At 37.2% G+C, this 142303-nt stretch overlaps 6 protein-coding genes, 2 long non-coding RNA genes and 1 pseudogene across 13 annotated transcripts, besides 5 other annotated features; 3 read left to right on the top strand and 6 right to left on the bottom strand.

Annotated features, from left to right (window-relative positions):
- Positions 1 to 14630: 14630 nt before the first annotated feature.
- Positions 14631 to 38865, bottom strand: YBX3 (Y-box binding protein 3). 6 transcript variants are annotated; one of them, XM_017020122.3, is made up of 10 exons: positions 38392 to 38865; positions 34622 to 34685; positions 33630 to 33663; positions 31236 to 31325; positions 28753 to 28875; positions 25450 to 25656; positions 19602 to 19690; positions 17502 to 17676; positions 16796 to 16895; positions 14631 to 15196 (listed from the first exon to the last, which is right to left on the bottom strand). In XM_017020122.3, exons 1-9 carry the CDS (start codon positions 38651 to 38653, stop codon positions 16830 to 16832), a joined length of 1110 nt encoding a protein of 369 aa, XP_016875611.1. In that variant the 5' UTR covers positions 38654 to 38865; the 3' UTR covers positions 14631 to 15196; positions 16796 to 16829. The 6 variants fall into 6 exon arrangements, with proteins under 6 accessions (XP_016875611.1, NP_003642.3, XP_016875612.1 ...); NM_003651.5 differs by having other exon boundaries at positions 19593 to 19690; XM_017020123.3 differs by lacking the exon at positions 25450 to 25656.
- Positions 38111 to 38510: a silencer, noted in NCBI's record as "silent region_4238". NCBI's record gives its function as "represses an Ori minimal core promoter by ATAC-STARR-seq in GM12878 lymphoblastoid cells {active_cell/tissue: GM12878}" and the evidence as "EXISTENCE:reporter gene assay evidence [ECO:0000049][PMID:35858748]".
- On the top strand, positions 38594 to 40860 carry LOC124902876 (uncharacterized). Its single transcript, XM_047429946.1, has 2 exons — positions 38594 to 39202; positions 40579 to 40860. The coding sequence occupies exons 1-2, from the start codon at positions 38652 to 38654 to the stop codon at positions 40646 to 40648; spliced, it is 621 nt and encodes a 206-aa protein (XP_047285902.1). The 5' UTR covers positions 38594 to 38651; the 3' UTR covers positions 40649 to 40860.
- Positions 38641 to 38740: a silencer, noted in NCBI's record as "silent region_4239". NCBI's record gives its function as "represses an Ori minimal core promoter by ATAC-STARR-seq in GM12878 lymphoblastoid cells {active_cell/tissue: GM12878}" and the evidence as "EXISTENCE:reporter gene assay evidence [ECO:0000049][PMID:35858748]".
- Positions 38761 to 38980: a silencer, noted in NCBI's record as "silent region_4240". NCBI's record gives its function as "represses an Ori minimal core promoter by ATAC-STARR-seq in GM12878 lymphoblastoid cells {active_cell/tissue: GM12878}" and the evidence as "EXISTENCE:reporter gene assay evidence [ECO:0000049][PMID:35858748]".
- Positions 40861 to 41733: 873 nt separating the features above from the next.
- LOC112268104 (uncharacterized) lies at positions 41734 to 56865 on the bottom strand. Its single transcript, XR_002957443.2, has 4 exons — positions 56763 to 56865; positions 48513 to 48614; positions 46560 to 46714; positions 41734 to 41821 (listed from the first exon to the last, which is right to left on the bottom strand). It is a non-coding gene; the product is annotated as an uncharacterized LOC112268104 (long non-coding RNA).
- Positions 55811 to 55960: an enhancer, noted in NCBI's record as "active region_5963". NCBI's record gives its function as "activates an Ori minimal core promoter by ATAC-STARR-seq in GM12878 lymphoblastoid cells {active_cell/tissue: GM12878}" and the evidence as "EXISTENCE:reporter gene assay evidence [ECO:0000049][PMID:35858748]".
- On the top strand, positions 65776 to 92993 carry LINC02366 (long intergenic non-protein coding RNA 2366). The gene is made up of 7 exons (NR_120463.1): positions 65776 to 65842; positions 84935 to 84988; positions 89494 to 89526; positions 90348 to 90408; positions 91407 to 91526; positions 92054 to 92343; positions 92860 to 92993. It is a non-coding gene; the product is annotated as a long intergenic non-protein coding RNA 2366 (long non-coding RNA).
- Positions 65787 to 65836: a silencer, noted in NCBI's record as "silent region_4241". NCBI's record gives its function as "represses an Ori minimal core promoter by ATAC-STARR-seq in GM12878 lymphoblastoid cells {active_cell/tissue: GM12878}" and the evidence as "EXISTENCE:reporter gene assay evidence [ECO:0000049][PMID:35858748]".
- On the top strand, positions 85797 to 86274 carry HSPE1P12 (heat shock protein family E (Hsp10) member 1 pseudogene 12; annotated as a pseudogene).
- A 24080-nt stretch (positions 92994 to 117073) lies between the features above and the next one.
- Positions 117074 to 118169, bottom strand: TAS2R7 (taste 2 receptor member 7). The gene has a single exon (NM_023919.2). The coding sequence runs from the start codon at positions 118110 to 118112 to the stop codon at positions 117156 to 117158; it is 957 nt and encodes a 318-aa protein (NP_076408.1). The 5' UTR covers positions 118113 to 118169; the 3' UTR covers positions 117074 to 117155.
- A 3423-nt stretch (positions 118170 to 121592) lies between these two features.
- TAS2R8 (taste 2 receptor member 8) lies at positions 121593 to 122828 on the bottom strand. Its single transcript, NM_023918.3, has one exon. The coding sequence runs from the start codon at positions 122520 to 122522 to the stop codon at positions 121593 to 121595; it is 930 nt and encodes a 309-aa protein (NP_076407.1). The 5' UTR covers positions 122523 to 122828.
- Positions 122829 to 124635: 1807 nt separating this feature from the next.
- Positions 124636 to 125710, bottom strand: TAS2R9 (taste 2 receptor member 9). The gene has a single exon (NM_023917.2). It carries the CDS (start codon positions 125615 to 125617, stop codon positions 124679 to 124681), a length of 939 nt encoding a protein of 312 aa, NP_076406.1. The 5' UTR covers positions 125618 to 125710; the 3' UTR covers positions 124636 to 124678.
- A 15050-nt stretch (positions 125711 to 140760) lies between these two features.
- Positions 140761 to 141900, bottom strand: TAS2R10 (taste 2 receptor member 10). The gene has a single exon (NM_023921.2). The coding sequence runs from the start codon at positions 141809 to 141811 to the stop codon at positions 140888 to 140890; it is 924 nt and encodes a 307-aa protein (NP_076410.1). The 5' UTR covers positions 141812 to 141900; the 3' UTR covers positions 140761 to 140887.
- Between the last annotated feature and the right edge of the window lie 403 nt (positions 141901 to 142303).

Here is a 142303-nt window from a genome sequence, read left to right on the forward strand (position 1 = left end):
TATGAGGAATCGGCTCACATGATTATGGAGGCTGGCAAGTCCCACAATCTGTCATCTGTGAGATGGAGACCTGGGAAAGCCAGGGGTATAATTCAGTCCAAGTTTGGAGGTCTGAGACTCAGAGGACCCTATGGTATAAATTCCAGTCCCAGGCCAGAGAAGATGAGATGAGATGCCCCAGTTCAAACAGTGAGGCAGGGAAAATGGGGCAAATTCCTCCTTCCTCTGCCTTTTGCTCTGTTCAGTCCCTCGGTGAATTAGATGATGCCCACACACACTGAGGAGGGCAATCTACCTTACTGAGTTCACACGATCAAATGCTAACCTCTTCCAAAACACTCTCACAAACACATTCAGAAATAATGTTTAATCTGGGCGCCCTGTCGCCAGTCAAGCTGACATATAAAATTAACCATCTCAAGTCTACACCGTGCCAACTTGGCACCCATACACATCTTCTAAACCATACTTTAATCTCCAAATAAAGAAAACAACAATGTCCTAATTCCACCTAACATGATACAATTACCCTGCATAAAACAAAAATTGGCAATTACCCTTTTCCCAAAAAAGGAGGTAAAGTCCTTGAGCAGTGTGTACTCTTCTCCTTGACATCCCTTGACTTAAATATTATGATATAAAATAAATATCAATCCTCTATATATGTGAGTTTCAAATCCACAGATTCAACCAATTGCAGATTGAAAGTATTCATTAAACAATGGATGATTGCATCTTTACTGAACATGTACAGACCTTTTCCCTGTCATTACTCCCTAAACAATAGGGGATACCAATTGTTTATATAGCATTTACATAGTATTAGGTGTTATAAGTAACCTAGAGATGATTTAAAGTATATGGGATGATGTACATAGGTCATATGCAAATACTATACCACTTTATATAAGGGACTTGAGCATCTGTGAATTTTGGTATCAGCAGGAGGTCCTGGAAGCAATCCTCCATGGATACCAAGGAACAACTGTACTTAAACACTATGGCTATACAATGAATATATCTTATGCTACATGATAAGGGAGTAAGAGAGGAAAGAAAACAAAGATGCACACAAACACAAATGTATTCATGGCAAAATAAGGAGGAAGTACTCATGATGATTACAGTCCTTATTTCTGTAAGCGGTCACGTGGTTGTAGCTGGTATTTGTAATACCGTCTTTCACTGCCTATTCCATGTTCCCTTTGCTTTTAGCAACACCTCAGCTGGTCATGATTCTTTATCAGGCGATGTGACCAAAACCTTCATTTCTGAAGGATCTGCTCCCTTAGTCCTCCTCCCTAGGCTGGGTTGTTATAGTTTCATTGACCTTAAACACAGAGCATGTAATCTAAGAGATGCCCTAAAGGATCTCCTGTATTCCAGACATGTTTTCTTCCTTATTTCCATTGCAAAGCAGTTGTCCCATTTTGCCTTAGGAGTCAGGATTTTCCCCTGCTAAGGTCAGTATTCACATGGGACACAGGAGAGGTCTATACATATAGCTCTTCTACAAACATTTTTTGCCACCAATTTTTCAGTCGTGTTCCTGCCAAATCCCTGAGCATCCAGTGAAACCATTGGCCACAGCCCATAAATCAGTATATAACCACATGTTTAGCCATTTTCTGTTACAAGCAAAGTAAACAATCAGGTGCACTTCTCAAAGTTCAGCCCATTGGGGGATTTCCCTTTACCACTGTCCTTCAGGGATGTTCCATAGTGGGGCTTTAGGGCTGCAGCTGTCTAATTTCAGGTAGTGCCTGCATATAGTGCAGAATCATCTGTAAACCAGACCTAAGTCTTCTCTTCCTCTGACCATTGATCACAGGGAGCTCCCAGTGAGGCTGTAAGTGTAGGCTGGGAGAGAGAAGGCAGTATAGCTGGAGTGGGCATTTGGGCCACTTTTCATGTAACCTACCTGTGCCTTTAGGCCTGCTCAGGCCTGATCATGTATATACCACTTCCATTTGATGATGGAGTAGTGCTGGCATACCCAATTTTATGGTTTGGGGAGCCAGATAACACCCAGTTCATGGTGGGTGGCTCAGGTCCAGTTAAATTAGTGACCCGTAATTAAGTAGTCAGTCTCTACTAGGCCCAGTAGCACACCAAGAGTTGTTTATCATAAGAATAGTAGTTATTTGTGGATGATGGGGCAGGGCCTTGCTCCAAAATCCTAAAGACTTGTCCTATGATTCACCTAAGGGAACCTGCCAAAGGCTCCAAACAGCATCCTTATCTGCCACTGATACTTCAAGCTCCATATGGCCCAAGTACCAGAGCAGCTTGCACAGCAGCCTGGACCTGTTGCAGAGCCTTGCCTTGTTCTGGGCCACACTCAAAACCCGCAACTTTTCAGTTCACTTGTAAATGGGCCAGAGTAACACACCCAAATAAGCAATATGTTCCTTCAAAATCCAAAGAGATCTACTAGGCACTGTGCCTCTGTCAGGGGCCAGATGCAACAACATATCCTTCACCTTAGAAGAGATATCTCAACATGACCCAAATCACTGCATCCTAGAAGTTTCACCAAGGGAGAAGATCCCTGAATTTCCATCAGATGTATTTCCCACCCTCTGACATATAAATTTCTTACCAATAAGTCCAGAATAGTTGCCACTTCATGCTCATGAGGTCCAATCAGCATAAGTCATCAATGTAATGAACCACTGTGATATCTTGAAGAAGAGAAAGTCAGTCAAGATCACTGAGAACTAAATTATAACATAGGTCTGGCAAGTTGACCCACTGATATGGTTTGGCTCTGTGTCCCCACCCAAATCTCATCTCAAATCATAATCCCCACAAGTCAAGGGAGGGACCTGATGGGAGGTGATTGGATCATACGGGCAGTTCCCCCCATGCTATTCTCATTATAGTAAGGTAGTTCTCATGAGATCTGATGGTTTAAAAGTGGTGCACTTTTCCCTGCCCCCTACTGCCATTTTAAGATGTGACTTTCTTCCCCTTTGCCTTCCACCATGATTGCAAGTTTCCTGAGGCCTCCCCAACCATGCAGAACTAATAAAATTTGACTGTGTCTCCTCCCAAATCTCAACTTGAATTTTAGTTCCCATAATCCCCACATGTCATGGGAGGGACCCAGTGGGAGGTAATTGAATCATGGGGTTGGTTACCCCCATGTTACTGTTCTTGTGAGTTTTCATGAGATCTGATGGTTTTATAAGGGGCTTTTTCCCCTTTTGGTTGGCACTTCTCTTTCCTGCCACCATGTGAAGAAGGGCATGTTTGCTTCCCCTTCCTCCATGATTGTTAAGTTTCCTGAGGCCTCCTCAGCTATGCTGAACTGTGAGTCGATTAAACCTCTTTCCTTTATAAATTACTCAGTCTCAGGTATGTCTTTATTGGCAGCATGAGAAAAGACTAATACAGGAACTGAGTCAAGTAAACCTCTTTTCTTTGTAAATTACACACTCTCAGTAGTTCTTTATAGCAGTGTGAAAATTGACTACTACAGAAAATTGATACTGGCAATTTGGGGCACTGCTATAAAGATACTTGAAAATGTGGAAGTGACTTCGGAACTCAGTAACAGGCAGAACTTGGAACACTTTGGAGGGCTCAGAAGATAGAAAGACAGGGGAAAGTTTAGAACTTCCTAGTTAACTTGTTGAATGGCTTTGACCAAAATGCAGACCAAAAACTTCTTTCCTTTATAAGTTACCCAGCCTCAGGTAGTTCTTTATAGCAGTTGAAAATGGATTAATACACCTACCTTTTAGTTAGGACAGTGAAAGTGCATTAATGGCATTGCCAGGTGAAAGCAAACTGCTTCTGGTGAATCTTATGAACAGGTATGGAGAAAAAGGGATTTGATAGATCAATAGATGTATACCAAGTACCAGAAGATGAGTTAATTTGCTTAAGCAATGAAACTATATCTGATACTGCAGCTGCAACTTTAAGCATCACCTGGTGAAGCTTGTGATAATCCTCCGTCATTCTCCAAGATCTATCTGTCTTCTGGACAGGCCAAATACAAGAGTTGAATGGGGATGCTGGGGGAATCAGCATCCCTGCATCCTTCAAGTTCTTGATGGTGGCGTGAATCTTGGCAATCCCTCAGGGAATGCAGTATTGTTTTTATTTACTCTTTTCCTAGGTAGAGGCAGTTCTAATGGCTTCAACTTGGCCTTTCGCACCATAGTAACCCTCATTCCACAGGTCAGGGAACCAATGTGGGATTCTTTCAGCTACTAATGGCATATGTCTATTCCAGTTACGCATCTGGAACTGGGAAGCAGACCACCGGATGGATCTGGGGACCCACTGGACCCACTGTGAGATGACCCTGAGCTAAAACTCCATTGATCACCTGGTTTCCATAAGCCCCTACTCAGACTGGTAGGTCAAAGTGATATTTTGGGACTCCCAGAATCAGTGTAACTTCAAAACCAGTGTCCAGTAATTCCCTAAATGCCTGATTATTTTCCCCAGTGATTTTTACCCCAGTAAAAGGCAGTAGGTTTCTTTGTGGAGGGCTTGGAGAAAGATTAACAGTATACATTTTTGATAGGGTACGCGGCTCCTCCCTCAAAAGGACCTGGACTCCCTTTCATTTAAGGGGCTCTGGGTCTGTAAATTGGCTTAAGTCTGGTAATCGATTGAGGAGCCATGACTCTCTGTTTTTATGATTCAGGTTAGACTTTTGTTCACTTGACCTAGAACTTTTCTGCTTAAACAGGTAAAAAATGTAGTAGACTTTCTATTTGTTTCCCTTCTAAGAGCACTATAAACAATTAGCTAATGCCACAGGTCTACACAAATCAGACTATTCTGATTACTGCTTTGACTCTGATGCCCTCTAATGTAACTACGCCCAACTTGCCTTGGCCTCTGCTACCCCAAGATCCAATTACTCCTACTGCATTTAGGTTTCCCAATTCAGTGACTGCAGTTCCCACTACGAGGTCTGGCCTATGGAGAGTAGAGCCATCAGAGAACTCTTCAAAGATGCCAGAACTTACTTCACAGATTTATTTCTTCCAGTATTGCTGAAAGATATGTCTTCTGGGCTTCTCAGTGTGAGAATGTCTTAAATGACTAATTCACTCTAACATTCTAATATCCCTATGCCTTTGGATCTCTTCCTCTACATTAAACCAAGGCATTTTTGGTATTTCCAATTCACTTATGGTGAACCACCTTTTGATTAATGTTTTAGTCAAACAATCAAATTAATTGTTAGAGCTCATTCTAACTCCTTGAGTTGAGCTGCAACATTAAATGCAGAAACTCTGCTTAGTGAGCCCATGTCAATAAATTCAGCTTGATCCAATTTTATGTTCCTTCCATTATCACCCTATACTCTTAGTATCCATTCCCACACATGTCCCCTGGATTTCTGTGTGTATGAATTAGAAAACTCAAGTAGCTCATTTGGAGTGTAGTGCACCTCCTCATGGGTCATACTTTCTACCTCACCCTTAGGGGCCTGCTGGGACTTGAGTCTAGTTGTAGGTCTAGAAGAAAATAAGGGTGTTGAGGGTGGGTCCTGAGAATCAGTATTGTTTCACTGGGCCACTGTCTCAGGGAAGGCAATTACTATTTTCTCAGGCAATTCAGGGTTAATACCACTGGGGGTGAGGATGCCACTGTATTGAGCATGGGGAGGCTGCTGCTTCTGGAGTTGAGGGGACCACTTCTGTGGGGGCTAGGAAGACCTCTTCTACTTGTAAAGAATGCTATAAGAATGAGGGACTCAATGTCCCCAGCTTCATCAGGGTCTTGCCACACAGCCACATCCCAATGTATAGGATCCCATGCTTTTTCATTTAATGCCCTCACTTCAATACAACATACCATGCAAAGCTGGGAATTCAACTTGCAGTGTACTCGGCCAGTCACAGGATGAGGTTCTGCCTTCGATTTTCAGCAATTTCAGCCGTACAGCTACAGGAGGTAAGAGTCTCCTTCAGGTCAAACATAGAAGCTCTTGAGACAGTTATGTAGTGCTTAAGCTGAGATTTCATATCCCTGAGCTCATCCTTTTCTTTCACTACTCTGTCTAGAAACATAGGAACAACCAACTAACATCATTATTTTCCTTAGTTTTCCAAAAATGATTGAAAGTATCATATACATAGTCACTTAGCTCCTTGCTTCCTTGTAAGTGGTGGACTAGGAGTACCCAGTGGAGAAATTTTGCATATCTCCATAAACAGTTCATGTCATACACTATCAATGCTTTATTTACTACTGGAAGTAGTCATTAGCATCTTTAAATCTAATCAGATTAGAGAGTCAATTCTGGGAACTCCAGAAGGAATTCTGAAAACTCATCCTTAAAATTCTATTCCTCTAGAAGCACTCTCACTACCAAAATCTCTATTAGTCGGGGTTCTCCAGAGAATCAGAACCAGTAGCATATATATATATATATATATATATATATATGAGATATATACACACATATATATATCTCACATATATGATATACGATGTATATATGTGTATATATATGATGTGTGTGTATATGATGTATATATATGATGTATGTAAAAGGTTTATTATAAGGAATTGGCTCATTATAGAGGCTGAGAACTGCTTGCTGTCTGTAAGCTGGAGTTCCAGAGATGCCAGTGGTTTAATTCAGTCTGAGTCCAAAGGCCTGAGAGTCAGAGGAGCCAATGGTGTAAATACCAGTCTCAGGCAAGAGAAGATGAGACGACATGTTCCAGTTCAAGTGGTGAGGCAGGGAAAAAGGGGCAAATTCCTCCTTCATCTGCCTTTTGCTCTATTCATGGCTTCAATGGATTAGGTGATGCCCACACACACTGTGAAGGACAATCAATTTACTGAATCTACAGGTTCAAATGCTAATCTCTTCTGGAAACACTCTCACAGGCACACCTCAAAATAGTGTTTAATCTGGGTACCCTGTGGCCAGTCAAGTTGACACACAAAATTAACCATCAAAACCTTCCCAACTACAACGAACTTCATAAAGGAAGGCCTCAATACCTACCAAATGCTGCTTGTTGGGGATGATGGAAATGATTAACAATTGCACATGCCATCAGCAGTCATTTAACCTTAAAATTTAACCTTAAAAAGAAAAAGGAGAAGCACTAAGCAGAAAAAGTAGGAGGAAAGGGTCTGAAAGTTCTGAGTCTGTCAAGAAAATGACTTCAGGAATAAGAATAATAAGGAAAGTCATTATCAGCACACTTTACTTTCACAACATCATCAGGGTTATCTCAAACTGTACTTGTCAAAAACGATCTAATACCACAGTTTAAATACACTTTTCTAAATAGAAACTAAATGACCAGAACGAGCAACGTATTTGATCTTTGTTTAGCTTCTCTCTTACCTATTCTGGTTGGCTATACTTATGATACAATGTCATTGGCACACACTTGGATTACTCTACATGGGCCGAGACCTCCACTATCCTTTGTCCTACAATTATGTAGAGGTATAGATTACATGTCTCAGGCAGTGAAACATAATCCCTAGATGAGACCAGGACAGAGCCATCCACAAAAAGACAATGGCATATTCTACTTGAGGGAGAGCTGGGATAATCTGAAATGTCTTCCCCTTTACCTTTAGTTGAAAACTACATTTTTCCTTTCAAATATGTTGAAACCACGTTCTGGAGTGAGCAGCCTGAGGTTATAGATGATGAGGGCTTTAGACCTGAACCTAGATATTATAACTCCCGAGCTTGTTCTCCATCCAGCCTACTTTCTGTGAATTTCAGTCTTATAATACATTTGTGTAACCAGCATCCACAATATTCACATTTCCTAAATGGCAACAAAAGTGACTAGCAAGGATTGTTGTGGAGGCCTAAAACAATGTTGAGAACATTGGTATTTAATGTGTTGTTCATTTATGCAAGAGACTTTAAAGGTAACTTCATACCATGCTTCTCAACATTTTTCACAAAATTTTTATAATCTTTCACTTTGCCCCACCCAATTTCTCTGACTTCTGGAGTAGTCAAGACAGGTTTTGGTTAGATCTACTTGAGTCCGCAAGGCAAGTTTCAAAATGGGGGAGGTGCTTTAATTGGCTGGTTCAAACCAGTTCTTTTGGCAACCTCAGTCAGCATATGGCCCCAGGTTCCCTTGTCTCTCCCAAAACTCAGCAGTTATCATGTTCACAGAGCAGAAATTACATGATTAGATGGTCTTTCTATTGGTGCAAGGATAAAGAATAATATCACCAAAACCACTAAACAATAGCAGAATTATTTTTTAGAGCCCATGGAACATTCACTAAGACAGACCATATCCTGGACCGTAAACCAAATAAAACTCAACAAATTAAAATAATCAAAATGATACAGTGTGTGTTCCCTGATTATGATGAAATAAAATTAGAAATTAATACCAGAATAACAGAAAAACCAACAAGCATTTGAAATTAAACACCGTACTTCTTAATGGGTCAATGAAGACGTTTCAAGATAAATTTTAAAATACATTAAACTGTATGAAAATATGAATACAACATTTGAAATCTGTGGGCACAATTAATGCCATGCTGAGAAGGAAATTTATAGCATAAGTGTTTATATTAGAATAGGAAAAAAGTCAAAAATAAATAATCTGAGCTCCAATCTTAAGAATCAGAAAAAGGACAAAATAAACCTAAAACAAGCAGGAAAAAAGAAATAATAAAGAGCAGATGTCAATAAAGTGCAAAACAGAAAACCAGAGAAAAATCAATAAAACAAAAAGCTGGTTCTTTGAAAATTTTGATGAAATTGAAAACCTCTTGTGAGACTGACAAAGAAAAAAATGATGCAAATTACAAATATCAGTAGTGAAACAGAGATTTTACTACCATCCCCAAAGACTTAAAAATAAAATCTAAAAAATCATTATAACTCTTCATACACAAATGTGGTAATAATTTAGAGACAATGAATTCCTTAAAAAGCATAAACTACCAAAACTCACCCAATATAAAATAGATAATTTGAATAGACCTATAATTGTTAAATTTGTAGTTTAAAAATTCTCAAAAAAAATACTCTATGCTCAGATGCTACCAAACATTTAAAGAAAATTTAACATCAATTATACATAATCTCTTCCAAAAAACAGAAGAGGAAGGAACACTTTCCATCTCATTTTATAAGGCTAATGCTAACTGTGATACCAAAACCAGACAAAGACAGTACAGAAAAAAGAAAAACTACACACCAATATCCCTCATGCACAGAGGAGTACAAAACTTCAATAAAATATTAGCAAGTTAAATCCAATAATATATTTAACATTATACAACATGACTAAGTGCATTTATTCAGGGAATGCTAGGCTGGTTCAATATTTAAAAATCAATATAACCCACCATATTAACAAGCTAAAGAGGAAAAATCATACGATCATATCAACTGAGGCAGGAAAAGCATTTGCCAAAATCCAATACTCATCCATGATAAAAACTCTCAGCAAACTAGAAAATAGAGAGGATCTTCCTGAACCTGATAAAGAAGATCTACAAAAATACCTACAGCTAACGTGATACTTAATGGTGAAAGGCTGAATGCTTTCTCCCTAATATTGGGAAAAAGGCAAGAATATCCACTCTACTATTCTCAGTTAATATAACACTGAATGTCCTCACCAGTCAGCACAGTAAGAACAGAAAATAGGCCCGGCGCGGTGGCTCACGCCTGTAATCCCAGCACTTTGGAAGGCCGAGGCGGGCGGATCACAAGGTCAGGAGATTGAGACCATCCTGGCTAACACGGTGAAACCCTGTCTCTACTAAAAATACAAAAAAATTAGCTGGGCGTGGTGGCGGGCGCCGGTAGTCCCAGCTATTCGGGAGGCTGAGGCAGGAGAATGGCGTGAATCCGTGAGGCGGTGCTTGCAGTGAGCCGAGATCGCGCCACTGCACCCCAGCCCGGGTGACAGAGCAAGACTCCGTCTCTAAATAAATAAATAAATAAATAATAAAAATAAAGAACAGAAAATAAATGAATAAATGGCATACAGATTAGAATGGAAAAAATAAAACTGTGCCTACTTGCAGATAACATAATCTACCAAAACATTTCCTAAAACTGTAAGTTCAGTGAATTTGTAGCATAAAAGGTCAACATATACAAATCCATTCTATTTCTATACACTAGTTATGAACAGTGAAAGCTTATAGTACCACTTGCAATCACTGAAAATGAAATACTTGGGTATAAGCCTAATTAAATATGTACAGAACTTATATGCTGAAAAGTAAAATGCAGATGAAAGAAATCAAAGATTTGAATAAATAGAGAGATGTACGTGTTCATGGATTGGAAGACTCAACATCAATTCTCTCCAGACTAATCAAGGGCTTAACACATTCTGTATCAAAATCCAAGCAAGGTTTTTTTTTTAGAAACAGATTAGCTTATTCTAGAATGTACACAGGAAGGCAAAAGAACTAGAATAGCTAAAACAATTGTGAAAAAGAATAAAGTGGGAAGAATCACTGTACCTGATACTAAGATTTATGTAATTATGGCAATGTGTTATTGGCAGAGAGATAACAAACAAGACCAGTGGAACAGATTAGAGACCCTAGAAAAAGACCCACACAAGCAGAGCCAAGTGGACTTTGGCAATGGTATAGAAAAGCTATTCAACTAAGACAGTCTTTTCAACAAATGGTGCTGGGACAACTAGACAGACATAGGTGAAAACAACTTAAACTTCCTATCTTAGACACAAAGATGGAGAAAAACATGGAAGAATATCTTTAAGACCAAGGCTAGGTAAAGAGTTCTTAGACATAAATAACACCAAAAGCACAATCAATAAAGGAAAAAACAAAAACAAAAAACAAAAACAATAAACTGGAGTTCACCAAAATTAAAAAGTTTTGTTCTGCACAAGACACTGTTAAAAGGGTAAAGACGGCCAGGCATGGTTCTCACACCTGTAATCCCCAGCACTTTGGGTGGCCAAGGTGGGTGGATCACAAGTTCAAGAGAGAGAGACAATCCGGGCCAATATGGTGAAACCCAGGCTCTACTAAAAATACAAAAATTAGCCAGGTGTGGTGGCATGTGCCTGTAATCCCAGCTATGGGAGGCTGAGGCAGAAGAATCGCTTGAACCTGGGAGGCGGCAGCTGCAGTGAGCCAAGATTGCACCACTGTACTCCAGCCTGGCAACAAAGTGAGACTCTGTCTCAGAAAGAAAGAAAAAAAAAAAAAAAGTCAAGACAAGCTACAAACTGGGAGAAAAATGTTTACAAACCACATCCTTGACAAAGAACTCATATCTAGATTATACAAAGAACTCCCAAAATTCAAACAGTAACAAAAACCAAACAGCCCAATCAGAAAATTGATGAAAGACATGAAAAGACATTTCACCAATGATACAGAGATGGTAAATAAGCACATGAAAATATATAGCTATTAGGGAAATGCAAATTAAAGCCACAATAAATATCACCTCACCTATAAAAGTTAAACAAATAACGGTAATAATACCAAATGCTGATGAAGATGTTAAGAAATCAGGTCTTATACGCTGCTGCCATGAACGTAAAGTGACATAGCCTCTGTAGTAGTTTGCTAGGGCTGCCGTAAGAAAATACCACAGATTAGTGGCTTACACGACAGAAATTCCTTTTCTCAGGTCTGGAGGTTGGAAGTCCAAGATCAAGGTGCTGGCAGGTTTGGTTCACTGAGGCCTCTCCGTGGCTTGCAGATGGCCTTCCTTCCTCTTGCAACTTCTTCAAATGGCCACCCCCCTGTGCACGCATGTCTCTGGTGTTGCTCCTCACAAGAACACCAGTCATATTGGATTAGACCTCACCCTAAAATGGACTTATTTTAAACTCATCTATCACCCCTTAAAACAACTTATCTCCCAATATGGTTACATTCTGAGGTACTGGAGGTTAGGACTTCAACATTTGAGTTTTAGGGGGACACAATTTGGCCCTTAACAGCCATTCTGGAAAACATCTTAGGAACTTTTTAAAATAACAACACACACACACACACACACACACACACACACACACACACTTCTTCCCACAATTTTTATTACTCGGGAAATTCTGTTCTCAACTGATAAGAGGGAGTTTTCACCAGTGGTGCCAAGTCCATGTGACAGGCACAGGCGTTGCCTGGAACCCCTTATGTGCAAGCCTTCATGAATTTGACAATGAGATCAATGCATAAAAGAACAATACTATGGCAATAACAAAGTGGTGATTTCTAGTCTCTTTTATCAGATGCCTCTATTCTATACCCCTTTTACTAGAATACTGTCCAAACTAGAGGCATAGGGAGGGATCTGCAAACTAAGCTCCCCGTGTTATTTGACCAGTGTGGATCATTCATTAGAGCTTACCATCCCCATTCTGAAAGCCTGGGTGATTCTGGAGCTAGCTCATCAGTTAAAATGAAATGCTTTCACAAAGCATTTTGGGAAAATCACAAAGCTGATGAATTCTTATTTCTGCTACTGCACAAGATCACATTTCCAGAGATTTATATCAGCACCTGTATCCTTTCTAGACTTTTTCTTATTAAACAAAATGCTTATGCCATAATATACAAAATCAATCTTGAGATTCTTTTCCATTTTTTAACTGAAACTAGCTTCAATCTAATTTAGCTCTAAATTTTTTCTTTAAAATCTCAAAACATGTCTTTATAAACACATTTATCCACTCCACTAAGAGCAAAAAGCTTTCAAAACTTGCATCTTTGCAATAAACACAAGAGCCCTTATAACAGTTACAGCTGACTTACTTGTGATCTGAAAGCACCCATCACTCTTGACACATAGTAGGAGGCAAATACTGATTTGCATAGTGCTATTTTCTGATAGGTGCAGTGCCATCAAATATGAACAACCACAGAGTTAAGTTGTGATTGCCGTATGACAGATAGCCTTCTAGTTAATTTCTGGCTGTGGTCTCACCCCGGTAGCCTGTATTTCTTGATAAAGCAATCCAAGGTCCCTCACCAGTAAAATAACATACTTTTGGCCCATCCTCACATCACATCCAATTTGTGTTATTTCTGTACCTACAACCAGTGTGTTTTCCCCAACTCTGCATTCATCATTCCATTTTATTTTATTTTTTCCCAGAAATAGAATAGCTACCATCCTGAAACAGATGACAGTATTTAGAAGTAAGGATGTTGGGATTATATCAAGCAAAATGTTTGCAATGGCAATTAAGATACCCTCAATATCCCATGATAGAAGGCTAGTACAATTATGGATAGCTATGTAATGGAATGTTATATAGTCAGTACAAATGATGAGAGGACTCTATAGGAAAAATATTAGGTGAAAAAGAAAATCAGTGCCAAAAAGTATACGTACATTTTAAAAACATTTTAAAAAGTATGTTTGAAATATTCTATACTAGAATAGCTTTAAAGTGAGCAGGAAGAGAGAAGGGGAAGTTAGGAAAAAGAAGACTGGCTAAATAGTATAGTTGAACTATCCATAGAATTTTAAACATGGATATGTCTAATGATTGTTTTTAAGTTGTTAACATAAGCACAATTTAAGCTCATTTCCTCTTCTCAAATTTGCATTAGTCGGCCAATCACACACACACATACACACACACACACACACACACACAGAGACTCACACACATGAAATATGTGAAATGGGTCTATTTTTAAGATATGCTAACTGGTTGCCTGGAGGAAACTGGAACCAAGATGGGAGCCTTTTTTAATAGAATAAAATAGTTGATTTTTTTTTTGCCTTGGCCTATTACCAATTTTTACCAACCCTTTTAACTTGCAAGATAATACAAGGTTCTTGAACAGTTCACATTCACCTGCTTGCCATTTATTAGGCCAAGAATGCTCCCTCCACCTGCAATGCTCTTCCCTGCAGATACTCAAATGTTTAATGCCCCTTCACCTTAGGACTCCATTTAAATAGGAGACCCTCCCCACTATTTAAAATCAACATATCCCCTATGATTATGCCAGTCCCTGTCCTCCTACCATGTTTTATGTTTCTTAACAGCACTTATTGCCATCTAAATTAAATTCCATACTTGTTTATTTTCTGTATGTACCTGGTCATTGAAACAATGGTATTTTGTTGGTTTGTTCCATCCTAGCCACTAGAATAATGTTTAGCACAAACCTACACTGGATATGTACTGCTGCAGCAGTTCTGAAAAGTAACTATACGGCACTGACAGCTGCGATAGTTTTTCTCAACTTAGGGGCACCATGGCTGGGAGGGGGAGAAATGTAGTTGTAAAGAGCTCCCTTGTATACCTACAACACAGCAGTTACTGGTAAAAACCTCAGGCTGGAAGTTGAAGGATGTTAGAACTATTAACTCCTTCGTTAATCTAAAGGTCATCACGTCACCTCACTGAATGAAGATTACTCAAAAAGAGACAGTACCAAATAATTCATGCCTACTACTGAACTCAGACATGAACTTGTCAATTTCCAGCTGTACATTTCAACAGGAATCCAATTTTTTATCATCTCAAGCTTATATGCCTAAATTTGTGAAACAGCATTAACTTAACTTTACATTTGGCTTTGAATTTACTATTAATCAAGTCAAGTAAATCAAGTGGTGGAGAAGACAAACACACGCTAAGGTCGGCAAAAATACACTCCCATTAAACATTCTGTCCTCTGAAGGGTAAAAATTTTATTTTTGAGGAATTTCTTACTGCACATTTTCAAAGAGAGTCACATAAGAAAGCAAAAATGTTATCCTCCCCTCATCCTAGAAATAAATAAGAAGGACATAAATTTTTTTTTTTTTTAAATCATGACACTTGGAGGTTTAGCACCAGCATCCAAAATGAACAAAAACGGAAAAAAAAGCATTTACTATATATTTCAGATTTCTTTGGTTGGGGTTCTCCCCATGTGGTATTAATATTTCTTGTTTCAATATATATATTACCAAAACAGTAAAAACCAGGAAAAAAAATAGAAACCTAGCGGTTGCTGAAACTGGAGAGGCTACTCTCTTGTCTTCCGTGCAGGAATTCCCAGGTTCTCAGCTTGCTGGAAAAATTTGTTGACATTTTCTTTTTGTAGTTGTTTCTTAAAGAATAACAGTAAACATTCCAATGTCCAAATCTTGGTTAGTCTTCCACTTTATTGCTTGGATGTTTCTTTGGTGTTGGTTAAGGTTGTGGCCTGCTTTTTGCTTTATTTCTGAATGGTCATTAATTCTTTAGGTCACCTGGGAAAAATTAAAATCAAACTTATAAAGAGTGACAAAGTAACCATGAGTTAAAGAATAAAAAGGCAGAAATTATATGCTTTTCATATAATTAGAAAAAGAGTACTTCAAATGCTCTAAATACAATCACATCTTGTATAGATCTGTAAGCTATATGTTAATTAAATGGAAACTCTCACTTTTTAATAAAGTATTTTTATAAACCAGAAAAGTCAGTACATAAGAGCAAAAATTTTATAAAATTGTATAAAAGAAAATTACCATTACTAATGAACAATACTCAAAATCATTTTAGTGGCTGCACCCTATCTCCTAATATGAATATATCACAATTAGCTATTTACCAAATGTCAGACAGACTGTAAATTGTAAAAATATTTTTTCCCAATATTTAAAATTATTTCCTTAGAAACAATACCTAGAAATAATGTTACGCCATAAAAGGGTATGGCCATTTTTATATTATTAATATGTTACTCTGAATCAGCTAATTCCAAGTTTGAATAGGGAACTTATTTCTGTGACAAACTGTCCATGCTACCCAAGATAAAACAGAATATTGTCCTCAAAGTGAATGCTTACCTAATTAATGGCTGATTAAAATCCCACATCACTGGATATAAAAGCAGATGGCCTTAAGACACAAGAACTTATAATAATCCCAAAACTTCATTGATGAAATTTTAACAATTTTTGAAAAATAGCATTGACACTGAGTTTACAACCTCTCTCTTAACTAAAAGCTAATGGAAAGGGTGATAACCAAGAAGTATAAGAACTAAAGTCTCAGTTAAAAGGGTTATAGGTTAAAAAAAAACAAACCCAGAATTTATAATTGAGTTGATCTTTCTGGCTATAATTCTATGTAAATAAAATGTCCAAGACCTTTAAAAGACAGAAAAAAGTAGAAAATGACAAGAAAATAACAAGCTATCCTTTTACGAGAGGTTATTCTTTACCATACCCTATTGTAAACACTCCCTGTTATTTCACTTAATAATCCTTGCAACGACCCTAGTAAATATAATTAGTATCCTAATTTTTACCAGTAGCAGATAGTACTGAGACAGAGGATAAACTGCTCAAGATCACCCAGCAAATGAGAGGTACAGTAGAGCCTGCAATGGGTAGATAAACCTTGGCTCTTATACACTATGCTGCACCGCCTCAAAATAAATAAAGTTGATTATCAAAGAAAAAGGGAAGGAAAAAAAATCCTTTAGTTTATTCTACTGTTTCTGATTACTAAACAGGTTCTGAAACTGTTTCTGATTACTAAAACCAGGCCTTTGTTAGGGACTTTTAGCATCAGTTTTCCTAAGTGGTACTAGTAGTTAAAAAACTGCCTGTCTAGAAAAAAGAAGTTGAGTATCATCAACTCTGTCTGAATGCTTATACCCTCACCAAAGCTTATCAAAATGAGGTCAATCCCAGAAATATTTAACCACCAAATCACTTTTTCCACAGAGTCCCAATAGAGACAAGGGGTTGGCACAGATGAACTGCAGAACTAGTTTAGACTAATTTGTACTCTTGTTGAGAAACCAGTGATACTAAAAAGAAAATACCAACTCAAGACTGGGCTGCCCCAGCTCTTACCTGCCGATGGTGAAGGTGCCTGAGGAGCCTGGTGTTACTCAGCACTGCTCTGCTGGGTGGGTGGAGCAGGGTTCTCAGTTGGTGCTTCACCTGCCTTGGCCTAAAATGCAAAACAAAGCCATAAATCAGATAAAGTCAGATGACAGTGGAAAGTTCAAGACTGAAAGTTCTTAAAAGTTTGAATTTTCCTGTGAAGGAAAATTAGCATGCAAAAATTTAACTACTCTTAAGTATGAGTCACAAATTAGTACCATATTCAGTCCCTGGCATCTCTACCAAAACAAAACGAAACCAAAACCTCACAAAAACAAAAAACAAAACAAAACAAAATTAGTACCATATAAGAACAGCTTACAAAACGGCAACTAAATACCACTACTCTCCATAAAGTCTGATATACAACTGCTTTCAACTCATGCTTAGAGGCAGCTTCCTCTTGATAAATGCCTCTCTTCTTTGAAGAACCCCAAATGTTTTAGCTCTGAATCCCCATTAATATGGGTCATTCTTTCAGAGAATGTTAACTGGATTCAAATATGTGGTCTGTGTTATGTACAAGGCATACCCTATATATATGGATCTTGAGCAAAATGTTTTTATATTTGTTAAGTGTCAGGTTTCATGTGATAAAACCACTTTTAGAATGCTAAAGTCTGACATGATTAAAGACTATCTGGCAACATCCGCCCTGACTGGTTGGATTTACCTCTTTGCCATCTTGTGAAGGAGCGTTAGGAGGACGCGGGCGACGCCGGTAATTGTAGGGACGCCGGTATCCACGGCGAACAGACGGCTGGTTTGGACCACTGGTGGCTTGCTGATTTTCTTTATCTTCAGCCTCTCCAACTGCTGGGGCAGGTCGTGGGCGAGGAGGTCCCCTGCTGTAGGGAACACAGAAGAAAATAGAACAGGTGCCAACAGGACAGGGCTTCTCCAGAAAATAAGGTTTTATTTATTTTTAAAAATTAAAAAGTCAAGTGATCAGGGCCAGGCATGATGGCTCACCCCTGTAATCCCAGCACTTCAGGAGGCTGAGGCAGGCGGATCACTTGAGGTCAGGAGTTTGAGACCAGCCTGGCCAACATGGTGAAACTCCATCTCTACTAAAAATACAAAAATTAGCCGGGCGTGGTGGCACATGCCTGTAATCCCAGCTACCTGGGAGGCTGAGGCATAAGAATTGCTTGAATCCATGAGGCAGAGGTTGCAGCAACCCGAGATTGGCACACTCCAGCCTGGGTGACAGAGGGAGACTCCATCTCAAAATTAAAAAAAAAAAAAAGTCAAGTGATGAGTACTTATTGCTAGAATTATTCGCAGGTCAATGCAACAAATGGAATAGAGGTTTCACGAAAAAAAAATCTTAATTTTCCATCATTTTCCCCTTTCATTTGAATACATATTTGTAAGGAACATACATATACTGAACACATACTCTGTTCCTATCAGGCCCTTTGATAAGCACTAAGAATAGGAAAATTAAAAAAGAAAAGAAGAGTAGTCTGGTATCTGCCTTCCATGAACAGAATTTAGCAGAGACTAAGGGAATTAAACATGAGAAGAAACATTATTATGTGCCAGAGCCTGTGCTAGTCGGTTTTAAAATTAAATATTTAATTTGAATGGTAATTCTGTGGATGAGATTTATAACAAGAAAACCAAGAGGTTTACATGATAAAGTATACGGCTGAGCTATATAAAAGTGCTGCTTTTATAGGTTAAAAAAGGTCAAATATGACTTTCCAAGATCACATATCCAGGGACTGACAAAGCTGAGCCTCACACGCTACTGAATCCTTTTTGTTCCAGTAAGACATTTCTATGCCGTCTCTTTTATTTTCAAAGTCCCTAGTACTTAATCATTAGTGATTATGCCTAAAGCTGGAGGGAACCTTGTGAAGAAAAAGGATACGATCCTTTTACAATTATATTGGTGGAATCCTTTCCCAATATAATATACTTTTTATCCTTCAATAAAGCCATACTGACAAATTTCAAGGTAGCATAAACATCATTCAGGAAGAAGTTGTAGCTTTTCCACTTACCACAAAGGGTAAGATAAAAGAATGGGCAGGCTTATATTATAAAATGCTTCAAAGGGATCTTATGGAAGGAGTCTAGCCTAATTCAGTCTTCCAAAGGAATAAAGCACAAATAGAATAACCCAGCGTTCACTAATATTAACCTCAATGGTGGTAATAATATCTAATACATAGTGAGGCCTTTACTTTATCAGGTACCACACTAATTATCTTAGCTGCATTAGTACCTTTAATCCCCAACTATAGAATATCTCTTTGTTTTCAGACAGGGTCTCACTCTGTTGCGCAGGCTGGAATGCAGTCCAAGAACATACATCTAATGAACTGTAGAGTAGGAAGATAAATTCAGGCGATTTGATCATACCCTGATTTAACCCCTCTACTGGACTGCCTCAGTGATTAACAGTCACTATCCCAAATATCCTCTGACACTCAATTCTTCCTCCATCTGCAGCATTACCACAGAATTGCCCACCAATAATTTATCTGATTTATTTTGATAAAAATTAAGTATTAATTTACATCTTATTATAATTCCAGAATACAAAATGACGCTTTGGCGCAGAGATAACTAAAAATTCTAGTATTAAGTAGGTGGGAAATGTCACACCACCACCTGAAAACTCTGGCATGTAGTCAAAGCATTCACATCTTCTAGATATATAATAAATCCACAAAACGGAACCACACAGTCCTCATTCTACCATTGTGCACACAAGTCCTTTAACTGGCCATTAGTGGAAAATGCGACATACCTACGGTACCTTGGGCGGTAAGTTGGATTTCGATGAACCGGTCCCTGAAGTTGTGCTCCCTCTGGGACTCCATCCTTCATCTCTCCAATCTCACCAGCCTGGAGAGGCAATGAGAGCTGACAGTGAGTGTCACAGCACAGGGGATAAGATACAGTGCATACAGCTATGTTCAGAATTTTTTTTAGAAGTAAAAAACAAAATGCTTCATTACAAAATTAGGCACTCTCAGTTGCAACACAAACTATTTATGAGTAAATCTTCGTGAACGACTGAAAAGGAAGACAAACCTAGTCTGACTAGAATACTCATTTGCTTAGTCCCAGAGCACCTAACTTTATTTTCGCCTATCAATTTAACATTTTGAAATCGGATACATTTCATTCATCTCTTTAAATAAAATACTCTTTTATTTTTCTTTACAACAAACTTACTTTAAGCCAGTGGAATAAAATTAACTTATTGTACAACTTCCAGGGGAAAGAAAGAACAACTTAAAAAAACAAAAAAACCCACCAACAATGTCTGCAATTCTTGACCATACAGCCATAACTCAACTTTCTTTTCTTTTCTCAAAACATCCCTTCCTCCCCCTAAGAGCCAAATACTGTCCTTCATTATTTCATCAAGAAAGAGAAACAGTCAGAAGACAATTTCCACGTTCTCATTAGCAAATCTACCCAGCTCCCTGTATTTACATTAGAATTTTCTTCTCTCCCATTACCCTGGGTAAGTGGTCCAAGTTCATATCTGAAACCAACAGCCTCTCTATTCTCATCAACTAGACACAGCATGTTAACGCTATCCCTTCACTATGTTTTCACCTTTTCTATCATTTCCATCCAAGCATATATACCCAGTGAAATAGCACCCATCCTTTTCAATTTTTTAAAATTTTGAAATAAGCACAAAGTTACAGAAAAGTTAAATGTAATTCTCAGATCCCATTCAAGTTTCACCATTTATCCCAATGATGCCCTTTATAGCAAAAACACCGTTTAGAATTATGCACTAAAGTAAGTTATATCTTTTTGTTTGGAGCAGTTTTTTTTAATTTATTTATTTGAGATGGAGTCTCACTCTGTCGCCAGGCTGGAGTGCAGTGGCGCGATCTCAGCTCACTGCAACCTCTGCCTCCCTGGTTCAAGCGATTCTCCTGCCTCAGCCTCGCAAGTAGCTGGGACTACAGGCATGTGCCACCACTCCCAGCTAATGTTTTGTATTTTTAGTACAGACGGGGTTTCATCATGTTGGCCAGGATGGTCTCAATCTCTTGACCTCGTGATCTACCCACCTCAGACTTCCAAAGTGCTGGGATTACAGGCATGAGCCACCACGTTGGTTTTCATGACCCTGATACTTCTTTAAAGATTACAAACCAGTTATTTTGTAAAATATCCCTCAACTTGGGTTATTGGTGTTCACTAATGATTAGATATTGTTTTTGCATCCCCAGGGGGATGTCACAAAAGTGACACTGCATTCTCCTCACTGCATCCTGTCAGGTGGCATATAGTTTCAATTTGTGCCATTACTGATAATGTTCACTTTGATAAGTGGTTAAGGTGGTATCTGCCACCAGAGTCCTCCACTGTAAGTTGACTCTTTCCTTCTTTGTAATTAATGAGTACTTTGTGAGGAAGTACTTACAAAGTGCATAAATATACTATTCGTTATCAAATTTTTCAATATATTGGTTTATTTATTTATATTTGTATGGACTCATGGTTTTCTATTTTTTTCAATGAGTTGTAATCTGTTACTATCATTACTGGCCAATGGGAACCCCTTCAAGCTGGCTCATATCCTATTGATGTGTTTCCAACATTCTTTGAGTACTTCTTCGCTTTCTGGCACAACAAGATGTTCCAGGCTCATATTATACTTTCTCTGTCCCAGCTCTGAAATCAGCCATTTCTCCAAAGGGAATTCTTTTTGTTTGAGAATGTTATTTAAAAACAAAAAATTGGGGGACAGGTATGCTCAATGCTGTTACTAAGATATCACGGCTTTCAGGACCTTTCAGTAGACAGAACCATGGAACACACACACACAATGTTACACATATATGTGTGTCTATGTATGTGTGTATATATATATGTGGGTTTATGGCAAACACACGTGCCTACCTTGATCTGCCCATTTAATGGCTTTAGAAGTTGTTGGTGAGGTAACGGGTAAGGGAGAGACCAGGGGTAACTCTGCATTGTAAAAAGCAAATCAAATCAAGCAAAAATCTTGCTCTGATCCCTTATCTTCTTCCAGCTACTACCCCATTTCTTTACAGACATACATACTAAAGAAAAACCAAACACCATGACCACCACTACAGAAACCTCAATGGGGAATATGTCTCCTCTTCCCGCCCTTTGCTGTTTCTTAAGTTCATTCTATTTAAACTTTTGTCTTCACCAAACCACTGACCTCCAAGTTACCAAATCTAATAATCAATTCTCAGCTTAATCTCTACTTATCAACAAGCATTTAACACATTTCTTTCTTGAAATACATTCTCCTTGGCTGCTCCTTCTCACTGTCCTTTGCTAGACAATCCTCATCTTCCTAATCTTTAATCGTTGGTGTGTCCCAGAACTTGATCCTAGGACCCTATTTCCACCTACACTCACTTTATAGTTAATATCATCCTGCCCCTACGGCTTTAAACATCCTGTTTTATAACTCCAAATCAGCCAGGAGCGGTGGCTCACGCCTGTAATCCCAGCACTTTGGGAGGCCAAGGCAGGTGGATCACAAAGTCAGGAGATTGAGACCATCCTGGCTAACACAGTGAAACCTCGTTTCTACTAAAAATACAAAAAATTAGCCAGGCGTGGTGGCGGGTGCCTGTAGTCCCAGCTACTCAGGAGGCTGAGGCAGGAGAATGGCATGAACCCAGGAGATGGAGCTTGCAGTGAGCCGAGATCGTGTCACTGCACTCCAGCCTGGGTGACAGAGTGAGACTCCATCTCAAAAAATAAATAAATAAATAAATAAATAAATAATTCCAAATAATTATTTGCAGTTCCATTTCTCCCCTTCAGACTCCCATTCACGCCTTTCCTGGGACCTGATGGACTTGATCCCTTGCTCCATTTAGGTCTCTTCTCAAATACAACTTAATGAACTCCCAAAAATGTTGTCAACCACTGTATCTAAGACTACACCTTCCATCCTCCAGCCACTTTCTACCTCTTCCCTCTGCTTTATTTCTTCTGCCTACTTAACACCTCCACTTGTACGTGAATTTAATATGAGAAAAAGACCTCCAAAGAATTTTCACCTTTCCCTCCAAACCCAATCTTTCTTCAGTATTCCCGTATTTGTTTAAATCAAAACTGCAGAGGTATTATTTACTCCTCATACAATATATTACCATTCCTCATACTCTTCACTCAATCCATCATGAAATGCCAACACCTCTATATGCTTAAAACATTTTCCAAATCTAACCATTTAATCAGACCTTCCACTGCCAGCTTCTCTAATACAACCCATGTTCATTTCTCTACTGAAAAGATTATAGCAGCTGTTCTCCCTGCTTTTATACTCTTACCTCCTGTGGTCTAGTCCCAACAAAACAGTCCAATAATCTCTTCAATGTTTCTTTTCTGTTGAGATCCCTTTACTGGCTTCTCATCACATTTACAGTAGGTCAAGTCTTTACAGTGGTCTACCAGCATGTCTGACCTCCCCTGAGATCTCACCTCATACCCTCTCCCCCTTCATTCACATCATCCCCATCACATGAGCCTCTCTTTAGTTTCCTAAGTAAGCTCGGCCATTTCTTCCTCAGAAACTGTTGAGTCACAAAAAAAGACTGACAGAAACAGCAATTAACGTGTATAAAGGATGAGAGTCTGCCAGAAAGACTGGATGACAAGAACAAAATGAATTAAAATTAAGTTCTACCACTTCTTGTCCATGTAAAATAAAAGTTGCTGATTTTTAAAAGTAATCAAATTCCTTCATTTGTGACAACAACAAAAAATATGGAAACCACTGCTTCCCTCAGGCTCTAGAGACAACTAAAGTAAGAACCGATTCCAAATATCTGTCACCTGGTAGATGCCACAATGTTGCTCCCTTCCCTCCATCATATAATTATTTTCTCAAAGACAACAAGCACATAGTAGCTCAGTGAATGATTCTACTTAATTTTCAAATCTATAGAACTATTTTCTTTAAAAATGGAAGTTATTCAGTCACTAATAAATCATGCTATATTATGTCCTTAGTGCATAAGGCAAATACCACTGGCCTATATATTCCTATTTTTTTTTTCTATTATGCCCAATAAATTTCATAGCGTTGTAATAGTAGAAAACGTTGGCGAAGACTTTTATATTTGATCTCAATAATTTTTACTATCCTAGAGATCCATCTATATATTTTTAAGAGAACACACTGACAACCTTGAAGTAGCTTAGTTATATGGATGAGAGCTTTAGGAATTTTCTTTTGATGCTCTTGACTGGCTTAACCAGACTACTTAGTCAGAGAGCTAGTAGATATTATAAAGATTATTAAAAAATATGGTTTAAAGGATCAAGACAACTTTTACTTCTGACATGGAATAGGTAGGAAAGTCAGCCATTCAGTCAATTAACTAAATGCAGTTAAGTTACAGGAATAAGCGTACATGTTCAAAAGCAGCTTTCGATCAGCTTCTGCATATGATGTTTTACGTGGCACTAAGGAACGACTTTGCTCTGAAACTTCAATTCCTAAGGTGAAATACATTTTATTTCAAAAGATATGAAAAAGAATCATCATGCTTTCAGCAAACGTGATATATGTTGTATAAGCCAAACACTAAGGAGGAGTATTTCAGGAAAGCACTATTAAGACGCTAAAAATAAGTGCATATTACAATCTCACTGACTTTTCCTGTCCTTGTTTCCTAGAAGCCCAGAGTGCTGCCCTAAAGCTACTATGTCTCATGTACCCAATCTCTCCATATATGTAAGTCTACTTGTTATTTTTAGCACATTTGTCAGGGGCAGCTGTTGAAGAGTAGAAGGAAAAAAACAAGAAAGAACACAGTCATGCATGATGGGACAGGAGAAGGGTAGCAAAGAACAGACTGAACATAATGTTCGGTCAAAACATCTAGCGGTGAGGGGAAAAAAAAGAAACCCCAACGACACTGAGGAGAAAAAAGTTGTGGCTACTGATAACAAAAATGATGATCTATCCCTAGTTTTCCAAGTTCCCTAGGAACTGCAAAATTGATGTAAGGTTTATTAAGCACAAAACAAACTCAAAACAGCTGTACTAATATTCTGCAGTGAAAAAGGAGAATCAATAATCAACAACCTCCATTCTGGTAGGTTGCCTTTAAAAATCAGCACTGTCTCATTTAAAACCAATACTTTAAAAATGTTATTTATGCTGCAGGCATCTCTTTTGCTAAATCCTTTATATTTAATCATCATAACCCTATGGTGCAGGCATTTAATGCCCCCACTTAATGGATGAACTTAATCTAAAACTTGGTTTTCTCAAAACCTCACAAATAAGTAGCAGAAACAGGATTCAAATCCAGCCTGACTTCAGAGTCCAAGCTCTTACACATTCCACCTGTCTTGTTACCTTAATTCTTTTGTTCTTCTATCAACTAGAAACTTTGGCCATAAGGGTTCCCTATTATAGGCATGGATCACGTGGTTTTGCTTTTAGAAGTGTTACCGGAATGACTGCTTTGAAAAAACAGACTGAAGGCCTTGCCTCAGCTTTTGTAGCATCAGGAAGCCATAAGCAAGGTTTCTGGCAGCTGATGTTGGAGGAGGAGGAGGAAGAGGAGGCAGAGAAGGACGGAAGGGTGAGGATTGCTGAAGAGAAGTCTCAGTTGCAATTTTACCTGTATTCTGTTGGGATGGGGTAAGACCCGTGAGCGACGGTCAAAGGTCTGTCCCACGTGGTAAGGCGGGAACCGCCGCTGCCGGTACTGAGGGCGATACTGGGGGCGGCGCAGCTGATTCCGGGCCCCAGAGAACTGCCTATCAGTGGCAGGGGGGTCAAATCCTTCACTGCTGCCGCTCCCTTCCTCCTCCTCCTCCCCAGCGTACTAGCGAAGCAAAGAAACAGAGATTCAGAAGAAGTTTTAGCAAGGAAAGAACCAAAGAACACCATTTAGGATGAATATCACCAAAATAAAATCTCCCCAAAGCAATATAATCCTTTCCATTATACAGACAAAATGCATTTAACCCAGATTATCATGTGATTGCCTGGGATAAACTACATTAAGATTAGAGTAGATCTGTGCAGATAAAATACCAAGAAGCAGAAAAGCAAGAGCAATCAATCTACAATCAATTTAATAGTCATCTCATTAGAACTCGTATCAGCTAACCAACCACCCGAAGAGTATCTGCAAGGTTTATAATTTTTGCTCCATCAAATGCGTGTCTCCCAGCATTTACCATCCACTGAGGCAATGTCAGGGAAAAGCCAAAAAAGAATACATTTTATGATGTTACCAACATATTTGACCCAAGTGGTATTCTTCCTACAAGTCTGTAAAGTGTGGATGGGATTTCTGAAAACTTCCAGGGGGTCAGCGAGGTCAAACTATTGCCATAATATTACTAAGATGCTATTTGCCTTTCCCAGGCATTCTCTCAGAAGTATATGGTGGGGTCTCCCAAAGGCTACAATGACATGTGGTCTCTCAGCAGACTGAATGCAGAAACAGATGTGAGAATCCAGCTATCTTCTATTAAACCATACATCAGAGATCTGCAAAAGTATAAAGCAATACCACTCTTTTCAATTTAAATATTTTTTTTCCATAAAAACTGTTATTTTCATGAACATATAGTTATTTTTAATCAATTAACATTTTAAGTTTATTTTACTTTCTAATATAATATTAATATAAATAAACATTGACAAAAACTCTAGAATCCTCAATAACATGTAAGCATATAAACAGATCCCAAAATCAGGAAGTTTGAGAACCACTGACCTAAGGCATGACTCCCTTTATATGTTTAGGAGTAAAGCTTTAATCATACTTTGATGGTAGTAAGCCCTAATCCTGGAGGTTTCTAAATAATAGATCTTATTAATATTCACAAAGGAATTTACCGATTCATTTTATATTTTTCTTCTATTTAAATTATATCATATACTACCATTTTACATTTTAAAAAACCAAACATCCTACAAAGACTGTGATTTCAAGTCTTACTTTAAAGGGGATATGCAAATGTCTTTAATGGGAAGTAACTAGTTTTTAAAAATGAATAAATAAAAAAAGCAAAATAATGACCCATTACTTTTTTTTACAGGAGTGTATTTAAGCTTTGGACCCTTCCAGAACAAGTCCACATGTGCAACCAAACTCCCCCTCCAAAAAAGCCTCAACTAGTCTAACTTCAAAAAAAATCAAGTCATTCTACTCTTCATAAAACCTCTACCAAAGATGAGATTCACAATTATGTAAACGTTTATTTGCACAGAAAATGCTTACCAAAATATTAAGTGTGAGACAACATAAACTGTTTTTCTTCTTGGGCTTATCTTCCTCTTTTGCATTTCACACAATCAAATCTTTAAGAGTTTTACAAAGCATAATAATGGCACCAGCAATGCTGAACACACTCTTTTGAGAGATACTGAACAAGTTGTTGGGACTTAGATATTACAACAAAAAAGCTCATTTATGTATACTTTAAGAGTTTTAACAATTTTGTTTCTTAAGCGTTTTAACAATTTTGTTTCTAAATATCTTTTATATGCATGACTTTGGAATTTTCAGGTTTTGGACAGGAAAAGTCTTTAAGAAAAATTTTTCACTGAATGTTTTTCTACCACTTTTGCTTTTGAATTAACCTGGGAGTCAAAATAATCACAGTTAGCGCTCTGTGACTCTGATGAACTTCAAAGAGAACATGATGTAGGAAATGCTACAGCAGCTCATTCCTAGCTATCCCCCTCATAGCTTATTAAAAACCAAATAAGATAAGCAAAAACAAAGAAACAAGTGGGAAGTCCTAAGGAATCTGACAGAATTAATTTGGGCAGGATGTGATGATGGCAGAATAAGGAGGAAAAGCATTTAGGTAAACAGAAAGATATAAAGCTATCAAAACATAAAGATAGGTCATTCTCAATCTGCAGATATTTAATTCTGATGAGTTTTTCTTTGGATGAGACAGGCAGTCACAATCCTGTGCTGACAAACATTCGGAGTTTTCTTCAATGTGCCAATACCTGGTTCTAATTCTAGAAACACCAAGAATGATTCAAATCTAGTAAGTTTCTCATGACCACAAATATACTGGGTCCGTTTTGGGTGCCTTGAGAATACTCCTATAAACTGAGCCTCCCAAGAAAGCTCCAGCCAGATTTGTGACAAACTCTTTCCCCTGCATTGAAACCAACCTAAAGAACTAAAAATCCACAGAATCACTTATTGCTTCTTTACTTTGAAATAATGGAAAAATGCTATGCTAAATAAAACAGCCTCTTAACCAAGGCAAATTCGTTAATAGTTCTGTGGCCTGTACTTTTATTGCCTGTTCACAAGTTATTTCTCACTCTTTCACCAACCAAATTTTGATTTTCTTAGAGGTCAACAGTGTCGGCACCAAAGAATGAACAACAAGGTTAAGTCAATGATGGAAATCCATTCCCCTTTGCCAGTGAATGTCTGTGACTAGGTTCTGGCCAGAAAAAAGAGCCAAATGAAGAGAAACCTTGTTAAAAAAAACCTCAGCACTGTCTCCCTTAAGTCTTCCTGTTAAAAGATAATTAAATGTCTATTACTTGTAGCCAAATATATCCTAACTGATACAACTTCTGAATGGCAAGTGTCTAATGAGACCAGCGGCTCTGGAAAAGTTCTGAGCGCTAAAATTTCCCCTTAAGAGTACCGTGTATACTGCTCCAGTGATGGGTGCACCAAAATCTCAGAAATCACCACTAAAGAACTTATTCATGTAACTAATCACCACCGGTTTCCCAAAAACCTATGGAAATCAATAATACACATTTTAAAAAATAAGATAAAAATTTCCTCTAAAGAAAAAATAAAAATCACTTAAATCATTTGTCTCCAGGAGAAGACAAGGCATTTATCTGCTCCAAGTACATACACTTAATTCCATGCATGAACAATTTCTCAATCACTGGTTAAGTAACAGAGACAACGTACATTCCGGGGAGGGCCACGGCGCCTTCCATAGTAGCCACGTCTGTAACGGCGCCGATCTGCAGCGTAACGACTCCCTTCCACAGGAACTCCATCCGGGCCAGTCACATTGGCAGCTTCTGCACCCTGAGAAGAAAATAAAAAGATGGCCTCAAAATTAAAAAGAATATACACTAACTCAAAAAACAGCCTTGGACTGCTAGAGTATAAGACTGGCAGAACATACTAAGAATTCCCACTGTGATTTTAAAAACAGATCTAGGTTTTAAACAAAGTGAGCAAGGTACTTCACATCCTGATTTAAACATATATGGCTTGTTTGCTCATACAACCTGAGTTTTGCTTTCTTGTCTAGTAATGTCAATCGCAAAAGCAATGTGTAACCTCTTTAAAGAACATAAATTAGCAAATATACAACTGTCAAAGTAGAAGCAATGCTAGACCAGGAAGAATATTCCTCAATGGGAAAGACTTGAGATACTGTTATTTTCCTAGAATGTGTTGAAACCTATGTTAGTCTAGGAGGTACCAAGAGGACAATCCCTATTCATGGGCTCATATGATTCTCTGTCCAGCACAAAGGTACTGAGTGAAACTTCTCCTATTTTGGCAGCAACAAGAAGAAAGGGTCTTTGATGAATAATATTCTCCACACATGTAGTCCTTCTTTAGCCTTTCCTATTATCCTTGAAACAGATTTAGAATTCTTATTCTCATATGGACAAATGGAAAATGTTTCAAAAATGTTAAAAAAATGTAGACCAAGAAGATTTCAGAGAGTGTATTTCACACCCTACATCACTTTGTAAAACCCTGAGTTCTGAAAACATACAGAAGAAAAATCAACCCAAAACAATTTTTTAAAAATTGGATGGGATATCAGAGATCCTCACAGAGTGGCAGGTGCTGGTGAGTGATTTGAAAATCTAAAAGACTTACAAGATACCCTGGGGATCACACCGGTAAAGATAATCACTTAAATTTCTGCATCCAATGAAATAAATTGTTTTTCTTTTAAAACACAATGGTTTGAGAGCCATTAGGAACATGACCTATGGAATGGTATATGTGTATATGGGAGGAGCACATACAGGGAGTTAACCTCTCATCCAGTTAATTTATAATTCAGCTGCCATGATTAGCTGCCATGGCAGTTGTGCTATATGTAGTTTTAGCGTGTTTTTAATCTTACTCAATATTGTTTTACTAGTATCTATAACAGACTAAACACAAAGCATAAAGGGCATTACAGACACGGAATTAAATATATAACAGTATTAAAAACTTCTGTAGCTAGTCTTCAGGAAAATCCCTTAACTTCTTGGATTCAGTTCACCCGGACGAAGCTATCTTAGGGTCTATCAGGGTACCTTCAGCTTCCCAAAATCCAAGCCAAACAGAAAACAAAATGATTAATATTCAATTTCGATCTCCTTTTATTGGGATTAAAATATTCTTTACCATGTATTATTTGTAGGTAGAAGTGCTTACAAGTCAGCCTGAAAACTTTACTTTGATAAAAGAAATCTTTTGCCCCAAAGCAGTTTTTCTTTTCTTTTTTTTTTTTTAAAAAACGGAATCTTGCTCTGTCCCCCAGGCTGGAGTGCAATGTCTCAGTTCACTGCAAACTCCACCTCCCAGGTTCAAACGATTCTCCTGCCTCAGCCTCCTGAGTAGCCGGAATTACAGGAGTGCGACCACACTCAGATATTTTTGTAATTTTAGTAGAGACGGGTTTCACCATGTTGGCCAGGCTGGTCTTGAACTCCTGACCTCAGGAGATCCGCCTGCCTCAGCCTCCCAAAGTACTGGGATTACAGGTGTGGGCCACCACGCCCAGCTGCAAAGCACTTTTAATATATTGTTAATACATAAGATAGTTAAATTTTAATCTGCATTTCGAAATACATACCTTTGGTATAAAAATATAAATTATTTTTAAATTGAGAAATCAGCTTTTCTTTCCATAATCAGAGTTGATCATTTATTAAATAAGAAATTAAAGTATCTTTATTGCAGAATGTTTATAATGACAATGTCAAAAATATTTCTGCTAGCTGGGTGTGGTGGCTCACACCTGTAATCCCAGTACTTTGGGAGGCTGACACAGGTGGATCACCTAAGGTCAGGAGTTTCAAGACCAGCCTGGCCAACATGGTGAAACCCCGTCTCTACTAAAAATACAAAAATTAGCCGGGCGTGGTGGTGGATGCCTGTAATCCCAGCTATTAGGGAGACTGAGGCAGAGGAATCACTTGAACCTGGATGGTGGAAGTTGCAGTGAACCAAGATCGCGCCACTGCACTCCAGCCTGGGCAAGAGGGAGACCCCATCTTAAAAAAAAAAAAAATTCTGTTTAAAAGTCACTTCCTGCTATTGTACAAAAATTCCAAAGTCATGTCAATTCATAAGGGGCTGATAGATAATTTATTGTGCAACAGTACTATGTGCCAGCACTTTGATACCCAACCACAATTTCCTCTCACCTTCTCTCCTTCAACCACATCAAACTCTACAGTTTCTCCATCTCCTACACTGCGCAGATATTTCCGTGGGTTATTCTTCTTGATGGCAGTCTGGAAAGAGAACAGAAAATTTTATTCGATGTATATTTCAATATTGGCCACAGATTTCACTGCTTTCAAGTACACCAGAGTGAACTTGAAGAAACTGTTGACCGATTCTTATTTTTCCACCATTCTCCCACTAAGTTGGATCTCCAACACAACAACAAGAAAGCACTATAAAACTATATTCCACATTACTTCCTTGATTTGTGCTATTCATCTTGACAGGTGGATTAAACAGAACATGTTTTTTCTATAACTGCAGTGTGTGCAGTGACTACACACTACTGTTACAGGCTGATCACCTGATCATATCAGATGTATTAATTACCTCAAACCATTAAGCTTCAGAGATTCTCTGAATCTCCGGAGGAGGAAAGGAGGCAGTGATAAAGAAAAACAAATTAAAATGCCAAGGGGATAAATATTTCTGACGAGTAAACAAAATTATCTCAAGAATCAGAACGTATTAGTAATAATCTGGCCTCCCCCCTCTCCTCCCATTTTGCAGATGAGTTAACACGAGGCTAACAGTTAAAGTGATTTATCTGAAGTCACAACCGTAACAGCCCCAGGGATGATGGGGGAAGTGGAGGAGGGGGAATTCATATCCCTGTACTCTACCTATATGATATTTATTCAACTTTTCTCCCATCACACAATTCATGTCAACAAATCCTACATTCCCTGATAATACATTAAAAGGTTAGTGAAGATGCTATTCTTCATTAAACATCTACACCTAAATATCTGCTTATGAATAGGTGCTGCTCTCTCTTGTTCCATCAATGAAGGCAGAAAATAATTCCTGCCATGCATTTCCATTTCTTTGGCTGGTATCTCTAAACAGTTAAAGGGGCTTGCGTTTCTATGGAACTAGGTCAACCTTATTTTATAAAGCGATTAAGCATGTGTAATCCAGCCCGTCCCCTAACTCTGAGTAGGAGGGAAAAGAAATAGTGAGCCAACAGAGCAGAGACCTCACCCATAGAGGAAAAAAGGCAGTTCAGGACAGGCACGCAGCATGAACATTCAGCCATTCCAAAAACAGCCCCTCCCTGCCGGCTCGCTCCCTTTTTCCTGTTAAACTGGGCAAGCCTCAACACATTGAGGTGACTCACCACACAACCTCACGGGGGCTGGAATCGGGTCATATACTCACAGGCTAATAAAGCCAGCCACCAATACAGCAACTTCTGAGGACCTTGACTCTAGCAGTCTTCAGAATTCTTACCCTAAAAGGTCTATTAACCTCAAACCTCCAAGTATTATAAACAACACTATTATGACCCTAAAAGTCACTGTATCTGAACAAAATAAATCTACTCAAATTATCTAAATGCAACTGAGATATATCCAGTCAAGTAGAAATATAAACAATAGAAACCACAGCTAGATACCACTATCTCCAACTCCTACGGTCACTCCAATACACACACAAACCTAAACAGAAGGAAACAAAAACACAGAAAATCAGATGTATTCTGGATTTCTGCACTGCAAGAGAATGGGCTGGCATTAGTACCTGCTGCTCTATCTTCCTTATTGTTATACTCTGAGAACGCATATTTCAGACAATTCACTGAAAACTAAATAAACAAAAAGAACACTAAGGATAGTATTCCTTCTCTTAACCTATTTTATAAAGGAAGTCTAGGACATATTAATAACAGAATAAATAACATCCTAGGCTAATAAAGCAAAGAAAAACTGAGGCACCTATAGCAGAGAAGCTCCATATCTTACCCATTTCCTCTATTTCCTGCAAATCTAAGGGAATTTGCAGCTTTTGACCTGGACACGTCCTAACATGCCTCATTTAACAAGAGTGAGGGCTACCCTGGGAACTGGAAGTTTTCTCATCTTACTATCTGCTTCTCTGCGCTATTTACTTCAATTGAGAGCTGCTCTGACAGAGGAGCTTTAACCAATACCTACCCAGGCAGAAGCCAGATTGGCTCCAGGCAAACACTAAGGAGGAACCACATCAGGAGAACAGGATGCTAAAAGGGAAACAGACTTTTCTTTTTTTTGCTAAGGACTCAAAGGCTTTAAAAATTAGAAAGTGGTCTAACCAAATATCACTTTATACAACTGCAAAAATAAAACTATTTGAAAACAGTTAATATGATGGGGTAGAAGAACTTATTTGCCAATCTTAAAATGTGGAACTGAACTCCTGTTGCAAAATAAATCACAGAAAGAGTTTAGATTAAAATAATAATCCATAGGACTTACTTTTGGGAAAGGGCTGACAGAAGATTACACACCCTCTCCTCACATAGCAAATGTAGTATTTATAATCCCTCTTACCTGATGTACAAATACATCTTCTTTGGTGTCATTTCTGTTGAAAGACAAAAAGCTCACAATTAAAGGTAGTACGTATGTGGAAAAACTTAAAAGAACCTATGTGTTATGAATTTAACTCCCAAGTCCTCAAAACACAACATATATTTTCACTTATTTTCTACACTCAATTCAGACACCTAAAATCCTTGTTAAACATTTCTAACTCCACAGGCCACCCACCTTCCTCCTCCACATTGCCACAGTGCTTAGATCCAAGCTCACAGACTCAACATACAGAAACATCCCGTTCCTCTGTCTCTTTCTGAATCACATGGTGTGTAATCAGAGCCTCAGATTTTCCTCCCAGCAAAAGCAAAGCAAGACAGTTAAAAGGACAGGGCACAGCTGTGAACTAGGCTCTCCTTACACTGAAACTTAAAACAGCCCCCCACCCCCACCCCACCAAAGGAGACAAGAAATTGGAGGACTTTAAGAAGGGGTGGGAAAGCAAAGAAAATGCCGATATCATGTGAAAACCTCATAATACTCCCAGCATCTTGTAGTTATGTTCTCATTCCTGTACGGTTAAAAGTTACCACAGTTTACAGTTTCTACATAGGACTGGACCAGAAGTGAGTTAAAGATCCAGCTCAATGACTCACTAGTTGGGTGACCTTAGGAAAGCTGCTTAACCAGTGTAAGACTCCGTTTCTCCATCTGTGAAATTATGGATATGGTCTCATTTATCCTAAGGCCCTTCCCATTTCTGATTTTATCTCCCCCTCCTTTTCTTCCTTAATGACTAGATTTTATGAAATAAGTTATTTATTAGTGTCCTGGAAATGTATTTTAAGTAATATTTAACAACCAGTAGCTTAGAAATGAGAATATTTACAGTGCTTAGAAACCTAAAAAATTTATATAAGCCATTAATGAAGGCTAAGGGATTTATAACTCCTGGTGCCACAATGTAAGTATAAACTTAAAACATGCAAATATACACACACACATACCGATTTATAAATCCATATCCATTTCTGACGTTGAACCATTTGACAGTGCCAAGGACTTTGGTGGCTAAAATAGGATTAAGCAGATAAATTAGTATCTGACCTACAGAGAGATATAGCTCATATCACTAAGATCTTGATAACATTAGACAAAGCCTAAACATACCTAAAGAAACCATTAAAAGCTTAATTCCAAAATACTTTAGAAAAAGAAAATGGAGCAAGCCAAGATCTCATAAGGAAATACTTTTCAGAAGACTAAACCTTTCTTCCTTATTCAACTTTTCAGGAAACTCGCAAGATAAGGAGTGGTTATAAGTCTATACAATTCTGTAATCATTAAAATTGAGAAACACTGAAGGAAAAAAAGAATGTTCAAGATGAATGTTCCAAGTTTTAACCTAGACAAATTTTATAAGTTCAAAATAGGAGCTACAATAAAAGAGTGAAAGACCTTAACACATCACTTTCATACTTGGAAATATTAGGCAAACTTTAATGAGAAACAAGGTGGCTCCTTGTTAACAGGCAATCTACAAAGACGTAAAGCAACTTGTCCAGTCGCCAAGTGGGAGCTCATCAGAGGAGTCAAGAATAATTATAGAACTGCTGCTGTCTCAATCCAGTTCTGTACTTACCACTCTGAGACGTGATATAACAGGTCTTTTCAAATCACATGATGAATTTGGGCTTGTTTCTTTGTTTACCTTGCTCTCTACAGTTTTGCGAATCAAACTTAAGCATTTTTCCATAAAATCCCCCTCTTTACCATAATGGTTGTCTCTACCTCATGAGCAGGACCACTTCTCTACAATGCCTGATTTTAGCAGAATTGAGAGAAGGAATCTAAACAAAATAAAACTTCATGTAACTTGTATTTTGTAGGTTTATATTTATCTCAACTATTTCAAATATGATCTTTGGAATCAATTATGAATGACAAATTCAGTACTTCTAGGAAATGCCCCTGTCTCAATTCAGGAAGTGCAAAAAGCAATTATAAAGACTCAATGAAACAGGAAACCTGATAATAGATTACCTTAAAGAAAAAATAAAGAAAAAAGCCTCAGTAGAGAATGAAAGTAATTATTAACATCAATCCATACTGTCTTTTCATAAGATACAAAGTTTATAATTTCCAAGGATAAACAATAAGGCTTCACTTTTAAATTCAAAACTAAAATAGTAATTAAGACTTGCTCTGTTGTAGGCAGGGGTAGTTCTGAAGTTTGCTAGACTGATACACTTGGGAAAATACTTTAGCTCTCTTTGTTGGGGGAAAGAAAATCCAAAACAAAAAAAACATGTCTTTATATCTCCAAAGTTATGCAGTCTACACTGATGAGGCATTCTCCAGCTTTAATTCCAAAGATCTCTCATCTCTCCAAAGGAGAGATCAAACCCAGGCCATCTTACGTTTGAGGCCACTCTGATTGGAGCAGCAAGGCAAAGGAGAAAAAAACAGTTGATGTTTTCGATGCAAATGTACACAGTAGAGGCCTGTTTTTGATACATTATATGCATTTAAGTCAGGCAATATTCCAAATAATATGCGTTTAGTGCCTCTTTTCATTTGCCCAAAAAATTAATTACCTGGGAAAATATAAAGACTGGAACTGTTTTTAATATCTAGCATTGTTGAAGGAATAATCTTGATTAAAATGACAATACTAATAATAAAGGAAAAAGATGATAAATAATTCTCAGGTCTAACCTCAATCCAAGCTGAAGGTTATTTTTACTCTCCAATGTAGTTTAAAAAAGTTTCGTAATTCCGCAAATACTTCTCCAAGGACTTCTTATGATCAAATTCATTCCCACGTCTTGCTTTAAACCATAAACCCACTTCATATACACTAAGGGGAAGGGTTGGGGAGGAAGACCATAGATTTCCATAACATTTATCAGAAGGAAAATTTTTTTGCACTCATGAAAACTATTTTTCCTGGCCTATGTGCTTATAAACTCAAGTGAAGGCCCATTTGCAAATACTAGAACATATCCATTTTAGTCAGCATTGTGCCTAGTACATCTTAGGCATCTATGTGTTTGCTTGGCAAAGGAAAGGGGATGGCAGGACACACTAGACAGAGACAAACAGTGTTGAGGTGTCACGTAGAAAGGGCTGTCCTTCATTTTTAGAGAGACGCAGTAAGAGTGGAAAGATAAAAGGCATCAGACTCATCACCAGGGATCTGCAGAGGCAGTTGCTTGAGGAAATTAACCTTCATTTATCTGTTTCCTTCATCTTTAAAGATAGTATCTGCTTTCCCAATCTCAGAACAGTACAGGATTAAGTGAAAAACCGCAAAAGCTTTCTACAAAATAAGGTATCATTAACAATGTTATCCTAACACTGCTTTGGAGAACACAAGGTTTTCTCTCTCAGACATCTGGCAGAAAGTGTTCCAAGAAATATTTGCTAGAAACAACATCACAATGTACTACTGACTAGATTTAAGCAACTTTTAGTCCAGCAAAATCAGGCCTATTTTGTTTCTTAACCTACACAGGTTACAATTAGCATGTTGTTTGGTAGGGACTTAGTAAAAGCCCTAGAAAAAAAAAACAAGAAAATAGTCCTCTCAAGGTGGGGAATATTGAATACACTTCTCTCACATTGCTCCCTCAACTTTCTTCCCAAAGGGGAAGTAGGGCTCAGAGAGATGAGACAAACATGCCCCACCCCAAATAGTGAAGAGGTCTCCGAAGCATCCTACACCATCTGTTAACGTTCCTGTTTATAAGAGCGAACGATATGGACACACACCCTTTAGGGAGGTTATTCACCACCCACCTGCTTTGCAAGCGTTTAAGAACTCACACAGGGGCGTTACTTACGAAAAGAACGCTTGTTATGTGACTAAACCAACAACCATCACAGAAACCCTTTCCATCCACTGCCCCCCCAAATCTCAACATTTCATCTTCCTGTTTCCCTTCCTACGTTACAAGTGCCAAGGTAACAATGTTTTGAACTAACGTCATACCCCCACTTCCGACAAAGTTTTTTCAGCTGCTACACCACGTGCGTTCCCACAGTCCGGGAAGAGGGAAGCGTGTAGCCATTGGTGGACACTGAATGGCTGTTTGCAGCCGTGGGCACAGAGAGGGGGAGGAAGACGTGGGACTAAGACCCAAGTTTCCCGGAGACGATTGCAACATCTCTTTGCTGGCATGTGGCCAACAGGAGCATGGCGTCTTTCCCATGCCCATGTGGGAAGGGCGTCAGGGACAGACACCTGACCCTTCCTGGCAAGAAGCTTTTCTATCTTTCCCTCCCCGTCTCCTTCTAGCGCCCTCCTCTTCCCCAAAGGAAATGCTCTCCTTTCCCAGATCCCAAGCAAGGACCCCAAAGCGCCAGGCCCACGTGTCGGTCCTTCCCCTACATCCATCCCTACCCAAGGTCCCCTCTCCCAGACTGCCTCTCCTTTCTTCTCCAAACGCAGGCATTTTCCACCACGCGAATCCGCAACAGTGCCCGTCTGGGAGACAGAAGTTAAGACCTAAACTTTCTGGCCCGGAACCAGAAGGGAGATGCACACGGCCGCCAGGAGCGCAGGGCGCAGCGCGCTCACCTGGGAGCGCCGGCAAGGGAGGCGGCCAGCGCTGGGGACCCGGAGACCCCTGGGGACCCGGAGATCCCTGGGGACCCTGTGCTGTCAGCGTCTCCAGCCCGGGTGGGAGATGTAGCGCGAGCTGCCCACACGTGCTCCGCGGCCGGCTGGGCCCGCCCCACTACGGCAGCCCCTGCCCTCCCTGGCCTGACTCACCGAGAACTTTTTTCTCCGCGTCTTCGCTGCCGGCGGCGGTGGCTAAAGAGGCGGCGGCCGCGGTGCCCGTGGCTGCGGGGGCCGCGTCCCCACCGGGGTTTCCTGCGACGTGGGCGGCGGGCGCCGGGGCCGCGGCCTGGGGCGCACCGCTGCCCACCGGGCTCTTGGGCGCGGGGTCCTGGGGAGCCGCGGCGGCCGCCTCCGTCGGAGCCTGCGGGAGGGTGGTGGTGGTGGTGGTGGTGGCCTCGCCCGCCTCACTCATGCCTCCTCCTCCTCTGCTCTCGCTCAGGCGCCTCGGTGGCGGTTGGTCGGCGGTTAGCGCGGCTGGTGGTCGCGGCGGCCGGGGCTCGCTCTCGGGGAGGCCGGGGCGGATCTCGCGGCGCAGGCGGCGGCGGCCGAGGTGGGGTCGCGCGGCGGAGGCGGCTCGAGCTTCGTGCTGCGCGCTCTCTCTTGGGCTCCTCGCTCGATCTTACTGCCCCAAAAATGGCCCCGCACAAGTTTTTCTAGGCGGCGCACCGGCCCGGGAGGGAAGGGCGGGCGAGGGGAGAGGGTGGGGAAACTTGGCTCGGGAGTCGGGCCCTGGACTCTCATTAGCATTTAAAGGCGCCCGGTGCGCTTTCTATGGCTCCAATCCGCCGGGACGCGAGCGCGCGGGTCGCGTTGCAGAACCAAGGAAAGCCAGGGTGAACGGGGCGCCCGGGTTGTCTTCTGGAGCGTTCCGAGGAGCCCGCGCTGCTGACCCTTTGTTGGAGCGGGGTGCATTGGCTCTCCTCCCTCAACCCGTCTTGACACCCGCAGCTGACAAGGAGAGGTAAAATAGGGCACCCAAACTACTCTGCGCTTTACCCTCTCAAACACTTGTTTTTAAATCCTTTGCATCTAGTCAGTCATTCAACATGTATCAAGCACCAGCAGCTATTCGTAGCACAGCTGTTAAGACCTGGAATAATAAAACCTTAAGACTATTTGGCAACTTACTCCTGAAAGGTAATATACGGATAATTTCATCTGTAACACGCAGATGAGGAAATTGACCTCACAGATTTAATGTAAATTCAGAGTTTACACCAATTTAACCGCAACAAATAAGGAGCTGTCAATATATATTTAATAAGGAACACACACAAAAAAAGCTGAATAAATCCACTTCCTACCTTCTGCTCCAGTTGCCTCTGCCAGCTGGTGAAAGCTTAAGGAACTGAGCCCTCTTAGCCTCGAGGATGAGAGGTATAGAGAAACAGATCACCCAATAAACATTATTCCCAAGTTGAAGAGCCCACATGCCCTTTGAGAATGGGCTGGATGGTAGTAAACACAGGGCCAGAGGGTCTGGGATCTGTACCCAAAGACTGTCTGGAATACAGGACTATTTGGCCCCTAGGGTTCAGACAGACTAGGTATAAATTCTGGCTTTGTTTTTTATTAACCAGGTTAACTTGGGACAGAGATTCAATGTCCCAGAGTCGGTTTCCTGCTTTATGAGAGGTTCTCAAAGGTGACATGAAAAGTAGATGAGATTATCATGTGTCACTCCAGTGTCCGGTCCACCTAAAGCTCCTTTGTTTTGTTTGTTTTTTAAGTTATTGCCTGTTCCCTCAAACAATTTACCAAATTTTTTTCCAGGAATATGTCTGTAATGTCGATGTCTACCTTAACATCAGTAGGGTAACTATCAAGTGTAATTCATCTTTGTATCTCCACTGGTTAGTACAGTACGTAGCACAGAGTTTGGACATAGTGAATGTTTACAAAATGAAAACAGACCAAATTCTTCCAAACTCAATTACTTATCTGCACATTTGCTATCAATTATTATGAAACTTTCCTGAATTCTTACTTTCTTATTTCATCCACAAAAAACACAAAGAAAATAAGTTATTTGAAAAAATAGCAAATTATGTAATTTTGAGCTTTTCTATGTAATTCATCAATATTTAAAAAATTACAAACTCTTAAATGTTAGATTCATATTTTAGTTTGACTTCAGTATGGAGCATACAGTGATGTTATATAAATGTAGATGCTTTTAAAATGCTGGTCTAATTCTAAGAATGATTAAATTATTTCTTCATGTGAAAGATTATGGTCTTAATTACAATTAAATTATAAACATGATTTATTCTGGTGAGGACTGACCATTGACTTTCTTATTCAGCAAAATGATTATCATTGCTATTTACCTTTCAGAATTACATTACAAGAAAAAAAAGTAAGGAGATTGAACTCTTCAAACCGATCCAACAGTAAAGCCTTTTAAAAAAATTCATCCTTGGAAGTAATTCATAACTAACAGGTGTGATCTCCAACCTCTGGAAGACCCTAAAATAATTACAGATGCACCCTGGGATTTCCTAGAATTTGTGCTGGACTGGCTTCCAAAACTACTCATCATTGTCATCCAAACAAAGCAGTGAGCAGCTGGAAGTTGTTGGTATTGTACTAAATAAATCTAAAGAAAATTAGAACAAATATGATCTATGTTTTAATAATCATAAGTAGGAAGCAACTTGGATACAGATACACATAAATTTATCCATTCCTTCATTCACTAATTCATACACTCATATTTGCTAAGCAAATGCTATGTCCCGGACAAAGTACACCATTGTGAGTATCCAATGTTGACCAAAATGGAGCCGGTTGTAAGGTCTTTTGATATGATGTTAAAATTATTTTTCACTATCAACATTTCTATTGTAAGACAATATCATCATTTACTAAGTTTAAGAGTAAGTCAACAAAGAATTATAATCTAATTGCTGACAGCAGTCATTTTTAAGCAATTATTGGTTTGATCATAAAAACAAATGCCACTCTGTTCCTAGTATGGAGGAAGTTAAAGCTCTCACAACTGTTGGAAGGGCTGAAGGAGGGAAACTCAGAGAAGCTCCACTGAAGATCTCAGCCTCCAGTCCCCAAGACAGTGGTTCTCAGGAGTTCTCCTGAAGCCACTGGAGCCACAAGATCTTTCGGAAGTTCTCAGCAATTCAGGGCTGGATTCAGGTTTTGTGATGCTTAAAACTAATACAATTTAGAGAGCCCTTTTTGAGATAAAATAAAGTTATGAATACTAAAATGCTAGGACTGCTCCCAGAGTCTTCGAAAGGGTCCGTGCAAGACAGGAGCCCTGAAATTTAAACTTCATTAGCTTTACTCCTGCACCTGCTATCTCAGTCAGCAACACCGATGCAGTAAGTCCTCAAGAAGTTCATCTGGAAGCAGCTTTGATGCCGATGCATCTTTCTATAACTGACTCTGGTATATAATGGTCTTCTCTTCTTCCTTCTAAACTTTGAGCGAAAGGCTCTCATTGTTAGATTCCAACTTGGAAATATACAGGCCGGGAGGGAGATTCTGGGAAATGTAGTCTCTGCATTTGAAGAAGCTAAAGTTGATGCTAAATTGACAGGAGGCTATCCAGCATATCACCCTAAGGAAGAAAATGCAATTAATTGACTAAGGAGATTGAGGAGAATTCAAGTTATTCAAGGGACTGGAGCTTAAAATAAGGAAGCTTTGTGTATTAGCATATTTGAAACTGGAAAACAGTGAAGTATTAATCTCAACTTAATTGATACAAAAAAGAACATGAGGGAAATGGTCAGTTTGGAACAAAAAAGTGCAAGAATAAGAGAGTAAAGGTATTTCAGGATGTCTCCAGCAATGTTCAGGGGGAGAGTGGACCTTGGTTATCACGCTCTGTTTGGCACTCAGTAGTAATGCATTCAGCACATTTATTAATCATTGCAATTTGGTGCTAAGAACATCATGCAAAACAGGCAGGAATGCCCCTGTATTGAATGAATTAATGGTATAGACCCATACTGTCCCATTGGAAATATAATTTGAGCCCCAAATGTGAACCAAATATTTAATTTTAAATTTTCAAGCAGCCACAATAAAACAGTAAAAAACAGATGAAATTAATTTTAATAGATTTTACCTAACTTAATCAATATAAAATATATATTATTTCCACATTTAATCAAGGGTAAAACCATGAATGATGTATTCTACATTCCTCTTTTTTTTTTTTTTTGGTACTATCTTCAAAGTGTGTATCTTACACTTCTAAGACATCTCAATTTGAACTCACATTTAAAGAGTTCGGTGTGGCTGATGACTACCATATTGAGTAGCACAAGCCTTCTAGACAATTAGAAGTTTAACCTGAATAATTCTTCAGGATTCCATTGGGAAAAAGTCCTGGGCCTGAAAGCTGGACCATACATCAGTCTGTGGCTACCCAGCAAGATAATGCTACCTGTTGGGCTGGTTTGAGCTTCCTTTGTGACATATAATATCCAAAGAATTTACATGAACCATAATGCCATAATTCTGAATAACTCTATAATGATGTCACTGATGATCTCTAGGGCATGTAAACAAAGTGAATTTACAATATCCATTCCCTGTCACCACTGCCTTTATGGACTATGCTTCTTCTTTAACTTTCACATATATTGGCCTACCATAATGAAGATGTATTATAGGATTTCTTCCTTTTCATTAAGAGAACTGAGAATATGGTGGGGAATTGGCTGTGACTTTACTCTCCCCTATGGGAAGCTGGATTTAGAGTTCAGAAAATGTTGCACCTCTAGACCTGAAATTATTAAGCAGGAGGAAAAAAAAAAACAAGCGATTACTGAGAAGTTTTGAAAAACCTGATTATTTCAGCATATATTGATTTTATATAAAAGTTCCAGCTTCTAAGTGACTTTGTTGCATTTGTTTTGCTTCTACTTATTTTCTTAACTATTTAGATGTGTTCTTAGTGTTTAAAGACTAGGAGATTGGTACAGTTTTGGTGGAAGAACTTGACAAGATTATCTGATAAGTAAGAACTAGAAAGAAATGTATCCATCTCAACCCCACTCATTTTAAAAACAAGGAATTGCAGTTCAGAGATTAACTGACTTTCTCGAACTAATTTATGTATTTAGTGGCAAAGCTAGAACCAAAACCTGAGTCTCCTTATACCCAATTCAGCGCCCTTGCCACCATAAAATTCTGATTGACAAAATGTCAATGCTGTAGCATTGAGTCCCCTCAAAAATAAAGCAAGGCAGCACTTTGGGAGGCCGAGGCGGGTGGGTCACTTGAGCCCAGGAGTTCAGGACCAGCCTGGACAGCATAGCAAAACCCCGTCTCTACAACAAACAAACAAAACAAAAACCAGCAAAAATTAGCTGTGCTGGACATGGTGGTGCATGCCTGTAGTCCCAGCTACTCAGGGCTACTCAGGAGGCTGAGGTGGGAGGATCACTTGAGCCCGGGAGGTCGAGGCTGCAGTGAACCATGATCATGCCACTGTGCTCTAGCCTGGGTGACAGAGTGAGATCCTGTCTTAAGAAAAGAAATAAAGCAAGGCTCTCTGGCCACTGAAGGTAATGTTCAGATCTTTCCAATTAGGACCTCTGGAGAGGAAACCAAACAGCTGTGTGCAATTTTATTTTACAGCATTTTGGAACGTTCTGAAACAATGAATAAAATATATTCTCTTCTTCCTAAAAAAGCTTTATTCTGTCTCTTTTTGCACATACTATTTTTTCTCTTTTTTTCTGTTTTAATCTGCTTTCTTTATTCTTTTAACTTTCTTTGTCACCTCCCTTTATGTCCTCACTTGTTTAGGAATTAAATCTCAGAGAATGTCAAGTCTAGATTCTTGTCTAGAAGATATAGTGTCTTTTATTTCTTGGTAGATATCATAATTCTTAAAAATGCACTCTCAAACAGCAAACAAAGAGGAAAAGGGACTCTCAAACAGCAAACAGAGAGGAAAATCATCCAATGTGTCTCTTCTTCAGTTTTCAAAGAATTTTTCAAAATTCTTCCTTCTCTTCTCTTTGAATTGAACTCTTCCTTTTAGTCAGACTTTCATTTGATCTCTATTAGCATCCCTAGTGGCTCACCGTAATGATCTATTTAAATACTCATCTTTTGGAGACATCTGTTTAATTGGATTTTGATGTTCCTTTAACATGGGAACTTTGGAGTAGAAATTGAGAATGAGAAAATTTGGGAGAAAGAAAACTGGTTCCTAAGAAAATTCCAAGAGAGAAAGATTTGTTAAAATTCCATCCAAGTTTTAACTTCCAAATGATAAGGTAATTATATATATATATATATATATATATATATATATATATATGTTCAAAAAAATGCATGTGCACATGCACACACACACACACAGACGACCACAAAATAGTAGTATTTGCTAATGTATATCTGAATATGTATTTATTTTGACATTATGGACTAAATATAAACAAGAAGTATAATATCTGCTTCTTTCAAGGGTTTAGATCTCCAGAAATTTTACTGTACTGTGAGCAAAATATTTCTAGTTTTTTATTTTCTTTTATTTTGCTTTTGCCAAATCCCTTGCATCCATCACTGTTGGTCTTTTCGTAAGCGTGGCATGGTAGGGAGCAGAATTTTAGCAAAAACGAGTATTATGATGGGATAACTATTTGTTTGGGGTGCTATAGAAAAATACCTTAGACTGGGTACTTTCTAAACAACAGAAATGCATTGCTTAAAGTTTTGGAGGCTGGGAAGTTGCAGATCAAGGCACCAGCAGGTTTGGTGTCTGGTGAAGGCCTGTTCTTCATAGATGTTGCCTTCAGTGGGTCCTTACATGGTGGAAGGACAAAAAGGCTAACAAGCTCCCTTGGGTCTCTTTTGGGTGCCAATCCTATTGGTGAGGTCCTGTGCTCATGACCTAAATGCCCCCAAAAGGTCCCATCTCCTAATGCCATCGCTTTGGTGATTAGGCTTCAACATATGAATTGTGGAGAGACACAAACATTCAGACCATGGAACCTATGTCTTTACTAGCATGTATTTTACTACCATTTCCATTTATAGATCAGCTTGCTGCAAATTTCCAGAAACACATCAACCTAATGATATTTTACTTTAAATCATAAAATATAGTTTTAAAATAGTTTTAGTAAAATAATTTTTATTCTATTGTATTCTTTTTTTGCAACCTGCAGTGATTTGCAACATTAACTCTCAAGCCAGCTTTTTCTTCTCTTTGACTTTTTATTAAATTTAAGATGAAAAAGAGTAATCAATAATAGAATGGTTTTATTAATAAAGACAGATCAATTTTACAGTTTTTCAAGATAAATGTTTTAGAGTTTGAAGCTATACTACTCTAGAAGTACCCACAGTGAAATTTTACATGGAAAATTAAGAAACAAAACTAGGAGTCTTGAAATATCAAAGGGATAAACTTAAATTCAGGTAGGTTAATTTGTAAAAACAAGATTGCAAGGATCAGCTGGAATGGTTTGGTTTGTTTTCTGAGGGGGTTACTTTTTTTGTTGTTGGTGAGTTGAGTGATGATTTATATATATATATATATTATTATTATTTTGGGGGCCATCCTAAAAAAAACGCACTAAGCTAAAAACCTGTATGTTAGAATAGAAGACAATATTAAAAAGTATGTTCCAGTAAAGACACGTACTGTTTGGCTATGGCTACTCCCATTCTCCTGTATGTCAATTTCATGAATTTCTATTCAAATTCAGGATTCATAACCTATAACTACCATGAAATATAAAATATTTCCCCAAAGTATGGAACCTGATGTCTAAAAGGACCCATTAGGCATACTGGGGCCTAAGAAAATAAAAGAATGCCATTTTATTTGAATTGCACTGATGTGTATAACTAGCTATTTTAATGTATCTAATAAGTGTAAAACAGAAGAACAGAAGTTAAATTGTACCAAGAAGGAACTTGGTTTGGTAGCATCAAAATGTGAGAGGGTGAGAAATTCCATCATGTGACAAAATGACTTTGAGGTATCCCTTTGAGGTAGCTACAATCTTTGTGGGCAGGGAGTTGATTAATGGTTGGATGTAGTCTGGGCTGTCTGTGAAAAGGCCATTAAAATATACTCAATTAGGACTTGACTGTCCAGATTTGACAGGAGTAGGAATCTGCTATGGAGGGTTATCCACACTCCACTGCATCACTCAACTCTTCTTTATAGATTAGGAAATAAGATTCACTATGAAGGCTCAGCAGGTATAACTGGGCACACCTTATTCTTGGTTTCCAATCTCAGTGTATTCTGGTCCTTCAAGATTAGTTGGCACTTTCCTGACCTTTATTATGGCTGGAACTCTTAAGCAAGCCGTACATACCTGCAGAAATAGGCCACAGTGCTGTTTGAGTTAGAAGTCTGTCGAGAAAAAGCTGGATTGGGGTTACTGATGCCTTTTGCTCCACATGGGGACCAACGCCTGTTGAGAGTAAATTTGGTAATCAGAGGATCCCTCTCATTTCCTGCAAACAAAAACTGGAAAGAAGAGACAAAAATATCTTATGAGTAGAGACTCTTATAATTTCATTTGTCCTTAACTCTCAGTCCAGTTCATTTTTCTTTTTTACTTTTTTATTTTCTTTACAGACAGGGTCTCGCTCTGTCACCCAGGCTGGAATGAAGTGGCACCGTCATAACTCACTGCAAACTGCATTTTCCAGGCTTAAGAGATCCTGCCTCTCCTGCCTCAACCTCCTGAGTAGCTGGGAATACAACCATGTTGCTATGTTGCTCAAACTCCTGGCCTCAAGTGATCCTCCTACCTCAGCCTCCTGCCTCAGCCTCCCAAACTGCTGGATTACAGGCTTGAGCCACAACACTTGGCCAGTTCATTTTTTTAATCCATCAACTTCTCAGGCCTTTCTCTGGTTTGTTGTATTCTGTGGTTTTGAAGGTGGCACAATTACTTGAATATGAACAGGAAGCACTCTTCATCTGGTACCTACCATGGTCTGCGTACTAAACGGGGACCTTGTATTTATCATTTCTAATCTTTACACCAGCTCAGCAAGTTTGGTGTTATCATAATTTTACAGATGAGGAAACCAAAACTCAGAATGGTTACTAGATTTGCTTAAGATCATAAAGCTAGTAGGTCATAAAATAGGGATTCAAACTGAGACTCATCAGGGTCCAAAGTCAGGACCATCTCCTCAACTCTATACTGACATTCATTCCTCTTGTCCTTATCCATGCGGATTATGTGAGACTATCAGTTCTGGAAAGTAATTAAGTACACGTTCAGAGAGGCGAGTTTGTTTAAAAATTATAGGGGAAGCTACATCATTATACGCTTACCTTAATCCTCCTGTCTCCCTCCATCTCTGTCAAGCTCCGAGGCTCAGAAATATGGAGGCAAAGAGTGGAGGGGAAAGGATGTGTGTGGAGTGAGACAAGTGACAAGGCTAGGGCTGTTTTTCTATTTTTATATACATTGATTTTTTATGTGTATATTTTTTCTTGTTTCTATCTTACATACAAGCTAGAATTAACATAAATTTCCCCTTCTGCTATGCTACCCCAACTCCATTTAAATTTCCAACTTGATTATGTAAATTAAATTGCATGTTATTTATGTTGCAATAGAAGAGTCAGAGAGAATTCTGACTAACTGGATTTGTTTCCGTGATTTTCTTTTTCCTTATTCCAGAAAGCTAAGTTTTTGGCAGTTGGTAGTTTGCAGGACTGAAAGCAGAAGCTGCTTCCAGAAGACCCCCCCACCCAACCGCCCTCTTAATTTTGTGAGAATCCAAGCCCACTGGAGAAATTATGCCAGGAAATTCAGAGTGGAAGGGGAAAAGAGTTAGTGTCTGAAGGAAGATATGCGAAAGCAGAATTCAGGTTAAGAAGAGTCTCAAGCCTGGGGAAAAAACAGTAAGCTCCTCTGTGTAACTGGGACTGTGGCTGTTCCCTCTGGTGCTGCCTGGAAGGACTTTGAAATGTGGAGGATATCTTCATAGTAGGCACATTTGAGTAGCACCCTGTTCCTCAAGGCTCTCAATTCTAGCAAAGATTCCCATGAACACTGTGGTGCAGAGCCACAGAACCACTGGACTTGGGCATTCCTGCAAGCTGGACAGCGTTCATCTCAGCAGTAAGTGGTCAGAATCTAGATTAAAGACTAAACAGCATGCTCTATTGAAGATGGGATGGACGTGACGAGGAGGGGATGGATTTGGGATGGATTCCCCCAAACAAAATTAATTTTAAGTGAAAGAAAATAATGTCGGCTGATTTTTTTTTTTTTTTTTTGTCTCCGACATCCATTCTTTACCATTTTTCTCCCTGCTCTGTGCCCCAGAGAATGAACCACTTTGAACAGCTTCTACAGGCTTCTTTGCTCTGGCTTCCAGCTGGGTCCAATCATTGGAGGGCACTGCAGAAGAAGAGAATGGAGTGACTTGGGATATTTATTTCCAAGGATCCCTCTCTTCAGAGTCCCTTTCCTGAAGGCAGCAAATACCGTCTGGCGGCCCCGTCTAGTCTGGGTTGGGTTCTGGAAACAATTTCCTCTCTGCACTCTCAAACCCTAGGATCTTTATAAGCTTCCCTGAGGGTGCTTCACCATTCCTGGTTGATTTCCCCTAATCCTACCTACACATTTTACGGTATTTTGTTGTCGTTGTTGTTAAAAATCTCAATTAATTGCCTTTTATCATGCTTTTTCCTGCCAGGGCCCTGACTGATACATGATATGACTTTTTTTCCCACCACACCCAAATATGTGGACTACGATTCATGTCTCTTATATATGCCTTCCCCCCGGCCCCCCTGCCACTGGAATTACCAAAGTATTTGTGTGGTCCATATCGGAGCCATGGGTAGATTACAACTCTTAACACTGAAGCCAAATCATTTTGAAATTTTAGCACCGAAAGTCCCACATCCTGGGAAATGCCTTAGTCCCAGGCAAACTGGATGACTGGTCAGCCTAGCTGTGACTCTGGTATAGATTTGGGTGTGCACTTTCACAAGTCCCTAGTGATATGTGTCTAGCAGACCATGGTGAGACTGTTTGAAAGTTACTACACAATTACACATATAAGATTGTCCAGCAGAAGATAAAGAAATTAAATGAGGGTAAATACAATCCTGTTCTGGTGTTTAGCATTACCTGGAGAGTACTTTTTGGGGGCCTGACTATAAGACCATCATTTCAGAATGGACTGTTAAAAATTAAACTTCTGCTCTAAGGTGGTGGCGTTATGTTTTCAGAATCCTGGGCACAAGGCAAACATCATTTCCTCAAACTTGGACATGCCATCTGACACATGGTTTAACATGATGGGACAGATGACAGAACCTGGAAATGCCACTTAGATTAAGTTGGAGATGATTACCTACCAGAAACCGAGAGTGTTTTTAGGAGACACAATTTCCATCCCAAGAGAGAAGACATTTCTATCTTGATTAAGGCTCAATAATGAGGTTGCAGGTAGCTGAGAAAGGAAGATGACCTCTGGAACTTCTGGGGATGTCAACCTCAGGAAGCCACTACTGCTCTCAAGTCATGTGTTTCTGAGACTAGTTCAAGATACTTGACAGCTGGTTCTGGGTTCTTAAAACCAGAGAAGATTGTAGGTAAACATCCCAAATGTTGCCAGAAAGCTCGGGGAAGCTGACTATATTCATAGTAAGGTTAGCTGGCCCATTCAGCCCTGGTATGGGCAGGAGCAAAGCTGAGCGTCCTTCTGTCTGCAAAGCCTAATCTGACTGTACTCAATCCCTTTGCCAAACTTCTCTCAACTAGTGAATCTGGTAAAAGAAACTGTTTCCTTCCATAGCAGGAGACAGGGTGCAGGCAAATAGATCCTTTTCTGTGGATTGGCCCAAGGCCCAGGAGAGAGTTGATGGGGAATTAAGGTGGCAATTAAAATGTCTGAATGCTACTTTTCAAAGTTTTAGGTAACTGGGGCCCCTGCATATCCACACTGGATACGCTTCTCTCGTTCTCACCAGAGAATCAACTTCTGTGAATGCTTGGATGCTGCTGGTACCCCCACTGAATTGTCACAGACTTTAACCTACCATTAATGTGGTGGCCTGAGGCACCTGGAGAGAGCCTGGGACCTCAAAGAGACTGGCCCCATAGCGACACTAGCTCTACCAGTATCATTTTGAAATTTTAGCACCGAAAGTCCCACATCCTGGGAAATGCCTTAGTCCCAGGCAAAATGGATGACTGGATAATGGAGATTTGAAGTCATATGTCCTGGGTTTCAGTTTTACAAGCTGTGCAACTTTGGAAAAATTTCCATTTCTTTTCTTCAGTTTCTTCATCAGTAAAATGAAATAATAATGATAGTACCTCTTGCCGAGCATGGTGCCTTATGCCTGTAATTTCAATACTTTGGGAGGCTGAGGTGGGAGGATCACTTGAAGCCAAGAAATTTGAGAGCAGCCTGGGCAACATAATAGAACCCTGACTCTACAAAATAAAGAAGAAAAGAAATTCGCTGTGCAGTGACGCACATCTGTAGTCCTAGCTACTCGGGAGGCTGAGGCAGGAAGATCACTTGAGCCTAGGAGTTCAAGGCTGCAGTGAGCTTTGATGGCACCACTAGACTCCAGTGTCAGTGACAGAGCAAGACCCCAGCTCTTAAAAAATAGTAAGGTTGTTGTGATAATTAAATGAGACAAAGTGCATAAAGTGCTTAGAATAATACTTGTCACAACCAAAATACCCAGTAAATGTGTGCTTATCCTCATCATCAGAAGGGACACATTTATAAGATAGGTGTTTAGAGTTTAGGGGTGTGCAATCACCCTTCTTTTATTGTGCTTTTGAGGAAAATTTATGTGCTCACAACTAACCACACAATTAGTGCTTTGATGAAAAAGCTGAGTGTGTTTTGGGGTTCTTTAAGAGGGGGAGTTCCAGTGGGGCCACTCTTGTCTCAGTAGAAGCCACATGCAATTGACACCTCTTTTGCTTGACTCACACACTGTGCTTAGGAACTGGGAAAAGTGAACCAGCTCTTACCAGGTACTTTCTCTCTTACAGAGAACTGGTTGTGCTTGGGAAAGATTTTTAGACAATAATAAACTGGAAATTTGAGAGAGGAAAGTACAGTCTAAACCTTCACCTGGTAATGGATGAAGAGCAAGGAGAGTGGGACCACCCTCTCATTCTTTTCCCAAACATGGATGGATGTGAGCAGGGGACTATGACCCAAGGGTCAGGGGGAAAGGAGAAATGGAATGGCTTCAAGGATGAAGAGGCTTGACTGAAGATTTGGTTTGAATGAGTAACTCACTGTTTCCCACCAATTAAAAAAACCTCATATCTCTGTGTAAGCCCCACATGGCTACTCCATTATCTGAGACTCCAAGTTCTCTGAGACTAATAAAGACTCTGAGTAGCCCTCTCAATAAGTGGATTTGGAACTGTTCTGGAAGAAAGAAAAATTTCCAAGAAGACTCAGTTTCTGAAAGGCACAGGCAAGAAATGTCCCCTGTGCTCAGCTCACATATTCAGCTCTTGAGGAACTCGGGGAACTTATCGCCCCTCCATCCAGCCACTGATTTTTCTGATGGTTCCTGTCTTTGAAACATCTCTCATTCAGGCTAAAAAAAATGGTTTCTTTTTGTATGCTGTGAAGAGGACAACAAAATAGGTGTAAATTTTCTTTATAGAGATATGTGAATTGATTATGAAAATGGGGTAGAACAACACTGAAATATAATATTAAATTATATCTTTTTGTCAGCCTGGTTGAGTGACAGGTTGGATTTGATTTAATTTCATTTAAAGAAAATAAAATAATTTGACAATTCATGGATATCTCATTTTGTAAAGATTCATGTCCTCATTATTTTCTTGAAACCATATCAAGTTCTGTAATAAGTGTAGATGTCTTGGTGACAGTTAATTTAGTATCTACCACGTGTTAAGCCCCACACTACAGAGCTAATTCTAACTAGTTAATATGTACACCCAGCCAGCTGATCACAAGAAGATTAGTTTACAGGTCATGAGTCATCAGTGTAACTCCAAAAATTTGCCTTTCTTATGTGCATATCTTAAAAAAGAGACAGGTATTAACAGTGTCCACTGTCTCAAGGCTGATTTCCTATTACTTCCTTCTGCCTCTACAGTGTCCCTGGGGAAATACTTTCTTTTACCATTTTTAAATTTTTTCATTCAATTTTTTAAACAGAGGGAGGGATATGCGCTATTGTGAAAAGCTTAAAAAGTAAAGAGTTTGGCTGGGCGCAGTGGCTCACGCCTGTAATCCCAGCACTTTGGGAGGCCGAGGTGGGTGGATCATGAGGTCAGCAGTTTGAGACCAGCCTGGCCAACATGGTGAAACCCCGTCTCTACTAAAAATACAAAATTAGCTGGGCGTGGTGGCACACGCCTGTAATCCCGGCCACTCGGGAGGCTGAGGCAGAAGAATCGCTTGAACCCAGGAGGCAGAGGTTGCAGTGAGAAGAGATTGTGCCACTGCACTCCAGCCTGGGTGACAGAGTGAGACTCTGTCTCAAAAAAAAAAAAAAAAAAGTAAAGAGTTTATAAAAAGTGAAAATCTTCCTTTCAAAGCCTTTCTCCAAATCCCACTCACCAGAGATAACCACTATTAAAAGTTTGTTTAACATAATTAGGAACAGTAATGACTTATAGGCCATTGAAAATATAGGAGGCTAGAGAGTCATGGTGATTAAAAAAATAAACAAATAAATGGAGAGAAGAGAGGACTCTTGCTTGAGAACAAAATGCTGAGTAAGTACTGACTGGTGAATGTGAAAGGCAAACTGAGTTGTAAATCATCATTCAGCAACCATCGTGGCACTGACTGGATCAAGGTAAGACTCATCAACTTACACTAAATCAAGGAAGAAAATTTGATGAGGAGCAGGATATCTCCATGGGTTCAAAGTATCTCCCCACAGATTTCTTATTAGTTGGAAGAGAAAAAATAATAATTACATATTGGAGAAACTGAAGAATACCCTGACTAGGTAGGTGATCAAAATTAACACCATCAATGAGTGGTAGATGGACATTGTGTGTCTCTAGATGAGGTGTCCTGTGAGGATACAATATCACCTACGTAGGATTCCAGCTGTGAATGCATAACCTGACTTTAATAATGAGGAAATATTGAACAAAACCCAAATGAGGAATGCTGTATTAACATAAGGGGGGGTCTATATTCTTAAAAAACGCCAATGTTATAAAAGACAAAAGATGCTGAAAATATAGTCAAGATTAGAGGAGGCTAAAAAGGCATGACAACTAAATGCAGTAGTAAATTGGACCTGTGAGCTGGAAGATGAAAAAAATCTATAAAAGATACTCTTGGGTCAATTGACAAAACTGGAATTCAGATAGTAGATTAAAGCATGATGTTTAACACTATGATATAATGTGGAATTTATTTAAGTTGACACCTGTACTGTAGTTATGTAAGAGATGATTATGATTGTTAGGAAATACATCCTGAAAAGTTTGGGGTAAAGGACCATGATTTATATAACTTACCCTCAAATGGTTCAGGCAGAAAAAGAGAGATAATAAAGCAAATGGTGCAAAATTTTAATAAGTGAATCTGAGTAAAAGGCATGTATTTCATTATTTTTGTATTCCTGCTTCCAACTTTTCTGTACATTTGAAATTATTTACTAAAAAAGTTAAATATTCTAAAAGCATTTTTTTAACCTTTCAGGATTTTTCTATACATTTACAATGTTTGTGTGCATGTATATATATATAGATACTATATATTCAAATGCATTTTCTGTCATTATAAATAAAGTTTACTTTAAAAATTTATTAATCTACCAATTGCTATGATAAAACCACAGAACTGGGCACTGAAGAGGAGTTAGAGAGGTTCTTAGTGGTGCACCAAGAAGCCTAAGGCCTCAAAGTAGACAGTATGGCATCTTTGTCATTGGCTATGGTTCCTATGGTCACCTGGCAGGTTGGGGAACAGAGCAAAATAAGGATAAAGAGCATAATGTGAATATCTTACTATGTCTGAACACCCAAATCAAAATATAAAACACATTAAATATGTATGATAAATATGGGCCATTATACATTTGGCATATTTTGTCACTTATTCATCTTAATATATGTCAGATTTGTAATCCATGCAGCATCTAGCATATTGTGGAGATTTAATAAAATTTTAAGATAACTAAGAAAATAACATTATTTTATTAGGTTCTGTTGGTCAATCACAATGCTCATGACCAAAACGCAAAAGAGACATTAGTTGTAGAAAGACTCTGCTATTGATTGTGAGCCCTTCAGAATATAACCTGCTAAATTTGAGGGCTTTTTTCCCCTCTTATTATTATTTTTTGAGATAGGGTCTCTCACTGTCACCCAGGCTGGTGTGCAGTGGTGCAAACAAGGCTCATTGCAGCCTCAATTTCCTGGGCTCAAGGGATCCTCTTGCCTCAGCCTTCTAAGTAGCTGGGACCACAAGTGTGCACCATCACACCTGGCTAATTTTAAAATATTTTGTAGAGATAGAGTCTTGCCACGTTGCCCAGGCTAGTCTTTAACTTCTGGGCTCAAGGGACCTTCCTGCTTCAAGCTCCTGAAGTACTGGGATTACAGGCGTGAGCCACCACACTTGACCTTCTTTTCCCTATCTTTAAAAGGCCATAATAATGCTGATTCATTTCTCAGCAGCTCTCTGGGGAGTAACTTGTAAACAATGTCTAAGGACTTCAATAACTTACGAATGCCTTATAAAGCTAAGTTAATACTGTCAGGTGTTATGGGCTGAATGTTTGTTTCCCTTCCTCCCCAAATTTCATATGTTGAAGCCCTAACCATCAATGTGATGGTATTTGGAGATATGGCCTTTTGGAAGGAATTAGGTTCAGAGGAAGTTATGAGGATGGGGCCACCATGATGGAATTAGTATCTTTATAAGAAGAGGAAAAGACCAGAACCCTCCCTCTCCCTGCCTTGTGAGGACTCAGCGAGAAGGCAGTCATCTGCAAGCCAGGAAGAGAGCCCTCCCTGGGGTAAAAAGTGGGATGGTACCAGCAAGAAGGCAGCCATCTGCAAGCCAGGAAGAGAGCACTCACTGGGCTACCAAGTGGGATGGTACCCGCAAGAAGGCAGCCATCTGCAAGCCAGGAAGAGAGCCCTCACTGCGGTACCAAGTGGGATGGTACCTCAATCTTGGATTTCCCAGGTTCTAGAACTGTGAGAAATAAATTCTTGTCCTTTAAGTCACCCAGTTTATATTTGTTATGGCAGCCTGAGCTGACTAAGACAACCGGATATCTCTGTCACATACAACTCTGTAGTCTCAGATTGTAAAGAGTGGAGTGAGTGGGAGGTCTCAAGACTGGCTGGAGGCAGTAAAGAGCTTTAAGAAATATTGCATGTGAACATTGTGACAGTAAAGATATATACGTTACTGTTATTTATTTGGGGATGTAATTCCAGGAGCAATGCAATATGTACCAAACAGAATCAAATGAATAATGTAGCAAAATTTTGAAACACCTACCAAAAGGTAAAGTTCTTACAGAGCCCAGGAAGGTTATTTCAGGTGCTTACCTACAACTCTAGTTAACTTGGCTTGTTTGTTATCACTCCTCTGAATGATACGAAGCAAAGAGGTAATGGAATTCCCCAAGCTTGACTCAGCATGCCCTTTCTTTCCCCACCCCCCACTTTTTTTTTTCTTATTTTGAGACAAAGTCTTGCTTTGTCACCTAGGCTGGAGTACAGTGGCCTGGTTACTACTCAGTGCAGCCTTGACCTCCTGGGCTCAAGCAGTCCTTCCACCCCAGCTTCCTGAGTTGCTGGGACTATAGCAATGCATCACCACACCCTGCTATGAATAATTTTTTTTTTGTAGAGACAAGGTCTGGCTTTGTTGCCCAGACTAGTCTCAGACTCCTGGCCTCAAGCAATCCTCCTGCTTTGGCCTCCCAAAGTGCTGGAAAGGCAGGTCTTTTTCCCCTTTTATCATTTTTTCCTCTCTTTTCCAGGCTCTGGCCCTCTCTTTTCCAGGCTCTGGCCCTCTCTTCAGCAACACTAGCATCTTGTTACCCTTCTCTTACTTACATATACACAGAAGGCTGTCACCAATGAGAACTAATTTGAGTTATTCACATTAAAACTTCACCTACTATAAAATATATGCCCCAAGTAGACTGAAATTCTAACAAATAGAAACACATACATTTTAGTTAGTGTGTTTTTGTAAAGAGATTTCATAGCTTGTGAAAACTTCAATGGGTTAGCAGTGGTTGCCTGGACTGTTTCATTAAGAAGAGCTCTGGGGTCATATCTGAGCTCAGCATGAAGGAGAACGTTGACGGGTTAGTGATACCAAACATGTCCACATAGGATTAGTGGGGGCGTTCCTGTGTGGATCTTCCATCTATAGGTAAATGTATCGCCCCCTCTACAAATCCTCTTTTTACTCATGTGCTGTCACGGCTTCATATGTTTTTACAGACTGTTTCATGTGTCTGGAATACCCTTTCTTGTTTGCACACCTGAGAGCTTTCTTTTTTCAAGACTGTGTTCACACTGTACCTTTTTTCCACAGCCTCTCCCAGCTTCTCAAAGCTTCTTTTGACATTACTGATTGTGAACTTCTGGTTTCTCACCAATCTCTGCAGCACCTGAAGAGGGCCCAACTAAAAGTGAGCACCAAAAGAATGATAAGGGAGTAAATGTTCACACACAAGAAAAAACACAATCTAGTGGAGGAAAACAGAAGACAAGCAGCATCTAATATAGGAAGTTAAGCATGCAAAGAACACAAAAAAGTGACTTGCAGTATTGTAGGTATTTGGAGGCAAAGAAAAATCTGGGGATAAGGCAAAGAAGTGTGGAGGAAATGACATTTGAGTGATACTTTGACAAACATAATATTTTGGGAGAGATGGCAAGGATCATTGGCATAAAGGCAGTGTAGGTAAGGATGAAAATGTCCTCAAAAAGGCATTTATGCCATTTTATATCACTGACAGTATAATATAAACTAGTTTAATAAAACAGCCTCTGTTTAATAAAACAGCCTCTGTTGTGTTGAATAAATAGTGAGAGAAGATGAGAATCTATTTTGTGGAAGTTCAAGGTCAGATCCCACCCTCCCTCTGGGAACAAATCTAAGAGCAGAAACACTAAAGAATTATTGGAATGATGAAAGAAAAAATGGAGATAAGTTACCCAAAATAAACTTTCCTGCATCTTACATTTGCTGAATTAGGTCTGCCAACAAGGTCCTGATGGAATAATAAATAAAAGTAGTGATCATTACTTAGAAAAAAGTAAAGCTAAAGAGGGCAAGGCATGGAATATTGACAAAATGAGGAAGTTATTCTGCAATGAAACCTCTGTTTCATAACTGCCAGGGAACTTGAAATGGGAACTATAAGAGGTATAAGATAACTCAACTTTGTAGAAACATTTGTAGAAACATTTGGCTTGAAACTACTGTGGGTTTGACTTTGAATTTTTGCCTAGATGATCTTGTAGTTCTGTTTCTTTTGTTTGCAAAATAGGAATAATGATGGTTATGATGATGATGACTGAAAAAACTTTTGTAAGGATTAAGTAACCTAATTGAGTTCCTTGCACATAATAGGACCCTAAAGTAATGTATGGTGCCTTCTCTGAGTTCTAGACATTATAACATATTCTATGCACTGGGCATTTTAGTATATGTTATCTGATAGTGTTCTCAACATCACTTTTAATAGGTATTAAGAAAACCAGGATACAGTCAAACAAATGTCCTCAGAGAGTTAGGTAAATCCTCAGATTCCATATTTAGTAAATGGCAGACCTAGATCTTAAAGACTGGATGGCCTGGCAACAAAGCTGTAATAATTCCCTTATACCATGCTCCTTCACAAACATGTGACAATTTGAGCACATATTTTTTCCCTTTTCATTTTGTCTAGTACTAGCCTTGACTCCAGCTTTTGAGCTTTCACTTACCTTTGAGAGTATGTAGATGGCATTTGTGAATGCACCTATGTATTTCTTAACTCTCCAGACCACCATTGTACCAAATCGTAAATGGACCTTGAGAAGGAGGCCAGTTAAAAATTTTGCTGTATATATTTGTTTGATTTTGGTTTTTGTTACATTTGGTTGTGTTTGGTATAACTCTTTATAAACCTAGAAAAATGTCAGTTAGAAATGGTTTCTCTGTCCTGAGCTTAGAGCAAGAGTTCTTAAAGTGCAATCCCAGATCAGCAGCATTGCATCATCAGGGAATTTGCGAGAGATGCAAATTCTTGGACCATATACCCCAGACCTAGTGAATCGGAAATTTGAAGGGGAAGAAGGTGTCTGGCAGGCAGAAGTCTATGTTTTAACAAGCCCTGTAGGCAATTCTAGAGGGTACTGTAGTTTGGGAAGCACTGATGTAGGGCATAAGCAGCATGTAATTTAGCTTTTGATAATAGCTTACACTTATAATGCATTGGTAACTTTTGCCTTTCTTTTTTGCTAAGTATAATAATAAATGTTGGTTGTAAACAACTTCAGAATGTCATTTTAAAAATTCACTGACTTGCTTCTAATCAAGATATTAAATATCCTTGCTACATCTGCTTTATTATTATTATTAATTTTCCCTAGGCTAAAGTCTCTTTTTACTATTATACTTTAAGTTCTAGGGTACATGGGCACAACATGCAGGTTTGTTACATATGTAAACATGTGCCATGTTGGTTTGCTGCACCCATTAACTCATCATTTACATTAGGTATTTCTCCTAATGCTATCCCTCCCCCATCCCCCCACCCACGACAGGCCCCTCTGTGTGATGTCCTGCAACCTGTGTCCAAGTGTTCTCGTTGTTCAATTCCCATCTATGAGTGAGAACATGCAGTGTTTGCTTTTCTGTCCTTGCGATAGTTTGCTGAGAATGATGGTTCCCAGCTTCATCCATGTCCCTACAAAGGATATGAACTCATCCTTTTTTGTGGCTGCATAGTATTCCATGGTGTATATGTGCCACATTTTCTTAATCCAGTCTATCATTGATGGACATTTGGTTTGGTTCCAAGTCTTTGCTGTTATGAATAGTGCCGCAATAAACATTCGTGTGTATGTGTCTTTATAGAAGCATTATTTATAATCCTTTTGGTATATACCCAGTAATGGGATCGCTGGGTCAAATGGTAATTCTAGTTCTAGATCCTTGAGGAATTGCCACACTGTCTTCCACAATGGTTGAACCAACTTACACTCCCACCAACAGTGTAAAAGCATTCCTATTTCTCCACATCCTCTCCAGCATCTGTTGTTTCCTGACTTTTTAATGATCACCATTCTAAGTGGTGTGAGATGGTATCTCATTGTAGTTTTGATTTGCATTTCTCTGATGGCTAGTGATGATGAGCATTTTTTCATGTGTCTGTTGGCTGCATAGATGTCTTCTTTTGAGAAGTGTCTGTTCTTTGCCCACTTTTTGATGGGGTTGTTTTTTTCTTGTAAATTTGTTTGAGTTCTTTGTAGATTCTGGATATTAGCCCTTTGTCAGATGGGTACGTTGCAAAAATTTTCTCCCATTCTGTAGGTTGCCTGTTCACTCTGATGGTAGTTTCTTTTGCTGTGCAGAAGCTCTTTAGTTTGATTAGATCCCATTTGTCAATTTTGGCTTTTGTTGCCATTGCTTTTGGTATTTTAGTCATGAAGTTCTCGCCCATGCCTATGTCCTGAATGGTATTGCCTAGGTTTTCTTCTAGGGTTTTTATGGTTTAGGTCTAACATTTAAGTCTTTAATCCATCTTGAATCAATTTTTGTATAAGGTGTAAGGAAGTGATCCAGTTTCAGCTTTCTACATATGGCTAGCCAGTTTTCCCAGCACCATTTATTAAATAGGGAATCCTTTCCCCATTTCTTGTTTTTGTCAGGTTTGTCAAAGATCTGACGGTTGTAGATGTGTGTTGTTATTCCTGAGGCCCCTGTACTGTTCCATTGGTCTATCTCTCTGTTTTGGTACCACTATCATGCTGTGTTGGTTACTATAGCCTTGTAGTATAGTTTGAAGTCAGGTAGTGTGATGCCTCCAGCTTTGTTCTTTTTGCTTAGGATTGTCTTGGCAATGCAGGCTTGTTTTTTATTTCCATATGAACTTTAAAGTAGTTTTTTCCAGTCATTGGTAGCTTGATGGAGATGGCATTGAATCTATAAATTACCTTGGGCAGTATGTGCATTTTCACAATATTGATTCTTCCTATCCATGAATCTGGAATGTTCTTCCATTTGTTTGTGTCCTCTTTTATTTTGTTGAGCATTGGTTTGTAGTTCTCCTTGAAGAGGTCCTTCACATCCCTTGTAAGTTGGATTCCTAGGTATTTTATTCTCTTTGTAGCAATTGTGAATGGGAGTTTACTCGTGATTTGGCTCTCTGTTTGTCTGTTACTGGTGTATAGTAATGCTTGTGATTTTTGCACATTGATTTTGTATCCTGAGACTTTGCCGAAGTTGCTTATCAGCTTAAGGAGATTTTGGGCTGAGACAGTGGGGTTTTCTAAGTATATAATCATGCCATCTGTAAACAGGGACAATTTGACTTCCTCTTTTCCTAATTGAATACTCTTTATTTCTTTCTCTTGCCTGATTGCCCTGGCCAGAACTTCCAACACTATTTTAATAGGAGTGGTGAGAGAGGGCATGCCTGTCTTGTGCCAGTTTTCAAAGGGAATGCTTCCAGTTTTTGCACATTCAATATGATATTGGCAGTGGATTTGTCATCAATAGCTCTTATTATTTGGAGATACGTTCCATCAATATCTAACTTATTGAGAGTTTTTATCATGAAGCGCTGTTGAATTTTGTCAAAGACCTTTTCTGCATCTATTGAGATAATCATGTGCTTTTTATCTTTGGTTCTGTTTATGTGATAGATTATGTTTATTGATTTGCATATGTTGAACCAGCTTTGCATCCCAGGGACAAAGCCAACTTGATCTTGGTGGATAACCTTTTTGATGTGCTGCTGGATTCGGTTTGCCGGTATTTTATTGAGGATTTTCTCATCGATGTTCATCAGGGATATTGGCCTAAAATTCTCTTTTTTTGTTGCGTCTCTGTCAGGCTTTGGTATCAGGATGATGCCGGCCTCATAAAATGAGTTAGGGAGGATTCCTTCTTTTTCTATTGATTGGAATAGTTTCAGAAGGAATGGTACCAGCTCCTCTTTGTACCTCTAGTAGAATTTGGCTGTGAATCTGTCTGGTTCTGGACTTTTTTTGGTTGGTAGGCTATTAATTATTGCCTCAATTTCAGAGCCTGTTATTGGTCTATTCAGGGATTCAACTTCTTCCTGGTTTAGTCTTGGGAAGGTGTGTGTGTCCAGGAATTTATCCATTTCTTCTAGATTTTCTAGTTTCTTTGCGTAGAGATGTTTATAGTATTCTCTGATGGTAGTTTGTATTTCTGTGGGATCAGTGGTAATATCCCCTTTATCATTTTTTATTGCATCTATTTGATTCTTCTCTTTCTTCTTCTTTATTAGTCTTGTTACCGGCCTATCAGTTTTGTTAATCTTTTCAAAAAACCAGCTCCTGGATTCATTGATTTTTTTGAAGGGTTTTGTTGTGTCTCTATTTCCTTCAGTTCTGCTCTGATCTTAGTCATTTCTTGCCTTCTGCTAGCTTTTGAATTTCTTTGTTCTTGCTTCTCTAGTTCTTTTAATTGTGATGTTAGGGTGTCGATTTTAGATCTTTCCTGCTTTCTCTTGTGGGCATTTAGTGCTATAAATTTCCCTCTACACACTGCTTTAAATGTGTCCCAGAGATTCTTGTACATTGTGTCTTTGTTCTCATTGGTTTCAAAGAACATCTTTATTTCTGCCTTCATTTCGTTATTTACCCAGTAGTCATTCAGGAGCAGGTTGTTCAGTTTCCATGTAGTTGTGCGGTTTTGAGTGAGTTTCTTAATCCTGAGTTCTAGTGTGACTGCACTGTGGTCTGAGAGACAGTTTCTTGTGATTTCTCTTCTTTTACATGTGCTGAGGACTGCTTTACTTCCAACTATGTGGTCAATTTTGGATTAAGTGTGATGTGGTGCTGTGAAGAATGTATATTCTATTGATGTGTGGTGGAGAGTTCTGTAGATGTCTATTAGGTCTGCTTCGTGCAGAGCTGGGTTCAAGTCCTGGATATCCTTGGTAACCTTCTGTCTCGTTGATGTGTCTAATATTGACAGTGGGATGTTAAAGTCTCCCATTATTATTGTGTGGGAGTCTAAGTCTCTTTGTAGGTCTCTAAGGAGTTGCTTTATGAATCTGGGTACTCCTGCATTGGGTGCATATATATTTAAGATAGTTAGCTCTTCTTGTTGAATTGATCCCTTTACCATTATGTAACGGCTTACTTTGTCTCTTTTGATCTATGTTGGTTTAAAGTCTGTTTTATCAGAGACTAGGATTGCAACCCCTGCCTTTTTTTGTTTTCCATTTGCTTGGTAGATCTTCCTCCGTTCCTTGATTTTGAGCCTATGTGTGTCTCTGCTTGTGAGATGGGTCTCCTGAATACAGCACACCGATGGGTCTTGACTCTATCCAATTTGCCAGTCTGTGTCTTTTAATTGGAGCATTTAGCTTTGTTCTGTTGCTGGCAAGGAGCTGTGATCCTTTGGAGGAGAAGAGGTGCTCTAGTTTTTAGAATTTTCAGCTTTTCTGCTCTGGTTTCTCCCCATCTTTGTGGTTTTATCTACCTTTGGTCTTTGATGATGGTGACCTACAGATGGAGTTTTGGTGTGGATGTGGTTTTTGTTGATGTTGATGCTACTCCTTTCTTTTTGTTAGTTTTCCTTCTAACAATCAGGTCCCTCAGCTGCAGATCTGTTGGAGTTTGCTGGAGGTCCACACCTGGGTATCAACAGTGGAGGCTGTAGAACAGCAAACATTGCAGAATAGCAAATATTGCTGCCTGATCCTTCCTCTGGAAGCTTCGTCTCAGAAGGGCACTCAACTGTATGAGGTGTCAGTCGGCCCCTACTGGGAGGTGTCTCCCAGTTAGGCTACACAGGGTCAGGGACCCACTTAAGGAGGCAGTCTGTCCATTCTCAGAGCTCAAACACTGTGTAGGGAGAACCACTGGTCTCTTCAGAGCTGTCAGACAGGGACGTTTAAGTCTGCAAAGTTTCTGCTGCCTTTTGTTCATCTATGCACTGCCCCTGGAGGTGGAGTCTACAGAGGCAGGCAAGCCTCGTTGAGCTGAGGTGGGCTCCGCCTAGTTCGAGCTTCCCAGCTGCTTTGTTTACCTACTCAAGCCTCAGCAATGGCGGACACCCCTCTACCAGCCAGGCTGCCGCCTTGCCATTCAATCTTGGACAGCTGTGCTAGCAGTGAGCAAGGCTCCGTGGCCGTGGGACCCACTGAGCCAGGCACGGGATATAATCTCCTGGTATGCCATTTGCTAGGACTGTTGGAAAAGCACAGTATTCGGGTGGCAATGTCCCGATTTTCCAGGTACAGTCTGTCACGGCTTCCCTTGGCTAGGAAAGGGAATTCCCTGACTCCTTGCACTTCCCACGTGAGGCAATGCCCCGCCCTGCTTCGGCTCACCCTCCATGGGCTGCACCCACTGTCCAACCAGTCCCAGTGAGATGAACCAGGTACCTCAGTTGGAAATGCAGAAATCACCTGTCTTCTGTGTCGATCATGCTAGGAGCTGCGGACTGGAGCTGTTCCTATTCAGCTATCTTTGGATAAAGTCTTGCTCTGTCACCCAGGCTGTAGTGCAGTGGCACAATCATGGCTCACTGCAGCCTCAGCCTCCTGGGCTCAAGCAGTCTTTCCACCTCAGCCTCCAAAAATGCTGGAATTACAGGCATGAGCCACCTTGCCTGGCCCTGCTTTATTATGTGAGGACTGTTTTCCAGGAAAAAAGTACTCGTCGCAAATGGTAACATATATCAGTGACTCCATCTTGGGTCGCACTGTGTCTCCTAGGCTGGAACGCAGCGTAATGATCATAGCTCACTGCAGCCGTGAACTCTTGGGCTCAAACAAATCATTTCACCTCAGCCTCCCATGTAGTTATGTCTACAAGCTTGTGCCATTGCACCTGGCTAGTTTTTAATTTTTTTGTAGAGACAGGGTCTCGCTATGTTGCCCAGGCTGGTCTCCAACTGGTCTCCTGGATTCACAGTGATCCACCTGCCTCAGCCTCCCAAAGTGTTGGGATTATAGGCTCCACCCAGCAAGGTACATTTAAAAAAAAATTTATTCTAAAAATAGTCAGACTGAGGTATAGATGGAAATATGAATTCAGAATATTATAATTTTGGCCTATCTTTAAATATTTGGAAAAACTGTTAAAATCTGTATCCCAAATTATGGTTTTATGAGTGTTATTACCATAGATACAGGGGGAAATGTGGACATGCCAAATGGTTTAGAATTTCATCCTGATCATCCAGGAAATGAATTATTTCTTTTTAACTTCTCAAAAAGACATTTAGCCAGTCATAACATATGTCTCCTGGGGTGTCTGTGTTTTTCAGTACATACTGCTTTGATAATCATCACCCTTGTTTATGTTTAGCTGCTTGACAGCTGTTGCCAGGCCATATTGAATTCTCTTTCTCAGAGGTTAGGAGCCAAAATTCACAGATATAAGTCAGTCTCTGATAGTCACTTAAGCTGAGGATGTGGGAATTCAGGAGCTGTCGGGTCTAGAGAGGAGAAAGTCAGCCAATAGAAAGAGGCAATAGTCCAAAGATATCAAGAAAACCATGGACTAGAGAATGTGGAAAGAAAAAAGTTTGAACAACTGTGTAATTCTTATAGTTTTCCAGTTGTTGATTCTAATCTCCTGTATCACTTAAAGAAACTTCTTGTTTTCTTTGAAATGACCCGTAATTACACTGAAAAGCCATCTTTTTCCTCCCTTTAACTCAATTTGAAGAGAATTCTGTTATTTCTAATTCAACACACCTTAACGTGACATTCAATGAAGAAATGTTCCTGCCCCATTTAAGCATTAGGGAAGAAAAGTCAGTGACCCTGATATAAACACTAAAATTGAAACTGCTGTAGCTATACAATCATTATTTAATAGTGGCTTAAAGAGTTACTAATATTATCCTGTGCTAAAGATGAATAGAATCTTTTAAGGCTTCTTTTCAGTTATGAAAAAAATGGCAAAATTTCTCCTTTCTATATCAGTGAGGAAGATGGTTAGGAAGAAAGGCCACTTTGTGTTAGTCAAACAGGCTTTCTTCAGAGCTGTCAGCGGGCTGTGATGAAAGAACCATGACACTGACCCTAGACTAAGGTTTGAATTCCGCCGAGGTCACTCACTACCTCAGTTACCTTGGATAATTTACTTGATTTCTCCCTTTCTAGTTCTTTTTCTGTAAAATGAGGAAGAGAATGGTAAAGTCTCCTTTGCATTACTGTGAGGATTGCCAAAGGTCTGGATCACAGTTGGTTCTCCCGTGGGAATCATTGCCATCACCGTCATTGCCTTGTGTACGGCCTTCACGCGTTTCGCCAGCTTCTGTGTCATTGGTGACATCATAAAATCAGGGAAAGGGAAATCTGTAAACACTGGCCGTTGAAGAATACGGTTTCTGAGAATTTCCACTCTGAATTCACATTCCGTTCAGTGTTATCGCCACCCTGTGGATTTCTTGGGTAATGAAACTCAGACCGGGAAATGAAAACGGGGATTTTCAGTAAATCGGTTCCAGTAAATCTCTGCTGCTCTTGTGGGCGCCCTCTTTTGAGCACCGGAGGAATGAGCACCGTTCTTCATTCTTTTGGTTTTGTAAAGTTGTAGAGCTGCGTTCATAAGTGAGATCATTAATTAATCTGCCCTTCTCCGTAGACCTTCCTCCTCCCCAATTTTCAATATAAAAACTGATTCCCAGGTAGCTTTAATTTCAAAACTGGTCAGTGGTAAATTTAGGAAGAGAATTTAAGGTCTCCTGACTTCCAATCAAACATAGTTCCCACTTGCCCAATTGGATAATAGATGTTTGTTTTTACAATTAGCTAATTATTTCTCAGTATTTACTTATTTTATAAGTAGTACATAATTAATCAATTGACCAACTGGCCTTATGGCACTGTGTTTACATGTGATCCTGCCCCTTTCTAGTCTATTTTCTGGAGGTTGTCAATCATCTTCCTTTAGAAGTATTTTCTGCCATTCTTTTTTGTGGAAGTATTGCGTGATTGTCCAAAGGCCTGTCCCTATTTGCGGAGACTCCTTGAGAATGTCCACCTTTGTGTATTTCTCCTACTTCCTGAAATATCCCTTCATTTCTCAGAAACTGTGCAAATCTTACTTCCTCTAAGCCCAATTTAAGTCCTGCTTGCTTCTGAGCCTTTCAGGCCATAGTAACTCTTGCTGTTCTTTCTGAGGCTCATATCATTGACATATATGAATTATTTTAATGTCTTAATTGGATTACTAAGAGCACTCCAATTCCCAACACATACATGATTAATACTTATTTCTGGATCCATCGTGGGCATCCCTGTTTTCTCTTCCCCTTTCTATCATATTTCTATCTTCCCAAACAAGCAGAAAAAAAAATCTATGGCCTATTTTAGGTAGTGGCAGATTATTGTGTTTTGTTTCTACAGGTGTTTACTTGTGGCAACCTGTTTCCTCACTGTGCATGTGTGTGCATCCTAAGTACGTGTGTGTTTAATTCCCCTATAACCTTCTGCTGGGAGGATTTTATCTATAAGTATTCCTTGGGATCTGTGTGGAAGTTGCTTTCCTCTACAGGAAAGGTTTTCCTTTGCATCTTACATGCAAACTGAAGGTATCACTTTAAAATAAATTTTCAGGTTGAAGTTTTGGGGACTAAATGTTGCAAACATGTTTGAAGGCTGGCTTATGGTTATGAATTCTTAATGGCAATGATTTTCCCTCTCTCCCCTCATTTCCGAGGTTGAAACCTTTAATACATTTGTTGTTCCCTTTTTGTTGGCTTGTTTGTTTGCTTGTAGCTCTCCATCACAACCAGGGTGTAGTTTTATTGTATCCGAGGTGCATGTGTGCTGGAGGAGTTTCTATGAATTAGTCTCCAATTTGACGAATGTTTGTTCATTAGTCCAACTTGAATGTGGACTTTGTGGCTGTCCTTTGTCCTCATGTGCTATATCAATGAAGGCTCAGATTATCCTTGATTTACATATACCCTTAGGACAGGACCAAATTTCAGGCTTTACTTCCCTCCTGGATTTTTGCTTTCTATTTATTTTTGTTAAATCTATGAACATTTCCTTTTATTTTTACCAGATCAGCCACGCATTTAACCGTATTTTTTCATGTTACAGCTAGAATCTTAAATTCTTTGAGTTGAGATCGTTGTCCTTGAAGTACACAGTGATCACTCATTGAAACTTTTAGATTAATTTTAGGATCAGTTTGTAAATTTCATGGAACAATTCTGTTACGATTTTAGATTAGAATTTCACTAAATTTGGAGGATTCCAGGGGAATTAATATCTTTACAATACTCTTGCTTCTCATTCTTGAAAATAACTTATCATTTCACTTATTTATGTCCTTATGCCCTTCAGTAATGTTTATGTTTTTTCCTTTGAATATCTTTTGCTGCTGTTTTGTAAACAGGTTTTTTTTTAACTTCCATTTTTTATTTGTCACTGTTGTATAACTAGCTAATACTTACATAGTACTTACTACGTGGCAGAAATCATTTTAAATCCTTTAGTAATCTTTTACCTGGTGAACTTGTTTATTGATTTAAATGGTCTGTCATTTGGTTTCTCTTGAATTTTCAATGAAGGCAACTATATTATCAATAGTCATTGACTCTTTTGTCAATTTCTTTTCAGTACCTGTGCTCTTTATATAATTATTCATTCTTTTTTTCTTATTATTTGTCTATTTGGTGCCTCTCTTTAATGATATTGTCCTGCACTGTGTGGGTTGTCACTCTTGATTGCAGTTTTATATTTGCATTTGAGAATTTCTCTTCCCCTGCTTACAATGATCGAATGAAGACAGTTGGAATCTAAAGGATAGAAATCTGACAGGATTGAACTGACGAAGAAAATCTGGGTCCAAAGATAGAAATCAGATAAGATGGCTATGGGTGAGATTTGTTCTGTAGAAATATATACAAACACACACATGCACATATATGTAAAAGTATTGTCAAACCATTTGCAGTGGTGGCTCAACCTGATGGTTCAGAGGTTCCAGACAATACAAAACGTGTTGGGAAAATAGTGTTGAAAGATAGATACTTCCATCTCTCATGGAGCTTATATCAGAAGAGGAATCAAATGTTAGAAAAAAAAGATTATACTAAAACAAAGTCATAATCATTGTACTAAGGCCATTAAAGCAATAAATCATTTAGCAATGCACTGCTCAAAAGCATCAAGTTTAATTCCTCTTCCCCTGCCTACGGTGTTCTAGTGGAGGCAGCTGGAATCTACGAATGCAAGACCTTCCAGTGCAGGAACAAAGATTTTTCCATTCCTTTTGGGTGTTGCCAACCACCTGGAACACTGTGCTACTTCTGTGACCCAGTTATTCATACTAATGTCTCCAGTCTGGAAGCAAATGCTACACTGTTCACTGCATGAGTCTCTCTCTCTCTCTCTCTGTGTGTGTGTGTGTGTGTGTAAATGTTTGTGTTTGCGTGGGGGTGTGGAAATGGGGCCAACCTGCCTAACTGTTTTACATTCCATCTCTAAGCAGTCATCCGAAGGATGATTACTCTTGGCTCCAGACTCCTCTTTATTTTCATTAATTGCAAGTTAGCAGAATCTGCAGAATTCATCTCACCCATATCAGCCATCTTATCTGATTTCTATTTTTGGGCCCAGATTTTCTTCCTCAATTTGATCCTGTCAGATTTCTATCTTTTAGATACATATGAATATATTTGGTTTTCTAGTGACATTTCCTTCTTTTGTTCCAGCATGGTTAAGACTTTGTTCTTTATTTTAAAATTCTTTCTCAAAGATTAGTTGTGAGGTGAAGTTTGTTGCATTTGTCCATCCTGCTTCATTGATGTAATTTTTATTAAACCTACTTATTAATTGTTTTCCTTATTCTTAGCTATCTTTTACTGGCTGAACTGCTAGTACAACAACCAATAATAGAAGAAATAATAAAAGAATATTTGTATTCATCAACCTCCGATCAATACATAGATCAGAGAAACAGTGACTTGAAAAAAAATGAATAATGATCATAGGCTATTGTATATTAACTGAAATCACTTTGCATTTCTCCAAAACGTTCATAAATCATATCACGAAATTCTCCCCACAAGCCTGGGACAATTGGTGTAATTGCAAGTAGAGAACAACAGATCCAAAGAGTAGATGAGATTCACACTATTAGAATGTAACAGAATGTCTCAATGCTCAGGGTAGCATGGCTGTTAAAAGCACAAGATGTGCAGCCAGACAGTCTGGGTTCAAATTTCATTCCAATTACCAACTAACTTGTGTTAGCACTGCAAATTATTTAATTTCCTCCTCTCCTAGTTTCTCATCTACAAAGTGTTATTAATTCTTAAAATATTATAGTAAAGATTAACTTGAAAGAGCTTAGAACCATTTCAATTACATAATATGGTGGCCGGGCATTAAGGCTCATACCTATAATCCAGCACTTTGGGAGGCCTAGGTGGGCAGATCACTTGAGGTCAGGAGTTTGAGACCAGCCTGGCTAACATGGTGAAACTCCGTCTCTACTAAAAATACAAAAACTAGCCAGGTGTGGTGGTTGGTTTGAACTCCTGGAATCAAGTGATCCACCCACCTAGGCCTCTCAAACTGCTAGATTACAGGCGTGAGCACCATGCCTGGCCACATAGCATATGATTTGTATTAGTCCTTTTTCTCACTACTGATAAAGACATACCCAAAACTGGGTCATTTATACAGGAAAAAGGGTTTCATGCGCTTACAGTTCCACATGGCTCACAATCATGGTAGAAGGCATGGAGTACTGTGTCACACCTTACATGGATGGTGGCAGGCAAAAAGAGTTTGTGCGGGGAATCTGCCCTTTTTAAAACCCTCAGATCTCATGAGACTTATTCACTATCATTAGAACAGCAGGTGAAAGACCTGCCCCATGATTCAATTACCTTCCACCAGGTCTCTCCCACAACCTGTGGAAATTCAAGATAAGATTTGGGTAGGGACACAGTCAAAACATATCATTATGCCCCTAGCCCCTCTCAAATCTCATGTTCTAACAATTCATAACCAATCATGTTTTCCCAAAAGTCCCCTGAAGTCATAACTAATTTCAGCATTGACTCAAAAGTCCACAGTTCAAAGTCACATCTGAGACAAGGCAAGTCGCTTTCGCTTATGAGCCTGTAAAATCAAAAGCTAGTTAGTTACTTTCTAGATACAATGGAGGTACAGGCAGTGGGTAAATATAGCCATTCCAAATGGGAGAAATTGGCCAAAGGGGCTACAGGTCCCATGCAAGTCTGAAATCCAGAGGGGCAGTCAAATCTTATAGCTCCAAAATGATCTCCTTTGACTCCATGTCTCACATCCAGGTCATGCTGATGCAAAAAGTGGGCTCCCATGGCCTTGGGCAGCTCCGCCCCTGTGGCTTTGCAGGGTATAGTCCCATTCCTGGCTGCTTTCATGGGCTGGTGTTGAGTGTCTGTGACTTTTCCAGGCACATGGAGCAAGCTGTCGGTAGATCTACCATTCTGGGGTCTGGAGGATGGTGGCCCTATTCTCACAGCTCCACTAGGTGGTGTCCCAGTAGGGACTCTGTGTGGGGGCTCCAATCTCACATTTCCCTTCCACACTGCCCTAGCAGAAGTTCTCCATGAGGGCCCAGACCCTGCAGCTAACTTCTGCCTGGACATCCAGGAGTTTCCATACATCCTCTGAAATCTAGGTGGAGGTTCCCAAACCTTAATTATAGATTTCTGTGGACCTGCAGGCTCAATACCACATGGAAGCTGCCAAGGCTTGGGACTTCCACCCTCTGAAGCAATAGCCCGAGCTGTACCATGGCCCCTTTTAGTCATGGCTGGAGTAGCTGGGATGCAGGGCACCAAGTCCCTAGACTGCACACAGCAGAGGGACCCTGGGCCCGGCCCACGAAACCAGTTTTTCTTCCTGAACCTCCTGGCCTGTGATCAGAAGGGCTGCTGCAAAGGTTTCTGACATGCCCTGGAGACATTTTCCCTGTTGTCTTGGCAATTAACATTTGGCTCTTCATTACTTTGCAAATTTATGTAGCTGGCTCGAATTTCTCCTCAGCAAATGGGTTTTTCTTTTTTATCACATTGTCAGGCAGCACATTTTCCAAACTCCTATGCTCTGTTTCCTTTTTAAACTGAATGCCATTAACAGCACCCAAGTCACCTCTTGAATGCTTTGCTGCTTAGAAACTTCTTCTGCCACATACCCTAAATCATCCCTCTCAAGTTCAAAGTTACACAAATCTCTAGGGCAGGAGCAAAATGCTGCCATTCTCTTTGCTAAAACGTAATGAGAGTTCAGTTTTTTTTTTTTGCTCCAGTTCCTGAGAAGTTTCCCATCTCCATCTGAGACCATCTCAGCCTGGATTTAATTGTCCATATCATTATCAGCATTTTGGTCAAAGCCCTTCAACAACTCTCTAGGGAGTATCAAACTTTCCTGCATCGTCCTGTCTTTTTCTGAGCCCTCCAAACTGTTCCAACAGCTGGCTGCTACCCACTTCCAAAGCCACTTCCACATATTTGGGTATCTTTTCAGCAGCACCCCACTCCTGGTACCAATTTACTGTATTAGTTAGTTTTCATGCCCCTGATAAAGACATACCCAAGACTGGGTAATTTATATAGGAAAAGGGTCTAGTAGACTTACAGTTCCACGTGCCTGGGGAGATCTCACAATCGTGCAGAAGGCAAGGAGGAGCAAGTCACATCTTACGTGGATGGTGGCAGGCAAAAAGAGCTTGTTTAGGGAAACTCCCCTTTTTAAACCATCAGATCTCATGAGACTTATTGTCATGAGAACAGCATGGGAAAGACCTGCCCCCATGATTCAATTACCTTCTACCCGGTCCCTCCCTCAACATGTGGGAATTCAAGATGAGATTTAGGTGGAGACACAGCCAAACCATATCATGATTGAAACAGTTCTAAGCTCTTTCAATGTAATATTTACTATATTTTGAGAGCAGTACTATGATTAACAACATTTTGTAGATGAGAAACTTAGAGATGGGGAAATTAAGTAATTTGCAGTGGTAACACAAGTTAGTTGGTAATTGGAATAAAATTTGAACCCAGACTGATTACTAGACTAGTAGTCTAGTAATCCCAGCTACTTGAGAGGCTGAGGCAGGAGAATCGCTTCAATCTGGGAGGTGGAGGTTGTAGTGCCAAGATTGCGCCACTGCATTGCATCCTGGATGATAGAGCAAGACTGTCTCAAAAAATAAAATTACTTAAAAAAAATCATATAACATGCACTCAATAATTGTAGTAGTTATTATTGCTACAATTTTGCCCAGCATCTTTTACTGTATTATAATATTGTATGTAAGACATTTTACATAAATGTAAATTTTCAGTCCTTTTGAATTTACGTATAAGCCCAGAAAAAAAGAAAAGAACTCTAAAAGTGCAAATATACACAAACACGTACATGTACACATATATAAAAGTATTGTCAATCCATTTGCAGTGGTAGCTCAACCTGGTGCCTCAGAGGTTCTAGACAACAAAATGTATCAGGAAAACAGTGTTGAAAAAGACAGATACTCCTGCCTCTCATGGAACTTACATCAGAAGAGGAGTCAAATGTTAAAAAAATGATTATACTAAAACAAAGTCATTATAATTGTATTAAAGACATTAAAGCAATAAATCATTTGGCAATGTACTGCTCAAAAGAATCAAGTTCAATCATGATGACTGCAATTTTATCTCCTTTAAGCTATACCTGGAAAATATGGTACTTACTTTTTAAATTGTTAAAAAAAATGTGGTAGCAGAATATTTACAACTCTTATTAGAAGAATTGAAAACTTAGAACTTTTTTATTTCCATTTTTACTCTACAAATGAGAAAAACAAAGAATCTAACAGGCAGGATAATTCAGGACTTTGGAGACATGTATTCCATTGCGAAAATGACAGATGTTCTATTGTTATTGTTGTTAGAAGATTCTGGAAGTGGGGAGATGGCTAAAACAGTAAACATGCATTAGTAGGTTCATGGATTGTAATTAGTATGTTAGGAAGGCAAAAATAAAAACTTTCTATGTATTTATCAGCGATTGCTATACACAAGAATTCTTCCATTACTTGTGTCATTAATCCATATTTAACTCAAAAGTTGAGCTAATAAAAACAGCTTCTGGGGTTTCTAACATTTAACATTATACAAGATTATCCAATATATTCTGATTGCCTACCATGTCCTAAGCACCATTTTAGGTATTTGTGGTGGATTAGTGAGCAAAATAGATAAGCAAAATATCTCTAACCTGAATGCAGCTCAAATAAGTCAATAGAAAATACCCACTGTGTTCCACGAACCCTGTCTTTGTGGAGAGAAATGGGGGAGGAGTAGAACCCTGCTTCTGAGGATAGAACTGGGGGCAAACTAAAGGTAGCTCAGCTCCAGTCAAAGAAAGGGACAGCTGTCATGACATAGTCATGACATGCTCCTCATTCTTGTTCCAATGATGTTTGCTCACCTGAGATATCGTCACTGTTTACCCCTTAACAAGCAACTACACTTGTAGGCTCACTTGCCACTAGGTGTACAGTTCAAGTGAAGTCACGAACTATCCCCTGCATCTCAGGTCATCTCTATTTCTAGGCAGAATATTCAGGGCATGAGGAGAAGCCAGATTACAATGGATTGAGAAGTGAACGATTGCCAAAGAAGTATTCTTAGATGACAGTGTGAGATTTCAGTGGCATTACAACAATCATTCAGGATCCTGCTGCTCAGATTTTTGCCACACAATTCCTGTTGTAGGAGCTTATATGAAAACAATAGTGGAAAAAAGAAAAGCACACTTCTGTTGAGTTGCATCTAACATAAACTTAAGAACCAAAGTTAGGACACCAGGGGAAAAATTGTGGATTGAGAGAATTACCCTTGATGATCCCATAATTGCCCAAGTTCAAGTACTTGGTATCTGTTTTATTTTTACAACTACATATCAGCTCCTGTAACCTTTCGTTAGTCAATGTCTTCTATGCCGTTAGTTAATTCTCCAGTTGCTCTCTCAAGAATATTAACAAATCCATCACTGCTTATTACATATCTGTTCATATGAACCATTCATTTCTTTTCTTCTTTTTTTTCTTTCTGACTCTATCTCAAAAAATCCTTAGAATCAATTGTTTATTATTTCCTTAGGTTTTCACTTGTATACTGACTTTTTTCAGCCTGATTGTACTTAGAAAAGGTGATCATCAGCGTAGTATATGCTACATTTCAGAAATTTTGATGTGTAAATGGAAAACTTCCATTGTAACATTTGAAATATCTGGGTAAGCACTGGGTAAAGCAGGACTATTTGGTACAGAGCAGATTACAAGTACCTAAATGAGCCCTTTGACTCTGTTTCTTCCTTGAGAAGGCTGAGCACAAGAAGGGACCCTTGAGTATTTATTGACCTAGCCAAATAATGAAGAGAGAAGAGAATAATCTGTTTGCCTTAAAGGAGAAAGCCCAGCTAGAATATATTCCAGTAGGTAAATGACCAATAGTGTGAGCTGCACAAGGATTCTGAAACAGCAAACCTATCCCTAAAATATAATCTAGTTAATATCCTAATATCCTTGGTTCTGAACATTCAGATTAGAAAATCCTTATCTCCTGGGAGGGAACAGAAAGGGAGGTGGGCAGAGACAAGAAACATGGAATGAAGGACAAAAGTGTATGGAGGATAAGCATGCCTCTCTTTTTGTAAGTACCTCATTGCAAATACATTATCCTATAGTTACAAAACGAACCCAAATTTTACAATAAAAACACTGTCAGAGGAAAAATTATCTCCTATTAATTTTTCAAATAAAATATCTCGTGTTATCAATTAAAATTTTTAAAAACTAAATTCCACATTAGTCTGCTCTCCAATGTCATCTTCTGCTCATTTTATTCAGGCCATTCAGATACCTCATTAGATTCCACTTTCCTTTCATTGTAGCTGAGACTGAGTCATTTTCACTTAAGCAATTATAGGTGCTTGAATCTCCAAAGTTGAAAAATATTCCGTTGCTTTCCACCAATAGTCTCACACATATTCATTTTCCAAGTGATAAGAAGGATGATTACACATAAAAATATTACAAAAATATCTCCACAGTTAAGTTTTGAAAATTTGCCTTGAGCAATACCATTTAATGAGCAAAAGCAATGTTCCTTTGATACTGTTATCAGTTACAGAAGTAGAAAAAATGAAAAAAAGAAAATATTGTTTTCTACTTAAGCTATCAGTCAATTTCTAACAGATGTCCATAGTCCATGAACTGTAAACTTAAACTCCACAGGAAGAAATATCACCTTTAAGAAGTTAATAGTGAGTTTATGCCTTATCTACACTCTCAGAGAATAAAATGTGAAACTCTCTGTTTTCTTTAAAATTGTATAAACATTGTATACAGTTTACTTAAGGAATTCTTCCCCTTAGTTTATGAGAAATCTGAATTTCTATTTCCTTTTGAAGCTCATATTCCTAGTATCATAATACTAAATGGAACATGAGTTCTACAGTATTTTTTTTATAAGCAGGGCACTCTTATTTGTAAAAATATAGGTCCAGGTAGACTCAGCCATCATCCAAAAGCTTCCAGTATCCCTTCTGTATGTCTTTATTTCCAGCAGAATCCCAAAACTTTTAGCTCTTCATTATAGTGTCTGTCTTTAATTGATTTCATTTTTGCATATGGTGTAATATTTTATATATGATGTGGTCCAAATGCATTCTTGTGCATGTGGATATTCAATTTTCCAACATCATTTATTGAAGAGATTGTTCTTTCCCCATTGTGTGTTCTTGGCACCTCTGTTGAAGATCAATTGATTATAAATGCATGGGTTTACTAGACTTTCTATTCTGTTCCAGTGGTTTATATGTCGCTTTTATGCCAGTACCATGCCATTTTAATTACCATAGTTTTGTAATACCTTATGAAATTAGATGGTGTGATGCCTCCAGCTTTGTTATTTTTCCTCAAGTGTATTTTGGACTTTTTTTTCATAGAAATTTTATGATTTCCTATTTCTGTAAAAAAATGCCATTGCATTAAATCTGTAGATCACCCTGGATATTATGGACATTTTAACAATATTAGTTCTTCCAATCCATGAAGACAAGCTATTTTTCCATTTATTTGTGTCTTGCTCAATTTCTTCTGTCAATGCTTTATAGCTTTTAGTGCACTGACTATTCACTTCCTTGGTTAAGACTTCCCTTTCAATATATATTTTGACCCATTTGCTGTGCAAGAGTGTGTTGTTTAATTTCCACATTATGTGAGTTTTCCAATGTTTTGACTGTTATTAATTTCTAGTTTCATGCTTTTGTGGTCAGATAAGATACTTGATATGATTTCAGTCTTCTTAAATTGGTTAAGACTTGTTTTCTGACCTAACATGTGATCTACCATGTAATATGCTTCATGTGTGCTTGAAAAGAATACATATTCTACTGCCGTTAGATGGAATGTTCTAGATATGTCTATTAGGTTCATTTGGTCTGTAGTGTATTTAGATATGCTGGTTTCCCTATCCCTATTAATTTTTTGCCTGTAAGATCATTCCATTGTTGAAAGTAAGTTATTAAAGTCTCCTTCTATTATTGTATTGTTGTCTGTTTCTCTCTTCAGTTCTGCTAACATTTGCTCCACAGAGTTAGGTGCCCTGATCTTGGGTGCATGTCTATTTACAATCATTAAATCCTCTTGATGAAAGGACTCTTTAATCATTATATAATGACCTTCTTTTTCTCTACTCATGGGTTTTCACTTAAAACCTATTTTGTCTACATAAGTATAGCCATGTCTGCTCTCTTTTAGTTATCATTTGCATGAAATATCTTTTTCCATTCCTTCACTTTCAATCATATGTGTTCTTAAGGGTAAAGTGAGTATCTCGTAGGCAGTACGTAGTTGAATTTTGTGTTTTTTAATTCATTCAGCCACTCTAAGTTTTTTGATTGTAGAATTCAATCCATTTACACTCAAAGTAATTATTGATAGGTAAAGAATTACTGCTGCCATTTTCTTAATTGTTTTCTGACTTGTGTGGTTCTTTTGTTCCATTCTTCATCTCTTGATGTCTTCCTTTGTGATTTGATGGTATTTTTGTAGTGATATACTTTAAAACCTTTCTCTTTGTCTTTTACATACTGATTATAGGTTTTTTTCTTTGTGGTTACTATGATGCTTACATAAAACATGTTATAGTATAATAATCTATTTTAAGCTGATAACAACTTAACTTTGACCACATTAAAAAACTCTACACTTTGACTTCTCCTCCCCCTCCCAGATTTTATGTTATTGATGCCACAATTTACATTTTTAATGTATCTATTAACAAATCTATTATTGTTAATCTATATATCTATTATATAATATATACCTATTATATCCATATAATAAATATAGAAATAATATAACCATTGTTATATCTATTAACAAATTATTGTACTTATAGTTATTTTTAATACTTTTGTATTTTATTATACTAGAGTTGAAGGCTATTTATGCACTACCATTATATTAGAGTATATGAATTTTACTATATTCTTCCCTTAAGTGAGTTTTATTTTATTTTTATTTAAGGTTAATAGACTCTGTTTCTTAGAGCAGTTTTAGATTTAAAGAAAAATTGAACATAAAATATAGAGTTCCTATGTATTCATCTCCTATCCCACAGTTACCTTTATATTAACATTTTGTGTTGGTGTGGCACATTTGTTACAATTGATGAATCAATATGGACACACTACTGTTAACTAAAGTTCCTATTTTATATTAGGATTCACTATGCATTATACAATTCCATGGATTTTGCCAAATGCATAATGACTGCTTTAACTTTTATCCATCAAAAGGACTAAGTGATATACAATTTTAGTATAATGAACAGAAAAGAAATGAATATAATTAAAAATCAATTTGTGCAATAAAATGATTTAAATTATGTGGATTGGTGCTGCATAATTTAATAAATTTTTATTTGCACTGTAACATACTTATAAAAGTAGACTTATACAGTGAGTTATATAGTTTTATATATTTCTATGTTTATAGTTGGAATTATTTCCTTTCAACTTTAAAATTTTTCTCTGGCGTTTCTTGTAAGGCAGGTGTAGTGATGATGAACTACCAGAGCTTTTGTTTGGGAAAATGTTTCTCTCTCCTTTATATCTGAAGGGCAGTCTTAGGGGGTTAGTATCCTTGGTTGCCACTTTTTAAAATTTTAGCTCTTTGAATATATTATTCCACTCTCTTCTGGATGCAGGGTTTCTGCTGAGAAATTTGTTGAAAATGTTTTTGGGTTTTCCCTATATGTGATGCATTACTTTTCTCTTTCAAAATTTTCTTTTTGTCTTTGACTTTTGATAATTTAATTATAATGTGTCTTGTGAAGATTTCTTTATATTTAGACTATTTGGTTACTTTTGGCTTTATGAATCTAGACATTAATTTCTCTCTCCAGATTTGGGAAGATTTTTGCCATTATTTCTTTAAGTAAACTTTCTGCTTCTTCTCTTTCTTCTCTCATTCTGTTACTACTATAATGCATACATTGGCTCTCTTGATGATGTACTATAAATTCTGTAGATTTTCTTCACTCCTTTTCATTTTTTGTGTTTCTATAACTGGATAATTTCTAATGACATGTCTTTATGCTCACAGATTCTTTCTTCTGCTTGATGAAGTCTGTAGTTGAAGTCTCTATGATATTTTTAAGTTCAATCTTTGTGTCCTTTAGCTCCAAAATTTCTATTTGATTTTACTTTTAATAGTTTCCATTTTTTGGAACTTTTCATTTTATTCATGTATTATTTTCCTAATATTTGCTTAGTTGTATATTTGTGTTCTCTTCTTCTCACGGAGCCTCTTTAAGATGATGGTGTTAATGACAATGATAACTGTTATTTTTTGAGACAGGATCTTGCTCTGTCATCCAAGCTGAGTAAAGTGGCATGATCATAGCTTACTGTGGCCTCAAACTCCTGGGCTCAAGTGATCATCTCACCTCAGCCTCCTGAGCAGCTAGGATTACAGGTGTGTGCCACCATGGCCAGCTAATTAAAAAAAAAGTTTTAGAGAAGGGGTCTTGCTATGTTGCCCAGGCTGGTCTCAAACTCCTGGCTTCAAGTGATTCTTCAACCTCGGCCTTCCAAAGTGCTGATATAGGCATGAGCCACTGTACCTGGCCAAGATGATTGTTTTGAATTCTTTTACAGGTAGCTCATAGATCTCTATTTCCTTAGAGTTTGTGCTTTGGATGGAGTAGGTACCTTTTCCATTCTTTATAGACTGGCTTCAGCAGGGAAAACCCTTCACCAGTCAGTTCATCTAGAGATTCTGTGTGGGCCATGTAACAGAATCTCTGGAGAGACTGGTTTGGTGTCTGGATTAATATTTGAGCAGGTCTGGCACCTGGAAAAACAGAAGCTGGCCAGGCACCATGGTCTACTGCAGTGGACCTTTAGTCTGGGTCTGCAGAAGCAGGCCTGGAGGTGGGATCCACAAAGACCAGCCTGAAGCCTGGATCCATAGCAACCAGCTAGAAGCTGCAGTGGACCTGGGACCTGGGTCCATGATATAATAGTAGGCTTGGGTCTTTGGTCCTGGATCCACAAAGTCTGTCCTGGATCCTGGATCTGTAGCAGTGGTCCTGGAGCTTGGGTCCATGAGGTCAGCCTGGTATTGGGATGTACTGTAGCAGTTCTGGACCCTGGGTTTGTTCAAGTAAATCTGTAGTGTGGGGTTCCAGGGGCTGGCCTGGACACTGGTGTCATGGGAACCAGTCTGGAGCTGGGCAGACCTGGAGTCTGAGTCTATGTGGGCCAGCCTGGATCCTGGGCCATGGGATCTAACCTGGTACCAGATTTCACTGAAAAAATATAGCAAAATTCTTTATGCCTATGAGTCCTGTCCACTAGAAGAGTTTAATTAATTGGCTCACTTCTTCATTTTAATGGAGGCATAACCTATATACACTATAGTGCATATCTTAATTCCATAGCTTGATAAAATTTTACATATAAATAAACTTGTGTAACTGCTTATGAGAGCTAGATAAAGAACAACTCTGTTAGCTTATTCTTAAATTGAACTCTTGATGTTTTTGGAGCAAAGTCTGTGCCCCCAGATCCAGGTGAGGAACAATATATCCCTTTCTGTAAGCTCTCTTCTTTCCCAAAAAGTGCTTTTTTCTGGCTGCTAAATTTTTCAGGCCATGAGTATATTGCCTACTTCAAGGGAAGCAGATATAGCTCTGTAGTCCTAATCCTATTCTGAAGCAGTGGACTTGGCCTCTGGTGTTCTAAGATTTTTTGCAGATGTGGCTTTACTTTTTTTTTCTAAAGCATATCTAACTTGTTTTCATTTTGTATCCATAATGACTAACAAAGTTGAATATCTTTTCTTGTGTTTATTGGCTATTTCAATTTACTGCTTTGTGAAGTGTCTGTTCAAATTATTTGCCTATTATTGAATGGTTATCTCACATTTCTTATCGATTTGTAAGAGTTCTTTCTAATTTCTGGTACAGCCCTTTTTAAAGACTTATGTTGCAAATATCTTCTTTATGATCTGCTCTGTTGGTGTCCTGTCAATTGCTGTTTTTATGATTTCCTAGAACACTTTTGGAGGCCACCTCTCAATAAGTTTTGCAAATAGCTCCTACTAGAACAATTATTCCACTGTGTAGGATCTTGTTGTTCATTCTCCATTAAACCAATCCTGACCTATTGAAAATGAAGTGAGGCCATTAAATATAAATTGTGCTTTATCCAAAATACAATATGTAAACATTGCATATAACTTTTTGAAATTAAACCTTTCTATGGCATCACGAAGAATTAACAATAGATAAAGAATTCTGAGCAGTGTTCCATAATGAAGTTTGTTTATTCCAGAGTAAAAGAGAGTGAAGAATCCATGTCCTTATATGTTGTAAGGATATTATAAATATATCTGAGTTAGCAGGTAGACATATAACCATTTTAAGGCAGGAGAACAGACCGCTAGATGCTATTGCATTGTTCCTGTATACCTTTGATTCTACGTGTTTTCATAAAGGGAAACTATAATTCATGAGAAATAAGACTTTAGACCTATATATTATTTGTTTAATAAAATAGGAAGACATATCAGGAAGCTCAGCATACCTCATTTAAATGGGCACTGGCATCAATAAAGAAACTATTTTCTCTCAAAATTCTAATCCTTTTAAACGATACATTTTGTTAACCAACAAAAATAATCACAGTCCCTTGACTTTCTATTTTCTTATTTGAGTGATATGGTGGTTGACCCTAAGAAAACTCTCAGAAGCTCTGTGTGGTATAAGTATTAAGGGGAAAAAGGCAAAACGAACTTAAATGTTTAACCCTTGTATATAAAGACTGATGCCTAACATAGATCAACGTAATCTAAAGAAAGTTTGAATAATATATTTTTTAGAAAATTCCTCTCCCGATCAGGAATATCAGACAGCCATTAGTGTTTGTTAGTGTTTCTCTTGCTGTTCCACTTAGTGTTACTGACTTTTGTGCTTTAACCTTTCCTGGAATATCTAGCTTTACTGCCAATCTCAACAACCAGTGGAAATCTGACTGAGGAGCTTTTTCTAAATCCCGTGATGGAAACCTTCTATAATGAGGAGGCACATTCTGCGTCATTGAGAATAAAGCTATCAATCATAAGTAATCTATGGCAATAAAATAATAAAGATAACAATGTTTTTCCTTTATCTCCCTGTTTTTGTGTTTTAGGATCCCTGTAGGACTCAATTTAATGTTGAGGGATAGGTAACATTTCACTGATTATTTCTGTATACCTACCAATTCCCAAAGGGCTGTGATGAAGGCTTACTATTTAAAAATGGAAGGTACAGAACAAAGTTAATAAGTTTTATTCAAGGAAATATTTCAAAGTCATTGATATAACATCTGTTTCAAATTGTCATGAATATATGTGGCACATGAAAAGAAAGCAACCTCAAGAATTAAAACTCAAGTTTTACTTTTAATTTTTCTCCCATAACAAATAACAAGTACTTGAGAAAGTCATTAAAACACTCTGGGCTTCACTTCACTCTCCTCATTTTCAAATTAAAGATTTAGGAAAAAAAGATTCCCTGATATTTTTTGCTTCATTATTTTAAGATAAAGTTTAGTTTTATAAAGTTAGATTAATAAAAATTTAGGTTTTAAAGGAGAAAATAAAAGAGCAATATCTATTGGGAGATAACCAGTTTTAATAATATCGTAGATACATTTTTCACCTACATGAATATTGTTTTCACCTACAAACAATATTGTTCTGTAAAGATGACACAAATGGTAGATGTCAGTTTAGAAGCCCATGTTTGATTACCCATGAATAGAACATACTGCTCTTTCTCAAATTTGCATCATTAGATGGAGCCCTTGAGGGAATAACATTTCAGGAGATGAAATTTTGAGGATTCACATTTGAAATGGAAGATTCCAATCCTCATACAAATCCAAAGGGAATTAAAGCTCTTCTCTTGAAGTTCAATGCACTTTAACTTGGCTTTGGATAAACAGAGTGCCAAGCTGAGCTAATGATTTTCCCCAACTTCTACGACTGTTCTTCTTATTCCATTCATACTGCTTTGAAGTAGATAGCTTTTAAAATTTTCTAAACTGAAATTCTAATAGTCTTCCTATCCAAATTGTGTGAGTCAGGGCAAAGAAAAAAGTTGAAAATACAAAGTAGATGTTTGGATAAGGCTATATTTGCAGAAACTCACATAAGGGCTTAAGAGAAGACAGTAGTGGAATAATAATGTGAAATTAGTCTATGTTTATAATAACTGTTGTCCTGTTCCCTGATAAGACTGCTTTTGTGTTACTTTTAAAAAATACTACAGTCATGATCTGGTCACTTCTTCCTTCCTACAGCCACTATTATTTATTTCTGCAGTGTGCTCCTGTGCCCCACTACCATCGCCCCACATCTCATTCTGAATACTATACAGCTATCAACTTTCTCTTTGACACTGACTATCCTATTTGTTTTCTAATTTCTGCCCTTATCTTGTATAAAAGAAGATAATTGGTCACAATCTTGCCTCCTGTCTGTAATAGCTCTGATTCTTTTCTGTTAATGTCTTCCTCTGCATGCCAAAGACATGGCTGCCACTGCCTTGGATCCTGTCTCTGGTTTTAACCTACTACTTGGCTGTCTTACCAACTCATCCTCACCCTCCATATACCAATACATGCTGTCAGTATGTGGGAGGCAATCTTTTCTTTCATCCTGCTGTAAATATCCCAAAGAAGAAATGCATGCATTCTAAGGAACATTCATATCATTCATCATTATCACTAATATTTATTGAATATTTATGAATGTGCCAAGATAAGTACTTTATACATGTAATGTTATTTAATTATCACAAAATGCTATGAGTTAATTACTGTTTCTCTTTCATAGATAAAGAGAATGAATGCAGCTTAGAGAGGTTAATTAGTATGCTCTAATTACACAGCTAGTAAGTGATGAAGATTGATTTTGACACTGCATCTGACTTCACAACATAAACACTTAACCCTTGGGTTCTGTTACTCAAGAAAAGTTTTCTTCTTTGGGTGTATTCTCTCAATCAAGCCTTTCTCCTGCTTATAAAATGGTCTTTCTTATTTTTGTAATTTTTCATAGATAATTGGTAAAGTATCAATTTCTACCATTAGAAACCTTTTTTTCGGATATGCAGTGTTTGAGACAAGCATAACTCTTTAGAAAGCAATTAATTAAGTTCTTTCAGTTTTAATAATGCTCCAGGTCAAATGGAGGAGCCAAGTCCTGAGTTCATGGAAATCACTGGATTTGATGTTTTGTGTTTATGTGAGAACCAACATTTTTTTTTTTTTACTTCCTAATTTCCTTCTATGGAGGCAAGTTTGTCTTAATTTTCCTTTCGAGGTGTTGTGAAAAAATGCCATTGTTCACCACATTGTTCTCTGGATCCTCTATACAACTTCCAACATCTCACTTCCAACGTTTTTGCTAAGGGAATGCATAACGTGTCATCCATCTTTATTTTTAAATTGAATTTCTATGAACTAAATTAAATCTTACATTAGATATTATACATTAACGTGGGTCTCTCTATTATAGATGCTTTCTCTGATGCTCCTTTGTGACTCCTTTTTTTCTACTGACAAATCAGAAAGTTCTCCTAGATCCTTTCCCAAAAGAGTTTTTGGGTCATCAGGCAATTACATTTGTGTTATCTTAACCTTTTGTTGTTTATCATTCTTGTCACAGTTAAGGAAGACAGCAGAATCCATATATCATTTGACAATTGTTAGTAACACAGAACACCATGAAATAGGTGGTAAATCATAGGAAGGAAATGTTCCGGTTAAAGCCACCTCAAACTCCAGGGGCCATTCCTGGGTAGCAGCAATGCTGTTATTGTTCTCTACAAGCTATATAAGTGAGGATCCCCAAATTTCTACAGCAGAGAGGGAAGTATGAGTCTGATTTAAAGATATTTTCTTTCTTTCTTTTAGCTACCTCGCTGGCTTTGAGCACAACCCAGGAAGAAGTTTGAAACCAAGAAAATGGTAAGTCTGATATGATGACAGTTATAAAGTTTTGAGACATGTTAGCAACTAAATTGTCTTTTTTGCTTCAGTCATGTTTTTCCTTTCCTTTTTCCTAGACCATAGAGAACAAGATGTAACAGAATTATATTACAATTTCAACCCTAATTCCAACATAACAACTGACTAGACAATCTACTCAGCACATGACTTGTTAAATCATGATTCCACTTCATATTTGTCTTTTTAGTCTATTGATTTCTCTTATCAGTTACATACGATGTCAGTTCTTCTAATCAGTAGTACAGATTAACAACGACTACACCCTAACATTTCTAAGATTTCTCTTATCCTTTCTCAAGAGTCTTGCCTTATTATTTTAATCATGTGGTATTGAAATTTCAGGGAGATATTTAGCTTATTTTGAATAGCATTTCTAATAGTTAATTGAAATAATCAAAGGACAATTTCTTGTTGATACACTTGTCACTTTGGTCAATTAAAATACAATTTTAGAATGCTAATTAAATTGATTAAAGAAGTTTTTTTTCTATAGAATTGTAAAGATAAGCCTTCTTCAACTTACTAATCTTAAATTAAGAATGTATTTACTGAATACCTATTATGTAGAGGGTGCAAAAGAAACATGTGATGTGACTTACTGCGTTTAGGTAACAGACCATCTGAGTAAGGGTCGAATATACTTAGTAAGGTAGTACATAAAAGAAGTACTAAATTCGACGTCTTTACTGATAGATTATGTAATACAAACAAGTGATACACATTCCATAGACCCGCAGGATTAAGATAATGACCAAGGGAGTCAGTCTCTCTTTGCAGTACTGTATGAGAGCAGAGTAAAAGTCGGCGATAGAGGGCTCATGGCAGGACAAGTGTTTAGAAAGTTACTTCCACTCTTTGACTAAGTATTGGTTGAAAGGTGTGCCGCCAAAACTGTAACCAAAGGAGCCATTATGCTTCTGGAAAAATCTCAAGGAAAAGTATTGGCAGCCACAGTAGTAGCTGTTGGATCAGGCTCTAAAGGAAAGGGTGGAGAGATTCAACCAGTTCGTGTGAACGTTAGAGATAATGTTCTTCTTCCAGAATATGGAGGCACCAAAGTAGATGACAAGGATTAGTTCTCATTTAGAGATGGTGACATTCTTGGGAAGTATGTAGACTGAAATAAATCCTGTTGAAATAGCATCGACACGAAGCTTCCCATTCCACTGAAGTTCTGAAATCTTTCATCATGTAAATAATTTATATATCTCTCTTTTACACTAAGCTAATGATAAATAATGACACAAATAATAATGACTAAGTTATTTGAATCAAATAAAAAGAGATTAAAAGGAGCCAGATGAAATGAACAAGAATGGAGTATACTTGATTGAATTATTTTTTCATAGTTATGTTTGCACTATTATATGTCACGCTATTGCAATGAACATTAAAAGAGTAGTGCTTGGAATAAGATTAATAGTAACTATTGTACATTTATCATTTGAACCTCTCCATGCTTATGGATTTTGTTATTTTAAAAAGTACCATTTTTCACATACAAATAATATAAAACATAATTTAAAATTGAAATATTTACAAGTCAACCTCAGGTGTCATTACAAAGTTTTCAGCTAAATTTTAAAATCATGTTTTTAGTTTTAAGAACCTATTTTTTTCATTCTTGTTAGTTTATCTAATATTCCTTTTTGTAACTTACATTCTATATTTGGTCTTATATGTTTTCAATGTTATATATTACTTAAAAATAAACTTAAAGTAGGAAGCCACATTATGAACAAAATAAAAGGACCATGAAAATGGTTGCAATTGATATCTAGAAATAGGATGATGTATAAAGTGGGTTGCATCAAAGCTATACTTACATTTACCACAGGGTGACACCCTAGCATCATTAATGAAAATAAAACTCGAATACATACAGAAGCATAATCACAATATGATGAAAACTAGCTCAAATTATTACAAGTTCTTTCTTTCAAGGAAATCATCATGAGGAACCAGGGTTTAAGCATTATGCTTAGTATTTTATAAGTTTAATTTTCCCTGACTCTAGTTACCTCTAGATTTTAGATAATTCTAAAAAATTATCTTAAATAATTCTAAATAATTATCCAGAATGATTCTATGTAATTAGAGAAAACTAGATAATTCTAACATCTAATTGTACTTCTTCTCTTGGCATCTGCCCTTTCCTCCTAGTCATATCTTCTTTTATTTAAAGAGAAAAATGAATCCTACCTAATCCTCAAGCCAGTTATGTATCAGCTCACTCAGTTCTTGAAAAATAATCCTTGATTTGTAGAATCCACTTTCTAATTACTCTCCAATCAACAGGAGTTTTGTCTCCAATGCCATCTTTCTATTAAAACTAGCTTTCAAAGTTTCAATGAGCTCAATGAGTATCAAAATGAGCTTGCATTTGACACTAACTGCTGTTCATCCTCCTCCTTCGGAAACTCTCTTCTAGTAAGGTTTGATGGCATTAGCCTCTTCTAAATTTGTTGTTATCTGTTAGGTTGTTGCTATTCTATTTTATTAGTTCTTCTTCCTTAGCCTCTTCCTTATATGGTTGCATCCTCCAGAATTTTGCCACCAAAAGATCTGTCAGCCAGTCAGTTTTCTGTAGAGTAGCCCAGAGACTATTTTCTCAATCCTTTCCTTCGAGTTTAAGAAACACAATGCAGCCAGTATTGATTTCATAAGGTGGTGGGTTTTGGGGCATGCACATCTTTTTCTTGAGTTTCCATCCAAGATTTAAGGTTTTAGTTCCTGATGCTGAGAACACTCAAGGCAGATGGCAGGCGGCTTCCCCTCTGAATCCTTTTCAGGCTCATCCTTCTATCTTTTCAACTTATCCACTGCCACCACTTGTCTCTTCTTGCATTGATTCTGACGAGTGGTTCTACTGCTGGGCTCTACTGTTGGGTAGGGAGAAAAAAGCGGTCTTGGATCCTGCATGTGAAGGTGGAGAGGAAAATAACTCCAAGTGTTGTATTGTGTTAGGTCAGATTCTTCAGAAGCCAATCCTTAAATGGGACTGCTTTTAAGAATATTTATTGAGAGCTCTCTCCGAGAGGGGATTTAGGAAGCAGGGTAGATAAGGAATAAAGCTAAGCAAAATGTGGTCTCACGCGCAGACTAGCTTAGTCTAACCCCACAGAGAAAAGTCTGGAACACCTATTGCTCCATAGAGTTAGTCTCACTTGAGGCAGGGAGGCCAGACTTTTATACCTTCATGTCAGAGAGCCACTGCTAAGGGTAGTTACCTGGAGAATGGGGTAGCTGTGAGTTGCTAGTAGCCAATACTCAACAGCAAGTCGATGGCCACTGGCCAGTAAAGGGGATGAGGGCAGGGCTCCCATAATTTCCCTACCTGTTGTCTTCAGATGGAGGATCTGAAAGCAAATCATACTTTTTCACTGCAAAGGTTAATCCTTGCTAATATCCTAGAGGTAGACACGTTCTGTCTTTGTCCTAGTGTTTAGTCACTTTTAAAAACTCCATTTACATATGGACAACAAAAAGTAGAAACTTTACAGTGGAGAAAGCTGGCACATACCATCTTAAATAAGTAATCAAGTTAACAGCATCAGTAAGTACCAAGACACAGTGATATCAGGCACCCCCTGATGTGATCCAAGGAGAAGGGCTCTTCACCTCTGTGGTACTCTTTCCAAAATCCATAACTGCAGTTTAGTTATAAAAAAATCAGACAAACACGAATTGAAGGACACTCTATAAAACAGCTGACCAGTACTCTTCTTAGATATACAGGTCATAAAAGACAAGGAAAGACTGTGACACTCTCACAGATTAGAGGAAACTAAGAAGTTATAAATAATGCAAGGTGGGATCTTGCATGGAATCCTGAAACAGTAAATGAACACTAGTGGAAAAAAGGAAATTTAAATTAAATTTATAGTGTAGTTGAGAGTATTCTACCACTGCTAACTTCTTCATTTTGATAGTTGTACCATGGTTATGTAAGAGGCAAACATAAAAGGAAGGTAAGTGAAAGGTATACAGGCACTCTCTATTATTTTGGCAACCACTCCGAAATCTAAAATCATCCAAAACTTAAAATATTTTTTTCCTTTACAAATCCTTATTCTGTTTACTTATAAATGAGGGACTGGGTTTGTGATGAAGAAGAATCCATTCTGCCATATTACAAGTGCATATAGTTGACAAAATAATATTCCTATTGAACAGTGAAAAATCAATAACATAATATTCCTATTGAACAGTGAAAAATCAATAACATAAAGGAATATGTATGTCAAGCATAATTTTATGCTACATATTCACTGAGATGATACATGACAAATGGATGTAGTATGGCAAATAGAAAAGAGCTACTTTGTTTTCCAGTCACTTACTATAGTAATTGCCTTAGAATGAGAACAACATATTATCAAGTCAGTTTAGAATTTGCTGCAAGAAGATGTTTGGGCAAGAAGAAAGCACTTATTTTATACTTTATTCTCCATTTCCCCTAGGTGGTTGGGAAGACCAGGATGCGCAATGGCAAGGTGAGATCCTGGTTATCTCTTTTTCTTCTAGCATTTGTTTCCCTAAGTGGAATACGAGATTTACTGCATTTTTTTGGTGAATGATATGAAATAGAGGACAGATGTTCATGACTGGAGGGCTTATTGAGAATTATGTTAAGCTGTAAGTAATAGAATTCTTGACTAACTGTAGCTTAAACAAATAGCAGTTTCATTTTTGTATATAATGGGAAGTCTGGAGGTAGACAGGCTCCTGTATTTCGGCTCCTCTGTCTTCCTTTGGGGGTGCTCCACCCATTGCAAGATACCCAGCAGCCCTGCCTCACTTACTGAATAGTTAGGGAGCTCCAGTGCTGTGACAGTCAGATCAGCCAGCAAAGAGTTCCGAAATGCTCCCACTTGAGATCCACTGGGCACATTATTCCCCTGAACAAAATCAGGGTTCTATTAGCAAAGAAGAGGAGAAAGAGAACTTGGGCTAGCACTCCCTGCCAGAGAAGATAATGAAGTAGAAAACAAAGGGCAGCATTACATTTATTTACTTTTACTCTCAGATCAGGGACTGACCTGCATTGGAAATTAGTTACTGAGTACATTGTGCAATGTGCAAAAGTAATGTAACATAATGTAATTCTGCCACCTGAAACTGCGACCATGTTACACGTAGCAAAGAGGGAGTGAGGGAAAGGAAGGTAAAAGACATCACTATCATCTGATAAACAAGCAAGAGTTGGAGAATAATTACCCACAGGGTAATTGAGAGGATTGAACAAAGTCATAGTGAAAGAAAATGTCACAGAAAAATGAGCTATGCAGGACATTTTATCAAAACTTTTTTCCAGAATTAATCAGACTGATGAAAGAAAACATTGTAATATGTATAGCTCCTCCACGAAAAGTGTGGTAAGCTGCTCCAATTCTGTTACTCTCCTATTAAAGGAAACTAAGGGTTATAGAGAAAAGAAAAATTCATCTTTAAGCTGAAATTAATACTTGATTGATTCTATAATTCTACTATTTTTCCTTTTTTTTTCTTTTTTAGGAAGTCAATTCAGACAACCATGTTAGTTTTATTTATTGTTTAATTTACAGATTATGTGTGTGTGTGTATTGTTTTATCTTTTCTTTGAGAGACAGAATCTTACTTTGTCAACCAAGCTGGAGTGTAGTGGTGCAATGACAGCTCACTGCAGCCTTCATCTCCTGGACTTGAGTGATCCTCCCACTTCAGCCTCCCAAGTAACTGGGACTATAGGCTCACACCACCACAACTGGCTAATTTTGTATTTTTTGTAGAGACAGGGTTTTGCTATGTTGCCTAGGCTGGTCTTGAGCTCCTGGGGTCAAGTGATCCTCCTGCCTCCAGCCTCTGACACTATATTTTTACTCTTTTCTCTTATGTACAGTGTTCCCAAGTCTATGGTATAATGAACATCAGGAGTTAATATATTCATATGTTAAATTTTCTTAACTTTCTATAGTGTCATAATGGCATAGAATCATTATGGAAGTTTATAATACTCCCTGTCATTTACTAATTACTGATGATATTTATTTGCATTTTAATAAGAAGCCTGTAACCTAACTGACCTCATGTAAAGGAAGAAAGCTATTCCGGTTAGTCCTAGTGAAATTTGATCAGTGCTTCTTGAATTACAGTAAATGTGAACAGATAACATATACAGTGTGCAAAAACTTCTGAAAATAACTCATTTATGTAGATTACATAACTAGAGTTAAAGAATTAGGGACCCTTAGCATTGCAAGGTACTTTTAGGAATCTCCTTGGATTTAATTATTCTCTTTAGCAGTAATCTTTGTCTAATATACTGTAAATTTTACTAGTTTATTATCTATGTTGTCCACTCTTTTCTTTTTTCTATTTACTGCTGTATCTGGAGTGCTGACAACTCTGGAATACACAGTAGGCACCCAATACATACAAGGGAGTAAATGAATGAATTAAAGCTGTCTGTATCTGCTGATCATCCACAATTTAGACGTCCTATACTACATTCCAAGTAAGCCTACATTTGAACACATCTGGTAATTTTAAAAATGTGTACACCTATGAAAATATTTTAATATATAGCACTGCAATAAAACTCTATTAAAATAGAAAAACATGAGTTGAACATCTTTCCATATTGTATAAGTAATTTCTTGGCCCCAATTTATTTCAAATGCACATATTCCAAATAAACATACATATACTAAATCTATATATATTCTGAATATATCCTTCCCAAATATGTATATAAATATTTCAAATATATATTTTCTAAATATATATATTCCATACATATGTAATATATATCAAATTATTACACTAAACAGGTTGGATTTAGTCTAAGAGCCAGTTTATAATTATACCTTAGAAATATACCCAGTAGTGCTTTATAGTGCTTTTAAAACATGATTTAAGGAGCAAAATCAGCTAACAGAAGAGCATAATTAAGGAGATTATAGACATATCTTTTAAAGAAATTAAATTCCTGGTACAAATAAGAGAAGGTAAAAAGCTCACAATTCCTTTTTTCTTTCATAGTTGAGGGCAAGCGGGGTACGTGTCCTGAATTTATAGAATCTTTTGACACAAAGCAAGAGAGCCACAGTCAAGACTCAAGTCAAAAGAAATTTAGACCCCATCTGGGCAAACAGGCCTCTAAGCAACAATCTAAGATTTCCACCTATTGTTCTGGCATTCCTTGTATAAATGATTATGACTGCAGAGATCTTAGGAAGTGCTGTGGTACCTTTAGATGTGGCCTGAGGTGCATACATCCTCTTATGATTGGCCCTGTATTTTTCAATTCACCTCCACAATCCAAGGCATAAGTAAGTATCGGGCAACATGATCCCCTCATCAGTTCTCTGACTCTCTTAAAATACTTTCTGTATCTTTTGTCTTAGTAGTCTTCCAACCCAACCTCATATTTTATATTCTATTATAACTATAGTATAGAATTTATAGTTAGAATGGTCTAGAATATAGTCCACTTTCTCTATGGCATATAAAAAGGCATGCCATCTCAGAAGAAATTCTGCATATATGCCACCTGATTTCAATTATTTATTCATTCAATTAACATTTATTGGATGCCCACAATATGTCACACAGTGAGAATGCAGGGATGGAAGTGACAGATTGGAACCCCTATGGTTATGCAGTTGATAATATTAGCATATGGTCTTTATCGTTCACTAAGCAACCAGATCTCTTCCTTTCTTTTATTCCCTTCTGCACCCCTTCCATCTCTAAGGAAAAGAAAGCATAAATCTCACATCACTTAAAAGTTAGGCATCAGTTTTTAAGCCTTGGTTGAATTACTTTCTTCTCTGTTTTCCTCCCAGATATTGGATGGAGAAATGGATTCAGATGGAGGCATCATTGAGCTTATTCTTGACTCATCTCAGTCCAAACATTACTCTGTCAATCGTTGTTCTTAAAATCTGCATATTAAAAGCTCAGCATCAACTATTTTTGAGCTCTGTGTCTCATTCAGGGGTTTTGATTAATTTTGAGTTCTAAGGGTACTGGAAATAACTGGATTAGCAAAGCATATGGTCTTCTCTGCTGTTCTCTTGGGATACCTATGGACCAATGGGGTATACCCAAAGTTTCTTTAGAAGATGAAATCTAAGGGATTCTGGAAAATATTCAGAAGACACACATTTCAATTTAATCATTGAAATGGCCTGCAGATAATTCTGAAAGTCCACATGCCATACAGGTTCTTTGTTCCTGTTTTGTTTTGTATGTAATTGGTATTATTTTAATCTTTTGTTTGATATTGATCTAATCTTTTACTATTTGTTTTGGAGAAATATACGGAAGAAATCCATGCCAATGACATTTACTAATCTGCTTAAGTTAAAGCACAAATTAGATTAGTGAAATCCATGGGGGTCATCTCTTATGATGTCCACTTCAATATGACAGATTTTTCCCATTTGTATAATTTGAACTTGTTAATTTAAGAAATAATTAATGAACTTTAATGAAGCCTATCTTTGCACAGATGTGCTTCGTAATATGGCATGAAAATGCATGAATCATATGGATAGTAACTTGTATGAATTCAATGAACAAAGAAATTGCTGGTATACGCTATAGCTGACCATGCTGGCAAATATTCTCATTTGTTTTTATATTTTATTCAGTGATGGGGAAGAAGAAACTCCAGAAAAAAGAATTCCACATATATATTAGGATGTTTCTTTTATACTTTTTCAAAGAAAACTTGTTAGAAAAAAAAGAAAAATTATGTTTACTAAAAGGTAGTAGCCAAAATTTGCATATAGCTCAGCATTGTATTATGTTGCTCAAGGCTTACATTCAATATACTCCTCTGCAAAGCTGTAATTCTGATTTTGTTTTACTGAGTCAATGAAGAAGAAAATTATTGTGTTCCCGTAGTACTGAAATGAAAGTGAGCTTGCAGCTGGAGTGATGAGATGAGACTAATCTTGCTGGTAGTGTCTAATTGCCGCTAAACATGGTGGGCCTTAGGCATTTTGAATATCAAGAGGTAGGTTGATGACAATGATAGTCAAAAATTGGAATTGACCACTTTAGCTGCTAACTAAGTAAGACTACTTCCTACCACCATGAGCTATGTAGTGTAGCTATCAACTTTTAAAATTTGTTTTTATTTACTTTGAATTCCACAATTAATATATAAATTCATTCTCAGTGTAAACATATTTTTAAAAATTATGAACAAACTAAAAATCCTTCTTGACTTACCTAAAAATAACTACTATAATCTATTTGGTTTATTATCTGCACAGGCCTTTTGGGGTGCCTTTATGTTTAAGAACATTTATAAATATATACTGTTATTTTGTGTACTTAATTAAACATAAAGTATGCATCATAGCATATCCATTGTGATCCAGCTTTAGTTTCTTACTTAACAATATGTCTTGGAGGTAATTCCACGTCAACTTATAAAGAACTGCCTTTTTTTTTTTTACTGCTGCTTAGGATTTTATACAATAGATATATTAGAATTAACTCCAGCAATCCTCTGCTGGGGGCCATGTAAATGGCTATAATGTTTTTGCTATAACAAATAATTTTTAATATATACCATATTTAAATATACATGTTTTAATATAAGCATTATTATTATGTAGGTATGGTAAGACCAACACGTCAGAAGATGACTACCATTGAAGAGATAGTGTGTTATTTGCAGATCCCAAGAGAATGGGACACACCATGTCATGCTGTGGATGTTTACACATGGAAGCCTCCATGACAGTCAGGAGGCAGAGGGAGCAGGAGAGGACTGTGGGCAAGATCTTCTATTGTGGTTTCTGTGGGAAGGAATGGTTGATGCAGGATAAGAAGGTTAAGGATTAGCTAGTTTGTTTCAGTGGGCTCTGGGGTATAGAGACTGTTGCTGGTTGTCTGAGACCCTGGGGTGATTAGGACAGGTGGATAGCGGTCTGGAGTGTGAGAGCCCAAAGGAGCTGGTTGTGGGGTGTGGACACTGAATTGATTTGCCTTTGTAAAGCAAGCTCACTGGATGGATTGTTTGCTAACTCTAAGAATTGGCTAATCCTGGGAAGGATGGTCTCTCCAGGGTGAGCAAGGCCTCAGATGTCAAGGCGTTGACACGCAGAAAATAAAAGCCATTTGCTCTTTAAATATGCTTCCATTTTATTTCCCTATGTTAGCTTCTAATGGAACTGAAGAAAGGAAAGCAGATTAAAGCTTTTCTATGTCAATCATATTAAACACATGCCTAACAATGATTTTGAAATTTTTGTATGTAATATTTATTTATAATATTTGTTTAAAAAATAAAGCCATGGTGACTGGTACAAATTGTGAAAAATTTGTATTTTCTATTTCAGTTACTATTAAATCTCCACTTTTAAACAACATACACTGAGAAATAATCAATATTCTTCCACGTTACCAGCTTAGACAATAAGATGCTCTCATGCCTTAAGTGGTTGAATTTATAGCTTTTCGGTTTCTGGACCTGCCTGTTCTTCAATATTTTATACTTCTAGACAGAAGTACATATTGGGAGAGTAACTCTTCTGTTTCTCCAAGCTTGTTTCTCTAAGGCAAATGCATTTTTTCTCATTTAGCAAAAACAAAAAAAAATTTTATTCGTAGAATAAATGGAATAAAATTTACATTTTTGAGGTTACATTACTTTAATCCTAATTCTGATACAGTTAGCAAGGTGATCATTCTTAAATCCAATAAACTAGTGGAAGCAAGTGTTTTTGCTTATCGCATCAGGGAGAATGGCAGTGGTGTGTACATATGTTCTTCCTCAATTCTATGATTTCATTTATTGTAAGATACAACATCACTTTAATGTCACGTAATTTTAATAATGAAAAACAGCTAGCTTCCTTAAAATACGCATTGACTGTAGGATGAATGCCATTAACAGAAAAGAAAAAATAAACTTTAAATATTTCAGTTGTAATAATGTTTGTAGGGGATTTTGTGAGACTTTTATTAATTTTTTTATTGATACATGACCAATGTACATATTTTAAAAGTATATATGATAATCAAATACATTCAAATAATTTTCTAAGATCAAATCATTGTAATTGAGCTATCTATCACTTTAAATATTTGCTCATGAAACTATTTTTAAGTGCCTTCTTTTAGACTTCTACACTCCAAGCTGAGGTGTGGTGAGCAAAAACAAATAACAAGAAACAAGAGAAGTGGAAACAGTGCTTGTTCCCAGAAAAGTGCTGAAGGCATGGTCCTATGAGCCATTTTGAGACAAAATAAATTTTTAATAGGGTTGACTCTAGCCACTACTGTAAATATAAATTTACAGTAAATTTAGGACAAGTTATAGTACCAGTAAGAAAACAACTGAGTTTGAACCAGTGGATGACCAAAAAAGAGAAAAGAATGCCCACCTGGAAAAGAGTAGTCTGAGAAATATGTAGCACTAGAAGGCAGAGCTAAGGAAAAAGCTTATTAGCAGAAGGAAAGAAATCATAAGGAAGCTCTTTAATGTTATCCAAACTTAGGCTGACCACCCACACCTCTGCAAATCTTTCAACAACAGCTTTCTCTTGGATACAGTGGTGAGTAGAAATTTTGATCTTGGTTGTTGTCTTAATTGTTGCTCTTAGCAATGTATATTTGTCCCATATCTTTCAATTCCATAGTAAACCACTGCTCACTTTGCTGTTGGATAACACCAGGATGCCCTGAATATAATACTCTCAAATTATTACTGTTTCTTCCCCTAAAATAACATTAAAGAAGGAGGTAAGAGTCAAAACAATCGCTTTTGGTGTTTTAGACATGAAGTCCTTGCCTACCAAAAGCGATTGTTTTGACTCTTACCTCCTTCTTTAATGTTATTTTAGGGGAAGAAACAGAATGGCAACAAAAGCCAAAATTGACAAATGGGATCGAATTAAACTAAAGAGATTCTGCACAGCAAAAGAAACCACCTTCAGAGTGAACAGGCAACCTACAGAATGGGAGAAAATTTTTGCAATCTACTCATCTGACAAAGGGTTAATATCTAGAATCTACAATGAACTCCAATAAATTTATAAGAAAAAAAACCCCACCAAAAAGTGGGCAAAGGATATGAACAGACACTTCTCAAAAGAAGACATTTATGCAGCTAAAAGACACATGAAAACATGCTCATCATCACTGGCCATCAGAGAAGTGCAAACCAAAACCACAATGAGATACCATCTCACACCAGTTAGAATGGTGATCATTAAAAAGTCAGGAAACAACAGGTGCTGGAGAGGATGTGGAGAAATAGGAACACTCTTACACTGTTGGTGGGACTGTAAACTAGTTCAACCATTGTGGAAATCAATGTGGTGATTCCTCAGGGGTCTAGAACTAGAAATACCATTTGACCTAGTGATCCCATTACTGGGTATATACCCAAAGGATTATAAGTCATGCTGCTATAAAGACACATGCACATGTATGTTTATTGCGGCACTATTCACAATAGCAAAGACTTGGAACTAACCCAAATGTCCAACAATGATAGACTGGATTAAGAAAATGTGGCACATATACACCATGGAATACTATGCAGCCATAAAAAATGATGAGTTCATGTCCTTTGTAGGGACATTGATGAAGCTGGAAACCATCATTCTCAGCAAACTATCGCAAGGACAAAAAACCAAACACCACATGTTCTCACTCATAGGTGGGAATTGAACAATGAGAACACATGGACACAGGAAGGGGAACATCACATACCGGGGCCTGTTGTGGGGTGGGGGGAGTGGGGAGGGATAGCATTTGGAGATTTACCTAATGTTAAATGACGAGTTACTGGGTGCAGCACACCAACATGGCACATGTATACATATGTAACGTTGTGCACATGTACCCTAAAACTTAAAGTATAATAATAAAAAAGTCAAAACAATCTTTCCCTTTATTCTCTTTCCTGATGTATACATTTTTAAAAAGGAAAAGTTTAGACTAAATGGAAGAAATTACAATGTAGAATTGGAAAATATTTAAACTTTGCACTAAAAGTAATTTTGTCCGGGTCCTAAGGAGAAAGCATAGAGGAAATTAAACTTTCGACAAAGAATCACTGAAAGTTTCTGTCTACTGACCTTTCCAAAATGAGAGAATCTTTTCATCTTAAGAGAGTTCTAGCAGTATCTCAGAAGAAAGAATTCAGGGTGGGACGTATTAAAAGATGGGCTCAAATGATTTAAGAAAGGTATTTCAGGATAGAGAAGTGATTGGACTTGGGCAAATTTCATGGCATAATAATTTAGAACTGGTGGACGTATCAAAGTGAGGGTCCTGAAGCCAATCTTGTTTGTTTGTTTGTTGGTTTTTGAGACAAGGTCTCATTCTGTCACCCAGACTGATGGAGTGCAGTGGCATGATCATAGCTCACTGCAGCCTTGAACTCCTGGGCTCAAGTTATCCTCCCACCTCAGCCTCCTGAGGGCTAGGTAGCTAGGACTACAGGCATGTGCCACCATGCCTGGCTATTTTATTTCTTATTTTTTTTTAAAAGATGAGAATTTGAGGTTTTGTTATGTTGCCCAGGCTAGTCTTGAACTTCTGGCCTCAACCATTCCTTATCCTGCTTCAGCCACCCAAAGTGCTGGGATTACAGGCATGAGCAACTGCACTTGGCCCATGAATGTTTTTAAATAAGCTATTTGTCCAGGTGAACAGACTGTTGCCTAAGAAAAGTTGATTTTCAAGAATTTCCTGAAGCACAAAGTGAAGTGATTTATTAGTATTACAGGCTTATTTTTCCCAGACTAAGTTTTCTCAGAATAAACAGGTCATATTAATGCAGGTGGTTTCAGTTCTTAGTTCTAATATCTATGTCACGTCAATGCAGGTCGTTACAATTCCCATAGGCCAATTTCTAACCTGATTCCCTTGCCATCAATTTTATAATAGTTTGGCTTCTTTGATCTTCTAAACCTCTAGTAAATCCCAGGATATCATGTTGCTTATGTCTGGGTTTGATTGCGTCATGGGATGCAACCTTCTCTTCCTACTGAAGTACGTTTCCTAAAGTCTAAATAATTTAGTCTATGGTAATGCCCAGAGAATTTTCAGAAAGACAACAGGTGATGCTTGTTGAAATTTTAACTCCTAAAATGCTCGAGAATTTATGGTAGAAGGATGGATACAGGCTTTAGTTTGGCATTCCAAGTTGTGTAGTGTCTATGAGGAAATGTGGGTCCTCTTAGGTGATTCTCTTTGCCATGTTTCTATAGAGGTAAAGTACAAGCATACTTATGTAATAATATTAAAATGACACTCTCGGTTTTATGAACTCCCTTAGATGGTTAAAACTAACTCTGCTTACCTTTCAAACAAAGTACTAGATGTCCTGAGCAGGACTTGCAAACCATGTGGCTGAAAACCTATTTAAAACTAATGTGCCATACCTACTTTCAGGTAATATATACGGAGCATACTGGAGATGAGAGAGAGAAGTTCTTTGGGGAAAAAGTGGTGAGAATACTGTGACAGTTTTCCTCTCTCCCCATGGAGATGAGTTGAAGAAAATGCTTCCTTCTCACTGACAGTTTAGTAAGAGGGGCTCAAGAGCTTAATATGGCTCTCTGGAATTTGGGGATGTTAATCATTGTCGAAATTACCCCTGAGGGAAATATCCTCGAGTGGTTGGCTGAACAACCCTTTTGCAGCAGCAAAGTAGAAGGCAGCATTTGAGAAGAAACCGCATGCCTAGCCGCAGTAGATGAAAGGTGCATGTTTTCTATGGAGCAGCTGTGGGCTACCTAGCAAAGACAGACTAAACTTCCCCAGGAGATTTTCTGAAATGGAGAAGCAACTCAGCAGAGAGAGGCTGGGGCAGAATCTGGGAAAGGAGTGGGAATGATCAGAAATTGTCAGCTGAAGGCAGGGTGCTGTCCATGTCAAGGGAGTTGCCATCAGAGGCTGCAGGGTTGGGGAAGGGGAATCACTCTTTCACACCCACCCCGCACCTCACCCACTGCCCCTCACGTAAAATAAAAATAAAAATAAATAAATAAACAAACCCATAAGAGAAAGGGCAGCTTTCAGCTTGTGTCCCAGTGACAACTTGTAAAACAAGTTTCAATAAACTGAAGTTAACTAAAAATTATTTAATCATTTGGTCAAGTGAAATCATCAAACATGGCGATTTTCTTTTTTTTTTTTTTTCGATGCTTTAAGAGTTTATTTAACAATTCTCTACCCAGCTGAAAATTAAACCAAGAGTTTCATGGAGTCATTCTGAGATGCTCATAGAAGTATTAGCAAAAAGGAACTAGTCTGTTTTATACTTCATGTACATATTTTAGAATAGCATTCTGTGATCATTTTCTTTTAAATTTAAGTTCTAGGGTACATGTGCACAACATGCAGGTTTGTTACATATGTATACATGTGCCGTGTTGGTTTGCTGCACTCATTAACTCAACATTTACGTTAGGTATTTCTCCTAATGCTATCCCTCCCCACTCCCCCCACCCTACAACAGGCCCTAGTGTGTGATGTTCCTCACTCTGTGTCCAAGTCTTCTCATTGTTCAATTCCCACCTATGAATGAGAACATGCAGTGTTCGGTTTTCTGTCCTTGCGATAGTTTGCTCAGAATAATGGTTTCCAGCTTCATCCATGTTGCTACAAAGGACACGAACTCATCCTTTTTTATGCGTGCATCGTATTCCATGGTGTATATGTGCCCACATTTTCTTTTTCTTTTTTTTTTTTTTTTGAGACGGAGTCTCCCTCTGTCGCCCAGGCAGGCGTGCAGTGGCGCGATCTCGGCTCACTGCAAGCTCCGCCTCCCGGGTTCACGCCACTCTCCTGCCTCAGCCTCCCAAGTAGCTGGGACTACAGGCGCCCGCCACTACGCCCGGCTAATTTTTTGTATTTTTAGTAGAGACGGGGTTTCACCGTTTTAGCCGGGATGGTCTCGATCTCCTGACCTCGTGATCCGCCCGCCTCGGCCTCCCAAAGTGCTGGGATTACAGGCGTGAGCCACCGCGCCCGGCCTATGTGCCACATTTTCTTAATCCAGTCAATCATTGATGGACATTTGGGTTGGTTCCAAGTCTTTGCTATTGTGAATAGTGCTGCAATAAACATACGTGTGTCTTTATAGTAGCATGATTTATAATCCTTTGGGTATATACCCAGTAATGGGATCACTGGGTCAAATGGTATTTCTAGTTCTGGATCCTTGAGGAATCCAAACATGGCAATTCTCTTAACTGAAAACAAGACAATCAGAGAAAGACATCTTAAAAATATTATGATGTATTTGCTTCCATGAAAGCCAGGAAATTAAAATTATAACAAATTATGTTTTTGTGATGTTAAAAAAAATTTAAACTTAAAAATAATTTTGTAAGTTTCAATATACCTACTTTTCAATTTTTCAGCATATTTTCCCATTACTTTAATGTTCTACAAAAAAAGTCATTAAAAATATATAAAAACATGTATATAGGAGAATATATTTTCCCTTTTGCCTCTAGTTTCAATATAGATAGTATGAAAATATTTGTAGTATCTAATATAGTATGGCACTGGTATTTATTTAAAATTTCAACATTTTGCTAATTATGAATTTTTCTGTGTTAATTTTGATTGTTAAATGTTGCATTAAAATTATTGATAAAAATAATAAACAAATACAGAGCATTGTTGTTGATTACTGAGTTTTTTGACACCCCCTGAAATTCTGTACCCAGGGCAAGTGCTTCTCTTTCTCCACCATAATTCTGGCTCTACCAGGTGGATAAAAGAGCAAAACTTCGTTTCAAAAAAAAAAAAAAAGTGCTCCCATTTTGTATCTTTTTTTGTGTGTGTGTTTATGATGTCTTTTGATGAATCCAAATATTCCAGCTTTTTTTCCCCAGCTTTATTGAGGTATTACTGATAAATAAAAATTATGTATATTTAACATATACAACTTAATGTTTTGATATACATATATATTGTGAAATGATTGCCACAATGAAGCTAATTAATATATCTATCATCTCACATAGTTACCTTTTGTTTGTTTGTTTTGTGATAAGACAATTCTACTCTATTAGCAAATTTCACGTATACAAAACAGTATTATTAACTATAGTCACCACAATGTATGTTAGATCTCTAGAACTTGTTCATCCACATAACTGAAACTTTGTCCCTTTGACCAATATCTCTTCATTTCTTCTACCATTCTACTCTCTGATTTTTTAGTTTGACTCTTAGATTCCACATTTAAGTGAGATCATGCAGTAGTTGTCTTTTTGTGTCTGGCTTATGTCCTCCAGGTTCATCTATGCTGTTGCAAAAGGTAGAATTTTCTTCTTTTTATAAGCTGAATACTATTCCTGTGTGTGTGTGTGTGTGTGTGTGTGTGTGTGTGTGTGTATGTGTTTACCGTTTTTGAAAAAATCATTCATCCATGGACACTTAGGTTGTTTCCATATCTTGGCTATTATGACTAGAACAGCAATTAACATGACACTACAGATATATCTTTAACATACTGATTTGATTTCCTTTGCATGTGCACTCAAAAATGGGATTGGTGGATTATATGGTACTTCTTTTTCAAAAATCTTTGAAGAACATCCATATGGTTTTCCATAATGGCTGTACTAATTGACAATTCCACCAACAGTGTACAGGGGTTCCCTTTTCTCCACATCCTTGCTCAAACTTTTATTTTGTCTTTTGGTAATAGTCATTCTGATAGTTATAAGGTGATATCTCACTGCAGTTTTGATATGCATTCCCCTAATGCTTTGTGATGTTGAGCACCTTTTCATTGACCTGTTGGCCATTTGTATGTTGTATTTTTAGAAATGTCTATTCAGGTCCTTTGCCCATTGTTTAATCGGGTTATTGGGTTGTTTTTTGCTAGGTAGTTGTTTGAGTTCCTTATGTATTTGGGATATTAATTCTTAATCAGATACATGGTTTGCAAATATTTTATCCCTTTCTGCAGGCTGTTTCCTTCACTTTGTTGATTATTTTCCTTTGCTGTGCAGAAGTCTTTATTTTGATGTAGGCTCACTTCCTTATTTTTGCTTTTGTCATCTGTGTTTTTGGGATCATATCCAAAAAATCATTGCCCAGACCAATGTCAAGAAGTTTTGTTCTATGTTTTTTTTTTTTTGTTTTTTTTTTTGAGACAGAGTCTTGCTCTGTCACCCAGGCTAGAGTGCAGTGGTGCGATCTCAGCTCACTGCAACCTCTATCTCTTGGGTTCATGCAATTCTTCTGCCTCAGCCTCCCGAGTAACTGGGACTACAGGTGTGTGCCACCACACTAGGCTAATTTTTGTATTTTTAGTAGAGACCAAGTTTCACCATGTTGGCCAGGCTGGTCTTCAACTCCTGACCCTGTGATCCACTTACCTCGGCCTTCCAAAGTGCTGGGATTATAGGCATGAGCCACCGCGCCCAGCCTCTATGTTTTTTTTAAAAGTAGGGTTACAGTTTCTGATCTCACCTTTAGTTCATTTTGAGTGCATTTTTATAGATGGTGTGAGATAAGTGTTTACTTTCATTCTTCCACATGTGGATATCCAGTTCTCCCAACAGCATTTATTGAAGAGACTATCCTTTTCCCCATTGTGTGTTCTTGAAATCCTTGTCAAAGATTAGTTGAATATAAATGCATGAATTTCTTTCTGGATTCTATTCTGTCCCATTAGTCTATATGCTTGTTATTATGCCAGCACCATAATGTTTTGATTACTGCTGCTTTGTAATAGAGATAAATATAATCTATACCTCAATTTATTTCTTACAACATTGGAATGATAATAGTACCTATTTTGCAAGGTTGTCAGGATTAGATTAAATAATAAGATGGCTAAAAGGGCTTACACAATACTTTGGGCATATATTGTCAGTCTCAAGTTTGGGCATATGAATATTAAAATCAAGATCATGACTCATTAATTCTAAAGAGCAGGGGGTGAAGGTAAAAGTTACATTTGGAAGAAGGCTTTAGGGAGTAAAATGAAGGTCAATTATCAGTGAAAGCAGGTAAAGGTCAAAGCCTCATAGAGCCATGTGGAATTAAAGGCTAAAACAATTTAATTATTGGATGATAGAAAGGAAGGTGTCAAGTGTTTACTGGAGCAAAAACTAGACTTCAAGTGATGCTTAAAGGCCAAGATCTGAACCTGGCAGAAGCAAATCAGGAAGTGGGAAGTTAAGACTTAAGGCAAATTGCAGGGTAGTTCTTTTTCATTTTATTAGACTACAGCTTGCTGGCTAGGGTCTTCATTTTTAACAGTATTTTAAAAATGTTAAAACTTATCATTAATGTTTAAACAACATAGGAGCATAAACAGAAAAAGTCTTACTGACTTCCACCACAATTTCATTTCCAGAAATACATCACTAATAACATTTTTGTCTGTAATTTGAAATATTTTCTGAACACAAATCTGTCTCATATATATATGCATATATTAGGTTGGTGCAAAAGTAAGTGATGGCAAAACTGCACTTAGTTTTACACCAATTTATATTAATGAAAATGAAAGAAAAATGGTCACTGCTATTAATAAAAATGAAAATGAACACACTACTGCTACATTCAACAAAATGCTGAGTGAAAAAATCATTATATATATGTGTATACATATTCCTTTTATGTAGAAATGGGATCATGCTAATCTTTGTTTTTATTTAATAATATAGTTAGGATATAATTCCATATGCATGCCACACATTTATATCTCCTGAATTCTTTTTAATAACTGAATTATATATTTTTTGTATTGGTGATCTATAAGTTATTTAACAAATTTGATGAACATTTATATTGTTACCAGTATTTTGCTATTATAAGCAGTGCTGCAATAAAATTTCTTATTCATTTATTTACCTATTATGCAATAATAGTTGCAGGATAAATTCTAAGACTGAGATTTCTGGATAAAACACCAGGCACACTTTACATGTTGATAGTTTGTACAACTGGTCTTCCAAAAATTGCATCAATTTGAACTCCCCAAAGGTATAAGAGAATGGCTGCTTCCTATATTCTTACTAACAAAGTTTTAAACAAATTATATAGTGTACACAAATGTATATCATGTAATTAATAATTTTTAAGTAAATATTGTTAAAATGTAATATACCTCTAGAAAAATGTACAAATTATAACTATGCAGATTTACAGATATTTATACAGCAAACACATCTATGTAATGCAGTCCAGCTCACTAAGTCATACACGAATATTTTACATTATATTATAACACTCCAAAGGAATCCCTTGTACTGTTTCTCAGATACTACTCTCCACTGCCTGTACACATATCTTTCATGTTGATTAGTTTTACTGTTTCAAACTTTATGTAAAGTGTAACAATATAATATTTACTCTTCCCAGTTCAGTTTCTTTCACTCAGCATTTTCTATGAGTATGGTAGGAGTAGTGTTATTTTCATTGCTATATAATATTCCATTCCATGACTATACTACAATTTACTCATCTATTTTCCTGCTGACAGGCATATGAGTTATTTCTAATTTGGGCTATTTCAAATCATACTGTTAATAATCATACACATTTTTTAGTGCACATATCTTACATTACTGTTGTGTCTATTTCTGGAACAAAAATTGCTAGGTCATAGAATATGGGCATGTTTGGCTTTAGTACCTACTGCCAAATCTTTTTCCAAGTTGTTTGTATTAATTGATACTTTTCACCAAATACGTCACCCCTGCTGATTTCACATTTAGAAAATGGCATCTCCTAGCTTTAGTGTACAATTCCTTAACTTTATGTGTCATATATTATTGTTTTTTATGTTTATTAGGCAAGCCTGAATTTTATTTCCTTGTGAATAACTGTACCCACCTCTCTCTACTACCTGGATACTTCTATAAAATAAAATACAGTCATGCATTGTTTAATGATGGCAATACACCTGAAAAATGTGTTGTTAGGTGATTTTATCATTGTGTGAACATGATTTAGTGTACTCACAAAAACCTAGGTGGCATAGCCTACTACACACCTAGGCTATATGGTGCAGCCTATTGCTCCTAGACTACAAACTTGTACAGCATGTCACTGCACTGAAAACTGTAGGCACTTGTAACAGAGTTGTATTTGTGCATACTAAGCATAGAAAAGGTATAGTAAAAATATAGTATAAAAGATTAAAAAACAATACACCTATATAGAGAACTGTATTAGTGTGCTCTCACATTGCTAATAAAGACATACCTGAGACTGGGTAATTTATAAAGAAAAAGAGATTCAATAGACTCACAGTTTCACATGGCTAGGGAGGCCTCACAATCAAGGTGGAAGGTAAAGGAGGAGCAGAGACGTCTCTTACATGACGGCAGGCAAGAGAAGTGCCGAGCAAAAGGGGGAAAAGCTTCATATAAAACTATCGGATCTTGTGAGAACTCGCTCATTATCACGAGAGCAGCATAAGGGTAACTGCCCCAGTGATTCAATTACCTCCACCTGAGCCTGCCCTTAACACATGGGGATTATTACAATTCGAAGTAAGATGTGGGTGGGGACACAGCCAAACCATATCATCCCGCCCCCTCCCAAATCTCATGTCCTCACATTTCAAAACCAATCATACCTTCCCAGCAGTCCCCCAAAGTCTTAAGTCATTTCAGCATTCACTCAAAAGTCAACAGTTTAAAGTCTCATCTGAGACAAGGCAAGTCTCTTCCACCTAGGAACCTGTAAAATTAAAAGCAATTTAGTTACTTTCCAGATACAGTGGCAGTACAGGCATTGGGTAAATACACCCATTCCAAATGGGAGAAATTGCCCACAGCATGGGGCTACAGGCCCCATGCAGGTCCAAAATCCAATGGGGCAGTCAAATCTTAAAGCTCCAAAATGATCTCTTTTGATTCCATGTCTCACATCTAGGTTATGCTGATGCAAAAGGTGGGCTGCCACAGCCCTGGGCAGCTCCGCCTCTGTGGGTTTGCAAGGTACAACCTCCCTCTTGACTGCTTTCACAGGCTGGTGTTGAGTGTCTGCAGTTTTTCCAGGTACATGGTGCAAGTTGTTGGTGGATCTACCATTTTGGGGTGTAGAGGATGGTGACCCTCTTCTCACAGCTCCACTAGGCAGTGCCCAAGTGGGGACTCTGTGTGAGGTCTCCAACCCCACATTTCCCTTCCACACTGCCTTAGCAGAAGTTCTCCATGAGGGCCCAGCCCCTGCAGCACACCTCTGCCTGGACATCCACGCATTTCCACACATTCTCTGAAATCTAGGTGGAGGTTCCCAAACCTCAATTATTGACTTCTGTGCACCTGCAGACTCAACACCACATGGAAGCTGCCAAAACTTGGGGCTTGTACCCCCTGAAGCCATGACCTGAGCTGTACCTTGGCCCCTTTTAGCCATGGCTGGAGCAGCTGGGATGCAGGGCACTAAGTCCCTAGGCTGCACACAACAGGGCGGCCCTGGGGCCAGCCCCTGAAACCATTTTTTTCCTCCTAGGCCTCTGGGCCTGAGATGGGAGGGGCTGCTGCAAAGGTCTCTGACATGCCCCGAAGACGTTTTCCCCATTGTCTTGGTGATTAACATTGGGCTTCTCATTACTTACGCAAATTTCTGTAGCAGGCTTGAATTTCTTCCCAGAAAATGGGTTTTTCTTTTTTACTGCATTGTCAGGCTACAAATTTCCCAAACTTTTATTTTCTGCTTCCTCTTGAACCATTTTGCCACTTAAAAATTTCTTCTTCCAGATACCCTTAATCATCTCTCTCAAAGTTCCACAGAACTCTATTGCAGAGGCAAAATGCCACCAGTCTCTTCGCATAGCAAGAGTGACCTTTACTTCAGTTCCCAAAAGTTCCTCATCTTCATCTGAGACCACCTCAACCCGGACCTTATTGTTCATATCGCTATCAGCATTTTGGTCAAAGCCATTCAACCAGTCTCTAGGAAGTTCCAAACTCTCCCACATCTTTTTGTCTTCTGAGTACTCCAAACCTCTAGGAAGTTCCAAACTTTGTCACATTTTCCTGTCTTCTTCTGAGCCCTCCAAACTGTTCCAACCTCTGCCTGTTACCCATTTCCAAAGTTGCTTCCACATTTTCGGTATCTTTACAGCAGTGCCCCACGACCTGGTACCAATTTATTATATTAGTCTGTTCTCACGTTGCTAATAGACATGCCTGTGACTGGGTAATTTATAAGGAAAAAGAAGTTTAATGGACTCACAGTTTCAGGTGGCTGAAGAGGCCTCACAGTTATGATGGAAGGTGAAGGAAGAACAAAGGCACATCTTACATGGTGGCGGGCAAGAGAAGTGTTGAGCAAAAGGGGGCAAAGTCCTTTATAAAACCATCAGATCTCGTGCGAACTCACTCACTATTACAAGAACAACATGAAGGTAACCACCCCCACGATTCAATTACCTCTACCTGGACCTGCCCTTGACACATGGGGATTATTACAATTCAAGGTGAGATTTGGGTGGGGACACGGCCTTTCCATGAATGGAGAACTTACCATCAAGAACTTACCATGAATGAAGCTTGCAGGACTGGAAGTTGCTCTGGGTGAGTCAATGTGTGAGTGGTGAGTGAATGTGAAGGCCTAGGATATTACCGTACATTACAGTAGACTTTATAGACACTGTATGCTTAGGTTACATTAAGCTTATTTAAAAAATTATCTTTTCTCAGTAATCAATCGACCTTAGCCTACTATGAATTTTTTTATTGATCATTTTTTAAACTTTTTGACTCTTTTGTAGTAACACTTAGGCTAAAACACAAACACATTGTACAGCTGTCCAAAAATATTTTCTTTCTTGATATCCTTACTCTATAAGTTTTTCTTTTATAAAAATTTTTATTGTTTAATTTTTTTTATTTTTTAAACTTTTTTGTTAAGAACTAAGACACAAGCACACGCATTAGCCTAGGTCTACACAGTGTCAGGGTCACAAATATCACTGTCTTCCACCTCCACATCTTGTCCCACTGCAAGGTCTTTGGGGGCAATTACAAGCATGGAACTGCCATCTCCTAGGATAACTGCGCTCTTCTGGAATACCTCTTGAAAGACCTGCCTGAGGTCTTTTTACAATGAATTTCTTTTTTTTAAATAAGCAGAAGTTACACTTAACTTTCTTTTTATAAGTAGAAGTATACTTTAAGATACTGATAAGAAGTATAGTAAATACATAGAAGTATAGTAAATACATATACCAGTAACAGTTGTTTGTTATTATCAAATATTATGTGTTATAAAAAACTGTGTGCACTATAGTTTTATACAACTGATAATGCAGTAGGCTTGCTTCCACCAGCATCATCACAAACAGGTGAGTGATGCATTGTCCTATGATGTTAGGATGGCTGCAATGTCACTAGGCAACAGGAATTTTCTGTTTCATTATAATCTTATGGGACCACTGTTGTGTATGCAATCTGTCATTTACAAAAATGTCATTATGTGGCACATGACAATAATTATATTTGTAGTTTTAAATTTTTCATGAGATGTAACTAGTTTGGACTTTTATTTTTATTGATTTGCTCTTTCAGTCTTCATGTGACTTTCTCAGCTAGGAAAATTTTTTTCTACTAATCTTTCATTTTTGCTTCTGTGCCAAATTGTCTGTATGTTGGCTGCCCATTCTCTGTTCCTTTCTGTTATTGCATTACAATTTTTATGCTATGTTCTTTCCCACTGCATTCTAGAAACATATTTATTATAATAATAACTAGCATTAATTTTGAGCATTTACTAAATGACCTTTTCATATTTTGATGCTGTCTTCATGAGAACCCAAAAAGTGAGCTCTATTACCATTTCTAATTTATACACGAGGAAACTGAGGCCAGATTAGACTGAGTAATTTTCCCAGGTTTATGTGACTAGGAAGTGACACAGTCACGATTTTAACCCAAGCAGGCTGGCTTTGAATTGTTGACTTGTAATCAACATTCCACTGCATACTGTCTGTCCTACATATTTACATAGTCCACAACACATGCTATTTGATTTTCTGGTGAATATTTTTTGCCTCTTTCTGCCTCTACTGTGGATTTCAGTTGTGCTTTTCTAGTTGTACTTTCCATAAAAGCTTTCTTGTTTGATCCAATTCTACTTTTATATCATAATGTTCTCTTCTGCAGACTTTGTGCTACTCATTCACAATGCCTGCTATTCATTCTTAATCTTAATTAACTTCTTCTTCTGTTGATGTCACTAAGTACTTTCTGATAGCATCCCCACCCTGGGCTCCTTGATTTTTTCTGTATCTTAAACTTTGGTTTTCTCAGGGGAGTCTTTAACTGTCTTCTTCCTTTCTTGTCTAACTTACACACTGGGGTTTATTTCATTCACTGCTACGGCTTTAAGCACCTATACATTTGTGACTCAAAAGTAAATATTTCACCCCAAGCCGAATCCTGAGCTACACAGCAGTATATTTATTCCTGTAATGTTGGTTGAACACCTATTTTCCAGGTGCATGTGAGACACTAGAAAATTCCACATGACTGTTATCCAGCAACCTTAAGCTTTTCTCCAAATCTGCTTTTTTATTCTTTTGATTACCCATCTTGGTGAATTCTAATGTTGCTAGTTGTATAAACCAAAATATAAAATTAATCCCAGAAAACTCTATTTACTTGCCTTTTCATTCTGTCATCTTTATTCTACTTCTGGAATATCTCATTTAGTATTTCTCTTCATTTGAATTATCACTGTGTATTTCTTGGGGGAATTGCAGTAGTCTACTTTGTTCTCAACAGTCATAAAAGTCATCTTTCAAATGTGGCGCTCTAATGAGCTTACTCTTTGTGTGATATATGTTAATTATCTCCCATTCCATAAAGTATAATTAATACCACCACCTTTGCATGGCACACACAACTTTTGTCATCTGGTTTTATCATTTGGTCCCTGCCTACATATCCAGTCTTTTCTCCTTTCACTTCAAATCTTTTCTAACTTAAGACACTGTAATTCAGAAATACTGAACTATATTCAAGGTCTCAAATATGATATGTCCTTTCACTCTTTTTGTTCCTTTACACATTTCCTGAAATACACTCATCATTCAGCTATCTACCTGATGTTTAACTGTTAATTTATTACTTCTTTGGAAATGCCATGTTCTTTATGAAATTTTCTCTGATTTCCACAGGCAGACGTGAATGCTCCATTTACTGCTGATGATTTGAATTTGTATGTACTGGCCTAATGGCACTAATCCCATTCAGGAGGACTCCACCTTTGTGATCTAATCACTTACCAAAGGTTTCACCTCCTAGTACCATCATATTGGGGTAGTATTTTAACATAAGAATTTTGAAAGGACAGCAACAGTGAGCCATGAACACAATGCTGCACTTCAGTCGCCAGCCTCCTGGGCAACAGAGTGAGACCTTGTCTCAATAAATAAATAAATAAATAAATAAAATAAAAAATAGTGACTAGTCCTATAAAATAAGGAGTCATGAAAATAAGGAGTTGTGCTTCCCAGTCTTCTTGTTTTCTTAACCTCTAGTCATCTAAGCAGCACACATAAAGTTTTGCATTCCATCCCAACAAGGAGTCTACTGCAAGAATGATTCCTGTAGATGTGACAGTTGAAATGATGAAAATGATTGATATCTATAAGGTCAAAGTTAGAAACTTGAAGGGTCAGCTGGAAATTGCATTCATTTTGTTGCATTTCTAACTACTGGCAACTTAACCAATTATTTTTGTCTAAGCAACAAGATGTCCCAAGCCAGGGCTGGTATGGAAGTTTAGTTATGCTATCAGGAATTAGGGATCTTTCTATCTTCATTTCTACCATACAAAACGTGTTGATATTCACCATCATCTTGTGGTCCCATATTGCAAGATGGCCGTTAAGATTTAAGATAGTGTGTCTGCATTTCAGACAGTGAGAAACAAAAATAAAAATGGTAAATGGTCAAATATTATGCCACAGGTATCTGCTCTTCCTCCACTCCCCACCCGAATGTAAAGTGGCTCTCAGGAGCACCATCCAGTAGACTTCAACCAACATCTAGCTTTCTGGAATTACACCACATTGTCACCCCCAGCAGCAAAAGAATCTGAAAATAAATATTTATAAACAGGAAATGTTGCCACCCTGATCAGTATTGGGTTTCTGCAAAGAAAATGGTAAAAATTAATACGGGGTAAGTAGACAGTGGTACCTGCCCCATCTTGTAGGTAATAATTTAAAAATGAATATTCAGTAAAGCAGACACAAAAAAGATGTAAAAATAATCAAGAGATTTCAGTGTTACAGAAGTCAGAAGAAAAAAAACTGTAAGAGGGAAGAAATATATAGTAATATACAAAATTTTAAAGAGGTTAAGGACAAAAAGTCTAAGAAAATATTACTAAGTTTGATGATCAGAGACAAGCTGCGACCTCCAGGGAGAGTAATTTCAGGACACTCTTTTAAAAGTGAGCAATTGTTTTAGTAAGAGCAATGGGTAACTCAATAGGTTAGGAAAGTTAGAAAGTTTATGGAAGACTTTTTTTTAGGCTAACGGAAACTTGAGAATTTTTTGGCTATAGGTAGCAGAATTAGTGAAGATTGAAGATGTAAAGAAGGGAACACAAAATTGTAAAAACAAAATACGAAATTTTCATCCAGAGGAAAAAGAATCCTTTCTTTCATTACCTATATTTTAAAGAGATAGTTGGACACAGTGATTCTATTCCAATGAGTCTCAACTTATTTTTTTTTTAACATGCTAGTTATAGATCACTTAGTGCCTGAGCACATTCAGGGATAAGAAACTAATTATCCCCAGATAACTCAATCAATCGTTTCAAGTTTTAATAACTCTAAGAAATTTATTTTAATATTATTCTAAAGTAATTAAAATTATTTAAGATAAAAATAAATTTAAAATTCAAAATTATTTAAGATAAATAATTATACAAATTATTTTATACTATCAACAAATTATCCTCCTTTTAAAATCAATTGCTCTTTTTGTATCTTCCAGAACTACACAAACAGGATTACTGTTTGTTCTATGTAACTAGGTAGAACTATCATGCTTACTCACATTCTTCTCTTTCCAAGCTGAACACTCTTAATTCACTCAGTGATTCTTGAATGATATTGTTTTCCAACCCACTGATTATTCTGATTATGTTTAGTGTTAAGATTGCACAGTCCATTCAAATCATGAACTCAAGCACATTCTGAATAGCTATAGTTTTCTGAGTCTGAAGTTGATTTTAGTCTCTTACTGGCAATTGCTTTCATTTATCCAAGCCATGTTACATAACTTATGCTAATCTTTCTCAAGGCCTTATTGTTCTTTCATCTTGTGATTACATTTCTGTCATTTTAGCCTTTGATTTCCTGATGATTCTGTTGGCTCATTCTATAGGAAAGGGACCAGAAGTAATTGATGTTTGGACAGCTTGAACCATGTTGAATATGGTAACAGAAAAGAGAACCATAGTTCTGAGTGGAATGTTAATTAATGAAAGACAATTATTAATACGTATAAGTAATAGTTGAGGAGGATGAACAATTGTTTTCAGGAACCTTACTAAATTTATGGTTTTCCTCTGAGGAGCTTGACCAGCCCTTTAAACCAACTCAGCAAGTCTGAATGATGTGCAAAGGGACAATTAGATATGGGTAAGAAGTCCCCAACCTCAACCCATAAAGGACTGTGTCTGAGGTTCTTACAGCATCAAGGGAGATGGATACCATGGCTTCCATCAAGGTGCTGCTAGTCCTGCTCTCAAAGGCTTTGGTGACCCTGAGCTCTGCTCAGAGCATAGATGATGGCAAGAGGAGGAAATGGGGACAATACAATGGATAACGGGGTTAAAATGCATGGAAAGTACTAGAGTTAGATTGACCCTTTCAGAAATTAAGCACTTTATTTTCAGAGAGTAGGTCAATAAAAGAGGAGGAAACCTTAATTTCTATTTTTCACTGATTGCAGATACTTCTCTGAAAATCTCGGCCTAAGTCTTAAGTCAACGTCTTCATGATGTAATTTTGCCGTTCTAATGTATATGGATTTTCAGTTGTTGATTCTGTTTGTGTGAATCAGGGCATCTAAATTGAACGGAAAATCTATATTTTTCATTTCTATAATCTATAATAGAATTCTATAATTCTATAATTCATCTAGATATCGCATTTCCTTGACATCAAACTCTTGAACATTTAAAAATATTGATAATTTTGATTAAATTTGTACTTAATCAAAATTTTGATGCTAAGCAGGCACTATTAAATTCTTTCTATTCCATTCCTTAATCCTTTAAAATACAGGTCACCCCTCATTCAGAGTCAATGATTGGGACTAGGGTTCTACTTTGGGAAACTTTGGTTTATTGTATCCAAATCTTTATAATTTTTTTTCCCTAAAGCTCTCTTAGGCATTTTTAAATCTCTTGTGTCTAAACCTAAGTGTCTTTCTAGAAATTCACAGCTGGGGTTTTATCAAATCATGTTTTAAATTTGTCTTCTTTTTCATTTTTTTTTTTCTCTTAAAATCCTAAGTACTGTTGCTGAAGAGTTCTTTCAAGAGTAAGGTAAACCTTTATTCAGGGATGTGTTCTTTTCTTTGTTCTTCAGAAGCTACCATAGTTTTCTTTTTTGTTTAATAAACATTCTCAAAATTCTCAAACATTCTCAAAATTGAGTTTAGGGAGTCCCAAAGGGAAAAAGAGAATTACAAAATCTGAAAGTTTTAGTGGTTCTCAATAATAACATTGATTGATTGAGACAAGCCTCCTCTGTCACCCAGATTGGAGTGCAGTGGCATGAACACAGCTCACTGCAGCCTCCACCTCCTGGGCTCAAGCTATCCTCCTACCTCACCCTCCTAAGTAGCTGGGACTATAGGCACACACCATCACACCCAGCTAATTTTAAAATTTTTTATAGAGATGGAGTCTCACCATGTTGCCCAGGCTTGTCTTGAACTCCTGGGCTGAAGATATCCTCCCACCTCGTCCTCCTGAAGTACTGGGACTACAGGCATGAGCCACCATACTTGGCCCAATAATGTTAAATATGGACCATCTCCTTCATTTTCACATTAGAATCTCTTGTGTCAGAGTTGTAATTAGCATTTGAACATCAGCAGAATATAGACACAGTACTTATTTGTAAATGCTTTTCTCTAAATCTTTCTACAACCAATGGCTAATGATTGAATAACACAAATCTCCCATTTTTGCAAGAGCAATAACTCCCTTGACATATAACTAATTTGAAGCATAAAGATACATAAAATTTGCCTACATTATTGTAGTCAATCAGTGAATGTATCATTGCACTTTCTTTTGCCACTCTGAATTAAAACACAAATGCTTCATTCTTTAGTTTTCAAGTCCTGATAACTGCTTAAACACTAATTTGTCACAGAGTAAGTGAAATTTAAAGCCACCATTAGTCACACACAGTTTACATGAAAAATTTGAAGTCCATTCTAATGGCCTGGGGAGAGACTCTGTGTAGGAGGAAGGATATAATACATGCCCAGAGTACATGAGAGAGCTAATGAATTATGCCACCAAAGAAGTGGCAGAATTGAGTAAGTGAGTCAACCAACAATTTTGTTGTTCAAAGAAAACTTTTATGCTTAATGATTTTTTTCCCCTGTTTCTGACTTGTCAATGACCCTTCTACTGAGTTTATGATGTCATTTCAAACTTCATTCTTTTTCTCTTCTTTCTTTGAAGGAGGCTTTCAAGAGGAAGATGAAAAGACCTAACTACCATGTGAGCTATTTTGAGTTCAATTAAGTTATTAAGAATTGTTCTAAATGGATTCAACGAACCTCTGGGTTACTGTTCTAATAAAACATTTCTACAAGTTTTTACTGTAATACAAATAATCATGTTTAACCATGAAAACTTTTTTTCTCTCTTTATTTACAAATATTTTCTTTTTTGTACACAAAGTTCCTGGCTACTCTAGGCTGGTTAGTACAGGGTTGATCACCCTAAAATATCTTTGCCACAATATGAATGATGTGCTTTTGATGGTATGTCCCAGATACATATTTCCTTTTGTGGCCTGACATATGGCATTGTCTGGAGAATATTCAATATATGCTTGAAAAGAGAATGTGTTGTCTCTTCCTTTTATGGAATCTTTCATAAATATCAGATCAGGTTGCTTGATAGTGTTTGTTAATGTATTCTATATTCTTACAGATGTTCTGTTGTTCAACAAATTACTGAAATAGAATCATTGAACCCTTTAAAAAAAGATGTCTTATATACAATCCAAACAATATTTCTCTGGGATGTAGAGATGATCTACATTGAGGCAATATATCCTTTGAGAGTTTTGACATTTTAGCATAACCATGTATTAGCTTTTGATTGAATGTCTTGTCACAGCATCTTGATAATCATTGCCTGGTGCAGTCCGTGGACATACGTCTTTTGTGGAGAAATTTTCTTCAATAAATAATTAATAGTTCAATTTAGGCTTCTTATTTTATAGACATTTTCTACATAATTTTTCTCACTTTTACTTATAGATTGTCCTTCATTCATTGATCTGCAATTCTCAAATAATCTTTGAACTTACTGTGACAATATATTTAGCCATAATATATACCTTTTCTGTGATTATAAGATTATTCATAGAATTCCACAGCATTTATTAAGAACTGTCACTTTATTGAGTCTTTCCCAAAAGTAGAGCTTTGTTGGATGATCCAAGAGGAACCATCTAACGCGGACTATGAGAAGGAACTAGTTGCTTTTCATAAAGATGCAAATAACAGCAAGATGCTGTTACAGTTGTTTTGAATTAGTCACACAACTTTGCATCTGGAAACACGGTTTAGAACTATGAAAATGCCCTCTACTCTTGATAGTTGATATTAGGATATTAATTTCTATTTGCTCTGAAACATGTTTTAAAAAACAGCAACTCTAAAGAAAGGAAGAGTTACAGAAGAGAGAAACAGGGATACACAGACAGAGTCAGAAACAGAGACAGAGATAAAGAGATCCAGCCAGCTGTACATAAGATTCCCTACATTACAATTACAGATACACTAATTAAGTTTTAGGAGTAATTAATCACATAAAACATTAATGCAAGAACTGAAGTTAATTTAGAAACATCTTATCTTTGTTTGTCCTAGAAAAGCATAGTTTCTCTTCAGATTTGTTTATGTTGTTGGAATTTTCTTCCTTTTAGAATAGACATTACTTTCCAAATCACCTTTAGAGATGCATGTCTTAATTTATTGTTCCCCAGTATTAGGATAAATGAATGACTTGAGGGGTAGATTAGAGCTATGGACTCACCAAAAATCACAGCTAATTCCGTCTCTGGCATAAAGTAGCTGGAGGTGGCAATGAGAAAGGACAAATAGTAGGCAATAAAGAGGAGAAGGAAGGAAATGACAGCTTTCAGGGCTCTCACATGGGCTTCTGTGCTGGGGTCTCTGCACCCTGTGGCACTGAGCTGCATTCGCCTGATATGTCTCCGCAGGGAGAGGATCAAGAGGAAAAAGGACATTAGGCACACACAAAAGGGGAGCAGCGTTGCCAGGTTGAGAAATAACTTGGTAGAAGCATGTTGAGTTTTATTTACTCTGCAACTCCAAGTTAAGTTTGTTTTCCTCTTTGCCTTCACACAAAACCTGAAATCAGCGTTCAAATTCTCAGTGGCTGGAAGGCTAATAAACACAGAGAGAACCACGCACCCCAGTAGAATCCAGGAAATCACCCTGTCAATTCTCCACTTCATCCAGAGGAAAAGTGGGTGAAAGAAATTACCTATCTTGAAGAAATAGTAAATGCTGAGGCAGGTTGCAAACCAGATACTTAAATGATTGGTTAGTGTCCAGAAGAAGTCAATGATTCTCATTTCTTTACCAGTGGCATAGACATCTGGATATAGCACCAATATAAAACAATCTAATAGTATTACGCACAATAGACAAATTCTGGATATGGCCAGACTTGTGAGGATTAAATCAATGGAGGCAATTTTCCTCTTCTTGACCCAGTCCATGCAGTTTACCAATCCAATGAATGCATTCCCTAAGATCCCCACTGAAAACTCTCCAACTGCTAAGAACAATAAAGTAGTCTGCACTTTATCTGCCATGTTTAAATATGCAATTAGTTTCTAGTTGACCTGATGGAGTTTGACATCCACACCTGCTTCTTAGATTTTGATGTAGTTTTCTTTACCTCTTTGTTGTAGTCTGTTTTGTGATGGAGACTGGAATGATAAATGAAGACTGGAGCTATCTTCATTAAATCCTAATTAGTCTTGACAAACAATGTGTTTGGCGATCCTTGGCCTGGCCACTGTATGCCCATTTACCTACTCAGCAGGTTGTAATTTTCCACATACGGTTAATTTAGGCTGAGCTACTGTTTACTAAGATGCAAATTGGGCCAATTCCCTTTCATGGTCCTGCATTGTCTTTCTGAGGCTAAGGTGTACGCATTTTGGATTCATTAATTTGTGATGTATGCTAGTAACCTCAATAGGGTTGCTAGATTTAGCGACTAAAAATTCAGGACACTCAGTTAAACTTGAATTACAGGTAAAAAAATCAATAATTTTTTAGTGTATGTCCCTGATTACTTAAGATCAGTGCTTTCAGGAAGTACTGAAGTTCAAATTAGATTGAGTGTTCCATTCTGGCAACCTGAACATCAAGAATTTGGTAGCAAGTATAAAACTGGTAAAATTGGAAAGTTCTTGAAGAATTTTTATTTTGCTGAATGTTAATATTGATAATTAGTAAAGAATCCAAAGTTTGGTTCCATAGTGAGAGTTATATATTTTCAGGAACTTTAAAAAGTTAACACTAAATGTAGGTTATTTGATTCCAAAGAAACTTTAGGTCATTATTTTGGCTGTTCAGATGAACAATTACATGGCATAGTGTCTCTTAATACAACACATTGTCTTACTGACTAAATGACTTTTAATGGTTATTTAGCAATGTTATATATAATAAGGTAGAGGACCTGTAATAAAAAAAGACTATTGATTACCTTAAATTTTTCATTTTCACTTAAAATGTTCTCAAGGAAACTTTGAGAGGTATTAGATATGTCCATTACCTTGTTTGTGGTGAAGATATCATGGGTGTTTGAAATTTTATACATTAAATATATGCGGTTCTTTTTATACCAATTATACTTTCATAAAGATTTCAAAAATTTAAAAAATGTTCTCAAGGGTAGTTGTATGCATGAGAGAGGAGATAGTAAAATTCTGTATTTCATTCTCTCCACTGTCCTCCATACAAATTGCATGAGTATCTAGATCCTCAACCCTTCTAGCAGGAGACTGAAGATTAAACTTTCCACATCTCTAGAGATGAATTTTTAGTTTGAAATAGCTTCTCTAATTTAGAGTTACTGAGAAGCGCTTTACTACATGGGGTTCCATAGAATAGTTCTTGGGTATTCACACCTTCCTGGGAATGCATGTCTTCTCTTATCCTTCCTTAAAGGACAAACCATCATTCCGGAGATGTAGCCTTAACTTTTGGACAATCTGTATGATTATGTAGCCATGTTCACAGGCAACTGGAACATCACCTATGATAGGACGATCTTGGATATGATCCCTGACCTAGACTTATCATTTCTTTTGTTTTTTTTTTGAGATGGAATTTCGTTCTTGTTGCTCAGGCTGGAGTGCTATTTTGGCTCACCGCAACCTCCATCTCCCAGGTTCAAGTGATTCTCCTGCCTGAGCCTGCCAAGTAGCTGGGATTACAGGCAGGTGCAACCATGCCTGGCTAATTTTGTATTTTTAGTAGATTCCGGGTTTCTCCATGTTGGTCAGGCTGGTCTTGAACTCCCGACCTCAGGCGATCCGTGTGCCTTGGCCTCCCAAAGTTCTGGGATTACAGGTGTGAGCCACTGTGCCTGGCCTAGACTCATCATTTTTACCCTACAGTTTATCCTGGTAAATGAAGTGCTCATGGGAACTATGATGATGTATTTTCTCAAATAATTTTTAGACTTGTTTTTGTTTAGTTTTGGAAATAAATGTAGATTTTATGAATACCAATGTTGTATAGCGTGAAGTTATGTGAATATATAGTTAAAAAAAAAGTTCTATGAGAGAGCATTTTGTCAAAAGCTTACTACTTTGAACCCCAGTCACTGTGGTCACTAGAGATGCTTGAAACATTAGAGAGGCAGGAAACAAAATATGGAAGAAAAAAACTTAACCCTAATGGGGTAAAACCTTCCCAAAAGTACTAATTCAATAAAACGTTTATTTCACTTAAACCTTAGGAAAAATATAAAGTTCATCCTAGTATAAAATCTACCTGTATTTTGTAGAATACATTAATATATTTCATCAAGAGAACATGAATTCTTGTGTCTTGTAAAACAAAGAGTAACATATACAGCTAGCATATTAGAAATATAGTTCATAAAATTTATATACTTGGGGCTATAAATATTAGTACTTTACAGAGTGAGTTTTACATAATAATAAGACAAACAACTGATAATTTTCCGGTAATTAGTATTTTAGTTATAATAAAAGGAAATTAGTAGATTGAAATACATCAGAATTAAACAGAAAGTAATGGGAGTAAAAGCAATAATGTACAGCCATATTAGTACATACACAACCTGAGATATGCCAGACCAAACGTTTCAATAATATTATAGTGAGGATGGATTTCATGTTCACAGAAAAATTAAAAATTTTAGTGACTTATTTTCCTTTTTTTTTTAATAAAAATTTATCTGTATTTTTTGTAAACATTCGTTTCTTCTTCCAGGGACAGTATGTGCTTATTCCATGGTATACGCTATTTTCTTCCCAATTTATTTCTTTTGTTAAGTCCTGAGTGAAAACCTTTGCAGGGTCTGGTTAGAGAAAAGAACCTGATTGAGCAGTCTGACTAATATTTGTTATCCCCATTCTTTTATCCAGATTGTGAAGAGGGCTTAGGAACACCCCTTGGTGGGTGGCACTTGAATGGGTTCGATTCCCACCTAGGTGCTGCATGAAAAGCAAGTTGTTTGAGAGGAAATTTAATTCCAAGGAAAATCAATAGAAATCATCAGAATAAGGTCAACCAGAAAATATTACCTAGGAGACCATGGAAATCATCATTCGGGAAAACCAAAGACAGACCAGAGAACATCTGAGTTCCTAATCAATAAGCCAAATGGGGGTGACTCAGCAGAGCCATGAAAGGAGCACAATTAAGGAGCGGCAATAAAAATGTATGACAAAGAAAAATGAGAAACCAGTTACTGTAGCTCAGGTCCACTTTACCATGAGCCAAAGTAAAATCTAAAAAGACTTTAACTAGGCAATACAGGCCTAACACTTGCGTTGAGGAGACAAGAAGAGAAGCATGAGCTCTGAAATTCTTCGAGGAAAGGGAGTGTAAAGATGAGCATTTCTGAGTTGTAAAGGGATAGAAAAGATGTATTCAGTAGTTTGCTACTAGGTCCTAATAATATTTAAAGATATGCATCCAAAATAAATGAGATAACTGGGGAAAAATGAGAATAGACTATTAAGAAAACTATATTTTTTGTTAGAGAAGATTTGGTTTTAAATTCCATTTATACAGCTAAGATTTCATATCATGCAGGCAATTTTTCTACATGTCAGCATTCTGACAAATGTCTGCCTCAGTTTATTATTTAAAACAATTAAAATAAGTGAGTGACCCAAGGGGTAGAGAATTGCTGCAATCTCTCCAAACTCCACAGCTAACTTGTATTTTGTCATAAGATAGCTAAAGGTCATCAAAATAGAAGAAATATAGTATAGGAAAAAAAAGAAGATAAATGAAGTCATAGTTTTAATGGCTCTCACATGAACTTCTGTGCTGGGGTCTCTACTGCCGGTAGCATAGAGTTTTATTTGCTTGGTATGTCTCCATAAAGATCTTACTAAAAGGAAAAATGATATCAGTGACACAATAAATGGGACAATTGCAAACAGGTTAAAGAGAGTCAAGGGTTCAAAGTATGGTATTTTACTCACATGGAACATTTCAGTAATGTTTCTTTTATGTTTGGCAATTGCATGAAACCTATAATCACAACTCAGTACTATTGCTGCTATAAGGCTGACCAACAAGGAAATGGCAAAGCATCCCAGCAGGATCCAGTGCACCACCATATCAATTTTCCACTTCAGCCAGAGAAAAAGTGGATGAGAGGAACTGGCTATCTTCAGAAAATAGAAGACATTAAGGCAGGTGGTAATCCACATATTTAAGTAGTTGGCAAATGTCCAGAAGGTAAAAATGACTATCTGTTGTTTATTTTTTGTATAAACATCTGGGTTCAGTACTATTACAATGCCATTTACAACCATTACACTGATCAAACAAATTCTGGCGATAACTAAATTGGTAAGGATGTAGTCAACTGTGGAAATCTTTTTCTTCTTAATCCAGTCAATCCAGTTGACTAGTGCAATGTATCCATTCCCCAATATTCCTAGTATGAATTCTCCAGTTATTAGGATTATAAAGATGTTATCTGCAGGACTGAACATGTTTGTAGAGAGAACAATCTGATTTCAAATATCACTGTAGATGAGCTAATTTACAGGTGACCTGTTAAAGCATGATAGATCAATTCTTCGAATCATGCAATAATGTTTTCATCTGCTGTTATTTCGACGTTGTTATTCTTCCGGAAGTGTTCAGCTCTCCTCTGAAATAGGATTGTCTCTACACTCCTGAAGATGAAACCAACTAATGAGCAGCTTGACTAGTTATTTATAGCCTGGAAAAATTATAATTATTATCCTTTAGTGAGTGATACCTGAAATGTTTGGCTGAAATTGCTCCCATGCAAATTCAAAGAGATTTTATATCATGAATTTGCAACAGGCTTCTTGCTGTAGCTCTATATTTGGATCTTCAAATTGAGTTTTGAATAGGGAGTCATAAAAAAAGAGATAAATGTTTAATAAAAACCCAACTGTGTAAATAAAACTTCATTTTCATCATGTAAGTTATAAATAAGCCACAAATCAGTTCTCCCAGATGCAAAGAAATTTTCACTTTGGAAGTAATTAGTACAATTAGATTGTAGATATTTAACATTTAGTCAGAGGATAATAATTCTTGTCTTCATTTAAACGGCTAATTAGGGAAGGATATAATACAAATCTAATTAGAAATGACTTTTTTTTAGGCAGGCACATGATAATATTTACTAAGAATTTGCTTTCTTTTCAATTGTTCCTCAGAAGTGAAATATGCCAGGTAAAGATTTGTTATCTTTAGTTTTTTTTTAATGTGACAAATACCCTTGAAGACAATTCATTTCCTGAATCACTGTCTCTTGTATAATAAGCATTGTAATCTAAAATTAAGAAAATTTAAATTTTACATTATTCTAGTTCCAATCAACTCCTTTTATAAGATTTGTAATCTCACAGTGCATATTATAGTCATATTTCTAGATAGGGCAAACACATAAAAAAGTAACTACTTGGGAGACTGAGGCAGGGGGATCATTTGAACCGGGAGGCAGAGGTTGCAGTGAGCCAAGATCGTGCCACTGCACTCCAACCTGGGCGATACAGTGAGACTCTGTCTCAAAATAATAATAATAATTTTTTTTTTTTACATACCAGTATTTCCAAGGAATAGGACTAATTCTACTATTAAATTAGATTTATTTGTTTTGGGGTAAGGGAAAGTACAACTTAGCCCAAAATACATTTGAATGTAGGTAATACAAATCACAATACCCTAGGGCTTCTTGTATTTAAATAGTTCTACAATGTATACAACACATGCAGGATTTTTTCTATTTCTTACATGTGTGTAATGTGTAACAGGAAAGCATAAACTTAATAACTTAAAGAAACCTAGTTATCTATAAACTACTGCTGGAAACAAAATAGAAAAGAAAATGATGCAGAGGGAAAAAAATATGTCAGAGATTTCTGAGTTAGAAGGCTAGAGAGAACATTCCAGGGAATCTTTGGGAAATGACTTCTAAAATTGCCATCACCAGCTAGAGTACTCATGAACACGCTGACTACTGGGACCCTCAACCTTCTTTCTCAAGGTGGTTCTGCTATACATAACTGTGCCTCCTCTCTCTGTCAAACTTTCATTCTTGAGATTATACTCCTTTTCCCACATCATATATCATCTTAGATAGAATCTCATTAAAGATTGTTTTTCTCCCTTCTTGATCAAGACAAACCCTTCCAGAAATGGAGAGGAAAGGGCGGTGAAGATAAGGACCGGCCTTCATTTCAAAGTAGAGAGTTGTTTTGCATGATTGATTTTATAGCAAGGGTTGATGAGTTCTAAAATCTTTTCCCCAAAGCCTGTTTGCCTGACATTCTTCTACTCATTGAGTTCAAGGCCTTTGCCAGTATTTGTCAGAAAAGAAGTAGAACCTCTTTGTATTTAGTCAATGACATAAAATGATGAAATGTTAGTGTGGGATTTAGATGCATTTTTTTTTTCTGCAACGACAAAGAATATACGGTGCAATGATAACATTAGATTATCCATTAAACAAGACAAAAGTGTGAAGGAACACAAAACAAATCTTCAGAATCATGACAGATATTAATGACTTCCAATAGCATATAAGAGAAAATGAATGCAAACAAGAGAAGGGAGAATGCCTTTTGTTGATTTCTTTCATCCTTGTAGTCAGGATACTCTTTAGGGGTCTCTATGGAACAAAAGGCTTTCTTCTTCTAAGGAAACACTTCACAAATCTTAACATCTTCAGAAAAGCTTCCCTCAACTTGCTATTTCCCATAATTAGAATGAATGAATGGCTTGATGGGAAAATGACAGTTACTATGTCACCAATCATCAACACTAATTTTCCCTGAGGAATCAGAGCGCTAGAGGTCATAACAAGAAAGACTGGGTAGTACACGATGAGGAGGAGCAGAAAGATGATCACTGCCTTTATGGCCCTCATGTGGGCCTCTGTACTGGGGTCTCTGAACCCTGTAGCATGCAGTCGAATCTGCTTGGTGTGTCTAACTAGGGAGAAAAGTAACAAGAAAAATGAGATCAGGCAAAGGATAAAGGGAACCATCACCCCCAGGTTCAGGGTTAACTGTTTGAAAGTACCTGGAATTTTACTCACTTTGAATTTCCAAGTAATGTTTTCTTCATGACTGACTTTGAAAAGGTGATACCACATATCATCATTCTTTGGAACACTAATAATTAAAGAGATAAGAAAGGACCCCAGAAGAATCGCAAGCATGACCTTGTTGATCTTTAGCTTCAGCCAGAAGAAAAATGGGTGCGATATATTGGCTATCTTGAGTAAATAGAAGATACTGAGGCAAGAAGTAAACCAGAGACTTGAATTATTGGCAAATGTCCAGACAACATTCACAATGCTTACTAGCACGCTATTGCCATATGTACCTGGAAAGAGCAGCATAAAGAAGCCATCTAATGATATTACACACAGCAGACAGATTCTGGAGATGGCCAAGCTGATCAGGATGATGTCAATCAAGGAAATATCTCTTCTTTTGAGCCAGTCAATGCAGTTAACTAGTACAATGAATCCATTTCCCCAAATCCCTATGGTCAATTCACCAGCAATTAAAATAATATATATTGCCTCTATTGCACTTGGCATGCCAGCAAAGACTTGTGATTTTTGAATATCACTGATGATGAATTGACTTTCAGCTGACCAGTGAAGAACAATGTATCTGTCTGCCTCTTAGACCATGATATAGTTGTCTTTATCTCTCCTTTTTGTTAGCTGTGATGCAGATGAAGAAGATAGCCAGTCCTGCTCTGGGCTAGAGCTGCCTAAAGACTTCAATGATTGGGGCCAGTAATTTCCTTTGGTGCAGTGATGACTGAAAGCCTCTAGGATGCAAATGGGAATGGATCTGATTTCTTAAATTTGCACACTCTTTCTTATTTTAAGCTCTGTATATTTTGGATTTATCAATCTGAGCTGTTGACCAGGAACTTCAAGAAGGTATCAATTACTTGGAAAATATGGCTAGAATTTAATTTGCTGGATGACTATCCATCCTTGTTAGTATATTGACATAGTTATTGCTATTACAGATTCTAGGTTTACTGTGTTAGCTTGTGTGGCCAGTTTGCTTGCTTGGTTGACTAAAGCTTTAAACAAATTATTATTAACATTAAATGAGGCTTAAATGGCATAACTGGTGGAATGTAGAGGAAAGAATCTAAAGGTGTAGGAAGATAGGAGTATTAAGGTGAATTTATCATATGCGAACTTCACCTTCTCCCCATTATATGACTTAAGAGGGCCAAAAGGACACTCCATTCACTAGGGCATTGAGAAATACATTAATTAGGTAATTCCCAATATCCTCAAAAAGCTCTGCAGTGTTTGTCTTCTCAACTGAAGATACAATGAGGGAAATAAACATGACATTGTAGTGTTGTCAGCAAATGAGACACGGAAAATTCTGGTTTAGATGTTAGGGTTTCTTAGAGTGTTCTTGCTTTGTACCTGAATGTAGCTTCCATACATAGAAAAAATAGTCAAAATACTGGTCACTTATCTTTAGAATGGAAACAGATCAGCCTGAACAGTGAGGAGGACAAAGAGCAAGAAAGTGATATTTTTGGAACTAAAAAGCGTGATAGATATACAAGACTCTTCAGTCTGAACTGAGTGATAAGAATACATGCTCTGAATTTTCTTAGCTCTATTTTTTGGCAGCAGGTGTATTATAAATATTAGTATGCTAATTATACACACATTGGAAACACACTGTTTCATTGGGACATATTGAAACATGTCATTGGGCATAGTAGAACATATTTGAAATAATAGAAAAAGGCACACAGCAATACACAGTTCCCAGAAATATTATTTTGAAACTAATATTAAATTTTAAGGCAATATTAAATATTGCTTATCAAACAAACACAACAATACAAAGTATTTAATGAGATAATGTGTCATATGTTCAGGGTTTTAGACAAAATAAAGAGATAAAAATTAATCTTGCAGATTTTTATGAGAAAGTAAATAGCTATTGTTATTCTATTCAGTGAAATTTGGGGTTTCTTTCATGCTTCTCTGTGAATTTTGTTTCTGAAGAAATATCAGATTATACAACTCAAAAATACACACTGTGCTTGTCATGACCAAAGCCATAAAACAGGTAATATTCTGAGAAGGACTTCACTAGAGTAAAGAAATTGATTTGCATGCAACTGACAGACAAGGTCGCACCATGTTCACATCTCAGGGAATGCAATATTTCATTATTTTAATTAAACTTTTTGAAAGATAAAATTTTGTGGAGGGGAATAAAGTAGGTTCAAGGTTATTATTTGGAAATGGAACTACTCTGGGATCAATTTGTAATGTCCAGAAAAGATGAAGATGAAAATATATCATGTAGGAGGGTGATTAATAACTGACATATTAAAAATTCCTGGTAAATCCAGATATAGAATCCAAGCTTGCCTTCTGAATCATGGTCTTTCCCACTACCTCACTTCTTTTCCTTAGCCGTGTGGAATACTGATCAATTTAAGAAAGTTATGCCTATATTCAAATGTAAACGAAAATATGCTATAGGATATGACCAGAGTTACCTAAGGGCCTATACTTACTAAAATGCCACCCTCTTTTATCTTTCCTTGCTATAAATAAAACCCAAATGATCTCAATTTATTTGACACCGTTGAATATGTTTTTTTTGTGTGTATTGTGTGTGTGTGTGAGTTTATGTGTTATTTGCCCTTTGGATTTTATCTTAGCATTGAGAAGTTAAAGAGGGATCCTAGCTGACAGACTTTAACATCTATTTTCATTGCAGAAACACTTTAATCTAGAATGTTAGTTTATTGATTATTTCTGTCTCTACTAGAAAACAGATGAAATACTGGGAAACTTATGACATCATTTCCTGTATGTCTTTCTATGAGAAGTGAGCAAACACAAACCTACTTAGGCAGATATTTCTTAAATTTCATTTTCTTTCCTTTGTTTAAATACTTTTTACCATTCTTTAGAACCTTACATCTTTTACAGGCATTTGTCCTTGAGTTATGCCACTGATTATTACTGATCAAGAGAAATGACTATACTCTTCAGATTTATAAATCAAGAACAGGATACTGCGATACTGTCCTATTTTCTGACAACTTATATTTTGAATAGTTGCTGACTTTATCTCCTACCCCATTCTAAACTCTTCACTATATCCATTGGGATCCCTAGTAAACCATTAGCAGAAGCCATATATTCTCATTTGTTTCTCTAACAGTTCACTTTATTTTCTTCATTTGAACTCGAGGTTCTGGAACTTTTTTGTTCAATGGACTACTTTGCCAGTCTGGTGCATGCTATAATTTCAGAATAATGTTTTTAAGTGCATGAAATAAAAATATTTGAAATGTATAAGGAATCCATATATATATGCCTTTTTCTTGCAGTATGAAATATATTGTTAATATAATATAGGAATTTATGTGCTTTTTAATTGACATAACAAAAATATCTGGCAGATAAAGACTAGTGGTGAAAGTAAATGACAATAGGAGGTACCTGTAACGACAAAAATTTTTGGCTTCCTGAAGTGAAAAAATTACAGATACTGCTGGTATGGTATGTGCTTGTTACTTACATTCAAGACAGAAGAAATACTAGACTTAAGCTAAGGATTAATAAAAATAAGTATATAATTTGGTGCCCCTCCCAGTTCATTCATCACTCATGTCCATGAATCTTTTCATTTTAATACTCTACAATTAAATCCTGTGGCAGCTGTTTTCTCTCTCACACCCTCATAGAAGTGGGTCTAAAGCTGGGATGGGTGTTTTTCTTTCCCTCTCGTAACTTTCAGATTACTCTACTCTCTTTCCTTTTTCCTTTTTTTTTTTTTTTTTTTTGAGACAAAGTTTCACTGTGTTGCTTAGGCTGTTCTTGAACTCCTGGCCTCTAGTGATCCTCCTGCCTTGGCCTCCCAAAATGTTAAGATTACAAGTGTGAGTCACTGTGCCTGGCCAGATTATTCTCCGTCTAATTCCTCACAAGACATACAGCAGTTCATTATCTCCTGTCATCACTCTATACAAAATATTACCTTTCCTTGTCACAATCATAAGCCAGTCTTCCTTCCTTGATTTTTGCTTTCTACCTGAAATTAAGTAGTTAAATATACTAAATTTCACCACCATTCTTTTTGCTAAAGTTCCCCTATCTTTTTGTTGGATGAAATAATCTTCTATTTTTTAAAAAAATTCATTCAGTAATCTTGTTTGTTGTATTTTTCTTTTTTTAAAATTTAATTATGGACATATAATAGTTGTACAGATGTATGGGGGTACATGTGAACCTCATGAAAACAGAGCAATATAAAGACCCCTGTTGAGAAGGGATAACATGAATGAGAAATATGCATGTCTCTTTAAGAAGAGGAACAGTCTTAATTAATGGATAACTATATAGAGTCAATAATTCAAGCATAAAACACTTTATTATAATAGCATATTGGGAATAGTCTTGTCTATTTGTATAAAAATGGTGAAGAAATAGAATATTTGGGATCCATGGAGACAAATAATTTATTTGCTAAATAACAAAATTTGGACAAGGCTTGAAATATATATAACAGTTAAGAGCTTCAGCTCTGGTGCCAGACAGCTGGAGTTGAAGCTTATTCTCAGTTTTAATGATTGTGTGATTTAAATTGTGCTGAATCTTTTCTTTCTCCAATGTGTAAAACATTGATCATAGTGCTATCTATCTCATAGAAATATTATACTTAAATAAAGTCTTGCATTTAAAATACTTAGAATAGTTCTTACCATATATACTCAAAAAATTTTAGGTACTATTATTATTGAATTTTTTGGCATTCCATTCAATAAATCACGATTCTCTTATCTAGTTGTTTTGCTATAGAGCCTTTATTAATGTGTCTTAATTACAATTTCCTATCCATAATATTTGGCCAAATTTCACATTTTATGATTGCCATAGTTTGAATGTTTGTATTTTCTTCAAAATTCATGTGGAAATGTAATCCCTAATGCAACAATATTAAGAGGTGGGGCCTTTTAGGAGATGATTATGATGGGTTTGCCATTATGATGGGATTAAAAGGCCTGAAGGGAACTAAATAGGTCTTTTAACCTTTCCCCTCTTCTGCCATGAAAAGATACAGCATTCAAGGTTCCATGTTGGAAGCAGTGACGAAGCCCTCACCAGACACCAAACCTGCCACTGCCTTAGTCTTGGACTTTCTAGCCTTCAGCACTATGAAAAAATAAATTTCTGTTATTTATAAACTACCTCATCTCAGATACTTTTTATAGCAGCAAAATGGACTAAGACAATGCCAGTCACATGAAATCATAAAATATGGCAACATAATAGTTATGGTTTAACAATTTGTTTTGTTTTCCATTACTCACTGAAAATGTAAACAAACTTAAATGGACTTAGTTGTTTTTTTCCTTCATATGTAGTTCTTTTCTTTATTCAATATTAATGCCCAGTGCATCTCATAATATTAATGGACAGGTGACTATTTTGTTTCTCTCTGCAATGGCATAAATAAAATGATTTTAACAGCATTTCAACTTAAACACAATAAATTATTTATTTATATTTGACAACACATCTAAATGTTCAGGTTAAGTAAAAATATTCTCAGATATATAGGTTTCAGACGTTTACTAAACATAGAACTTTTTTCAACATTTTGGAGGCTACATTAACAAAAACTATAATGGGGTGAGGAGATACCTATATGAATATGTGGAGTAAAGTTTATAAGAAATTTTGTAAGGCTTAGGATGTCAAAAAATTTTTTAAAAATAAGAAAAGAACATTTGTATACTATAAAAATCTTAAAACTCCAGTTGTAGGTAGAAGATCAACACATAAAACTGTGTTGTGTTTCTACACACCAGCAATCTGAACAGTGAATATAAAAGGTAAATTAAGAAAACAATTCCAAAATAATGAAATAACTAGGAATAAATTTCACCAAAGAAGCAAAATACTTATATACAAAAATTGATGAAACATTGCTGAAAGACATTAAGGAAGACACAAGTAAGTAGAAAGACATCCCATGTTCATGGATAAGATGACTTGATACTGTTAAGATATCAATACTACCCAAAGCAATCTAAAGATTCATTAAAATTCCTATCAAAAATTTCTACAGACTTCGTTTCAGAAAGAGGAAAACTAATGCTCAAATTCAGGTGAAATTACAAGGGAATCCGAATACCCAAAACAATCTTTAAAAAGGAGAACAAAGTTGGAAAACTCACATTTAATATTTTTATTTTATATATATATATATACATATATATATATACATATATATATATATACACATATATATATATATATATATATATATATATTTTTTTTTTTTTTTCCCTGTATGCCTCATTAAGTCTTCCCTGAGCCCTGGGCTGGCTTCTTCCATGGAAGATAGCAGAAGAAGCAAGGCTTGTCCCTGTTCACAGAAGATGCTAGCCAGATCAGGAGCTGAAGATAGCAAAAGAGGGAGAAGTCCAACCCACAGTCCCAGGCCCTGGTGAGTAAGGTCTGGTGCGAGGAGAAGGCTGATGATATGGAAGGGTGCTCCAGTCCTGCTTCTTCTGCTTGGAAATGGAGAATCCGGAGAACCTGGGGGATGCAAGATGGACAGGCTGCTCCTTGAGAACATCCAGTCTCCTAGAAAAAATGGGTGCTCTCAAGGTGACTGAATGAACTCAACTATGCCTTGTTATTTTAAAACCCACTGTCTGCTTTCTGAATTGACAATCAAGAATCCATGTGTGTCTTAAACAACAATTGTTCATTGTAGTAGAACCCACTGGGAGAAGCCTTTTGGCTCAGGAACTCCATCTAGCCACAGCTGATTGAATTAGGGGTGGATACCTAACCCAAGTGGAGCCAATCTTATTCTGTGCCCACTGCAATGTAAGATGTAAAATAGGTATTTTTGTCTCCTTGGATCAGTGCTGTATCTTTAGTGTCTAGAATTCTGCCTACCACACAGTAGGGGCTACATGAATATTTAATGAACAAATGAATGAATAAATAAGTCTCTGTGAGGAATTTGGAATTTTGACCTTGGAAACACAGAGAATGGCAGTTGTGGAAACTGAGTCACATTGGCTGCATAAGCTAGAAAGAACACCCACTCCTTCCCATGTCTGAGGTCTTCGGGTCTATCTCAGTCATGACTGAGTCCTGACTCTTTCTAAAGATGATTGGACTCCTCTTAACTTTAGGACAGATGGCTCAACATCCTAACTATAAAACTCCTTCCTCCTTTCCTGCTTACATTCATTTCTGTTGCAACCAAAAACCTTTAATGACATGCTGAGAAATTTTGCACCTTGACATATTCTGTTCCCCACCTTAGGAGCTTCTCTAGGAGTCATAATCACTCCTGGCTGTACCTTGGGCTGCATCCAGATCTGCCCCAATGCCACCACCCCCAGCTCTGTGGGCTCTGGCTCTAAGACTACAGGGACCCAGAAGCAGGAAAGAGTGGCATCATGGAATTCCATGTCCTTTAGGGCAGGTGGGAGGTACTATGCCTCTTCTCCATCCAAGACCGCTCACTACATCCTGTCCTCAGATATGGCTCTTGGGACCCTCAAGTCAGATACTCCTAATTTTTCATCTGCTTTTGCTCTACAGACAGAAAGAGGAGGTGCCAAAGAAATCTACAGATTCATTCAAATCCTTATTAAAAATTCTCACAGACTTTTTTTTTCAGAAACAGAAAAATTGATCCTCAAATCCATAAGAAATTACAAGAAACCTTGAATTTCCAAAACAATCTTAAAAATGGAGAACAAAGTTGGAAGGCTCACACTTAATATTTTAAAAATTCACTACATTACTTCTCAGCCTTTTGGCTAAGATCAAGTATAAAACTTACTACAAAGCTATGGTAATCAAGACTGTGTTTTATTGGCATAAGGATAGACATATAGATCAATGTAATGGAATTGAGAGTCTTGAAGTAAGCCCATATATCTATGACTAATTGATTTTGACAAGTGTGTAAAAATTCATTAGGGCATAAAGAGTCTTTTTGACAAATGATGCTAGGACAATTAGATATCCACATGCAAGAGAATGAAGTTGGACCCCTAACTCACGTCATATACAAAACTTAGCTCAATATGGATCAATGACCTAAATATAACAACTAAAACTAAATACACCTAGAAGAAAATTTAGTGGTAATCTTTATGACCTTGGATTTGGCAATGGATTCTTACATATGACATGAAAAAAGTAAGCCACAAAAGAAAAAATACTTAAATTGGACTTCACGCAAAATAAAACTTTTGTGTATCACAAGCCACTCCAAGAAAGTGAAAAGACGATGTATAGACTGGGAGAAAATATTTGCAGATCATATATCTGCGAAGGGCTTAAAATTCAGAATATGTAAAGAACCTCTACAACCCAACAAAAAATCCAATTTTAAATTGGGCAAAAGATCTCAACGGACATTTCTCCATTGATTTACAAATGTCTAGTAAACACATAAAAAGACGCTAAGCATCATTAGTCATTGGGGAAATGCAAACCAAAACCACAGTCACGTATTACTTCACATCCACTAGAATGGCTATAGTAAAAATCCTGGAAAATAACAAGGGTGGGCAAGGATGTGGAAAATTTGGAACTCTCGTACATTCTTGGTGGGAATGTACAACGATAAATCTACTGTGGAAAACAGTTTGGTGACTCCACAAGAAGCTAAGCATAGGAATTGCTGTATTATCCAGTAATTTCACTCCTAGTATACATTGAAAACAGGAACTCAAACAGATACTTATGTGCCAGTGTATATTGCAGCATAATTCACAATAGCCCAAAGGTAGAAATCACCCAAGTGTTTTTCAACTGATGAATATCTAAACAAATTGTGGTGTATACATACAATAAAATATTATTCAGTCATACAAAAGAATGATGGTCTGATACATGTTAAAATATTGGTGAGCCTTAAAAACATGCTTAGTAAACTAAACCAGACATAAAATGAGAAAATCTGTGTGATTCTACTCATATGAATTGCCTAGACTAGGCCAATTCATAAAGCCAAAGAGGAGATCAGAGGTCACCAGGAACTGTGGGAAAGGAAAAATAGGGAGTTACTGCCTAATGAGTCCAGAGTTTCTATCTGTGGTAATGTAAAAGTTTTGGACACAGAGGTGATGCTTGCACAACATTGTGAATGTAGTTAGTGCCACAGAATTGTACACTTAAAATGGTTAAAATGACAAATTTGTTATATAAATGTTATCACAATAAAATTAAAACAAAATAAATGTGTAAATTAAAAAATTAATATTCCAGACCATAAAAACATGCAGCATGGAAATGACTGTCATTAGATAAGAACAGGTTAAACTTTTAATTTTATATGAAATGAACATAAAGATACCAATTTTAAACCCAGCACATGAAAATTTGATATCAATAGAAACAGGAAAGGAAAAAGATCTGCAATAAAGCATTAAAATAGAGTAAAAAGAAGAAATGAGAAGATAGAAAACAATGCAATCACAATTGTATTGAGTGTAAAAATGTTTCTCAATAGTAATTTTGAGATTACATTATTAAATAAAGTGTCAAAAATGAAATATTTGTTTTCTACAAGAGACATTTAAAAATAAAATGCAGAAGTGTTGAAAATGCAGAGGTGGAAAACACACAATTTAGAAATGATAAATGCTTGAAGTGATGGATCCTAAATATCTTGACTTTTATTACACATTATATACATGAAACAAAATATCACATATACCTTACAAAGTTGAACAAATATTATGTATCAAAATAAAATAAAATAAAATGTAACAAAATTAGGGAATTTACCAAGGGTGAAATAAAATTTAAAGCAAAAATTTTCATGGCAAACTTTTTTAATATCAGTAAAAATAACCATAAAAAAGTAATGACCATGAATAAAAATGCAATTATCAACATTGCTTCAAATTAAATGCAACTACAAATAAAATAATTATGAGCATAAAGAAATAAATCAGTAATTGTAAGTGTAGGTTTACTAATTTAACTATTGGAAATTGTCATATATTAAAGACGTAAACAAGTAATATCATTAATATTGTTCATCTAATGCATATACATTTAACTTTAACACATCAAACTCATTTAAAGAAAATCATTCACAAAAATGGATCATGTATTGGGCCAAATGAATCTTATCCTAGGCCAAATATCATACACATATGCTGTCTGACTCAAATAAAATAAGATATCAATACAAAAGTTACCTTTAAAAATCTCATTATTGTTAAATATCTCTTGCATTAAAAGGAAAGTGTAAAGAATATTTTGAAATTATTTGAATTGAATACAATATAAGAACCATGTGCCAACATTTGTGGAATACATATAAGTTGATATTTGGGCAGAAAACATACAATTTTGAATACCTTTACTAAAAAAAAAAAGAAAGATTGGACAAAGCTAGTGAAACAAACAACTTTTGCCTTCAAAAGTATGGCAAACCATTATCCTAAGCAAATTAACACAGAAACCGAAAACCAACTATCACGTGCTCTTGCTTATAAGCGGGAGCTAAACATTGGTTCACACAGACGTAAAAATGGGAACAATAGACACTGGCGACTAAGTGGAGAGGGAGGGATGGCAGGGGTCAGGGGGCAAGGACTGTCAAACTACCTATTGAGTACCATGCTCACTACCTGGGTGATGGGTTCAATTATACCCCAAACCTCAGCATCAAGGAATATAACCTACTAACAAACCTGCACCTGTACCCCTTAATCTAAAATAGAAGTTAAAATTATTTTTATAAATTAAAAAAATCTGTATAAAAATATATGAAAAACCAGATGTCTGGAAAAATCCTTCCAGTCAGGAAAACATAAAGATACTGAAAAAGAAGCCTTCAGAAATATTTTTAAAGTGTATGGTCCAGCTGTCAAGAGAGTTAAAAAAGAATCCTCAGATGCCAAAAATAGTAGGAAAGTGCAAATCATGAGAGGAAACAGTGCTGAAGATAGAGTTAGTCCCTAACTAACTATCTTGGAGTTGGATAGAGGAGTTTATCGAGGAGACGGCATTGTCACTCTCCTTTAAACCAGTGTGTAAGTATTTTTTAATTTTGTTATGTTTTTAAATTGATGTTCCGCAGTGAAAAGGTATATGCAAAACTATCCCTAAAGGCTGAGGGAGCTGAGAGGCCAAAGAAAGAGTCTAACAATTCCAGTTTCTCAAAAAGAAATATTTATTGATTTATTTATAATTTTTACTTCAACAACTTTTTGGGTACAAGTGTTTTTTTGTCACGTGGATGAGTTATATAGTGGTGAATTCTGAGATTTTAGTGCACCCATCACCTGAGTAGTGTAAATTGTACCTAATATGTAGCTTTTTTATCCCTATCCTCCCTTCCAGCCTCCCCCTTTTGAGTCTCTAAAGACCATGATATCACTCTGTATGTCTTTGTACACTCATAGCTTAGCTCCCGCTTATAACTGAAACATACAGTTTTGGTTTTCCAGCCATGTGTGTTACTTCACTTAGAATAATGGCCTCCAGGTCTATCCAAGTTGCTGCAAAAGATATATATATCTTATACATATATATATCTATCTTATACATATATATATCTTATACATATATATATCTTATACATATATATCTTATACATATATATACACACACAATCTTTTTTAAAAGAAAGCAATATTTAATAGGAACTTATAAACAGAGGCAATGTCTTGGGTGGCCGCAAGATATTGGATCCCCACAGCCGCCCTCCAGAAAATATCCTTTATATATTAAGCTTTTTGGGTAAAACATGTGCAGCTCTTCATACCTCAGGCTCTCTTGCTAAAACTTATGACCATTAAGAAGGTTAGATAAGCATCTTTATGAGGGGCTCTCTATGTCACAGGAATTATTTAAAGAACTTGCTGCAGAACACATTGGCATGCAGGAGTTAAACATCAGTCGTTGTGGTAGTTTCGCTTCAGGATGGCATCACTCTTTCTACGCAATAGGCTATTTTCCTACGTTATATAATAATTACTGTACACATTTATCAGGTACATAGTGATGTTTTGAAACATACAATGTATAGTGATTCAATAGGTTAATAAGAAGATCTATCATCTTAAACGTTTATCATTTCTTTGTTGGGAATATTAAAATCCTCCTTCCTGGTATTTAAAACTATGTATTATTGTTAGCTATAGTCATCCTATAGTCCTATAAAACACTAGAACGTATTCCTCCTATCTAGCTGTATTTTGTATACTTTTACAAACCCCTATCCTTCCCAGCCTCTGGTATACTCTGCTCTTCTTTTTACTTCTATGAGATCTTCTTTTTTTAGTTTCCTTATATGAGCGAGAATATGTGGCGCTTAACTTTTTGTTTCTGGCTTATTTCAGGTACCATAATGTCTTCCTTTCCATCCATGTTGTAGCAAATGACATTTCATTTTTTAAAAAAAACTGTTATGGCTAAACAGTATTCCATTGTGTACATATACAGCATTTTCTTCATCCATTCATAAACCAGTGCTTATGTTTTAAAAGACCATATGCATGTTGGATAAGATACCTGGTTTGGACTTCTCCAAAGTTAGAAGTGAGATTGGATACTATCAACAAGCCAAGATCCCTGAAAGGCAAACCCTTAATAGGCAAATGAGAAAATAATATACGTCCAACAAAAGGCTAAAGTAGGAATACTTAACACTCAGCCAGGGCAGTGAATTGAAAGGGGAATGTAAAGGGGAATGAAAGAGGAATGTTGCTCTAAGAATTTGTTATAATAGCCTTTCACTCATGTATATTTGGGGCTAGAAGTTGAATTCTACATAGCCTAAATCATTACAAACTGAAAAGTTTAGCTTAAAGAAGTTGATACTGGAAGTGATCCCAGTCAGCCTTTACAAAGTCAAACTTTTTCTGGCAGACGTCACTGTAAACCTGATCTCAAAGAATTCCCACAGATAATATTCTAATAAAACTGAGTTCAAAATAAAATCATAAAACATGTGAGGACCAAACCAATATAATTGAAAGTTAGTACAAACAACAAAGTTAGTAATCAGAGCTACAAAGGCAGCAGATATCAGAATTAGAGCTTCTGCAGTCTGTGCAAATGCTAAGGAAGGTTCTTTCTCTTTCCCTTGTTTCTCAAAGCAAGTATGACTAAACAGATATTTTTTCACAGGCCTCATCTTTTATTTAATTATATTTTTCATATGACATAAATTATTGCATAGAAAATTACATAATACTACAAGAAAATAAAAATTATCTATAATCCCAATATCTACAGGTAAAGAACCTAGACATCCAGTTTATGTATAAATCTAATCAAAACAGATTTTTTAAGTAACATGCTTATTATCTGTCATCTATCTATGTTGAGATCTATTTTACAACGTATGTAGAAACATGTTAACAATGGTTAGTTGAGTACTGCAAATGTGCATAATCAATTTCTTCTTTATATATTTTTGTGTTTGCTAATTTTAGATGAAACTGTATTTTATAGTACAAAATGGAGCTTTTGATGAAAGGAACAGGTATCAGTAAAAATAAGCTAATATTGGCAAAAATAGCAGAAGAAAACATAAATCAATATGAGATCATGTAAATTACCCACCTATTGCCCCAAACATTACAAACTAGTTACTTACTAAACAGCAAATTAAGAAAAAATCATAACACATATATGGCATAGTGTTAATGTATAAACTAGTCACAAAATTGGTAAGAAAAACTATAAGACATGAAAAAATAAGGAGAAAACAAATGAACAATTCCCAAAAAGTATATGCTATTGGTTAATCCCGTAGTAATGCTTAACTTCACTAGTAATCAAATATATGTGAAGTAAAGATATTTTTGCAATCAAAGTAGTGACATTAAAAATAATAACCTGTTTGATTTTGAGACTGCAACAGGACGGATATTTTTTCACTATTAACATATAGGTTTATTATATCTACAGAGCAATTTATCAATTCTGCAAGGAATTTATCAAGTTTCTCCCCATTGGAATTTTCCTTAAAAATAATTTACATACTGCTGTCTCTATATATTAGTCACACTGGACCTTTAGTTTCTGGACTACCCTCTACTCCTTCTTGCTTCAAGGCCTTGACATGATGGTTTCCCACCCCAAATTTCTCCTCTTTTGTCCACCATACTCCTACACATTATTAAGATATCAAATTAAACCATCTTAACCACAGTGACATCTTGTCCATTCTCATGACCAGGTCAGGTCAGCATCCTATAGTTTTTCTCTCCCAATATCATAAATATCATTGTTTAAGTTAGCTAGCTATTCATTTGTTTTCTATTAGAATATATTATCCATTATATTGGTATGTTGTTCACTACTATATCCTCAATACCTAGCCAAGTTAGCATTCAAATAGTATTCATATGAATGAATAGTATTCACTCTCTATAATACTCATATTATGTTTATTTCTAAAAGTGGAAAACTGAAGACAACTTAAACGTAAACGATATGATAAACACTAAGTATATTATTGTATATTTGCAAGGGGAGTTATTATGTACCCCTTAAAAAGATTATTACAAATAATTTTTGAAAACATGGGAAAATGAATAAATTCTACATAATCAACATAATCTATACAGAGAACATAGTTCTTTATACAATATAATTTCAAATGAGCCAACCTGGTATATTTGGTTGAAATAGGCAGCAGCATTAGGTTTTTTTTTCTGTTATCTCTTAACTATCTGTACATTCTAAACACAATAGTTTAAAAATATAAAAATATTGATTTGGAAACCTGACATAGAAAATTAATTAAGTCCTTATATTTGGAAATATTCCACTCATTAGGCCATAAGTATGAGATCAAGGCACTTTCGGAAGTTGCCAAAATAAGTCACTGAGTTTATAACCTGGGTTGGACATAAAAGTTAACTTTAAAACTCAAAATTTGAAACGTTTCTGTGAGTGCAAGTTTGTGTATATGAATGTGTGTGTGTGCATGTTTATGTGTGTGTGTGTATGAAGCCTGAAGACAGAACATTTCATATTTCACCCAGATTCTATCCTGTGTTCATCTTGTGTCCTTTGGTCAGGGACTGTGTTGAATCTTGCAGCCTTTGGATCGATGCTTCTAGAAAAATCTTTACTCAACTTTAATTGGTTCATAACCTGCCTTATCTCAAATCACTGATTTTGAAGAGCATATTTATTTCATCAGTGTTTTGATCCCATATCCCTCAACTAGACCCTTGTTTCCCTAACTATATTTCACAGAACTACATCTACTCCTCTGACTACTTGCTACACATCGTACACCAGTAAAAAAGGATGTTAGATTCTAAAAAATGAAAAAAAAACCTTTAAATAATTAAAATAGCATTCTGTAAAGAAGTACCACCATCTATCCTCACTTCCATGTTCTAAATGTCAAGATTGATCTAATTTTCTTTCTTTCTTTTTTTTCCTTTGGGTTTTCTGGGAGAATGGGTGTCCTTGCTTCAGAAAAGTCAGGTAAAGCACAACAAGAAGTTTTATTTTAGAGCTTATTCTCACCGTTATAATCTTTACAGCGAATAGTCTCCAGGCTGATGGTCTTCCTCTAGGAAGTTTGTAGGAAGAAGTTGCAGGGTGGGGAAGCTGACTAAGCCACTGAATTTGCATGTGAGATTAAAATCTCCTCAAAGACTGAGATTCCCTGAAACATAGTCAAAACAATTATGGAAGATTTCAGTGATCTTTAATGACACAGTTAAAAAGACAATGCAAGAATGCAGTGCAATGAAACAGATCTTCAAGGATTTATTCACTGGATTCCTTTCGTGGAACATCCATCTCTTCCCAAGGTGTCTATGTGACTCTGAGATTTTTCCTTTTCTCACAGCACTTCAATTGCTGCAGTACCCTCAAAGAGGCTTGCTTTAGCTTGCTGTTTCCTAGAATTAAGATAAATGAGTGACCCCAGGGATAGATGGCTGTGGTTGTCATTCCAAACATAAGCAGCAGTTTGTTTTCTCGCACAGTAAAACATGATATTTCTATGGCCATGCCTATAAAATACAAGATAAAGAGGATGATGAAAGATATCAAAACTTTCATTGCCTTCACATGAGCTTCTGTGTTGGAGTCTCTCAATCCTGTCACATTCGATTGCATCTGCCTGTTGTGTCTCCAAAGGGAAATGATTAAAAAAATACATGTAATTAGGGATAGTGTAAAGAAGAAAATGACTCCCAGATTTAGCAAAATCTGTTTAATAAAGTATTCACTTTTATACATGTTGAGATCCCAGACTGTGTCATTCTTCGTTTTATAATCATTAAGAATCTTCGCAATGTATGCAAAATTAAGTAACGATGAAATAAGTAAGAATACTATCATGAAGGGAAGAACCATATTTGTTCTGCTCTTCAACCAGAGAAATATGTAGTTGGAAAAATTTGCTATCTTCAGGAAATAGAAGATGCTGAGGCTGGTGGCAAACCACATACTTGATTGATTACCAATTACCCAAAAGTAACTAATATATTCAATTAGGTTACCGGAGGCATATATATTTGGAGAGAATATCTGTATAAATCCATCTGTAATTATTATCCATATCAGAAAAATTCTTGAAATAGCTAAGCCGGTGAGAATAAAGCCAATCGTAGATAACTTATTCTTGGCACAGTCAATGCAGTTTACAAGTCCAATAAATCCATTCCCCAAAACCCCAAACACTGACTCACTAACTACAACAAAAATGAAGATGCCTTCCACTACACGTAGCATATCTGCTAATTCTTAATATTGCTTCTGTTACATCTATCTTAGATTACCTGCTGCAGAATGAGGCATATATTGGCTGCTCGACGGAAGTGTGACTTTCTTCTCTTTCATTATATAAAGACTTGAAATTGCCCCAGTAATGGCTTGAGATGGAATCAGAAATTTCTTAATGAAGACCTTTCCAAATATGTCTACAAAACATAGCTAGTCTGGAGAATGTATGTTCAGACTGAATGCCTATCTATAATTTGTTAAAATGCAAATGAAAGTTTCTGTTTCATGGATTTTACATGTCCTCCTGAGACTATTTTGCATTTAATAAATTGAATTGTGGAGGAGGAGTGCCAAACATATACCTATAGAATGTAATGCAAAACAGAAACAAAAATTTTGACTTTATCTTTTAAAATATCAAATCATTATTTATGTCATTTATAATCAATTTATATATGTACAGAAAATACTATATAGAAATGAAAAACAAATTTAGCCACT

Source organism: Homo sapiens, chromosome 12 (genome assembly GCF_000001405.40).
Source record: "Homo sapiens chromosome 12, GRCh38.p14 Primary Assembly".
Lineage (NCBI taxonomy): Eukaryota > Metazoa > Chordata > Mammalia > Primates > Hominidae > Homo > Homo sapiens.

Bases quoted from the DNA above. Each gene is read 5' to 3' on its own strand.
- LOC124902876 (XM_047429946.1), top strand. From the start codon at position 38,652: ATGCCTCCTCCTCCTCTGCTCTCGCTCAGGCGCCTCGGTGGCGGTTGG. The intron at 39,203-40,578 runs GTAAAATAGGGC...TTTACCTTTCAG, and splicing joins CCCGCAGCTGACAAGGAGAG to AATTACATTACAAGAAAAAA.
- TAS2R10 (NM_023921.2), bottom strand. From the start codon at position 141,811: ATGCTACGTGTAGTGGAAGGCATCTTCATTTTTGTTGTAGTTAGTGAG.
- TAS2R7 (NM_023919.2), bottom strand. From the start codon at position 118,112: ATGGCAGATAAAGTGCAGACTACTTTATTGTTCTTAGCAGTTGGAGAG.
- YBX3 (NM_003651.5), bottom strand. From the start codon at position 38,653: ATGAGTGAGGCGGGCGAGGCCACCACCACCACCACCACCACCCTCCCG. The intron at 25,657-28,752 runs GTACGTTGTCTC...TTGCTTCGCTAG, and splicing joins GCCGTGGCCCTCCCCGGAAT to TACGCTGGGGAGGAGGAGGA. The intron at 17,677-19,592 runs GTATGTCGCATT...TGTTCCCTACAG, and splicing joins TACCGCCCAAGGTACCGTAG to CAGGGGACCTCCTCGCCCAC.
- TAS2R9 (NM_023917.2), bottom strand. From the start codon at position 125,617: ATGCCAAGTGCAATAGAGGCAATATATATTATTTTAATTGCTGGTGAA.
- TAS2R8 (NM_023918.3), bottom strand. From the start codon at position 122,522: ATGTTCAGTCCTGCAGATAACATCTTTATAATCCTAATAACTGGAGAA.